At 35.5% G+C, this 144,179-nt stretch overlaps 1 protein-coding gene, 1 long non-coding RNA gene and 3 other non-coding genes across 15 annotated transcripts; 1 reads left to right on the top strand and 4 right to left on the bottom strand.

Moving 5' to 3' along the window:
* Positions 1-34,526: 34,526 nt before the first annotated feature.
* LOC126971501 (uncharacterized) lies at positions 34,527-96,587 on the bottom strand. The gene is made up of 3 exons (XR_007730921.1): positions 96,529-96,587; positions 42,963-43,021; positions 34,527-34,800 (listed from the first exon to the last, which is right to left on the bottom strand). It is a non-coding gene; the product is annotated as an uncharacterized LOC126971501 (long non-coding RNA).
* On the top strand, positions 37,990-71,815 carry LOC126971319 (putative uncharacterized protein DDB_G0282133). Of its 11 annotated transcripts, none has more exons than XM_050817547.1 (7): positions 37,990-38,199; positions 40,398-40,569; positions 41,441-41,552; positions 53,946-54,017; positions 54,810-54,970; positions 66,214-69,755; positions 70,332-71,815. In XM_050817547.1, exons 1-7 carry the CDS (start codon positions 38,184-38,186, stop codon positions 71,735-71,737), a joined length of 5,481 nt encoding a protein of 1,826 aa, XP_050673504.1. In that variant the 5' UTR covers positions 37,990-38,183; the 3' UTR covers positions 71,738-71,815. The 11 variants fall into 11 exon arrangements, with proteins under 11 accessions (XP_050673504.1, XP_050673501.1, XP_050673505.1 ...); XM_050817544.1 differs by having other exon boundaries at positions 70,044-71,815; XM_050817548.1 differs by having other exon boundaries at positions 66,214-69,899; positions 70,476-71,815.
* Positions 42,935-43,008, bottom strand: Trnan-guu (transfer RNA asparagine (anticodon GUU)). Its single transcript has one exon. It is a non-coding gene; the product is annotated as a tRNA-Asn (tRNA).
* On the bottom strand, positions 46,716-46,789 carry Trnan-guu (transfer RNA asparagine (anticodon GUU)). The gene has a single exon. It is a non-coding gene; the product is annotated as a tRNA-Asn (tRNA).
* Trnan-guu (transfer RNA asparagine (anticodon GUU)) lies at positions 51,292-51,365 on the bottom strand. The gene has a single exon. It is a non-coding gene; the product is annotated as a tRNA-Asn (tRNA).
* Positions 96,588-144,179: the final 47,592 nt, after the last annotated feature.

Below are 144,179 nucleotides of genomic sequence, written 5' to 3'. Positions count from 1 at the left end.
CATAATGATGATTCAAAAGCGCTTATTTTAAGCATAATTGTATAAAGTTTCTTCGACTTTAACTTTATACAAAATCCACTTAAAACCATAACCATACTCTCGGGATGTTGCTAAATTAGAGTAGTTTATTTTATATATATATCACGATATCCTTTTCACGAGTGGGATGCTCCTTTGCACAGGAAGCTGGCTAGATTATGGGTACCACAACGGCGCCTATTTCTGCCGTGAAGCAGTAACGTTACTTACTGTGTTTCGGTATGAAGGGCGTCGTAGCTAGTGAAATTACTGGGCAAATGAGACTTAACGTCTTATGTCTCAAGATGACGAGCGCAATTGTAGTGCCGCTCAGAATTTTTGGGTTTTCAAGAATCCTTAGCGGCACTGCATTGTAATGGGTAGGGCCTATCAATTACCATCAGCTGAACATCCTGTTCGTCTCGTCCCTTATTTTCATAAAAAAAATCCTTAAGACGAAACAAAAAGTGCTAAATCACACTACTGCTTGGCGCAAAGAGAAGGAACCCCTGTGACAACATAGCTGGTTAATTAGGTCAGACTAGAATAAACTGTCGGAGCATAATATTCACAAAAACAAAAGCTTAATTCTTAATTTAAAATCATAGTAAACTTAGAACAATGACCACAGACTATATTATATTAATATTTTTCCCTAGTCCGTTGTCCTGCATTTTATAGCAGCTGCGGCCAGTGAATACCATAAGGTACTTGCTATACACTATAGAGTATTGTGAATGGGTTTTAATTATTAATTTTGTTTACCCCCGGCGTTATGGTCCGGTTTGACAAAGAGTATTTAATCGTTATTTTGAGCCACATCTTTATTAATTTAATGAAAGGAAGACGTCCTCATTTTGTGTGCATTTTTTTTATGTCTGTTACCATAGGCGTTGAGTCCTAAGGTATTTGAATTGAATTTTTTTTCTTTTAATTGGGTATTTGGTGGGATTTATTTGGATTCTCGATTCTGCCATATAGATTAACGGAAATATGGCCGTTGTGGTAGCAAAGTCCTCCGATGAGACCGATGCCCTGTACAACATAACCGGAATGAGAATTTGGTTACAAACTTTTGAAGGTACCATAGAAAATACCAAGGAAAATTTAAAATTTAAGGTCAAAATATTACGCTTTATAACAGGCGCGTGCATTGGTTTTCTAGCAAGGAAACTGTATATCTAACTAGTCGTAGTTGAGCCTTGGAATATGCAAAGATTGTTTAACGTACGTCTAGTATCTACCGTAAGGAAAAAATTTATAAGTGCGTGTTTAATTGAAGTTTGGTTATAAAATAACGCAACCAAATTAAACTAAATCAACTTTAGCATTAGTGATATATATAATTCGGCTTGTAACGAGGTCACTGTCTATTTGCCTATAGGTACTACATATACAACTTTAAGATAGAAATTTGAGTAAACTTATTAGTCAGAATCGGTGAAGTCATCCGCAGACCATTTGCCGCTCATAATTATGTTATTACTCGTTGGAATACAAAGTGTCCTGATGGCACTCAAGCAAGACTCTATTTCATTACACGGGGAAAGGCGCCAGTGTGGAATCCGACTTGAGTCTACATTCTGGCTACTTCTTATGTTCAGGCTACCTCAAGCGGTGGAACTGTTGCTTAAAACATCAAATACCGCAAATATGTCGGTCTTAGTGAGTCTTACATCTTTGAGCCGTTTGTTGTCAAGACTCTTGGCACGTGGGGCCCAGTTTCGGAGTAGGTATAAAGTACTATCTACGAGCCACAATACGGCTACTGGAAACCCAAGCGCTGGCAGCTACTTCGGTCAACGGATCAGCCTAGCAACCAAACGCGGAAATGCTGCCAATATTTTTGGTACATTTCCACGTAATGATAGTTTTAATTTAATGTTATCATAGTTTGAACAACATTTATTTTTATTATATTATAATAAACTGAAATTGTTTGGTTCTGACTGTGCAAGAAAAATTCCCATCAGTTTTACCGTTTCTGAGAATAGCGAGTAGAAACAAAATAAAATGAGAAAATGAATAAATGCCTATTGTATTGTTGCAGAGGTTTGGAAATGTACAAAGTACAATTTCCTACGTGTCTCATAAGCTACTGAACACCAAGCGCTGGCAGCTATTTCAACCTACGGATCAGCATAGATATCGAACATGGAAATGCTGCCAGTATCCTTGGCACACTCTCTCGTAGTGATAGTTTTTACTAGATTTAATCATATTGCTACAATACTTACAGTATTGTAAATATAGTTACAAGCATTGTTACGATCAAAGTAACAATATTTGTGTTCGATTGTTTTAATAATTCTGACTGTATAAAAGTCGGACGTTGCCTCTTGGCCATAAAAAAATAAATGCCTATTGTCTATGCTCAATTGCTTGGGGTTGGAACGGGTCATTTTAAATTGCGAACATGAGTCGCCATTGTAAAAAATACTCTATTACAACAGTTTAGAGTGACATTTTCAAACTAGGACTGTTTTATAAGGAAAAATTATTTAGTAAGTATTGCTGACCAGTTACCTAAGGGAGGTGATGTCAAACAGAATACATACTCTTTGCTTGCAATGTTTATTAAATGAATGACTCTTACGCGAACATCGAGGGCAAAGAGTATAATAATATATATGATCGAGGGTTTCGTACCATTATAATGTCTATTATATTATATAGTACTCGGTTTTAGAAATAGGCTCCTGTGAATCCCCTGGACAAGAGAGTATGGGCCGCGTTATCATTATATACCTTTACCCCACTAGCTGTCTTATTAATTAATTAATATTAATCTATACCAATGACTTATTATCGTTTGTTTTGTTTTGAACATTTTCTGGAATCTTTTTGTAAAAGCATATACATCGCCCCACATAAGACTTACTAACTCGACTTAGCCGAGTAGTAGGCATTATAAGTTTATGTCTGTTCCTGGTGTTAGCATTATGGTTATGACAGTTTCTAGCAAATTCACTTATGTGCCTATGAAAATACATAACATTATCAAGAATATATTGAGAAGCAACAGTCAAGATGTTAATTTCTTTGAATTTTGATCTCAATGATTCTTTAGGACCTAGGTTATAAATTGCGCGAATAGCCCTTTTCTGCAGTACAAATATTGTATTAATATCGGCAGCGTTGCCCCATAGCAATATAGCATAGGACATAATACTATGGAAATAACTAAAGTATACTAGTCGCGCCGTATCTATGTCAGTTAATTATTGTCTAATCTTTTTAACCGCGTATGCTGCAGAACTAAGTCTGTTCGCCAATCCTTCAATATCTTATGAAGATTATTTTTTTATTGTTTTCTTTCACAGTGCAATTATTCCGACCCCAATTTCAACTGGACGGCGTGTGAATACTACAAGAAAATCTGTTCTCTAGTTTTGAAATTGTGCGCTAACAAACAAACGTAGCAATGGGCAAATTAGGATAGACCGTGACGTAGGGTCAGTCTCCTCCCAGTTGTTGTATAATATGTCAAAAAAAACAAACATCAACATATTTTGAGGTAAGTGACTTACATAAAATGGTGGTGATGCAATTAATGATGCCAACAATAACTATTTTATATATAATAAAGAGTGTCAGTGTGTGAAAATGTGTTGAGCTTTATATTTATCACGAAATAATTTAATGAAGGAACGTTGCAATTCGAAAAATAAACAATATAGGATAAATTTCGCATCGAATGGTGGTAGTTTCATGTCGATACGATCAGTGGTTTAGGCGTCATTGAGCCACAAACAAAGACCATTTTCATTAGGTATATATAGAGAGCGGATACGGATCGGACTCTGAGCGAACGTAGTACGAAAGCGCTCACGAATTCTGACGGCTACGGAGCTGCGTGGAAGAAGTAGGTGTGCCTACGCTAGCTCGCAGGTACTACATTACTTACAGGTGTTCGGAAATGACATTATGAAAAATTTATTTATTTAGGTGAATTATGTATTTTAGTTTTGTTTTTTTAAAGTGAAACTTTTATTATATCTTTTTCGCCTGTCTGTTGCATGTCGCGTGGCGGTCGGGCGGCGCCTATAGTGTGCAGCAGCTGACCGTGTAGTGTATAGACTATTACTCATTTGTGCCAGTGCTTCACGCTATTTTGTTTGTTTTTGTCAGTTTTTAATGTAAATGTTGTTATTTATTAAAATTTAACTGTTATATACCCTTAATGGAATATTATTCCAAAATAATTTTACTTAAATGTCTATAATGTGAAAAAAAGTTTCACTTTTACCGTGTACACAAAATCCTTTTTTTTTATGATTAAGGTTAAGTAGTTGTGCGTGTGTTTTCATTTAATCTCGCCATTCAATGTACATGAATTTTTACAAATTATTTATGTTTACTTTAGTGTTAATTCCGCCAATATTTGTTTTTAAAACAATTCGACACGTGTTGCACGAGACAGTCTCGTGCCAGATTTTGGCGAGACAACACGTCCTGAGGATGCCTCGTGTAGAGGCGAAACACGTGTCGAATTGTTTTAAAAACAAATATTGGCGGAATAAACACTAAAGAAAACTTAAATAATTTGTATAATTATGGATTTCCGCAAAGTATCGCCTAATTCAATAAATTTTCGTACATGAATTTGAAAACTGAAAACAACAACATGTCTGTGGCGGGTGAGGAATTCTCTCGATCAACGATGAACTATCGAACGCATGTTCGGATTAAGTTCCGTTCTACCATGGAAGCACGATAAGCGACGCGACAGAAAATGAGTTCACCTATTGGTAATTACCAAAGAGGATATAATAAGAGGCGGGAATGCCTAAGTAAAAATTGAAATTTATTATTTCCAATTGTAAAAGCTTGGAGTATTTTGGTGTTCTTTTTTCGCAGTCTATAAAAAAATTGAAATGTTAAGAAAAAAAATTATTTTCTTCTCAAATTCTGTGGATATATAATTATTTTTTGTATAAATATAAGCTTTTTATAAACCGTGACGAAATGTTTTCACTAATGCGCTATTAGCGGTCATAATTACCGGCCTATAGAAACTCTCTAAGAAAAGAGCGATTGACTTGATTGTATGAAAAATGCAGTCATTGATAGATTGACAGATGACGGCTATAATCTTTTAAATTACGGAGATAGCCAAAAACACTACGTTTTTAGCAACTGTTCGCTTTCAAACATAGCCGGATTATACTTCGTGGCCAATCGCCATACTGTAATTACTACATTTCAAACTTATGTCAAATCTCACTACAGTGAATTTTAGTTTAGTTTGAAACGTGTACGTTAAATTTCAATTTTTACTCTGGCAGTTTTTACGTAGTATTTACATCCTCTTTGCCATTTCACAGATAAGTTGGTATTACTATACCGCCGCTCATACTATTATGAAACACCAGAGGAATCAAATGAGCGTAACTTTCCTTTTTGGTGCGAGTACTCCAAGTCAAGAAAAAAAACTCTAACAGGGTCATTGTCAGTAGACCTCTGTTCTATTTTGAACAACGCGATCACATATTTATCAAGTCATATACTTTAATTGAGTACGGCTCAATTAAGAACATATAAATCAGCATTTATTTAAAGCATGTACGATATAAAAAAAACCGCTGAAGTGTGAGCCGAACTCACACACAAAGGATTCCTTTTTTATGACAGTTTTGGACGAGACATGCTGCTCGTTCAGCTGATAGTAAATGATACGCCCTGCTCATTATATCGCAGTGCCGTTCAGGGGGCCTACTAATAAAATCGATATTCGACATATCGTGATATTAGTCGTGTCGAATCCTACTCTTAGTTACATCGTATTCAATGTCGAAACTATGATTGAACGAACGGATATTATTCGATATTATCGGTCCTAACTCTACTCTTAGTTGAAAATGTCAGAGACGAATATTCGAATTTGACAAATAATCAAACGTCACTTTTATGATAATCTCAACGACACCTTCTAGGCTGTCGTTGCTATTATCGTTTTAAGTTGTAGTTGTGCTTTTATTTCAACTGTGGAGTCAATTTCTTGAGTCTTTTGGTGTATTGAAATTGGCGGCATTGAAAATTTAGGGAATCAAGGAAGTGACACAACATTACTATTTAAAAATGTATTTATTGCTTTTCGAAGTATTCTTCGCGAAATTTGACACATTTTTACATACGTTGGAACCAATCATTGAAGCAACCATTCCATTCGGAAGTTGGGGTCTCCAAAATGGCCGTTTTGTAGGCGTCCACAGCTTCTTCAGTTGATGAAAATCTCTGACCACGCAATTTATTCTTTATTTTAGGGAAAGTATAGAAATCATGAGGGCTTAGGTCGGGGCTGTACGGCGGATGGTTTAATAATTCTATGTTTTCTTGCTACGTGCTCTAAAAACTCTTTTGTTCTGTGCGTGGTGTGAGAACTCGCATTGTCGTGATGGAGGATGATGCGGCGGTTGCAGTTCTCTTTACAGAGTTCAGAAACGACCTGTGGCAAACAAATGCTAGCATACCATTCTGCATTAACCGTTCTTTGTCCCTCAAGAGGAATAGTCGCAACATGGCCGGTTTTGGAGACAAACGTGGTCACTCCGTGAACGAACCATTTTTTGTTGGCTTTAAGTCATTTTCGAACACCCAAACTCGTGACTGGTTTTTTGTTTCGGGTTCGTACGCGTATATCCAGGATTCGTCACCTGATACGATGTTGTATACAGCTTTTGAGGATCCTGCGTGGAATCTTTCGAGAGTTCTGACGCAGCAAGTAACGCGAGCCGGTTTTTGCTCTTCATAGAGCAAATGCGGTATCCATCGAGAAAACAATTTTTGTACACCTAATTTTTCATGCAAGATTATTTGTATTTGACTCATGCCAATGTCTAAATTTGCCTGAATTTCGCGGTATGTCACAAGTCGATCTTCCTCAATCAGCTTACGCACAGCATCAACGTTTTCTTTGGTGACTGCAGTTTTTGGACGACCTTGACGGGGATCATCACTGAGCTTGACATGTCCACGTTGAAATTCAGCAAACCAGCGATAAATTGTTGGTTTTGGATGGGGCTTCATCACCAAATGCAGCAATCATCCGGTCAATACACTGTTTTGTGTTAAACCACTTCGAAAGTCAAATTAAATCATCCCTCTAAAATTTTCCCGAGTCAATTCCATTTTCTCAACGACTAAACAAGTTTGGAAAGACCTTGTGACAAGACCGAGAATCTTTTTTTAAATAAATAAATGGTATTCGATTTTTAAAACCAAGGAGTTTTCAATTAAAAAGATTTTAATGTGACAGGAACAGTGGAAATATTCCATTCCCGATACTTTTAGTGCAGCCTATGCATTAAATAAATAAACATACGCCAAATATTGTAACATAAATTGCTTATTGAACAGGTTTTTTTTTACTACCAAGTAATTTAAGTCGTTTTATTGATCGTTTATACGTAGGAAGTAATGCCAATGGCCGCCTGACATGTAGGATGTCGACGAAAAAGGTTGAGTTACTTTTTTTACATGTTATTTATTCGCAAGTTTTTTATTATTTATTCAACTTTTAATAGACATATTATATTCATTACATAATTTTTGAATATATACTTTTTGTATAAATGATGTAAATTGGGGGGGCAGAGTCTGGCATGGTCCTTTGCGTCTAAACTATGTTTTGACTTTTGACACTTACCAGGGACATAGCACAGGTAATATTTAGTTTTCAAGGTTTGCACATAATTCATTCACAGTTAGTAATCGTAAAAATATCAAAACATTAGTCTATGGTTACGATAAACGATAAGGAATTCGAACACTTGTTATAGTAGGGTAGTTATGATATATTCGGAGTATTACCGTATTGTTCCGAATGTATCGTTGTCGATTTCGCGAGTATACCTCCTTCTTGAGGATTCTTGAAAAACACATAAATTCTGAGCGGCACTACAATTGGGATCGTCACTTTGAGACATAAGATGTTAAGTCTCATTTGCCCAATAATTTCACTAGCTACAGCGCCCTTCAGACGAAACACAATAATGCTTACACATTACTGCTTCACCACATCCTGTGCAATGGAGCTTCCCACTGGCAAACTGGAACCTGTCAACTTTAAAGATATAATTTTATATACTGCTTAAATAATTTTACTGAAAAAACATTTTTCTAATACTATTATTATTGTAAGAAGAATGTAATATATTAAAGTGCTCACAATTGATGCGGTAAAACTTATTTGACGATTTCATATGACGTAAGCAGAGTAAATCCCTCATAGAATGAACTTTGAACTTTATTAAGACCTACGAAATATTAATGATCCAAAGACAAACATAGAATTCGCTGTCAAAATTTAAATCCAGGCATCCCCTTGCGCGCATTAGTGACATCCTAAAAGCCTCTTAAATGTATTAAATATTCTATAAGCCCCGCTCTCTGGCAAATGCCGGTTTGACAGCTAAGCTTCCTACAAACTTGTTGCTATCCTAAAATATTATTTATTGGGGAGTTTTGTCTAATAACTGTCGATTTCAATAATCTAACTATACTTTTAAACCAAATTAAAAAAAGTGTACGCACACACTTTAATCTTTACGCGCGATTGATGTAAAATTCAATTATAATTAACTTAAGGAATAATTAACAGATACATATATATATAATTTTTTTTGCTTATATCTGAAAGGTTATAGACAAAATATGATATATTCGTTTGCCCTTGTTTGTCCCACCTATTCTAAGACATCCAGAATTATAACAAATATTCTTAAAAAGTTGAAAGACATGAAGATTTAATTTATACCATTAATTATACACTTACTTTAATTAAAGCCGTGTTATTAATAAATAATTGAATAAAAATAATAAGAAATTGAAGATCAAATTATTATTAAAACATATATTAATATAACGTTGTTATTGAATATTAACGAATATGGCTGTATGGGCTCGAAACTTTTGCCAGTCCAATGGAGGAGACAAATTTAGTTTTTTCTGCCGGAAGTACTAACGTTACTTCAAAAATATTCTGAGTTACCCTGAAGTCACGCCTAAAAAAGAAGAAGTTATCGATTCTAGTGTTTCGATAAGTGATATTGTATCCTATTTTGAACAAAAATATTTTAATTTGAATCGATATGGTTATTTATTTCCAATTATAAACGTAAAACAATTTTAACAGAAAAATTTAGCGACAGTTTAGCATTATGGTTGGTACTATATGCCAATTATAAACCAGTTCAAAGTTAATATAAAACCTGTGATAACTTAGCTCCATGTTTCGGAGTAAAAGATCGTTCCATTTTTAAATATGGATTTTAATAATAGCTTTAACCGGCCCCTGCTCGCATGTACCTATTTGGTTACGGCAAGAAAGAGGATGTTAATACTATGTAAGAAGAGGCGGAACTGCCTAAGTAAAAATTGAAATTTGGTTTAGTATGAAACGTGCAGTGATTTGACGTAATTCTGAAATACTAGTACTTACAGTATGGCAATTCGCGACGAGGTATAATCCGGCTAAGTTTGAAAGCGAACAGTTGCTTAAAATGTATTCGGTTTTGGCTATGTCCGTTCTTTACAAGATTATAGCCGTCATCTGTCAATCTTGCAATGACTGCACGCTTCATACAATCGAGTGAATCGCTTTTTTCTTAGAGAGTTTCGCTAGGCTGTTAGGCACTTGAATAGAATACATTTACAAACACAAATATAAGATTTTTACAGTTCTAATAATTTGTACCTATAACAGAAATGGACACTATTCCTTTGACATTATAAGTTTACGATATATCATTGCTTTTTGCTTAAATGTTTCAAACATATCTGTTGACTAGGAATTAGATCGCCTCCTAGCCAGTACCGACTTGCGTTGTAGCTACCGACCGTCCAATTTCGCCAAAGTAATTTAATAAGTGTTTTATAATTCAGTAAGTTATTCAGTCAGTCATTAAAGTTTTAGTGAAAATTATTGTTACTTAGTTTTTTAGTTAGTAGTTTAATTAAAAAATATTTAATGTTTTATTTTTAAGTGAGCCTAGAGAATTGTTGAATATATCTAAATTTGTGTATGTTGTATTGTTCACAAACTGTGGTAATTGGAGATCCTAAATTGGATTTTATTAGTGGATCGGAATCCTTTATAAATTATGAAAAAAAAAGGATGTACTGTATACAATTCGTTATTTTTTTCTAGTGATAACCCTCACTTCTGGGATTTATAAGTTTAACACGACTTAAATGAAAATAAATAAATTTTGAAATAGTATATATATATCGCGAAAATTGCTGCCGGCACGTGAGGTACCCATGAAGCTCACTGTATGGCCAAACTTATCCTCTGACAGAAGTACGTTCCAGACCTTGGGTCACCTGTCAAAACGGTTAGAGGCCTGGTTAACTCTGGATTTTTTTACCGATTTACTCAAAGGACCCAGCGTGTCCACCCGAAATGGAACAAATATCACCGAGTGATGTAAATTTCCTCCGCTTTAAATGTTTGGCAATTTCCGCCGTTGCACCTGCCATCCAAAGTTCATTTTCAAGTTATAATACAAAATAAAAATATTTTTTTTATTCAATATTAATAAATAGATCACCACATTTACAGTATAATTATTATAACTATCTACAAATTACATGTTCAACTGTCAGTCGACTTATTCCTCCTTGACCCGAACGAGTAAAACATAGCTGGTGGCTTGATGATCCTGTTTGCGGAAACTCTACTTCATGTTAATAAAATTAAAGTTCTTTAATGTATTTAAAGTTTTATATATATTTTTATAATTGTAAATAAGATGCTCTTATTTTTTATTTACGGTAAAAGTGGATTGATTCATCTAATGTACCTACTCAACAGGTCAAGAATGGTCAAGAATTTTTTTTGCAGATGAGTCTCGATTCTCCCTTTACACTTCTGATGGAAGGCGAAGTGTTTACAGGCGACCTGGTGAGCGATACCTTTAAGCCTGCATCTCATAAAGAGTCCAATACGGTGGAGGCAGTGTACATGTATGGGCTGGCATATCTTCAGAAGGTCGCACAAAGCTAGTAGCCATAGAAAATGGCACCCTCACTGGGCAAAGATATGCTCAAGAGATTCTCAATGAGTATGCAGGACCGTATTTAGCAAATATGGGTGATGGATCGATGCTGATGCATGATAATCCCCGGCCACACACGGCTCATATCGTACAAGAGTATATTCAGGAGGTCGGTATCAGCGTGATGGCTTGGACATCAAGAAGTCCTGATCTCAACCTGATTGAACACGCCTGGGATGAGCTTGGGAGGCTAGTCAGAAATCGCAGACCACCACCTACTACCCTCAGGGCACTAAAGCAGGCCCTGATAGAAGAATGGGAGAATATTCCCTAACATCGGCTCCGAAAGCTAGTGTTCAGTATGCCAAACCGGCTCGAAGCTGTAATAAGAGCTCGAGGAGGCAATACCAGTTATTAAAAATTAAATAACATGTAATACATTTTAGTTGAATGTTTTTAACACTAAACTAAAAATGTCTATTTTCATTGTTTTATCTTTTTTAAGTTAAAAATGTTACTAATGTATAATTTTAGTTTCTAAGAATTAAAGCCTATAAAATTTGCAACAAAACGTTTTTAATCTTAAATCTCTACCTTCTATAGTTAAGAAAAAAATTTAATTTGAAAAGTGTGATACTTACTTTTGCAGGCCAGTGTATTTAAGTTATTTGTATAACTCAATCTGCTACTATATGTTCGTAAAAAGTAGACGTCGTGAGAAGTGCATTCAAGAAACTCAACGGCCACATTTATAAATCAAATAGAGTATTTTACAATTTCTGTAATATAAATAATAAATTAGTTTGTAAGACGCTGCATCCAATATATGAATTGTGTTCAAAGTTAAATAGTTTTAAATACCAATATTTCATTAAAAGTAATAAAGAATAAATAATAATAACTGTTGCGTTTTTAAATAAAAAACACTTTTAAACAGATTAAAATCCATTTTGTACTTGTGTAGTCCTATAAGAAGTATTTTATTTAAATGTGTAACGCGTAAATCAAAGAAAATACTATGTTCTATTTTTATTTATTAATTTACATTGTTTTTACCTACTCGTGCGAGGCATTGACTATTTGATGTTTGAGTATTTTTTTGCATCAGTTTACATAATATATTGTAATTGAAATAATTTGTAAAACGATGTTCCTGTAAATATTGATTTAAAAAAGAGTGGCAATGAGTTTCTTGCTACTTCTTCTCATTAGCTCAACCCTTTACGAAGTAGCGGTAGATTCAATAAGAAAAATATTTTTTTGACATCCATAAGTGTCATTTCCGTGACCTACATGAATAAAGTGATTTTGATTTGATTTGATTTAAAAAAAAGAGTAGCAATGAGTGTCTTGCTCACTAAAGTTCAACCTTTTCCGAAATGCTGGCAACTAGTAATAAGAAAAAAAAATTTGACATTTTAAGTATCATTTTTGTGTTAAGTGATTTTAATTTGGTTTGATTGATTGTTGATGATTTAGCCTAGCGTGACAGCTCTGTGTGTTCAAATAATCACAATCATAAAATAAAATACTTATAGCACCTAAAGAAGTTTTCATTTACCAAAAATTCAATTGATAGACCTTAATTAAAAAAGTAAAATATTGTATTTAAACAGTAATGCAAAAAAAACTAGCAAGTAACGTATAAATAAAACCAGGGCATTTAATGCGAGTGAAACAGGGCGGGAAAAAAAGGATTTTCTCATTGGCAACATTTTACATCTTATGACTGCGAAATGTTTTTATTCATTTCTCTCTTTTTATTTTTCTTCAACGACTTATAATGCGAGTACTCTTTTCCCAAGTGCTTTCCATAATATTTTTCATGACTGTATGGAAAGGGTGCCTTTGCCGCATAATGCAGAAAAAAGGTTCTTGTCTATGCTTGCTTGAAGGCGGGAAGTGTGACAAACTTGAATTTCAAATCTCTTTACAAGTTTTAATTACGGTAAAAAATAACAAAGTGAATTTGTTTGATGTGTTACTTAAAGAAATACTTTGTGTGTACGCTGCTTTTGAAAAAGTATTTAAATTACACAAACCCTTTTGTAGGGTACGTAAAGAGCCTACCAGTACCTACCCTACAAGTACGGGAACCCTATTGGTACGAATCTATTGTTCATCTGTCTGTATGTCAATCGATTGCATCTCGTAAGTCGCAATAGATGGAAGGAGTGTGTGCAAATAATAAAATCAATTTGGACCATATCAAAAAGCCGCCATGGAAAAAAAATATTAATTTTACAAAGCGCCACCCTTACCGAATGTCATTATTTCTATATATTACTAGCTGACCCGACAGACGTTGTTCTGTATATAATAAATAAAATAATGTTTTTATATGAATTTGTCAATAATATATCATAACATCAAAAATTACTTCGTAATATATGCACCCTGCTGTCGTAATGAAATTGTTTCACAGCAGAACTGTCAAATCGTGCGTCAATAAATTCTCTCATAGAAATTATGTATGGACACATCAAAGGAAAAACAAATTTGTTGTTTTTATTTAATTTAGCAGCATTTTCCTATTTATTCACCTTTTAAACCTTCTCTGGACTTCCGCAAATAATTTAAGACCTAAATTTACCAAATCGGTCCAGCCGTTCTCAAGTTTTAGCGAGACTAACGAACAGCAATTCATTTTTATATATATAGATTAGTTGACCCAGCAAACGTTGTATTGTCATATAAAGTAATAAGAAAATTAATAATTAAAATTTTTGGCATGTAAAAAATAGATGACGACCGATTCTCAGACCTACCAAATATATCGTACATAAAATGTATCGTACTACGATAGTTATTATATTCGATTGCCATCTTGCAACCCTATTTCTGTGGATGAAACAGAATAATATAAAAATCGCGATACAAAAATAGGTGTTGATGGTAGATGGGTGAAAATTTGTAATGGTATGTATTTTTTAATGCTGAATCATAATAAAATAAAATTAAAAATTAAAAAAAAAAAAATATTTAGGTAATATAATTATCTTATAATTATATAGACTTATCATTTACGGGTATGCAAAATAGATGTCATCTGGAAACAGCCTTATATTTCGGAATGTTGGCCAAGAAGGGCCTGGTGCATTTAGATACGAAGATATATACATTCTTATTAGCTATTTATTTTAAACTATTCTTTCAATTTGATTTCTGAACGACGGGGGACACATCAAAGGAAAAACAAAATTTTTGCATATATTTATTTTTTCCGAGAATTTTCATATTTATTCACCTTTTAACCCTTCTCTGGACACCACAAATAATTCAAGACGAAAATAAGCCAAGTTAATCCAGCCGTTCTCGAGTTTTAGCGAGTCTAACGAACAGCAATTCATTTTTATATATAGATAAGTCAATAGTATAAATTTTATACCATTGGATGCGCGAAAAAATAACTTTCACATTGTATAAAATGTTGACCCACATGAGACCAGGGAGCTCCGCAAGGTTCTATTTTCGGTGCTATTTTTACAAAAATCTTTCTGATATACCATAATCATAAGAATGTATTATTTGCTTCTGTTCTTTTAAGTGAAATGACATACACATATATTTGAAGAGGTAAACACTACACTCTCAATAATGTCAATGTTGATTTGAGATGAATAGAGTTCTGTTAAATTGTAAAAAGATGTTTAAGATGAACCATCGCACCCTCCACATAGGAGCGTTTGATTTAGAAGTGAAAACCATAGTTTAAAAAAAAATCAGTTCTAAGTATAACCTAGTTCTAAGGGGAACCCCCAAGATTTATTGTTTGTTTTCTATTTTTGTGTAAAAATCTTAATGCGGTTCACAGAATACATCTATTTACCAAGTTCCAACAGTATAGTTCTTATTGTTTTTAAAATAAGTGGCTATGACATACGTACGGACAGACAGACAGACACACATGACGAATCTATAAGGGTTCTGTTTTTTGTCATTTGGCTACGGAACACTAAAAAAAAGAAGTCAACAGTTGACAACTTGAGAAGGACCTGAGAAGGAATCCTATTTTGATTAAAAATATTTGAATTTGAGTATTATGAGTGTTGTTGTGCCTATATCTTAGGGCCCCCTATTATCTGCATGCGATTCACACGTCACGGGCACTGGTCGGTATTGCCCTCTCTGTCACACCATAGATTCGACAACTACAAGTACTTCTCAATAGTTGAACTAGCACGAAAAGAGTTTTGCACCATTAAGTTTGAATGTGTTCTTTTTAAGCATTATTTGTAAAACAGCATTTTTATTAATTTGTATGTCGGCTAAATTGCATATCGAAGTGATAACTTCTTATATGAGGGTAAGCCGCTAAGCGTAACATAACGCGTTACGGCGCCAGTCTGTCAGCCCTTTCTGTCAAGCATACGGCAGCGGTAGGCTGGTTTCTCCCCTCTCACTCTAACCTATTGTTACTTTTATAGGATTAAATAATGATACTAATATTGTGTATACACAAAATTCTAATGTCGAGTGATTAAGGCATTTGTTCTCAGAAAATGTTCAAAACAAAAGTATTCTAAAGTATTGTTAAAAAAGGTTGGTGTGGTTAAGGTTACTTTGACATAAATAACTTTCTTAATGATACCACAGATTAGGAACGGAGCGACCGACCTCAGACTACTAAATAATAAGTTTAATTGTACAATATTACTTTGTAAACATATTTTCTTGCTGAAAAAAAAAGCCCGCTGCGTTCGTTGCGCCCATTCTTCTCAGGTCTGAGGTATTTGTTTTGTAATAGGTGGTAGTTTTTAACTTTCAATAAGTGATGACTGATGTCACATCCTATTTTGAATATAAATATTTGAATTTTAATTTGAGTTATCACTTCTGTCAGGCGTCCCGAGACGCACACGATTTTTGTTTATATTTTTTGTTGTTATAGCAGATATATAAAAATAATTCTTTTTTTCAAGCAAGGTACAAGAGTCATAAATACCCTGTTACGTCAATAAAGGGAGAAGTCTCCCTGGAATCACATTAGTGCGCGGTATGGTCTAATTTAACTAGAAGAGTGTGTACCGAGGCCACCCCTAGGCCGGGCCGAGATCAAAGACGCCTATAGATCAACAACATATAGAGTATGCTAACCACTTAATTTTTTTTATTGTTTTCTTACGACAGATACATGCAGATGAATATACTTACAGTAGCAACTTATAAATTAAATAATTATTATATTCATTTATTCAAACAAAACAATTTGTATTGACAACATTCCCTATGCGAATGTTTAGTTTGATAGTCTTTTTTAAACATGAGTTTCAATGACGATTTTAAGCTATTCTTATCATGACCTTTCAAATGATATATTATGGGGGATTTTTGCCTTTTAAAGTTGCTGAGGAATAAAATTTCCAATATGGATATATTGATAGATGTTACTACCAAAAAGAAAGGAAAGTTCGATCAGATATCCACAAGTTTACGAGCATTTGTATGATGCATCGTATGGAATATTTATTCGAATATAATGCGACATGCATTCAAAAATAAAATTTCTTTGAAAAGAGAAGACATTCGTTGTGAATCAAAAATTCAAGACATACAGAAATTGCGTACTGATTATAATCATCTGCAAAAAGCACATTCTCCTTTTGGTTGTCTGTATTTATAATAAAATACCAATTAGCCTGCGAGAATTACCCTTCAATATATTTAATTTAGATTTAAATTTGTTTACACTTTTCGACAAGTACAAGTGTATGTAAATACCCAAGTGTTGAATAAATATCGTTGTTTTATTGTGTTATTGACGGGATGCGAATGAAGAACCATACACAGGGAACTCAATCATATTTAAAAAAATGTGTACTTATATGTATATGAAATGCTCACGAAGTACACCTACTCTGCTGTAGTTCTTTTTTATTCCTTAGTCTATGGAGTTCGGGGTCTTCGCCCTAGCGAAAGAGTGCGTGCGTTAGTAATAGGTGTTTAGCGCTGGCGCATAATGTATCCTAGATAGCGTGGCCCACATGTCTTGGCTGCTGCTATTGTCTGTGTAAATATGTCAAGTTTTTACGTCGCTCTATGAAAACACGAGGTTTTAACGCGTGAAGTGGTGCGGATAAATCTTAATGTATCTCTATACGTGTTTGCCCGGCCGTAAAAAGAATATGGAAGTCCCAACCTCAAGGGTGGTCGACCCAAACCGACGAGGTAGTCAACCCAACAAAAACTGGTAAATACCAGTGGAAGGCTCCTTTGCACAGGGTGCCGGCTAGAGTATGGGTACCAAAACAGCGCCATTTTCTACCGTGAAGCACTAATGTGTAAGCATTATGGTGTTTCGGTCTGAAGGGCGCCGTAGTTAGTGAAAATATCTAAATCTAATGCAGCTTAACATCTTATATCTCTAGTTGACGAGCGCATAAATTGTCATAAAAAAAATGCAAAAGCGTTATCTAAAAGGCTTTCCGGCACTAAGACTACTAAATATTCAATTTTAAGCTTTATAAGGTTTTAAAAGCTGTATTTGCGTTTCGGTTGTGAAATTTCTGGATTAATTTATAAGACATGAGACCGGTTAAGTCTGTCATCAACGGGAACATGGTCAAAGTATGTTGTTTCATCCTACCCATACCGCCTGTAGACACAAGCAAGAGAAAGCGATAACATAGAACGAGAAATAGTTTGTGGAAACTTCATAAAAGGAAATACGCGTCTTTTTGAGTAACCCTTACAAATTTGTGAAATAACTGTTTATGATAAACAGTTATTTCTCTCTTAGTTAGAATCTCCATTACATGTGCAAGGTTTCTATCGCAATGTTTTTTTACTTTTTCAATTAAAGATTACATTTTTTATGGAAAAGGAGGACAAACGAGAGTACGGGTCACCTGGTGTTAAGTGATCACCACCGCCCACAATCTCTTGCAACATCAGAGAAATCACAGGAGCGTTACCGGCCTTTAAGGAAGGTCGTATCGTCGGAAACACCGCACAAGGAAGCTCATTAAATAGCTTTGTAGTACGTGGAAGAAAGCTTCTTGAAAACCGCACTGTGGAGAACCGCCACACTTCCAAATGATAGGGATGATATCCTAAATTATCCTAAATTATATTTAATAAAAATTAAATTATTAGTTTACATTTATTCTTAAAACGTATTTTTCAATAATAATCAGACAAAAACACTCTTTCAACAATGCACAGTTTAGCACTAAATCTATTCAATTTCATTTATAAGATCTACACAGCACTAATATTCCACAATACGTCACCTGTAGCTATACAGATATGTATACTGCTATAGGTAATCATCAAAAAAGTGTGTAACTATGTATATATATATATTAATTATTTAATTAACGCGTGCGCCGTTAATTATTTAATTATCTCGTCGCGTAAAGCAATTTTTTGAGCTTTTATCTGTTTGTTTGTGCTCGATTCGTATTCAAGTCGATTCGTATGCGGTTTTCACAGTAGAAGTATGATAACAAAATATGGGCAGACAATTTCACCGTTGTAAATATTTAGAGTAGTTTTAAAAAATGTAGAGTTCGTTCTATTTAGTATTCCTTTTGCTGACAATACCATGCGAGTCCAGATCACTCTTATCCTAATTTTCAAGTCGTTATAGACAAAGTTGCGGGCATAAGCACGTCTTACTTTTATTCATACAATATAGGAGGGTAGTTTTAAAATGATTTCATCATTGTGACGACTCAAGTGGGATCAAGAGGAACATCTCGACACGGCACGCTCCACTTTCATAACCTGCATCCAATCCCGACTGTATGGCACTACCGTAATGTTGTATTTATTTAAAAAAACATGCTATTTTTATGAGCAAGATTTTTTTAAAATTATTCTTACTTTTGTCATGAATACGTCCTTAATTGTGAGAAGCAATTAGTGGTGATTACAAAATGAATGGAGGGATTCTCTTTGAAGCTATCAAGTTTCAATTTTTTTTTAAAGTGAAGTGATAAAAGAATAGGAATGTCCCAGGTCCAGGCTTACTACTAAGGGGATTTACCAGTGGGAGGCTCCTTTGCACAGGATGCTGGCTAGATTATGGGTACAACGACGAGCATTATTGTGTGTCGGTCTGAAGGGCGCCGTAGCTAGTGAAATTACTGGGCTAATAAGACTTTACATTCTCATCTTTAAATCTTTATCTCAAGGTGACGAGCGCAATTATAGGGTTGCTCAGAATTTCTGGGTTTTTCAAGAATCTTGAGCGGCACTGATTTCTAATGGGCAGGGCGTATCAATTACCATCAGCTGATCATCCTGCTTGTCTCATCTACTATTGTCATAAAAATAAGCTTCCTTGCATGCTGATTAAAATAAGCCGAATAGAAGAGACTACTATAAATTTTAGAATGTAATTACTAAAATTCTAGAATTCATACTGTATTCAACTTTTCATTTCATACTTAGTCTCGACATAGATTTATTTTTGGAAGAGGAGGAGAAATGAGGGTATGAGTAACCGGATGTTACCGTTACTACCGATCACATCTGAATATTCCTTGCTCCTCTGGGACCACGGAACACGAGCAGTGCAAAGTGTAGATTTTTCAGGATACCCATATCGTATCGTCCTGCAGGCAGGTTATGGTTATCCATCAGTGGTGATAAAGACGTTGGAAATATTTATTTTTTATTTTTTTGGGTTAGCAAACAGTTCAACATTAAATCTTAGTAAGTAAAATACATTATAAGTGAATTTGCCAGAAACTGTCATAACCATAATGTTTTAACACCAGGAACAGACATAAGCTTATAATGCCTACTGCTCGACTAAGTCGAGTTAGCTAGTCTTTTGTGGGGCGATGTATATGCTTTTACAACAGGATCCCAGCAAATATTCAAAGCAAAAGTATTACGTTATTCAAAAAAAAATTTTTAAATACCGTTTGTGAGGTAAAGGTTACTATAACATAAATGACTTTCTTAATGTTACCACAGATTGGGAATGGAGCGACCGCCCTCAGGCTATTAAATAATAAGTTTAATTGTACAATGTTACTTTGTAAATGTTACTTTAATAATTGTAAAACATATTTTTGATGAAAAAAAAAGCCCGCTGAGTTTGTTGCGCCCATTCTTCTCAGGCCTGAGGCATTAATTTTGGAATGGGTGGTAGTTTTTTGACTTTCAATAAGTGATTTCACATCTCATTTTGAATAAAAATATTTGAATTTGAATTTGAACATTACAGGGTAATACTAAAAGTGCCACCAGCTCCGTTAACCACAGATTAATTGCAAAAATTGAGAAACGTAATAAACATTACAAGATTAAGATTGAATAGATAAAATAAAAGAGAATGAAAAATGTGCAACAAATTAAACAATATAAAAGGTATTATCACTTATGATATAACCCTTATTGATTCGTCATGTCTGTCTGTCTGTCCGTCCGTATGTCACAGCCACTTTTTTCCAAAACTGTAAGAACTATACTGTTGAAACTTGGTAAGTAGATGTGTTCTGTGAACCGCATTAAGATTTTTACATAAATATAGAAAAAAAAACAATATTTTTTTAAGGTTAAGGGACCTTTAAGCATTCTATTCTATTCTTTATATTGTGGCTTTTGTGGAAAGGTCACCACAACTGAGCCAATGTCAGGTTGAGGTAGGCTACCAAGTAATGAGTAAAGGTACGGTGTTGAAGAGCATTCCAGTTTTAATGGTAATGATCAGTGGTTATATACAACAGTTTTATTATTTTATATTAAATCTGAAACAAATACACCAGCTGTTAGTAAAATTAACGAAATGACTTAAAAAAACAAACACGGACATTACAATATATAAATACTAATGTTTTCAAATTCAAATTCAAATTCAAACATTTTTATTCAAAATAGGATGTGACATCACTTATTGAAAGTCAAAAACTACCACCCATTCCAAAATGAATGCCTCAGACCTGAGAAGAATGGGCGCAACAAACTCAGCGCGCTTTTTTTTTTCATCTAATAAATATGTTTACAAAGTAATATTGTACAATTAAACTTATTATTTAATAGCCTGAGGGCGGTCACTCCATTCCCAATCTGTGGTATCATTAAGAAAGTCATTTATGTTATAGTAACCTTTACCACACAAACGTTTTTTAACAATTCTTTTGAATAACGTTATACTTTTGTTTTGAACATTTTCTGGGATCTTGTTGTAAAAGCATATACATCGCCCCACAAAAGACTTACTAACTCGACTTAGCCGAGTAGTAGGCATCATAAGTTTATGTCTGTTCCTGGTGTTAACATTATGGTTATGACAGTTTCTGGCAAATTCACTTATGTGCCTATGAACATACATTACAATATCAATAATATATTGTGAAGCAACAGTCAAGATGTTAATTTCTTTAAATTTTGCTCTCAATGATTCTTTAGGACCTAGGTTATAAATAGCGCGAACAGCCCTCTTCTGCAGCACAAATATTGTATTAATATCGGGAGCGTTGCCCCATAGCAATATACCATAGGACATAATACTATGGAAATAACTAAAGTATACTAGTCGCGCCGTATCTATGTCAGTTAATTGTCTAATCTTTTTAACCGCGTATGCTGCAGAACTAAGTCTGTTCGCCAATCCTTTAATATGGGGGCCCCATTGTAATTTGGAATCTAGAGTTATGCCAAGAAATATAGCAGATTCCACCGATTTTATCACATTTGCATTTACATTTTTGACATTTGGTACGGTAAATTTAATGTATTTAGTTTTCTTGCTATTTAACAATAGGTTATTAGCGTTAAACCAGTACACGATGTCAGATAAAATATCGTTCACTTCGTCATACATAGCTTGGTTTCTTTTCACTTTGAAAATCAGTGAAGTGTCGTCCGCAAACAATACTACCTTATGTTTTTTCTCTATAAGATTAGGAAGATCATTTATATAGATAAGGAAGAGGAACGGTCCAAGAATAGACCCTTGTGGTACCCCCATACTGAGAAGAGTCCCAGGAGAACTCTTGTTTAGATATGAAGTCAGAAGATCGAGCGCAGTTCCTTTTATGCCATAGTGGTATAGCTTCCTGACCAGCGTTGAATGCTGAACACAATCAAAAGCCCTAGATAAATCACAGAAGATGCCAAGTGCATTCTGCGATTCCTCCCAGGCATCAAAAATATTCTTGATTAGCTCAACACCTGCATCCGTTGTTGAACGTCCCCTAGTAAAGCCAAATTGTTTCAAATGAAGTAACTTATGAGAGTTAAAGTAAGTAAGCATTTGGCTTAAAATTATTTTTTCAAAAATTTTACTAAGAGTCGGCAAAACCGACACAAGACGATAGTTATTCGGGTCAGAAGAGCAACCCGACTTAAATATTGGTGTAATTTTACTATGTTTCAGAAGGTCAGGAAAAACGCCACGACTAATACAATTATTAAAGACTATTGCAAGGTATGGTGCTATGACATCAATTATTGAACTTGTTATTTTAACAGAAATGCCCCATATATCAGCAGTTTTTTTCATGTCGAGAGACTTAAAAGTTTTAATTATTTCTCCAGGGCTAACAAAACTAAAATTGAAAGTTTGTTGGCATTCTTTAACATTTTCCAGAAGAAGTGACTCAGCAACACTGGTGGAGAATTATGAATGTTACTTAAAACTTAATCTTATTTTTTCTTATATATTTACATAAAATATTTATAAGTGGAGCAAACACCAGGGAAAGGAGATACTCATAACTTAAAAGGCATCTCTTGACACCTGCTATTGCAGATGTCCATGGGCGGTTGCCTCACTACATTATATCACGTGACCCTCTTAACAATTTGGCCCCTTCTCTATCATATAAATACAAGTAATAAGTAAAACACACGGTATCATTATTAGCAACAAACGTTACAATCGTAATTTTAGGTACACTTCACAAAGCCTTATGATTACATCATCGTCGTAGTGTTCCCTATAGCGCATCCGACACAACCACCTCAGTCGATAGTTCTTCCCTGACTGACTGCCCGGCACTCGCCTGGCGCCTGCACTCGCAACGCACGCCGATTACATCCGAGCACAGACAAATAACGAATCATCATACTCGGTTCCTGGCTAGGCGTTCTTGACTATGACATATATATGTAACTAGCTGACCCGACAGACGTTGTTCTGTTCATAATAAAAAAAACTCTTGCGGATGGAATTTTGGAAAATCCGTTCGTAGCTGATCCTGCTTCGCTGCTGACTCGGTGAAAAGAATATTCCTACCAAATTTCAAGTCTTTAGCTCTAATGGTTCCCGAGATATCGTGATGAGTGACTATATACGTGGTAATCTCTTATATATAGATATAGATAAATCATAATATATATATTTCTTTTGTGCGTCTGTTGTAACTGAACTCCTCCTAAACGGCTGGAGCGATTTTAATGAAACTTTCTGTGTGTCTTCAGGTGGATTCGAGAATGGTTTAGATTCACAATTGAACTACCTCCTAAACGGCTGGACCGATTTTGATGATTTGTTGTGTGTTCCAGTGAATTTGAGATTGGTTTAGATTCTCAGTTCCGTCCATATAATATAATTCTCCTGCTCATGTGTATGTTAGTGAACTCCTCCTAACGGCTGGACCGATTTTTCGAATTTAAGACAGTAAGTACAGGACAACGTCTGTCGGGTCCACTAGTATAATTATAATTAATGTATAGTTTTGAGATTCATCCCTATACTTCTAGTTAAATATATAAAATAAGACGGCATTACTTGCCAAATTTCATTTTGCTGCAATCTAGTAGAATTTTTAATCCAGTGCACTCAAATTGTCCCGTAAGCGAGCAAAGTCGCGGGCTTTTGTTAATTTTTAAATAAAATTCCTAAGAGAGGAAGTATTAAAGCGATAGGATTGTAAAAGAAAGCGTTAATGAAATGTGAAACGATTATGCGCTAAATGAAAGGGGCCTTACAATTAATTATTGAATTATCCCACAGTACTCAGGTGGCCAGAGATACCTAGGTGTGAACACAGAGTACTCTGATATAGAGGCCACATTGTGTATATTATATTTATATTTACTAGCAGCTGACCCGACAGACGTTGTTCTGTAGATAGTAAAAAAAATACTGTTTTATAGGAATTTGCCAATAATATTTCTAAACATCAAGAATTATTTTGTAAAAAATATTCACTGTTGTTATAATGAAACTGTTTCACAGCGGAACTGTCAAACCGTGCGTCACTGAATTCTCTCATAGAAAATATGTCCAAACAAAAGAAATATTGAAAATAAAAATAATTATGGGTCCCAAATCGAAATAAAAACTATCCTATCTCTCAAGTTGGACCAAACTGCACTCCATGAAGTAATCCCCTTTAAAATCCGTTCATTAGTTTAGGAGTCCATCGCGGACAAACAACGTGTCACGTAATTTATATATATATTAAGATTTACTATTTAAGTGGTCAAACAGCAACATTTTCACTTATAACCTGCGTGTTAATTAACTTGTGATGCCTGATCGAATAATTAAGTTGTTTTTTGTTGGTTGTTCATTATTTTGACAAACTTCTTTGACGTAAACCGAAATTGCTGTACTGGCTAAAAAGTTGTATGAAAATCCATATCTGTCATTCGTTTAGCAGCCAAAAAATAACGGATGACGCAAACGTCAGAAAATTTTAGGAACCAACTTCAACCTGTTTCAACTTTTGTGTCACAGTGATGCGCGCGTATCTTAAAATTTCACTCTCATAATTTTTTCATTACGCGCCTGAATAAGTATAACTTCAATAATCATATTAACCTTATAGTAACATCATTTCTGTCGTGTAATTTAAAAATGGAATGATCTTTTACTCTGAAATATGGTGAGGTAACATATCAAAGGTTTTCAACGGTTATTAATCATTTAGAATAGTATTTTTTTAAAAGAGCTTATGAACTTTGTTTCGGCTTAAGTTTTCTGGTAACTACTTATAATTTTTTTATTGTCACTAGGTAAGGATCTAAAAAAACACTATTACAACAATGCATGGTATATATATACATTGAAATTTTCACAAAATCCATTCAATTTCACTTATAAGATATACACAGCACTAATGTTGCACAATACGTCAGCTGTATATCTACAGATATACCGCTACCGTGAGTTTACCCATCCAAAAGGTCTCTATAAATATATATTTAAACTATTTATTTATCGCGTGCGCCAGTCATGAGCATGTCGGTAACGCGAACCCATAAGATTTATGAGTAAGTGCTCAACGCAGCTAAAGAAGTTATCACATCAAAAAGTATATGATTTAAGCTTCATTCGTGCTTAAGCTTAATATTAAAGTGAAACTTTTATAACATCGTCTCAAACTTTTTCGTCTGTGTGTTGCATGTCGCGTGACGGTCGGGCGGCACCTTTAGTTAACAGCAGCTGACCGTGTAGTGTATAGACTATTACTCATTTGTGCCAGTGCTCCACGCTATTTTGTTTGTTTTTGTCAGTGTTTAATGTAAATGTTGTTATTTATTAAAGTGAAACTTTTATTCAATATTTTTAACCAGGGCTAAGACACAGAGTTCAATAAAAATATTAGTTGGAGACTTAGTCTACTTTTATTATTTCCCATTATCATTCCAATTTTCCAAGCATAAAATTAAGATTGACAAAGCGATTTTCATACCCTTAATGGAATATTATTCCAAAAATTTTTATTTAAATGTCTATAATGTGACAAAAAGTTTCACTTTTAGCGTGGTTTCATAAAACCACACAATCCTTTTTATTTCTAGAATTCTCTAAATAATTCTGCCATTGGTAATCATGGAATCAAAGCACAGAGGTGTTAAAAGGGGCTGTCTTTGTATTTATAAAGACTTCACGGACTTTGACACGTTCGAGAAATCCTGACCAACCATCGTGAACCCTGATGTCCCATTCAAATACCCTTTTCCCGAGTATTTTATCAACAATGAGGAGGGTGAAGGAGGTCTATTTAAATGGTTTTATTTTTATGGTGACTATTATATGAGTTGAAGAGACTCTCTTGAAAAGTGTTGGGGTGTTTTCTAACAGATCTCAGGTTGATTTTTTATCAAATAAATGTTTTATCTAATGGTTAAGGGTTTTTTTTATCTGACTGAACCGCGAGTCGTTCTGTCTGATAATATTTTGATAACTCTAAATAATATCATTTACTGATAGTGTATGTGCAAATCTTTTATATTTGCACTTTCCAAATTATTCAACCAACTTTTATGAATTTTAGCACAAACGTCAGACTCAGAGGGGCAAAATAGGATATGGAGTACGCTTATCCTGTAATTTTGAAGTCTCGAAGAGAACGGAATTCCAGACTCCAGGAAATGTTTATTTTTTTTTATTGAAAAGAGCGCAAAAATAATGCTGGGAGTGTTTCGCCGTTTCGTCTCTCTCAGAGCGCCATCTGTTTCCGAAGCGGTGGTAGTGTTAGAAGTGACATCAAAAAGAGATTTAAACAAATCAATTATGAGAAAATTAATGCCTTTTAATGTTTTGTTTTTATAGCTTTTATGTACACAAATATATTTAATAAGTTAGGTTTCCCGAGTGCAAGCATTTCTGTGATGTAAATGTTTGTTTTCCAATTATGGGAGTTATTTTTTATTTATTAGTTGATCCAGCAAACGTTGCATTGCCATATAAAGTTATTAATAAATCTATATTTAAAATTTTTGGGGTATAAGAAATAGATGACGACCGATTCTCAGACCTACCAAATATATCGTACATAAAATTTTGCGTACTACATTAATCATTATATTCGATTGTCATCTTGCAACCCTATTGCAGATCAGTGGATGGAACAGAATAATATTAAAATAGCGATACAAAAATTGGTGTTGATTGTAGAAGAGTGAAATTTTGTATTTGTATGTATTTTTAATGCTGAATCATAATAAAATAAAATAAAAAGAGGAGTTTGGTTGCAAACACCGCGATACGAGAATCTATATATATACAGTGTGTTTTTTTAAGTGGGACAGTATGGGGAAATCCTAAAGTATAAGAGATACAGGGAAACTGTCTTAGGAAAAATTAGGTACTTTTTTGTGAAAAAAAAAATTGGCATAGTCAAATTTTGGTCAAGTGTGAGTTGTCCCTAAAAATGATTAATTTTGATGAAATTTTGTTTTGACGCACATCTACTCAGTTTCATGAGGGGATCATTTTATTGTATGGGAAGAAAAAAATCGGGACAGCAGAAGTTAGTTAAATTTAAGAAAATCGTTTTAATTATTACAACCCGTGTAAATTGCCTACCACTGCCCACTGCAAGGTTTTTATTAAAAAAAATATTGCCTATTCCAGTTTTACATTTGAATTTGGAACACTTTATTTGGTTTAAAAAGGATTAAAATACTTTGAGGTATTCTTACGCGAGCACCTTACCTTACAAATCTAATTAAAAAAAAACAAATTTTAAATTTGGAACTTCTTGAAACAAACAGTATTTTACTTGATATTTCATTGTTTAAAGTTAACATGTAGTATGTTAAGTTTTTGTCATGGAATTATCAAACTCGCATAAAGTAAATTTAATTGAAGCGTATTTTGTAAATTATCGTAGCTCTGTGAATGCGTTACAGTGGTATCGGGAACGTTATCCGGACCGCGATAAACCGAACCGCAAATTTTTTGACAAACTGGTGAAAAATTTAAGAAAGGGAGGCTGTTTTACACTAAAACGGAAGAGACGAGCTACAGTAATAAATGAATTTACAACTATCGCAATCTTAGGATATTTTGAAGCCTACCCAACAGCCTCATTGAGGGAAGCTGCTAACAAAATCGGTGTGCATAGATCTACAGTACGAAAGGTATTGAAGGCTTACAAGTACAAGTGTTACATAGAAGGTCATCTTGTACAAGCATTGCTTCCAGGAGACACTGACCGGAGATTAGCATTTTGCCAGTGGTTTGTAGCATGCTCGATTAGAAACCCGTCTTTTCCAATACACTGTCCTGTACAATATGTCTTGTACAATAGAAAAAATAATCAATTTTGGGCACGTACAAAACCCTTCCGAACTACGGCAACCCATAACCAGGTCCGCTTTTCCTTTAATTGTTGGTGTGCAATATTAGATAATAAAATCTTTGTCATTAAAATTTACCATGGAACATTGACTAGTCAAAAATACCAGGAAATATTAAACATGGCTGTGGATTTAGTAGATATGGCAATTCCATTAAATAATTTGAATAATATCATCTACCAACAAGACGGCACCCCCACAATAGTATCGCTACTAAACAGTTTTTAAATGAACATTTTCTTGATAGCTGGATGGGCACAAATGGCCCTATGAAATGGCCACCACGTTCACCCGATTTAACACCGTTGGATTTTTTCATTTGGGGGTCTTAAAGGTCGAATTTATGCAGATACTTACAACTCGGTACAAGAGTTAAAAGACACAGTGCATTATCATTTGAACAAGATACATCACAACGCCTTGTCTAAAGCTACCAGAGGTGTTCTGCAACGCGCTCGTGCCTGCATTCGACAAGAGGGAGGCCACTTTGAACATTTACTTTAATGTAAAATTATTTTATTAAATTTACCTAACTTCTGTTGTCCCGATTTTTATCCCATACAATAAAATGATCCCCTCATGAAACTGAGTACATGTGCGTCAAAAAAAAATTTCATCAAAATTAATCATTTTTAGGGACAATTCACACTTGACCAAAATTTTGAGTATACCAATTTTTTTTCACAATTAAGTACCTAATGTTTCCTAAGACAGTTTCACTGTATCTCTTATACTTTAGGATTTCCCCATACTGTCCCATTTAAAAAAAAGACACTGTATATAAAAGATTTCCACGTATATAGTCACTCATCACGATATCTCTGGAACCATAAGCCGTAGAGACTTGAAATTTGGTAGAAATATTCCTTTCGCCGAGTAGAGGATTTTACGAAATTCCATTTAATGAGTTTTTTTTTATTATTAACAGAACAACGTCTGTCGGGTCAGCTAGTTCTATATATAAGTTTATTTCTTCGACCAAGCTGGGTCATAGTAGATTACAAGATTGCAAATTATATATAAGTGAATAGTAAGTTCTAATATTAATTACGACAATTACAATAATAGTAACATCCAAAAAATTCTAAATTTCTTTGAGTCAGTAAGAGAATTATTTTACACTGTTACAAATACTGTCAGTCAAATTATATGTATACTTATAGACCAGTGCTGAAGCCTTTGAAAAAAAAATAAAAGTAAAAAAAAATAGTAGTATGAAACCTATTGGAAACGACGTACAACTTTGCAATTTGACTTTTTTCCATAGGACTTGTAGTTTTGCTGGAAATCGAGATAAACCGTTTTTTACTCTAAAACACCACTTCCGGGCCTCATATCACCCGTAATTTATTTTTCCATTCATTTTTGTAATATCTCTTCCATTTCCAATGGATTTCAAACTATTATAATTTTTTTGGTTTCAAAAATTATCGACCCTGGTCTAGTATGTGAGTTCGTGTATTCATTTTAAAATAGCGTTTTCTGTACAGACTATGTAAACCTAACATGCCTAATTTAGGGCTAGATCATTTGTGTTCAACTGTGCATAAAATATTACGAGTATTTATATTTATCTAACTGAACTTATTAGGATCAATTTGTAAGAAATCAATAAGTATACCGATTTAATATTTTACTGTGGCGAAATTAATGAATATTGTCACTTCTACCAGTTTCATTTTCGAAGGAAACTCAATCGCGACACCACACTATTGTACTAGGAAGAGGAACCGGGAATTGAGAACACAATGAAAGATTTCTACTGTCATTTTGCCGAGAAGTACTACACGAACAAATTTTTATGATTGATTTTTTTTATTACTTTATATGGCAATACAACGTTTGCTGGGTCAGCTAATAAATAAAAAAATAACTCCCATAATTGGACAACAAAATTAATACATCATATAAATGCTTGCACCCGGGAAACCTAACTTATTAAATATATTTGCGTTCATAAAAGCTTTAAAAATATAACATTAAAAGGCATAAAAGGCATTAATTTACTTTTACTTTGTATTACCTTTTGATTTGTGGTTAATATTTACCTACCGTTACCTTTTAACTAAAAGTGTTGTATAATTTTTGGAAACTTCACTGGTGAAGTGCTAGTTTTAAGTTCTATTAATATTTATTATTGTAACACTGTTTATTTCCTATACATAAATATTGTTATATTACTATAAATAAATAATCTTAACAAAACATGATGTGCGATTTGTTTTGTATAACAAGTTTCGATACATTGCGTGATTTTTAATGTTTCTTGGTGCAAACCAGTGTACAAACTGACAGAAAAGCGAATGTCAAATCCGGTGCGTCCAGTTTGCATCAGAGATCGCGTGCGCGGTGGCGTACTGTGTACAAAAATTTTAAAATCTATTTATATAAAAATGAATTTCTGTTCGTTAGTATCGCTAAAACTCGAGAACGCCTGGACCGATTTGGCTAATTTTGGTCTTGAATTATTTGTGGAAGTCCAGGGAATGTTATAAGGTTTGAATAAACATGAAAATTCTCGGATTTAAATAAAAACAACAATGTTGATTTTCCTTTGACGTGTCCCCCGTCGTTTTCGTAGTTTAAAATGAATAACTAATTAGAATTTTTTATATCTTTCTAAATTTCTAAGGAGGTAAAATAAACTTCCTTAAAACACGGGTAGTAACATTTAAAAAAAAGGATTCTTTTTGTTTGTTTTAAGTTTATTTTATATAAAAATTTAGGTCTTTTATTTTACGATTTAGGCAGTACGAAGTCTGCCGGCTCTACTAGTAAGTAATCAAAAATAAGGAAAAGAGTTATATTACTTAACTCTGTTCCGGTGCTGACGAGGAGGCTGCATTTTGTTCTCATGGAGTACTTTCTTGTCATGCTGTAACTCCTCATTGAGATGATCAGCATCACAAATGCGGTGGGCTCTCTGAAATAAACATTTACCGTCAGAAAGAGACTGTAATTGGATGTTGATGAGATTCAACGTTTAGGTACCGATCAGTGTGCGTATAACTAACATAAAATAAATATATATTTATATTTGACAACATATTTGTGCTCCAGAAAAGAGGAATTCGAGCAGTCTGTAAAATGCGATCAAGGGATTCATTGAGAGAAAAGTTTGGTGAAATAAATATTATGACAGTACACTGCCAGTACATATACGAGAACCTCCTGTATGCTTATAAACATATTAGCCAATCTAAAAAGAATAGTGATGTACACAGTGTCAATACTCGAAACAAACATAAACTCGCAATTCCATCTATTAGGCTCCGTAAAATTGCTAAATCTTTTAAAGTGGATTGTGTTATATTTTAAAATAAACTCCCAAATGAAATTAAAATATTACCTATTAAGAAATTTAAATGTATCGTAAAAAATAAATTAACATCTAAGGCCTATTATAATGTGAAAGATTAGTTGAATGATAGTTGGAATTAATGTTCTAAATTTTGTTAATGAATATTGTTATACTCATTTGAATGCTATTGTAACTTTTGTACTTCATCCTGACTTGCACTAAACAACTTATAAAGTTTTACAGTGAATAAAGTTTTTTTTTGACTTTGACTTTGAGTTTATAGAAAATGTAGCTTTTACGCAAAAATCTAATGTAAAAACACAGTTCCAACTACACGCGTTTTAATCCTTTAAAAGTGTTTTATTTAAATTATGGTGTATTTCAGTATGTTTATTGAATAGCGGCATGATACTCTTCAGCAACCTGCAAACTAATCATAACCAAACATAAACTTGTTAAAATGCTCGGTTAAGTCGAGTTATTCAGTCTTTTATTGGGCGATATATAAGCTTTTACAACACGATCCCAGTAAATCGACAAAACAAATGTGTTTGTTCTTGATAAAGTTCTGTATGTTCAAAAGCACATAAGGAATTTGCTAGAAACTGTGACAATCATAATGTTAACACGAGGAACAAACATAAACTTGTTATGCCTACTACTTGGTTAAGTCTTTTATTGGGCGATGTCTTTATAACATGATCCCCGAATATGTACAAAACAAATGTGTTACGAAATTTAAAAGAATTGTTAAAAAACGTTTGTGTGGTAAAGGTTTTTGAAAAATAAATGATTTTCTTAATGATACCACAGACTGTGAATGGAGCGAATGGCGACAGGCTATTTAACTATAAATTTATATTTTGCGATATTACCTAGATTGTAATCCATACTTTTATAAAAATAAGCCCCCTGAGTTTCATTTGACCGTTTTTCTCAGGTCTCAGGCACATTATTTCGAATGGGTGGTAGTATTTGACGTTCTATTTAGTAATTTTAAATACTTTTTTGAATAATATTTGATTTTGAACTTACCTGAATTGTTAAATAATGTTTGTGTGGTAATGATTATTATAACATTAATGATCTTCTTATGATACCTAAGGCTGGGAATGAAGGGAACACCCTTAGTCTATTTAATTATAAATTTTATTGTACGATATAATTATACCATCGGTATTGTAAAATTAAGAAAAAAAAATCCGCTGAGTTTCTTGCGCCCGTTCTTCTCAGATCTGAGGCATACTTTTTAGAATAAGGGATAGTTTTTGACGCACAATAAGTGATTTATGTGTGTGGTGTCTCACCAGAATAGCACCACCCCATCTCCTCCCGTGGGTGTCGTAAGAGGCGACAAAGAACGGAGGATGGGCAGCAGCATTTTTTTTTATGGATAAAGAGGACAAACGAGCGTACGGGTCACCTGGTGTTAAGTGATCACCGCCGCCCACATTCTCTTGCAACACCAGAGGAATCACAAGAGCGTTGCCGGTTTTTTTTGAAGGTACCCATGTCGTATCGTCCCGGAAACACCGCACAGGGAAACTCATTCCACAGCTTTGTAGTAGGTGGAAGAAAGCTCCTTGAAAACCGCACTGTGGAGGACCGCCACACATCCAGATGGTGCGGATGATATCCTAACTTGTGGCGTGTCGTGCGAAAGTGGAATTCGGCGGCAGGAATCAGTTTAAACAGCTCTTCTGAACACTCCCCGTGATAAATGCGGTAGAAGATCCGCATCCTTCCGAGAGAGCACTACAATCAACTGCGATCGCCAACCCGCCACCCAAGCGAGGCAATTATGGCGTAACCCCCCCATAAAAATATGACAAACAATATAAGGCCCCGGCCCCCAGTCGCCGGTGGCCCCGCTCGTGGTGCCCACGGCAGCATTGGATTATTGGATGGGGGCAGCGCAGGACTGATCATCGTGGAGATCTTTGGGGGAGGCCTTTGTCCAGCAGTGGGCGTTTTGTGCTGATATGATGAAGCGATTTTTAATCCTATTTTGAGTAAAAATATTTGATTTTCAATCAAAACATTACATTTCAATGGGCTTTTTTATTGAAACGGCTATTCTTAATATATGTTGATAGTTCTTTACTATCAAATTCTGAATTAATTCGTATTGCCGACTTTTTGTACACCTTTGCTGCACAAGTCTTATCTTATCCTTAAATATAATGCTTTATAATTTAAAAAAACACCTGAAGTATATACGTTTCTTTTAGTTTTTTTTTAAATTTCACATATGATTTAGTCAAATAATTATTAACAATATTAAATCGACTAAGCTGAGTAGTAACTATTAGGTTCTAATTTTGTGATACGTCAATAATTTTTCCGCAAAAAATGAAATTAAGTTATTCGTATATTACCATGCATTTCAAACACACCTGCCTGTCGTAGTTTTAGAAGGGCCTAGCCCTAGGGTTATCTAGTATATTTACTTAGAACTAGACGAGTACATAGGAAATTACGTCCAACCCTTACATTATCCTGCATGTAAATAAACTAGGAATCTAGGAGGGTTGCACCCCTATGTATATACAGCGCTTTGATCTAGCGAATAGAAAATAGTGTCAAGTGTCCGCCATTTTGTCTTGAGCAAGCCCCGTGACGTTATTATAAAAGGTGTATTACGTCTTACGCGGTAAGTTTTGTCTTTTAAAAGTTATTTAAGCAACTGTTGTGTAATAATAATATTAAAACACAAATGTGGGTTTATTATAACATGAGTGTTTTAATACTTAATTATCAACAGTTGCATACAAGACTTTATCTACACCCATAATATGAATCCTCTATAAAAGATTCTGAAACAGCTTACTGCTAACATTAAAAAAGACAGTCCAAGCAACCATATTATCATCCAAAGCAGTGTTATTATGAAAACGGATGATATAATGTTGTACTGAATTTCATTAAAATACTCGTTTGGATGATGTAATGGTTAATAGGACATTGGGTGTTTAAATATTGGGAATAAGCTAATAATAATAGTATTTTCTTTAATTAACGCGAGTTTTATACATTTAAATAAAACATTTTAAAGCATAAAAAACGCGTGTAATTTTAACTGTTTTTACATTCGATTTTAGTTAACCCGACGTTTCAAGACCTTTCCAGATCTCGTTTTCAGGGGGACTGCAGATGAAACGAGTCAAAGATAATATTTGTCATAGTAGTCATTATGAGGTTTAGCGCTATTTATTGCCTCGTAGTTGGTACTTGCTGTAGACAGATGGTTGTTGGCAAAAATCAATGACAGCGCCCTCTTCCTTTTTGGTATGCGTAGTTCTGGGTTTTAATTTAGAGATTTTGGATGCCAGATGTTAAATAATTTTAGCTCGTCATCTCTATTGAAATTTGGGTATTTTTTTAATTTCAATGGCTTCACGTACAAGTCTTGGTAGAAATCTTGACTGATGTTGCATTTGGTTTGCCCAATGTAAGACAGACCGCAGTCACAGTCCAGTTTACCTAAAGAAAAAAAAAGTAACGTAAGGTTAGATAAATGTAAGTTTTACGCAAACTCTAATGTAAAAACACAGTTACAATTACACACGCTTTAATACTTTAAAAGTGTTAGAGTTAAAAAAAAAATTACTATTTTAATGTTAAAACTCTATTGAAATTAATATTGTACAGAATTTGTGTAAATAGAATGTAAGTTTGTATTAAAATATAATTACATTGTATTATTAATCGTTCAAACAAATACTAGATACAAAATTGATGTTAATACTATAGTTGTTTGATCAGGTGCATTAACAACTTAACCTTTTAACAAGTATTTTTCTATATATATTTTTTTATTCATACACAAAGAAGTATATAACAATTTTACTTAAATTTAAGTACAAACATAAACTCATTCGGGTTTTACCGTGTACTACACTCGTCGCATGTTATAATTAATTAATTAAGGGGAAACTAAAAATATACTATTTAAATGACATAATGTAACATAAACATAATAACAACATAAATAAACAATGTAACTTGAAAAAATGTATTACAATTATTAGCATTAAACACTTATTCTTATTTCTTCAAACTTATTATATTAATATATCATTATTATAGAATATACATACACACATACACATTATTATATAATCTATATATATAAAAATGAATTGCTGTTCATAAGTTTCGCTAAAACTCGAGAACGGCTGGACCGATTTGGCTAATTTTGGTCTTGAATTATTTGTGGAAGTCCAGAGAAGGTTTAAAAGGTGAATAAATATGAAAATCTTCGGAATTAAAAAAAAATAACAACAATTTTGTTTTTCCTTTGATGTGTCCCCCGTCGTTAAGAAATCAAATTGAAAGAATAGTTTAAAATGAATAACTAATTAGAATCTTTGTATCTGTCTAACTTTCTCAGGAGTTAAAAAAAACAAACTTAATTTTAGCTACCTATAGTTAATAGATTAACTACAGTTGATGATGATACTATGATGGCAATACAACGTTTGCTGGGTCAGCTAGTCTAATATATAAAATTCTCGTGTCATGGTGTTAAACATTGAACTCCTCCGAAACGGCTTGACCGATTCTCATGAAATTTTGAGTGCATATTGGGTAGGTCTGAGAATCGGACAACATCTATTTTTCATCCCCCTAATTGTTAAGGGTGGAACACACGAATTTTTTTTAAATTTGTTTGCTTATGAGTCAGCATTAAAAAATACATACAACTTCAAATTTTCACTCATCTACGATCAACAGTTACTTTTTTATCGCGATTTTAATATCGGCAATACAACGTTTGCTGGGTCAGCTAGTATAATATAGAATTCTGTATATTTTTTATAGGTCTTTTGATTGTCACCCTTCTTAAAATATGTAAAAACAAGTGCTGACCCAGCAAACGTTGTATTGCCATATAAATTAAATACCCCGCGTCCGCTCATTGTATGAATTGTCATAATATTATTATGTAAGGAAATGTCATTGATTGAATTATTTGTATTGGGAAGGTATTTATAAGAAAAAAAACACAGGTTCCGCATAAGTTATCACCATAAAATAAAAACTAAAACCTTCTCCGAAACGCGCTGCATCTTATGATATAAGTACTATTCCAATCGGGCCCGTAGTTGTCACCTATTGTACCAAAATAGTAACCCGCACTTCTGGAATTAATACACAAATAAATTTTTGTAATCAAAATTTTATGAACGATGCGGGTCTCGGCCAAATTGTTTAGATTTGTGAGAGCGATTTTCTTAATGATACCACAGATTGGGATTGGAGTGACCGTCCTCAGGCTATTAAATAATAAGTTTAATTGTACAATATTACTTTGTAAACATATTTATTTGATGAAAAAATAAATTGAGTTTGTTGCACCCATTCTTCTCGGGTCTGAGTCATTCACTTTGGAATGGGTGGTAGTTTTTGACTTTCAATAAGTGATGTCACATCCTATTTTGAATAAAAATATTTGAATTTGAATTATGACGAAGCGTCACTCGAACTGGTAGGTCAGTTGGAAGAGCACTCGACCGGAACGCGAGATTACGTGGATTCGAGACCCGCATCGTTGATAAAATTTTGTTTTAAAATTGTATTTGAGTATAGAAGATAGAAGAGTCTAGTTAAAACCCAGTTAATAGTCATTCTATAATTTCTCGACTGTTTTACTCAATATAGGCAGATTTCAGAATCAGTGGTAATTACAAAAATGTATTTTACTTTAAGCCCTGATTTTATAAATCAAAAAAGCCAATCTGAATAAAGAAGTTTGACTTTATAGGTGGTATCATTCGATACGATTTATAACACAAAGTTAAATCACCTGTGGCACAATAATTTTTCGTTATGGAAAATGAGGACAAACGAGCACCGCCACCCACATTCTCTTGCAAGTCCAGTGGAATCACAGGAGCGTTGACGGCCTTTAAGGAAGGTGTAGGCGCTTAAAATACCCACTGTGGAGGAACGCGACACATTCAGATGGTGGGGATGATATCCTAATTTGTGGCGTGTCGTGCGAAGGCGCTCAGGATATTAGATTAAACCCAAAATTATCTGCGGCATTACAGATAGATTTGAGACATAATATGTTTACTGTCATTATGATATATGATATGACATAATGAGCATACTGTTACGGGGCAAAAAAAATATAGGAAAAAAAAACTATTTTATTCAAACTATGAAATATATATTATAAAAAATCAAAGAGGTCTAAGCCAACCGAATATCCAATCCAAACTAATGCAAAAAAACATTCGCTTTGTAAAGGGAATGAATTGGTTTCCTCTTACATTGACGTCAATGCAATGAGAAACTCTGCGATTTTATTTTATGTACTGAACATTGTAAACGAAAATATAACAGTGCCCTTTGCTATTTTAACTGTGGTAGAGCTAGTCAATAAATTCTTGTTAAGTGGTCAATCATTTACGTTTTACATTCACAAAATTGAATACATAAACTAATATTTTTCTAATCTGTTAGAGAAAAATGCATTATTCGGAAAACGTACTATTATTTTATCTAAATCAACTATACCTATAATATCAAATAACAATCATATTATATATCAATCATATGAATGGCTACTTTCTGCATTTTGTTATGAAAAGAACCTCTTTCGAGACAAATTTTTTATCTTATTGCGCATAAAACCTCCTTTTGCCGAAAATCAAAACTCTTCTATCAAGACAAAGAACGCTGTCAGACAAAGAAAAAATGGATGACCTAAAAATTCACAATGTAATTTAAAAGAAACCAGTAAAATGTAAAAACCAAAATAATAAATATAAATATGCCGAAACTCAATACATCAAACAATCCAGAAGTTGACCAGATCTAAAATTCAGACGAAAAAAAATCTATAACATACCAACATGAAGGACGATGATGGTAAGTGCTTATACACCAATGAGATAATTTTTAGATACAAATATTTATTCGTCCCTAAATTTGTCAGTAGCAGCTGAAGTCAATTTACCAGTAACTATCAAAATTTATCAATAACTGGGGTTTGTCTGGCCATCAGCTGTAAATGTAGAACCTATAGATGAAGTCACAACTGGAAAGTACAAGAATACTAACATTTATAAGCAGTGTAGCTATGAGATGATTAGCTGCAGTAACACCCGTTGGATTAAAGAAAGAAAGAGCATTGGAGGCTGTATCTAATAAACTGGAGCAAATAAAATGTTTTTTTGTTTGCTTCAAAATTTTTTCCAAAGGGAGATTTTAAATTTGAGAAATTACTGGGCTAATGAAACCTTCCAACGAATGTTTCAAAGTGGCGTGCGCAATCGCAATGCTGCTCAGATTTTGGGTTTTTCGTGAATGACAATAATGAGAGCAGGGTGTGCCACTTCCCATGGTAAACGTCGTAATCGTCTCGTCACTTTTTCTCATAAATAAACAATCCCAGTAGTGTAGGAAATCCCTTAAATTAAGATTTTATTATGCTGGGGTTCACTATCCGAGTAGGTACACACTCGTACGAGCTCGAATACTATAGTTAGTTAGTTTAGCTGGGCTGTTTGCGAGTCCGTTCGTCTTCTTACTCCAGCCCAGATCGTTCCAGAAGTCTAGCAGTAGTTTCATATTGGCACAGGCATTTTCAAATTTTGTGCCCGTTCGGCCACACTCCTGCAATATATAAGCATGTGCTCTGGCGTTCCTTCTGCCTCTATGCATCCTCTGCATATAAGACTACTTGTCACATCTATGATAGATGATGTAAGTTTAGGGCATAATGACCAGTCATAACGATTTTGCGTATTCTGTCCTTGTAGTCTGATCAGGCTGAGGGCAAACCTATTTGATGACACCAGAACCGCATTCTTTGTTTGACTGCATCTTTTATGTTTTTCCTTTATGTTAGATGGGTTTGGTTCTTTTTTCACGCTGCTTCTTTTTAATTTGCGCCTGTGGTATGGGTAGAAGTAGTTTCGGTCCATATGCTACAACCTTAGATCCCGTTTTGCTTAGTTTGTCTGCAAGCTCTAGTATAGGAGGACACTTGGATTCTGGTTTTAACACACCCGAGTAAGGATTCTAGACTCGGACTAAAACACAACTCGGACGAAGAAGAGTTTGTCTCCTTACACAATAGAATAATACGATAATAACGGAGGTGTTGCTATCAGATTCTTATTGGCTACCAATTTTCCGTACTCAAACGCTTTAGGTGTTCCATTGCACGTGAAATGCTGTTGTGCGTGAATTGCTGTATTATTTCAGCCAACTCAACTTTGACCAGAAGTTATCGGCCTTTTGTGGTTTTGACAAGTTTCTCAGAGTGTGTTAGCGTTGCCACGTTTGCTAGGTTGGAGCCAGGCTCTCGCATTCCAGAATTGCTTGAGCGAGTGTATCTTCAGACATTTTCTGCATAGGGGGCTGTTGGTAATAAGGTATCATCAGGTTGTTGCGAATTATAGAAGTGATAACGAATAGGCAAATGGGAAAAAAGACAAAAATCTTTATACCAAATTATAAATGATGATGGGGAAGATCTATCTTTTTTTTTCTTCGAATCTGGTCGCTAAAGATAAACACAGAATTTAGGACCGATTTATGGTCAGCAATACAGTTACGAGTCAAATTTTTAACAGTTGAATCCACTTTTTCTTAGACCGCACCAATTTGCTTTGTTAGTCCATGTACTTATTGACAGGTTCATACTTCTGAAATAAGAACCAAAAACATAGTTTTTTTTTTTCATAAATAAATAACAGACGGAATATTGGCCGCAATTTTATAAAATTGAACTGGGGCAAAAGACAATTTGTTACGAGAATTGAGTAACTTGTGCAGCCATATGGGACAAAATGACGGCAATACGAATAAATTAAGTTGCCTATGTTAAAACATGATCGAACCACATTTGATTTAAAAATAAAGCTACCATATAAAAAAGACTGCAATTGTAGCAAGTTGTGGCGTTGTTTCATGTCTACCATTGTGGTCTATAAGTTACTAGTGAGCATCTGCTCATGAGCAAATTATTACCAAAGAGGACCCGGATAGAAGAGATTAAAATCTATTGTAATTTGAGGTTTTTCATTCAGCTTAAAGCTAATTTTGATGTCATCTTTTAGAGGAAGAAGAGAACACCTTCGGGGTTACTAGATACCCGTGCATGCCCTCTCTGGTAGCTCTGCAGCAGATGAGGAACAGACTCCATCTGGCGTTCCTCGGTCGAAAGCTGATGAAATGGACTATGTTGGCCAGCGGTCGAGAACTAAGGCGACTTGCGATCGAATTGGATGGGTAATTTCCAGTTATATCCAACCAATAACAAGTTAAAAATCCAGTTATTCTAATGTCTTTTCTATACATTGTCGGACTTGGTTCACAGAACTCGAGAGCATCTGTACCTGTACCTTTGCGACAAAATTAAATGAGTGGGCACGCGTGTTTAGTACTTTCACGTTTTATATTAGCTTTGCCTGTATCTTTGTTTTTAACGGAATTTTCGAACTTGATTTTCACGCAGTTCGGTTCAAGTCCAGGACAACGTGGTTAATTAAATACCGACACATATGCGATATAAGAATACGTCGATGCTTTTAATTATAAGTACACTTTAAGCTTCTTTTAATACAAAAACACTAATCCGACACATTAAAGTCAGCAAATCAAACAAGAAAATATTAAAAATGTTTTTTTTAGGTTTACTCATTTATTATAATTTAATAAAAGGTAAACAATTTTTGCCAATTAATTTATGCCTTGCTGCCTACACCTTAAACTAAAATGCATATAGATTAATTTAGATTAAAATTGCTCAATTAACAACAAATAAAGGATCAAACTGACATGGTCCAGTAGGTTGGGAAACTAAAGTGGCAGTGGGGAGGGCACACAGTTCGACGGACATATGGCCGTTGGTGCATTAAAGTCCTGGAATGGCGACCACGTACCGGAAGACAAAGTGTTGGTAGGCCCCCCAAAACATGACCGACGATTTGATCTCCGGAATAGGTTGAATGAGGGCAGCAAAGGACCGATCGTCATGGCGATCTTGGGGAGGCCTTTATCCAGCAGTGGCCGTCTTCTGGCTGAAATGGTAAAAAGAATCAAAACATAGTCGAATAACAAACACTTTGTCTATTGGTTGCTAGTATTAATTTTTTTACAGGGTGTACAAAGGCTTCGCCGAAGAACTTAGGAACGCATACATCCAGCTAGCTCGCTCTCGATACTATCATGCAAATCTCAACGAAATGGTACTCGAAGATATACCCAAAAAAGTAAGTTACAGTCTTACTTCTTTCTTCATGCATATCTACTATGACTGGTACAGTACTTAACACACAGACTGGCTTCCAGAGGGATGACAGGGATTATTCATTTGGTAATCTTACAGCGATACAATTCAAATTAAAAAAGAAAAGCGGTAATATCGCTAAAGCTGATTATATACATTTGAAATTATAATGGAAGGTTATATTATGTTCGTATGACTGTGTTTTTTATAGAGATGGAAAAATACTATTTCGTATCGTTAAGCCTTGATATTGTGGCCTGTATGTTGGATTACGACTACCGACTAAAAATTTCAGTTAGGTACATGTCGTGATATTTTTGCGCTATCACTTCTTTGTTTTTGAAGTTTTCATTCTTACGTTTTCACTGTAGTTGTTAATAGTTCTGTAGTTTTTGTTATTCTGTGTCGTATAATAGGTCTACTAGAAAATTAAAATCTTTTTTTACTTAACCTTAAAGAACCTATCTTTAATAGATTTTTATCATTGTAATTATAGCAATAATCAGTATCACAACACCTTTACATAAATCTATAATACTGAGAAAATAAATCATTATTTATTTATTAATAACTAGCTGACCCGGCAAACGTTGTTTTGCCATATGAAGTATAATTCACGCGACAGTTTTATAAGTAATAAAATATTGCCTATATTATAGCCTGCACATCATTTTGTTCTATTGTCAATAGTTTTTGCAGCGCACGCGAAAATAGGTTTTCGATTTTACACCTTGTGTTACAAAATAGCAATTTTATTACGGATCCCTAGTTTTGAAAAAAAAAACATAGCCTATAGCCTTCCTCGATAAATGGACTACCCAACACTGAAAGAATCATTCAAATCGGACCAGTAGTACCAGAGATTAGCGCGTTCAAACAAACAAACAAACACTGCAGCCTTATAATATTATAAGTATATAGATGATATCCTAGTGATGCTTGTTTTGCACACCGTAAAAAAGGTTTCCGTCCAGTCACATGTCTTTTGATTCCTACTCCCTTGAAAGTGTGGAAATTGAACTAACAAACACATTTGGACTATGTTTCTCCAAATCCTATAGTTTAATGTATCTAAAATCACTTTCATATGGCTTGTTATAGCTTTCAAGAGGCGCAGAATTATCAAGGTATTCAAATGGGGCTTCCCCCCATCTGGAAATCATGAGGGTATCTCCGTTTTCTGTCTCATGGCTGATGGCTCTTAAAAGCTTACTTAATTCCTTATCTTTTTTTAATTAGAAGTCTCAAATGTAAAACTGATTTTCAAAACTGGGTCAGGTAACAGATTTCTAACGGTTCAAAAAATATAATTGAAAATTGATGAATTACATATTTTGAACTTTGAATAATACATGCAAAAATAAACGCCCCCGGGTGGGCTTGAACCACCAACCTTTCGGTTAACAGCCGAACGCGCTAACCAATTGCGCCACGGAGGCCTCGACGATGTGGCTGAAAAGGTTGAAGAAAACTTCAGTGCTAATTTAAACATAAACATTACGGCATTGAAAACTCATTGATTACGAGCAAGTAATGCGTAAGACAAAGTCTCTGACAGTATTTATCACCAATATCAATATGTAGAGACCTACAGCAATTTGTATGAGAGTTGTATGTTTTGACAGCCGGGCCAAAGGCGTGTCTTAATACAAATATACAGCCGGGGAATTTGTATGAAAATCCATTTAGAACGTGTTCATTCGATTTTTCTTTGCGTACTAGAACTGGAATGTTGAATTATTAATTGATCTAGCTGCTGCTAAAAGATTTATCAATAGTGGTTTACATAATCCACATAAAACAGGTGAAATGCCATTGAATAGGAGAATCAAATTTTCGGAAGACTGAACTATTAATACATAAGATAACACTCAAAATACTGTAATTTTATTTTTATCTGAATCTAATCTTGAATCCAAATAATGTTTTATCTTTATCTTCAAATTAAGTATAACACTTAACTTTTTTGTGTATTTGCTTACCATTCATGTTCAATTTGTCATATTGATAGTACTGTTGTTGCCATTGCCGACAGACGACCTGACAGACCGATAATTCGAGATCAATTTTGATTTGTCAATATGTAGTGGCTCGATCCAAAATACTTGCATAGAATTTGTTCCAAGCGTGGCTGACTGTTTACGACTTGTCTATCAAAATCTGCTACAGTAACAATAGATTCGTTTTCTTTTTCTATCTTGCTGTATCTCCGTTAGGGTTGTCTTCTCTCTTGCACGATTAGTTCATCTTATACACTAGTATATAGTTGATGCTGTTTTCCTGGAAGATGTGAACACTATAGATTGTATCACGCGGCGGGATGTGCTATTCCTCTTTTCGGGTGCCTTCTGACCCCCTTCTTCGTCTAGTGCCTACAAATTGCATCCTCGATAGAAATTGCTTATTAATTGGTCACGTGGTGAAAAAACAAATAATCTTACTAAGGAGTTAACTCTTTTATAAGTATACGCATCAGCCTAGCGAAACTCTCTACGATGAAAGCGATTGTATGAAACGTGCAGTCATTGATACATTTATTTATTTATTTAGATAGTTACACCAACAACACATCATTATACAATTAAAATTTTAACAAGTACGCAAGGGATAGTACAATACGACATGTCTTTACAGGTGTAAACAACATTTACAATAGTGCGAAATGAATAACAAAGTTGAACAATTAAACATAATAAAATTAAAGAAATTAAGAGTTAAACAAAAATGATGATAAAAATCACTTTAATACATTTCTATTATAAAAAAAGGATTTATAAAATATATAACTACTAGCTGCCTCGACAGACGTTGTTCTGTAGATAGTAAAAAAATACTGTTTTATAGGAATGCGCCAATAATATTTCAAAACATCAAGAATTATTTCTTAAAAAATGTTCCCTGCTGTTATAATGAAATTGTTTCACAGCGGAACTGTCAAATCATGCGTCACTAAATTCTGTCATAGAAAATATGTCCATACAAAACAAATATGATAATAAAAATAATTATGGGTCCCAAATCGAAATAAAAACTATCCTATCTCTCAAGTTGGACCAAACTGCACTCCACAAAGTAATCCCCATTAAAATCTGTTCATTAGTTTAGGAGTACATCGATGACAAACAACGTGACACGTAATTTATATATTATATTAAGATATCTCAATACAAAAATTACTCTAATATTTAACTTACATAACTAAGTACTTAATATTTTAATGCAGTCGGTTTTAAATTTTACTACGAAAATTACATTGACAGATGACGGCTATAATCTTGTTAAAATCGGAGATAGCCGAAATCCACTACGTTTTAAGCAAGTGTTCGCTTTCAAACTTTGCCGGATTATACTTCGTCGCCCAATTGTAACTACTATTTCAAACTGATGTCAAATCTCACTGCACGTTTCATACTAAACTAATTTTCAATTTAACGTAGGCAGTCCCGTCTCTTATTATGTAGTTTTTCTAAAATAAATTATAATTATTATAAAAATACCCTTTATTTGCAGTGCAATAATTTTGTCTCCTATTATAAATAGTACTCGATACTACTTCTAGTATATATGCAAATCATTTTATGCATAGGCTTGAATAGCCTTCGATTGCCTTAATAAATAACTTAGGTGTTTGCTCTTTCAAATCCAAACAATTGTTTGTTTGTGTGACATCAGAAGTCAATTTCTTTATATGCAATTATTGGTGTTGAGCAGGTTATCTACTGTAAAGTAGATCCTGCGGATGAAGCCACATCCTGAGAGTTGAACAACATATAAAAAAATTTGAGATCCATGCGTACTCAAACACTTGCTCAGTTGGAAAGAGCGCTTAATTTGAAAGAATAACCGCAGAAGTGAGGGATATGACATTACAATAACAAATTATTTATATATTAATTTAGATAATTTATACGACTAAGTAGAGCTTTTGCTGTTAAACAACCGATAAAAACAGGCCAGAATATTAGTTTAGTGTGCGTGACAAGCTACGTCTTACACTTGCGTACGTGAATTGCTCAAAATAGAGGGTAGTTCGAAAGTCTATTTTTTTTCGACGTTTTCACAGCTGTCATAGTCTATGTAGACGTATAAATGATCTTAGTATATTAATATAATCATTATATTAAATATTATATTCAAATTCAAATATTTTTAATCAAAATATGACGTGATGAAAGTCAAAAACTACCACAAAGTATAGCTCAGACCTGAAAAGAACGGTCGCAACAAACACAGCGGGCTTTTTTTTCATAAAAATATATGGTTACAACGTAAAATCGTACAATTTAACTTCTTACTTAATAACCTGAGGGTGGTCTCCATTCCCAATCTGTGGTATCATTAAGAAAGTCATTAATGTTATAGTAACCTCTACCACACAAACGTTTTTAAACAATTCTTTTGAATATCGTAATGCTTTTGTTTTAAACATTTTCCGGGATCTTGATCATCATAATATTAATTAATTGTTATTTTGCGGTGGCATATTGTTTTAAAACAATTGATTTGTTTTTGAACTAACTCTATACACGGACTGGTTAAAAAATAAGGACTCCGTGTCACCTTACATAACAGTGTGTGCTACACAAAACAAGCCGATTTACATATAAAATAATTTACGTGTAAGTACATATCCCCACGCACACACTTACACTACTACAGGCCGATAGGCGGCCATTATGAGAATTGTCATCATCTGTGACAGATCAGTTTGCGTCTCAGTAAAATATTTTAAAAATGTCGCCGTACGTTGTCTAAAAGTGTAAAAACGAAACGATAGTGTGGAAACGAAACCATATATGATTATTTATGGGAGAAAAAATTGTGTAAATAGTATCCCCCGTAAATACACACACACTAGCATAACGGCGCTCCACTTACTAATATCACGGCGCGGAGTCCTTCTTTTTTTACTCGTCCGTGACTCTATATTGTGATTATCATGTTATCACTATAAACCGAAATGTTAAATAAAAATTGATTGATAAGAGATGTCAAAAGTTATCATATTGTTTATGTACTTGTTTGAAGTCTGTAACAATACAAGATTTTTAAATGGCTAATGTGATAATAAAACGGATCGATTACCTACAACTTTTATGAGTTCAGTAAAAAATGCACGAGCTCGAATAGCAAATGCTTAAATAATCGCCCCCGGGTGGGCTTGAACCACCAACCTTTCGGTTAACAGCCGAACGCGCTAACCAATTGCGCCACGGAGGCCTTGACGATAAGGTTGAAAAGTATGAACAAGTTACAAGTTAAATACAAATACACGATATTTAATTTGGCTATGTGTTATAACAGGTGTAATATAATTGGTCTCGGATAGTAGTTAATATCAGTATCAAAAAGATAAATGATTGCATAAAAAAATTGTGTGTTCTTATATGTACGTACGCAACAAGTTGTATTTATTTATCGTAACAAAAGAAAAATCCTTAAAAAATATTGGTCGTGCTATTTCTATTAATGTCGAAAGAACTAGGTATATTGTAATTAAGATGTATTATATTACATATAACCAATCAATATATTATTATACCGCATAATTTAATATATATAACGTAGATTTTCATATATCATTAAATTATTTTTATACAATTTGAAAAACTAGATACCGCAGGTGTGCGGTAGTTTTATCATTCTCTTCAGGAAAGTATGAGAGTGATAATGAAAGAAGAGTGAAACATGGTGAATGTAGCTTTACACTCCTTTATGAACAGACATATTCAAATTCAAATGCAAATATTTTTATCCAAAATAGGATGTGAAATCACTTATTGAAAGTCAAAAACTACCACCCATTCTAAAATGAATGCCTCAGGCCTGAGAAGAATGGGCGCAACAAACTCAGCGAGCTTTTTTTTTCATCAAAAATATGTTTCACAATTAAAGTAACATTTACAAAGTAGCATTGTACAAATAAACTTATTATTTAATAGCCTGAGGGCGGTCGCTTTATTCTCAATATGTGGTATCATTAAGAAAGTCATTTATGTTATAGTAACCTTTACCACACAAACGTTTTTTAACAATTCTTTTGAATAACGTAATACTTTTGCTTTGAACATTTTCTGGGATCCTGTTGTAAAAGCATGTACATCGCCCCACAAAAGACTTGCTAACTCGACCAAATCGAGTAGTAGGCCTTATAAGCTTATGTCTGTTCCTGGTGTTAACATTATGGTTATAACAGTTTCTAGCAAATTCACTTATGTGCCTATGAACATACATAACATTATCAAGATATTGAGATGCAACAGTCAATTTCTTTGAATGATGATGTTAATTTCTTTGAATTTTGCTCTCAATGATTCCTTAGGGCCTAGGTTAAAAATACCGCGAATAGCCCTCTTCTGAAGCACAAATATTGTATTAATGTCGGCAGCGCTGCCCCACTGCAATATACCATAGGACATAATACTATGGAAGTAACTAAAGTATACAAGTCACGCCGTATCTATGTCAGTTTATCGTCTAATCTTTTTAACCGCGTATGCTGCAGAACTAAGTCTGTTCGCCAATCCTTCAATATGGGGGCCCCATTGTAATTTGGAATCCAGAGTAATGCCAAGAAATTTAGCAGATTCCGGCGATTTTATCATCTCTTCGTTTAACAAAACACTTGCATCAACATTTTTTATATTTGGTACGGTAAATTTTATATATTTCGTTTTCTTGCTATTTAACAATAGGTTATTAGCGCTAAACCAGTACACGATGTCAGATAGAATATCGTTCACTTCGTCATACATAGCTTGGTTTCTTTTCACTTTGAAAATCAGTGAAGTGTCGTCCGCAAACAATACTACTTTATGTTTTTTCTCTATAAGATTAGGAAGATCATTTATATAGATAAGGAAGAGGAGCGGTCCGAGAATAGACCCTTGTAGTACTCCCATACTGAGAGAAGTCCCAGGAGATCTCCTGCCATTCACGTCGACCTTCTGAATTCTATTGTTTAGATATGAAATGAGAAGATCGAGCGCAGTTCCCTTTATGCCATAGTGACATAGCTTCCTGACCAGCGTTGAATGTTGAACACAATCAAAAGCCTTAGATAAATCACAGCAGAAGCCAAGTGCATTCTGCGATTCCTCCCAGGCATCAAAAATATTCTTGATAAGCTCAACACCTGCATCCGTTGTTGAACGTCCCCTAAAATTCGTTCACAAAAACTGTCACCTTTTTGCTCTTAATAGTGATTTTCATTATTATAACACTAGAAATAATGGATTGCTTGTATCTTATTCTAGTAGGCTTTATAAGATACATAATAGCTTTAAGGGTAAATGTATATACTTCTATAAAAAAGTCCCAGCCACTGTTCAGGCATTATCTATAAATTTAAATGTTTTACAAAAAAATTACTCTGTCGTAAATCCTATTACTCCACTACTAAATATCTAAATGATCGGACAGCCTGGGACTAGATTGTGATTATTTTAGAGCGATAGAAATGACTGTACAATATTGTATATTTTTATTGAAAAGAGCGCTGGGAGAGTTTCTTGCGCCACTTCTTCTCTCTCAGAGCGCCATTTGTTTCCGAAGCGGTAGTAGTATCTATTAGTATAAGAAATGACATCAAAAATAATTCTAAAGGAATCAATTAGAAAATAAATTTTTATGCCTACTACTTTTATGCGTAGTAAAGCCAAATTGTTTCAAATGAAGTAACTTATGAGAGTTAAAGTAAGTAAGCATTTGGCTTAAAATAATTTTTTCAATAATTTTACTAAGGGTCGGCAAAACCGACACAGGAGGATAGTTATTCGGGTCAGAAAGCTCATTCCACGAGCTTTGTAGTACGTGGAAGAAAGCTCCTTGAAAGCTGCACTGTGGAGGACCGCCACACATCCAGATGGTGGGGATGATATCCTAACTTGTGGCGTGTCGTGCGACGGTGGAAATTGGCGGCAGGAATCAGGTTAAACAGCTCTTCGGAACACTGCCCGTGATAAATGCGGTAGAAGACACACAATGAAGCCACGTCACTACGCAACGCCAAGTGAACCAGCCGTTCACAAAGCACTGGGTCCCCGACAATTCGAGCTGCTCTACGATGCACGCGGTCAAATGGATCGAGCTGATATTGGGGTACGCCAGACCAGAGATAACAGCAATACTCCATGTGTGGTTGGACCTGCGCTTTGTAGAGCGCTAGTATGTGGCCCGGCTTGAAGTACTGTCGTGCTCTATTAATGACGCCCAGCTTCTTCGAAGCCAATTTGGTTATTCCCTCCAGATGGCCACGGAATTGGCAATCGCTCGAGACCCAGTATTCCGATACTAGGCGAGGCTTTAAGGGAAGTGTTGTCAAGAGCGGTGATACGAGAAATGGCGTTTTAGTGGTAAACGCGCGAACTTGAGTCTTCTGGGGGTTAAATTGGACAAGGTTAAATTTACCCCATTCCGCGACCTCCTCAAAAGAGGACTCGATAGAAGACACAAATTTCAACTAACGTCAGGGTGTCGAATTAGCGTAACGGTGAAAAGTAGAACTTCAGTAATTCGCTTTAAGCAAGCAAGAGGCTCACGGGAAGGGAAGTTTCGATGGGGACGGTAGGGATTCGGCTGCTGGTTTCAACCCTAACAACTCCTCTAAGCACCCTAAACCCACATTGCTACGTGACAACTAGAAAATTCTAGATGGACAACAAAATAAAATTGCACAACGTTAAATTGTTTGACTTCCTATTCATTGAAAATTTCAAGTTGAAAAACCATGATTCTATTCTTCAAATTTTATCAAATCAAATCAAATCAAAATCTTATGAATGTGAAAAAAAAAAATCTCTTCTTGAATCTACCGCTACTTCGTAAAGGGTGGAGCTAATGAGAAGAAGTGGCAAGAAACTCATTGCCACTCTTTTATATAAAGACTAGCTGACCCGGCAAACGTTGTTTTGCCATATAAAGTATAATTCACGCGATAGTTTTATTCGATTTTACACCTTGTGTTACAAAATAGCAATTTTACTACGGATCCCTAATTTTGAAAATAAAACATAGCCTTCCTCGATAAATGGACTACCCAACACTGAAAGAATCATTCAAATCGGACCAGTAGTACCAGAGATTAGCGCGTTCAAACAAACAAACAAACACTGCAGCTTTGTAATATTAGTATAGATTTACATTTACATCGATTTACAAATCATTTCAATTACAATATAATATGTAAAAAATGTAAAATGATGCAACAGACACACTCAAACGTCAAATAGTCAATGTCTTACACGAGTAAGTCAAAAAATTAAATGTAAATTAATACAAAAGTTATTGAGTACAGTAGCTGCATCATCCACATACACCATAAATAAATATCCACAATGATGTTATAGGGGGTCGAAAATTGCCTGAACCGCTTCGAGAAAAGGATGATACGGCCGTGCCGCTTGTTATTGTTCGAGTTGGCGGAGAATTTCAAATAGTGGAATGTGATAGTTTCTGGCATTGCGTTCGAAATTTGAATCAAACAATTTTTTTTTGGTATTAAGAATATTTAGACTAGCCTAGCTAGACTAGTTACAGATAAAGCGGGTGATTCAATTAAATAAATATTTATATATAATTTGCAAAAAAAAAATTCTTTCAACGCGAAACGGCAATTTCATCCATTGACCCCTAATATATCGTTGCAACTATAATATACTGTACTAGTTAAATGTTGCAGCAGCTTAGAAAAGTATTATAGTTTTTAGACGCATTAAAAAAAACGCCCCCGGGTGGGCTTGAACCACCAACCTTTCGGTTAACAGCCGAACGCGCTAACCAATTGCGCCACGGAGGCCTTGACGATAAGGTTGAATCAATTGGTCACCTTGAGAGATAAACATTGACCTGGGTCTACGTAGAAATGTCGCATCTTTGAATATTCTTATCCGAAGAGATTGATTGTTTTTTTAATTCTTACGGAACATTTGTCTTAAATCGAATAGGCTATATATGCATACGATCCCGTTGCCTAGTTTCGTTGTAAGAAAAAGTCCATTTGCAAAAACGCGCCATTTTCTGAAAGTATCAAAGAGGATGTAAATACTGCATAATAAGAGGTGGGACTGCCTGTGTAAAAAGGTATAAAAAATGCATTTATTTTCTCAAAATTGATTCCTTTAGAATTCTTTTTGATGTAAAAATTTTGTAAAAATTGAAACTTAGTTTAGTATGAAACATGAAGTCATTTGACATAAGTTTGAAATAGTAGTAATTACATTATGGCGATTGGCCACGAGGTATAATCCGGCTAAGTTTGAAAGTGAACAGTTGCTTTCGTACAAAAACGTAGTGGTTTTCGGCTATCTCCGTTTTTTACAAGATTATAGCCGTTATCTGTCAATCTATCAATTACTGCACGTTTCATACAATAGAGTGAATCGCTTTTATCTTAGAGAGTTTCGCTAGTCTGGAAAGTATGTTGAAAAAAACCTGTTTAAATCTTTGATTAGTTATTTACTATTTCCCATAAATGTATTAAAAACATGCGATACACGGATGTGTAGGATAATGCAAACTCGCGACATAAAAATCCCTCGCTTTCGTATTGTGCTTCTTGATGTCAGCTCGTGCAAGCTACTTTCCACCCTTGTATCACAATAAACTATTACTATAACCAATAAATGGAGAGCCGGGTTTTGCCTTTGGTTATGCTGCGAAAAAATACAGAACCCATTGGAATAATACTTATACCATAAGATGCTTCTTATAGTACCTTCTCCGGTTCTAAGGTTTTAGTAAACGATGTGTTGGTGATTACTTATCTGGAATGATCTATATATATAAAAATTTAATTGCTGTTCGTTAGTCTCGCTAAAATTCGAGAACGGCTATACCGATGTGGCTAATTTTGGTCTTGAATTATTTGTGGACGTCTAGAGAAGGTTTAAAAGGTGAATAAATATGAAAATGCTTGGAATTAGTCGTTAGGAAATCAGAAAGAATAGTTTAAAATGAATAATTAATTAGAATTTTTATATCTTTCCAACTATCTCAGCAGATAAAATATAAACTAAATTTTACCTCAAATAAAATTCGAAAACAATATTTTTATGAACGATAAATCTTAAGTTTTGTCATAAGAAATAAAAAAAATATATAAATACAAAAAATAATAATACACGTAGTGTGCTTCGTCATATGTGTACGCGGACGAAGTCGCGGGTATCAGCTAGTTATTTATACACTAGCTGACCCGGCAAACGTTGTGTTGCCATATAAAGTATAATTCACGTGATAGTTTTATAAGTAATAAAATATTGCCTATATTATAGCCTTTAGATCATTTTGTTCTATTGTCAATAGTTTTTGCAGCGCACGCAAAAATAGGTTTTCGATTTTACACCTTGTGTTACAAAATAGCAATTTTATTACGGATCCTTAATTTTATAAAAAAAAAACATAGCCTATAGCCTTCCTCGATAAATGGACTACCCAACACTGAAAGAATCATTCAAATCGGACCAGTAGTACCAGAGACTAGCGCGTTCAAACAAACACTGCAGCTTTATATATTAAGTATAGATTTAAAATATCTATATATTTGCAATACTAATTATTCAGTTAATGACATTTCATAACATCTGACATTTCTTACAATGATGATGGTATTTAATTTAAGTAGATGGAAAAACATCGTTTGCCAGGTCAGCATTTGTTAGCGCCGACAGAGACTCTTGACCTTGAAGTGTGAGATCGCTTGTGTATGATATAAAATATAGCTATGCTATATTTTGACAAAATAACTGCTGAATTAGTACGATAATTGTCCAAGTAAACATATTTTAACATATTCCAAACTAAATAAACAGTACAAAACAGTCAAAGGAACCGACAGTTCAAGTCTAATTTATATAAACAAATACTATATTATATCATACTATTATAATTATATAATGTCTCACATAATATAATTGTGTTATAACAAGAGCAACTCACCGAATATTGGGTATAAATCGAAAAACAAACCAAAACTCAGCCTAGTCACGGAATTAATTAATAAGTACGTAGGTTTTTTTCTCGTGCGAAGGCTACAGAAGAACGCTTCGTGTGCCAGTGTTCGTAGCTGCAACATAATTCCTGTACACAAATTGATCATTTTATTTTTATGTTCGTAGCTGGAACATAAATCCTGTACACCAATTGATCACTTTATTTTTCTGTTCGTAGCTGCAACATAATTCCTGTACACCAATTGATCACTTTATTTTTCTGTTCGTAGCTGCAACATTATTCCTGTACACCAATTGATCACTTTATTTTTCTGTTCGTAGCTGCAACATAATTCCTGTACACAAATTGATCACTTTATTTTTCTGTTCGTAGCTGCAACATAATTCCTGTACACAAATTGATCATTTTGTTTTTATTTGTGCAGGCTGGAGCAATCGTGATACCTTCAACGAAGTCGGTCTCTGGTGTCAAGCTGTGGCAGTACGTTCTAGAAGAGGTGACCCATTGTGTTAAATTATTAAATTTACCCATTGTTGTTCATCGTTGTTTTACTTTCTTTGACTAACGAGAATATTTCATATTTAATTTCAAATATCTCTTAAAAGAATTAGAATGAAGACTTTGAAGGGAGCCGCAGCTAGTGTAGTTAGTGTGTTCTACTTAGATTTAACACTTTATGTCAGCACTCGTACTTGTATATACTGTCCCTGTTTTTGCTTTGGACGAACGGGAAGGTATTTGCATTAAAGGAGACCCCAACAATATGTTTTTGTATTTACAACACAGCAACATTGTCTCTAGACATAGTTGGAATGTGATCATCACTCCCATACCTCTCTCACCCCCTCGCGCTCGTCCTGTTGCGTCAGTGCGGTTTGCACTTTCATTACCATTACATGTCATGATATTTTCGTGCTACCACTGATTTGTTTTTGAAGTTTTCATTGTTACGTTTTGACTTTTGCTGTCAACACTTCTGTAGTTTCTGTTGTTCTTTGTCTTCTATTATACTTATCTTGTTTTATACTTAACCCAGATTCTTTCATTGATTTTTCATAATTATAATAATTACAATACGCGTCACAGCATAAAACCTTTACATAAATTAATAATACAGAAAAACGAATTGGCAGTTTATTTATTGATCATAACATCCAAGTAATGCTTGTTTTGTACGCCGTTACAATGCGTCGATGTGACGTCATTGACGTCAGGTCAGGTAGTAAGCATAAACTATTTAATTTTCTTTTCCTTTCTATTATCATCCATAGTGATCTTTTTTTCACAGACTGAATACAAGCCTTATGTCCATCTGGGTATAGGAAAGGGTGGTCAGACCATTCTCGAGACGAAAAAGGCATGGCTAGAACTACTGAAGCATTTGATTACGATGATGACACTACGGACCAGTTTTCGGATGGTCGAAATATCCAACAGGGCAGCTACCAAGTAAGTGATTTTCTCTTTAAACGCCTTTAACTACTAGACTTTGTGTAACAAAAACTGCAGTCCAACTCCTGCTAAAAGTACTCTAATGCCCCTTTGAACTAATAGAATAACTGCTATATCTATACATTGTCGCATTTTCTCCAGTTGTTTAAAATATTCTTGGACAATAGGCAGCAATAAAGAAGATTTATTTAGCTTAGGATACATATGATGAATTTAGAACACGCTTCGGACAGTGACAGTTGACACACAGAAAGTGTGCTTACATTGTCTTTAAGCACACTTCTGCAATTCCGCTATCAGACTGCGAATGATGTTGACCTTATATGTGTATAGAACGTCATTGGTCGGGTTGCCCGAAGGTTTTCCGGAACGAACAAGTAGAAAATAATATGAACGATACCAATTCTTCATTCACTATGTTTTTCAAGTCCTTCAGCAACCTACCACCACTGCATCTTCCAGTACGTGGTTGCCATTCGAGGACTTTACTGCCCCAATGGCTATCTGTCCATCCGTCGAGCTATGTGCCTTGCCAACTGCCACTTCAGTTTCGCGATCATCACATAACAAATAATCAATAAGTTTTTCACCAACAAAAATCATTTGTCTGTCTGGCCTTATGAGTAGTGGCATTACAAGAACATTAAGGCGTTTACTGCTATTTTTACGGAGTTGTTCAAAGACTACCCCCGAAAAAAATTGGTCGGGTATCACACAACTATTCATGATACAACGACTTTCCAAGGTAACCAACAGCCACGTGTCCAGTTTTGTTAAAAATGATGCAATTAACCGCTAATTGGCAATTTCCATCGCACCATTTTGTTTGGCTCCGATTCATCTTGAAAGACACAAACGTTCGATTGCTGTTTTGTTCTGATGGTAGCAAAAATCCATGTTTCGTCATCTGTTACTACGTCCCACTTAGTGAAGTTTGACGCCTCTTTGTTGAATCTGTCATAACATTGATCCAAGTGACGCGATCCGTTTGATGAACCTTGGCCAAATTGTGTTGGGTCCATCGAGAGCACAGCTCAGATCCAAATTTTTGTGTAGAATTGGTTGTATTTGACTTACGCTTTTTCTCAAAGTTACCTGAACTCTTGGTAGGTCACAGAAATGTCTGTTTTGCATCATACAGCGCACAGCATAAATTTTTTTGTTGTTCACATCGGTGGACTTTACCAAAAGCGTCACTGAGATTGACACGACCACGTTTGAATTACACAAACCATTGTGCATGGTCTTTCAATGCTATAAGCAACAATTTGAAAACGAAGCAACCTTTCTAAGCTATAAAATGACAATATAGTAGAACATATTATGGAAATATGAATGTGTGATAAAATGAATTTCATTCTACAGCCAAACGGTCCCAGTTTCAAATGTTGTAATAACATTTAAATATTATTTATGTAAATTGTAAATGGCCATTCTAGAATCAAATAGTGCACCCCATGTATGTATGTGCGACGTTGCCAGCTAGATTAGATTCCTTTACGTGGCAGTTGATCATTGAACCGGATATCTTGAATTTTGATTTTTTGTTCGAACTTAGTTGCAATGGCCGAGAAAAACGTATTCCTTGTTATTTGCAGTACATGTTTTGTTCCCTTATTAACTTGTAGCCGCACACGGTGTTGTTCACATGGCTGGCTGCTTCTGTATTTACTGGTTCCTCATGAATGTATGGATTAGAAACTCTTTAGCACAACACAAGCATTTCAGGTCCTGTGAAGGCACAGAACGCTCGAATTTCCTTCTATGCCTCGTTATGACAAAGAAACTTTGTTTTATCAGCAACTTTCCAATCTTCACGCTATTGAACTGCACAAATAATGTGAATTTGGCATTTATATTAATTAAGATCCATGTACAATATTGGTTGTAACTTATTACATGATGGAAGAAGAATTTTATACCAGAACTAGCGTATAAGTAGCCATCTACTTTTGTAATTAATATATTTTTTAGTTTCTTTGCTATTTAGTCTTTATTATCAGGTAGGCCATCTGGTCGGCCCGACTTTATGCAGTAAATCCTCCCTCGATTTCTACTAGGTTCCATCTTCAGAGACCACCTGTGAAGAAAATCCCTTATAAAAACATATATTTTCCAATTCAGTTCCGGCGTCCTCGAGTAATCGGTGAACATAGTACATAAAAAAGAAAATAGATTCCGACGAATTCAGGACCTCCTGCTATTTTGAAGTGGTTTATATATTTTCTTATTTGTACGTTGCAATAATCGAATCTTGTTGTCGAATTCGCTGCATCCAAAATAGAGAATTACGAATTTTGAAGATTCCTGAAACTTGTTGACCAAGGGGTGACCTAGTAAATACTAGGATAGATATTATATATAGTATTATATGTTTAGAAGACAATGTTCCCTACTTGATGGTGCAGTTATTGTTATAAATAAGTCTAGTATAAAAGACGTGATATTTGTAGAAACAGCTTTCGGGGTATATTAGAAACAGGAACTTAAATATTTCTTACTCATAAACCAGTCTCTATCTTGTCTCAATAAAAACCTGAATCATTTAAGATTTACAAAATTGTCTGAAATACCTAAATGAATACATGTTTTAGATAGTAATATATGCCTAAATGCTGTTTTTAAATTATTAGAAATTTCTGATAGAATGTAGTAGACTTACAAGTGATTTGTAAAGTGTGTCCATATCTGGAAATCAGAATCTTGCCATAATACAACAATAATATAACAAGTGTGTTATGTACCTTTAAGTGTCAGTGGGCACTTTTTTGCTAACTCTGTCATATCGATTGAATAGACTTATATTTCAATATTGTCAAATCAGTGTTGGATTTTTAAATCCCCTACGCATGTTAAAGGTTTCCGGATGGTAAATGATCACCGCTGCCCATGAGTAAGGGCAAAAGAGTTCTTGCAACACTAGAGGACATCACAGCAGTGCTGACGGAGGGGTAGGTAGTTGTATAAGCACTGTTTTTTGAAAGCAAGGTAATTCCAAAGTTTGAATTCATAATTGTATCTTTTTATGAGAAATAGTGACGAGATCAGTAAGTTCACGTTCACCTGGTGGTAAATGATAGACCCTGCCCACCGTAGTGTAGCATTGCTTAAGATCTTCGAAACTCTCACTAACCCAATAATGTCACTTGTGATGACCTCCTTTAAATCGAAACACAAAAAGTCCTTACCAAATACGTCTTGGGGGCAGAAAAAAAGGCCGCTGTGCTTTAGCTCATCTAGACGATATTCTGTGTGTACTTTTAAATTGCTACTGAAGGAATTGTTTTCGTAGAATTTGTAGAGGTAATTTGTAGCTTTAGTAGAAATTGGGCCCAATAGGGGCAAAGCTGCCGATGAACTCACCCTTCCGTCTTATCTAAGGACTGGACGACTTGTTATTGATCTGCTTGTATCTTAAATACTTCGTATAAACACAACAATTGTGATGGAAGCTTTATATTATATCAATCATTAATTGCAATGATCTCTGCATCTTTATGCTGAGGTTTTTTTAGAAATGTTTAATTTGCAAAAGTTTATTTGTATGGCAGGAGTGAATATTTTAAGAATATTTTTAAGAAACTCAGTTTTTGTAAGCGTCGAATATTGAATAGAATACTCTTATATAGATGAAGTTTGTTACCTTATTATTATAGATTATGGATTTCAACCGTTCGCATTCATTAAATGTATGAAATGTAACTATCGAAAGATCTTTGTGTTAACTGCTATTTCGTCGTTATTTACTTCAAATTACCTACAGATGTATTTATTTAACTTTTATCGTCGCGGAACTTTAAAATAGTAATTATTATCACCGGTACTCGTGATATATATTTTATTAATTTGATGCCTATATTTCGATCCAATTCATGAATTGTGGTTGCAGCGGAACTGCGCACGCGGCGAGAAATTCTAGACGCATTGAGACTTTTCACTAATATTACATCAATTTTGAATTTGAATACTATTAGACCCTCCTCCCTATTCAAATCTTAGAATGTGATCAAAACTAATTAGATGCCACGTGGACAGATTGATGTAGTATTAGTGTCAAGTGTCCATGTGTCAAGAGTATCCCGCCGCATTCGCAGTACCTCCGCGACCACGATTCATGCAATTGGATCGAAATATCGGCTCATCAATAAAATATATATCGTGAGAACCCTTGATAATAATTACTATACCTACAGATGGCTCTATTATCAATCTTTATGGATTGGACTACGGTAATAGGGTGATAGGCACATTTTGAGGGCAATTTTTGCTGCAATTCGATGGCGGTACAGAATATCTCCGTCCAAATGAACAAAGTCTAGCACCAAGAGAATAAAAATGACAAGGTATAATTTCGTCCAGCAAATATTACTCTTCTTTATCAAAATTGAAAGCCTTGTTCTTGAAGAACTTATTTCATCGGATTCTACATAATATCTATCTATCTATATATATAAAAATGAATTGCTGTTTGTTAGTCTCGCTAAAACTCGAGAACGGCTGGACTGATTTGGCTAATGTTGATCTTGAATTATTTGTGGAAGTTCAGAGAAGGTTTAAAAGGTGAATAAATATGAAAATTCTCGGAATTAAATAAAAACCACGATTTTGATTTTTCTTTGATGTGTCCCCCGTCGTTCAGAAATCAAATTAAAATAATAGTTTAAAATGAATAACTAATTAGAATTTTTATACCTTTCTAACATTCTCAGTAGGTAAAAAATAAACTTAATTTTAGGTAACTATAGTGGGTAGATTAACTACAGTTGTTATCTATCTATCAGATTACTTTTATGTAGATTGATAAATCTTAAGTTTTGTCAAAAAATAAAATTTCTGAACCGACAAAACCAACAAAACAAAACAAAAAAATAGTTTATCAGTAGAAAGCTTTGAATTGATTAACAGACTGATTCATCGCATCAAATTGAAATATATAATAAAGCCAGTATTTAGCCAGGAAAACTCTTTTTTGAAAGTAAGCAATATCGTGTGTAATTAGTCGAAAATAATTATTGTATCATTCGTACCGAGGATTTGTACGAAGTCTGCCGGGTCAGCTAAGTTATTTATGATATACTGTTTGTCGTGAATGGAGGGAAATTGGGAGGATTCCATCTATTGATGATGCTTAGAAAAGATGGCAAACGATTAAATTTATAAAGATTTTTGGCACCCTGAGATAATATTGATAAATAAAATAGTTATAAAAATAAATTTAAACCACTTCAAAAAGTGACAAAAAAGTTGTCTTATGTAATGAACTAAGAACTAAATAAATAAAGAAAATAAACCCAACATTTTTTGGTAAAGTTTTAAATGTTCTAATATATAAATTTCTCGTGTCCCGGTGTTTGTTACCAAACTCCTCCGAAGCGGCTGAACCGATTTGTATGAAATTTTGTGTGCATATCGGGTAGGTCTGAGAATCGGCCAATAACTATTTTTCATAGCAATTTCTTTATTTTTTTTATATGCTGATATATGCTGAATCATAGCATTAAAAATACATAAAATTTCGTCCTACGATCTACAACTTTTTTTGTATTGCGATTTTTATATTATTCTATTCCATCCACAAATCCGCTGTAGGGTTACAAGATGGCAATCGAATACAATAATATATTACAAACACATTAAATTAGAAGCACATTTCATTACACAATTAACTAAAATAAATAATATTAATAATTACAAGTTTAAGCACAATCTAAATCTAAAAACCTTACAAAATATAACATGATAACATTAAATAGATTATTAAAAGGAGTACCTTTTGGCAAGGTTCCGAAATTTGAATAGCTAGACCAATTATTTGTCCGAGGTTTTGCTGCCAGCTCTTCGGTCTCCTGTGATGTCAACTAACCTTTTTGCTATTTCCTTAAAAAGCCTTATAGCCTAATACAATTATTTTCATCATCATCAGCCGGAAAACGTCCACTGCTGGACAAAGGCCTCCCCAAAAAATTGTGGTGCTGGTTATACTCCTCTGTCTTCTGTATAACCTGCCGCAGCGTATGTATGTGGTCTATGGTGCTAAAGCCTTTTGGGAATCCGGCTTGTTCAGGAGGCTGGAAGTCGTCGAGCCTGCGCACGAGACGATTCGTGATAGCCCTAGAAAACAGCTGATATACATGGCTCAGAAGTGATATGGGCCTATAGTTCTACAAAAGCATTTTATCGCCCTTTTTGAAGAACAGCACCACTATACTTCTGTGCCATGCTTGCGGCGTTTTGCCCTCGAGGATGACGGAATTGAATAGTTTCTGGAGGGTCTTAAGTACAGGGGTATCACGAGCTCTCGGAAGCTCAGCTGTAATTCCATCATCACCCGGCGCCTTTTTAAGCTGTTTTAGGGCCATACTAATCTCGTACAGGCTGACGTCTGGGTTATCTTCGGTATAGTGTCGGGTTAATTTGGCTCTTGGATCTTCAGCCTTGTTGGTAACAGGTGCCCGTGCGGTCGTGTATAACTGTCCGTAGAACTTCTCGACTTCCCTCAAAAGTTCGGGTTTAGACGAAACGACCCTGCCGTCACCGGTCTTTAGCTTTGTCAGTTGGCTCTGCCCGATAGACAAATCTCGTGCGAATACTTTTGAGCCTTTGTTACGCTCTATGGCTGCCTTCACACAAACTGTATTGTGGCGGCGTATATCGCGAGTCAATGACTTGGAGACGTTTGGCGTCTTACATCCATCAATTTGAGGATTGGTCTGAGATTTTTCCGGTTTTTTTGAACGGCTGGCCTTGAAGAACTCAGACCCAGCCGTTTGGACAGTTGCCACGAACCTGTTGTTATACTGGTCCACGTCTACGCAGTCACCGAGGCATTCGAAGCGGTTTTGCAATTCGAGTTGAAAGTTTTCGGGGTTTTGGATCTGGATGGGTGCGCGTCATAGCGTAGACTTACCAGACGAGGCCGCTCCAGTTTTGGATCGATATTCAATTTGCCTCTTACTATGCGGTGATCACTCCCAGTTTTCACTGAGTTGATCACGGAGACATCATTGAATATATGTCTTTTGGTCGACATAATGAAGTCGATCTCATTTTTAGTGGCACCATCGGGGCTGATCCAAGTCCATTTGCGTTGTTCTGGCTTCATGAAGAAGGAGTTCATCATATTGAGATCCTCTTTCGCCATGATGTCAGCCAACATCTGGCCCCGGGCGTTCCGATTTCCATAACCAAATTTGCCCACTCTCAACTCATCGCAATCGGACACAAAAAATATTTTGTAAATAAAATCGCACAATTATTGTAGTACGATATAATAATTGGTAGGTCTGAGAATCGGTTGCATTTATTTTCTATACCCCAAAAATTTTAACTATCGATTTTTTTTAAATAACTTTATATGGATTTGGAGATTAATACAACATTTGCTGGGTCAGCTAGTTATCTTATAAATTTTTACGTTTCCACAAAACACAAAACACGTTATGAATTTCCCCTTTGGATGACCATTTTAAAGTAAAGTTGAACACCTATTGTAAATTTGTGGAATTACAAATTACATGTCAAATCAAAATGAGCATAGATTGGTTAATTTCTTTTCTATTAAATGTACCTTTTCGGAAACTTGATATTGGAGTTATCTAAAATAAGACTATACTAATACCTCCGTTTTTCAGTTGATTAAATTACGTTATCCCTGCTAAAACTTAGTACATGTTTAATTCACAAAACAAATTAATTAATAATTAATACAAAAAATTTAAATAACGAAAAGACAGATGACACCTGACGTGATAAAGAAGGAATGATTTAAACGTCAGTTAAATCACAGAGATTTGGAGTTAAAAATGAAAATGAAGTACATTCTGTAATTTATAGATTTCACAAAAAAACATTAATAAAGCCTAAAGTTTGTGTCGAGTTCATCGCCAGTGAGTCTTTTGTTGTGTTTTAATAAAGAATATTTTGACCAAAGTCAGTAAATCGAAAAACTATTGAATTTCTCATACGTACAGTCCTTAAGCAGAAGAGAGTCATCGGCAGTAAAAGAGCAGTACATACACGAATCAATAAAAAATTGTCAACAGGAAAATGAACGTCCTTGGTAAGATTGTCATACCAAGAACAAATGTTACGATGGCTTATATAAATAATGAGTTGGAAGAATTAGCGAGAGAGGAATTTTTTAGATTGAAAAAAGTATTGGAGATTAAAAAAAGAATTCGAGAGGGAAAGGCTGAAAAAAATAAGGCTACCAAACCGATGAATGAAGATGAGCCGAAACGTAAAAAAAATAATAACTTGAGCAAACCGATGTGTATTGTCTGTGGAGAGATAATTAAAGATCTTGGTCCAGTTATTGATAAAGACCAAAAACTGGTTGATCTAGAAATACAATTATCTGACATTATAAAAATGACAGAAGACTTGAATAAGGATGGACTGCTCACAGCTGATGTAAAAGATTTTATGAAAATTGCAGGCCAATTAAAACGAAGTTTAGAATTTAAATCAAATGTAAATATTGAAGAAATATGCGACAACTGTAAATTAAAGCTAATTGAAGAACATGAAGCTCAATCTCATTCCTCAGAGCTATCAGAGCCTTCAACATCCAATATACCTCCGCTAGATAATACAAGCTCCCTTCATGTTATTGATGTCAAAACGACTACAACACTCAAAGAAGTATCGAAAGATACTCTAAAATCTGTTCAGATTCCACAACCTGGCACATCATCAATACGTGATGCTCCAGTTCCAGTTCTTACTCCTGTTCCAACTACAATTCAAGATCCAGCTACATTAAATTTGGAGCTTGGTGTATTTGAAGAAGAAATAAAAGAAATAACAAAAATTATAAGAGTAAAAAATGAAGATGGAACTGTTACAGAAGAAAAGAAAGTGATTAAAATAAAAAGAGAAGTTAAAGCACCATCAAGAGGAAATGCAAGTCAAACAACTTCGAACGACCCTAACGCACAACCTTCAAACCAACCCTCTCAAACATCTGGAAAATCTAACCCATACTCTGGATCGAGAACTATAGGTTTAGTTTCAATCAGTAGTTGTGAAGACCCTAAATCCAGATCTAATTTAAAAAAAAAGACAAAATCTGAACCTATTATCCCTTCCTCACCAGCCTCAGAAACTACAGATAGATTCTGCGTCTCATCTATAACATTACTATCAACAGATCTAGATTTCGATTACAAAAATAATAGCAATCAATTTTTATTTTCTAATTTTAGTAACTATCAAAAATTGGGACAGAATAAACAAACACAAAGCCTTTAGCAAACATTAAAAGAAGGAACATCTTCAAATTCCTTTAAGCAATTCTGTTAATTAATTGATAACACAAACCTAAATTTTGGAGCGACCTTCTTAAAAACCAAAGTCACTCGATCAATAAAGCTGATATTTTTACAAAATAAATTGAAACAGTGTTTCATTTAGTACGAAATAGGTAGTAAATAGTCAAATGTTACATTATAGTTTAGTATATTAACAATACTTCACTGCTTTTGTTGTATTCGGAAATAAAACGGCTCATCTAACCCTAAGCAGAGAAGTGAAACGATTCCGTTAGATATTGGGGCTATAATCAAAATATAAGCTAGAATAAAATACGTAGATAAATTATTCTTAAATAAAAAGAAAACATATATTATAATATAAACGGTATTCAATTTGAATTAATTCATTAACATTCAGTATTCAAATGAAAAGGCGGAAGGTTGAGTATCATGCGTTTTAAATCTATGCGATTTTGAGTTAAATGTCAAATTCTTACCTACAGGAAATTCAATGTATTATCAAAGTTGGTAATACCAAGAGTGAATCTTAGTCAACGGTATATTATATCTGAGCTTGAAGAAATGGAAAGAGAGGATAATTTTAGATTAAAACGATTCAAAGAATTAAAATTAAAGAAAGCGGGTGATAAAACTGAAAAAAAAGACAAACCATATCCTGAATGTCCCATTTGTAAGAAGAGTAGCTTGGCAGAACTTAAAAATGAAGACAGCCCAATCAGTTTGAGGTCTGTTGCTACGTATAAAAATCCAATTGAAATTGATAAAGATCATTTTAGTATAAGTAATGTATATAGTCCAGTCATTGAGAGGCCTATTTCTGAGAATAAACCTAAGAATAGTCCACTCCCAACTGAAATTGATGAGGCTTATTCAGGTGGTTTTGGAGAAGTCACAAATAAAGATGAACCAGTACTTGAGTGTCCCATTTGTGAGAGAAGTAGTTCAATTCAAACGAAAATTGATGAGGTTCATTTAAATAGCTTTGATGGAGTCTCAATAAAAAGCTTAGGTAACAGTGCGGATCAAAGTTTAGATAATATTAGATCCATTACTAAAGTGCAAACTTTACCAAAAAAATCCTCTACGACGAGCAATGAAAAGGATTTAATATCATTAAAAAAGCGTTTTCAAAAGTTTCAAGAAGGTACTATATCGCTGTCATCTTCTTGTGATTTATGTGATGAATCCTTGGCGCAAATTGAAACAGCATCCGAAGATATTTGTTGTGCTTCTTGTGATTCATTTAAAAATGAAAGTGAAGTTAAAGAAGATAAACAGGAAAACGTTAAACAAACTTCTAGTAACGTTTCAAAACCAACGTCAGTGGATAGCTCTATAGGATATTTTGAAAAAAAAATACGTAGAATCAAAAGAATCACTAGAACTCAAAATGCTGATGGTACTATTAGAGAAGAAAAAGAGACAATAATCACAAGAAAATCAAAACGCATTCCAAATGAAATCTCTATGCTGGACGATGAAGATACGGAAGATATATCTGATGATGATGATGACGACGAAAAACAAGTGAATATTTGCACTATAAAATGTAATAAATTGTATTTAAATTCACATGCATTGACAAAATCTGAATTAGCCTTTAAAACCCCAATTTCAGCTACTTCTAACATGAGGAAAAGTATTTCCTTAGATAATTTATTTTTTGGGGATGATAATAAATACTCTACTGAATCAATTAGCGGTTCTCATGATTCAAAGGAAACTTATATTCATATTTGAATAAAGCTGGAATATGTATTATATTGGTTTTATTATTTTGCTATAGTTTTCTATCATTATATGGTCAAAAGTAGGAAACAATTTAAAAAAATTAATATTTTTGTTGAATTTATGCTTACATAAAGCTCTTTTTATATTGGTCTTTAGAAGACGGAAGGCTGAGTATCGTGGATATTGCATACATAAATTAGATAAGTAAATTGAATTTAACATTTTAACCCACAGGAAATTTAATGTATTATCAAAGTTGGTAATACCAAGAGTGAATCTTAGTCAACGGTATATTATATCCGAGCTTGAAGAAATGGAAAGAGAGGACAACTTTCGATTGAAACGTTTTAAAGAATTAAAGTTAAAGAAAGCTGGCGGTGGTGAAGACGAAAAGAATAAAAAAAAGTGCACTGTGTGTAAAAATTGTCTCACCTGCTGTAATTGCAATAATGTTGATAGAGAAAATACTGTTTCTGATGTTTCCCCTACTGAAAAGTCTTCAAAGAGTAATAAAGAAATCTCGTTTAATGATAATGAAGACGCAGTGTTGTATCCTAAAGAATGCAATGCAACTGAAGAGAAGAAACTATCAGATAGAGACATATTAAAATCAGAAGCAGGAGGGGATATAATTCAAATTGTATGTCCAAATTGTCAAGAGTGCTTAAATGTCAATAAAAGTGCAGCTTCCGTTAGTATTTTGAAAAAAGAGATTGACTTAGATAGTAAAGAATGTTACTCAGGCGTTTGTGGAAGACAAATTGGAGATGACTTACCTAAATCCCATTGTTGTTCGCTGAACAAACTTCAAAGTACAGAAAAGGAAAGAGCATTTTGTCAAATATGCAAAAATAAAAATGATGATTTCATCAATGTGTCACAAAATTCTTCAGCTGTCTCGATTTGTTGTTCGCTCAAAAATGATGCAGATTCAGAAAAATCTTACCCTTGCTTACCTACCTCGAATAGCAATATAAATGAATATCCAGATGGTTTTATATTGGAGTTACGACATACTTGTGATCAATGTGAACAACCAATGCATCTTGCGATTGAGGAGTCATCAAACACTTCATTGTGCTCTAAATGTCGAAGCCAGCAGATTAGAATGGGCAACATTAAAAACAATTTTAATACGGATAACAGCGATTTATGTGCAAAATGTAAGGAAGAATTATTATCGAAGCCATGTAGTTGTACAAGTACAATGCAAAGCGTTAATGAGGTGGTGCAACCCGAAGTCTCTTCACTATGTTCACTCTGTCGAGTAGAATCGAAATGTAATTTACAAGCCATAAAATCTTTCAATCTACGAGAAAATAAATCAATATGCTCATCTTGTATTCAGCAACTTCAAACTAAATCTAGCAACTCAGCTAGTTGCCCTTGCATTAGTGAACCCAATAGCAATTTGAAAAAGGTAAACAGTTTCCAAGACAATTTATGCGCATCTTGTAAAGAAAAATCAGAAATTAGGATTCCCTGTGCTTGCTCTAATGATGCAATAGAAGATAAAGTTTGCGGTAGAGATAAAAACCATAACTTTGGACGTAAATTCGATATAATGTGCATAAATCTTAATAATTCCTGTATTGAGGCAGGATACAAAAAAGGTATAGCTGCTCAAAAATGTTCTAGTCACTCAGAATTTAACAAAAACTCTAACCAAAATTGTCATCGTTGCGGTGTATCTATCAAAAAAGAAAGTATGGAACAACAAAGTCAATCATCATGTTATGTTTGCGGAAGACCCATAAATAAGGCAAGCACTTGCGTAAAAGATAAAAATAAAGTCAATGACTGTTCCCAAAAAAGTGCTTCATCACCAAAATTTGTTCAGGGAGCATCTGGAACAGAAAATCAATCAAATTTAAAACAAAATAAGTCCACTCTATGTATGCCACTTGGTAAAGGCTTGAAAGTCAAGTTGCCACCACTTCAAACATCAATGAACTCAAACACTTCAATGCAGTCAAAAACTGGACATAAAGCGACTCATATGGCATGTGGAAGCGCGAATTCGTTGTTATCTTATATTGAAATAGAATGCTCACGTTCAAACATACAAACAGAAAAAAAAGAAGGTAGAATGGAAAGCTGCCCAAATAAAAATGAAATAAATATTTGTGGTTCACACTCAGAAGACGGTGGTGAATATTATTTCAAAATGAAAATTGTCCCGAGAGCTGAGTGCGATGCAAGTAAAGGTGGTACTGATATTGTACATAGTTTTATTGAATTGATGAAGAAACAAATTCTACCAGAAAGTAAATCTAAGGAACATACGTATCTCAACACTATTTCTAACAAAATATGTCAATCGAAAATAGATTATTGTGCTTCTCAGGAAACTCCTTCAATGTGCAATTCTTCAAGTGTTATAAGTCAGATGTCTGAAAGTAATAATAAATCTTCGTGTACGTGCAAAGATGAAACTCATGAAAAAGATAATTACCTAATCACTTCCAAATCCAGTTCACTCAACAAAAGTCAAGAAGAGAAAACAGATTTTATTCCTTCCAAAAACCTTCATACATGTTCGCATGTATGCAGTGAATCTAGTTTACAAAATCAATCTTGTGAAACCAATAATAATAAATTTTCATGCTTGTGCAAAGATAAGAATAATAATAATAATAATTATAACTATTTTACAATTGACACAATCAATATCAATACTCAACATAATGAAAAGAAAGAAATTTCAAAACATAGCCTTAACTCTCACTCTTCTCAATCAAAGGCTAATGAAAATTCAAATGAAGCAGATAAGAATAACTTATGTAAAGTTTGTCGTGGACAAAAACAAGCCAAAAAGTGTTGCTCGTGCGAAGGTAAAATGCAGATTTCCTGCAATGATTGCAGGAAAAATGCAGGCAGTGAAATTAAAAATTATCAATTCAGCTTCAACGAAAAGAAAATAGATTGTTGTGCTTCCAAAAACATTCCAACAGTTTCGTGTAGTACTAATAGTTTAAGAAGTCAATGCCCTGAAACTGATAAAAATAAGTCTACATGCACGTGCATAGCAAAGGAAAATGAAAACAATGATTATAACGAGTCAAAAATTAATACTATGGTCATTAGTACTCAAAAGAAGAATACCCAATGTACATGTACTGAACAGAAAGCTATGCCTATTCATAATTGTAATGAACAGACTACGCAAATAAATACGAAGGAAATTTTGAAAGTGACTAGCGAAAACAATTGTAGACTTTGTAATAAAAAAATGGAAGTAAAGAATAATTGCGATTTCAATGCTAACAGGAAGACATGTAGTGATTTTTCAAGCAGAAAAAATCAAAATAAGGATACATTATCCAAATCTTCCCACAGTAAAAGAAACTGTGTTAAATGTGGTTCTGAGTTTAATCCACAAAGAAAAAATCCAGCAACAGCTGCATTGCAGAGTCAAAAACATGATTACGAAAAGTTGACAAACTGTACCAAATGTTCTTCATCAAGAAAGGTGTACCAATCCGCGTGCCCAATTCATTCTTCTAAAAAGTCAAATTCTTCTCCAATCTTATCTACCTGCTCACATTTTCAAGAGAAAGACAGCAATAAAATGTCAGCAAGTGGTTGTAAATATTCTTCACTATTAAATTTAGAATCACAGAAATCTCCAGGTGGTAAAAGTCAGTCTTGTGAAAAGTCAAATACCTCTCTCTTAGAATCTAACTGTTTACGCTGTCGAGAAAAAGACAATGAAATGTCGACGCATGGCTGTAAATGTTCTTCAATCACAAAAACAGAATCGCAAAAGACTCGAGGTTGTCAAAGTCAATCTTCCACAAAATCAAGTACCTCTCCCAACGAATATAAATGTTCACGTTGTCAAGATAAGTACATCGAAAAGTCGTCACAGGGCTGTAAATGTTCTTCAATCACAAAAACAGAAACGCAAAAGACTCCAGGTTGTCAAAGTCAACCTTTCAAAAAGTCAAACGCCTCTCCCAGTGGATCAAACTGTTCACGATGTTCAGGAAAAAAAGTCGAAAATTTTACGCATGGCTGTAAATGTTCTTCAATCACAAAAACAGAATCGCAAAAGACTCCAGGTTGTCAAAGTCAATCTTCCAAAAAGTCAAATACCTCTCCTAACGAATATAAATGTTCACGTTGTCACGAAAAGTACATCGAAAAGTCGTCACAGGGCTGTAAATGTTCTTCAATCACAAAAACAGAAACGCAAAAGACTCCCGGTTGTCAAAGTCAACCTTTCAAAAAGTCAAACGCCTCTCCCAGTGAATCAAACTGTTCACGATGTTCAGGAAAAAAAGTCGAAAATTTGACGCATGGCTGTAAATGTTCTTCAATCACAAAAACAGAATCGCAAAAGACTCCAGGTTGTCAAAGTCAATCTTCCAAAAAGTCAAATACCTCTCCCAACGAATATAAATGTTCACGTTGTCACGAAAAGTACATCGAAAAGTCGTCACAGGGCTGTAAATGTTCTTCAATCACAAAAACAGAATCGCAAAAGACTCCAGGTTGTCAAAGTCAATCTTCCAAAAAGTCAAACGCCTCTCCCAGTGAATCAAACTGTTCACGATGTTCAGGAAAAAAAGTGGAAAATTTGACGCATGGCTGTAAATGTTCTTCAATCACAAAAACAGAATCGCAAAAGACTCCAGGTTGTCAAAGTCAATCTTCCAAAAACTCAAACGCCTCTCCCAGTGAATCAAACTGCTCACGATGTTCAGGAAAAAAAGTCGAAAATTTGACGCATGGCTGTAAATGTTCTTCAATCACAAAAACAGAATCGCAAAAGACTCCTAGTTGTCAAAGTCAATCTTCCAAAAAGTCTAATACCTCTCCCAACGAATATAAATGTTCAAGTTGTCAAGAAAAGTACATCAATAAGTCGCCACAGGGCTGTAAATGTTCTTCAAAGGAAAAGGAGGAGTATAAAAGAGCTCCAGGTTGCCAAAGTCTGTCTTCAGAGAAGTCTAAAGCATCACCCAATCAATCTAACTGTTCACGTTGCCAAGAAAAGGGGATTGAAAAGTCGACGCAGTATTGTAAATGTTCATCAATAAGAAAGGAAGAAACTCAAAGTGCTACAGGTTGCCAAAGTATATCTTCCAAAAAGCAATTATCTGCCATCCAATCCAACTGTTCACGTTGTCAACAAACAGATATCAAAAAGTCAACGAGTGGCTGTAAATGTTCTCAAACGGCAAAGGTGAAATTCCAAAATCACACTGATTACCAAAATCAACCTCTTGAAAAATCTTGTCCCCTACATCAAAAAGAATCAGCCTGCAATTGTACGTCAACTAAAAAAATGGAAAACCGAATAGATACTTCATCAAAAACAGACTGTTCATGCAAAGATTCCGAGATGTTCACAAATACATATAGCTACACATCAACTTGCAAAAGCGATAAATATTCCTCCAAGACAGCCAAATCAGATGAAAGTTGTCGTTGTTCATCAAGCTTGAAGCTAAGAGTATCAGATGAGTGTGCAAGTAGCGGCCATTCCTCTAAACTTTCAAGAGATTCTAGCGTAAAATCTTTCGGATCGTGCTGTGACTCTCAAACTAAAGATGCATCCACTCAAACACGACGGTCTGATAGGTATGATGTGAGGGACTTGCAGATGTTAACATTTTTACGTGATGCGCGAAAGGTAACTTGCACTTGTAGATCTGAACCAATTATACGAAACCCTACATCTAAACCCATATACCGTTCTAAATCTAACCATAGTGATTATGTATGCTTGAAACATTTAGAAATCGATTAAAGGCAAATTTTGTTTAATTTCTATAAAAAAAAACCCAAAGGATTCTTTTTTGTAATGTAAATAAATATGAAATCCAAATATTTACTTTTATTTGTCTTAATACCGACCTAACCGATAAATCGTGATACATGACGCATGGACAATTTTAATTTTAATATAGGCATTAAACTTGTTGAGAGACATACGAGTATTACATTATAAAGCTTATTGTGTTAGCATAAAGTTTTTGCCTGTTTTTATATTATATTCAGGAGTGAAACTAGAATTAATTAAATTATATAACTTATTAAAAATAAATTATTAATTTCATTAGGTTTTAATGTATTTTGTAAAAATGGTGGTGAAAATGGTATTTTACAAAGTTGGCCTGCATTTTTTTAATGTGGTTTGAAGAAACTGATACAAAGATAATATTACGTTTAATTATATGTGTTTTTAAAGACTCAAACTGAAGATAATGTCCAGGGTAGTCCAAATTTTATTAATTGTTTTAACAAGTAGCCCTTACATTTGTAAAAGCATTATCAACACATGTGGCACTAGTAGAAGTTATTCAAGAATACGTGCAAGCAAATATAATATAATATATGTGATAATAATATGTCATGCACAAGATTTAATAAATTAAATTACACAATAATAACATACAGAAAGGTTTTTATTTGATATTGTGGTTTTCAATAAAACTTCATCCATTACTTTATCAGAGAGATCAAAGTAAGGACAGGGTGGTGTATAAACAGACACAAAATGATTTGCTCTAATTTTCACTTGATGCTAAGTTCTATTACTATGTTTATACGAATTTATGCATGTTTAAGTAAGTATATTGTATGAAATATATCATTGTCTTGTAACCCATAACACAGGCTATATATGCTTAACTTGGGGCAAGATAATTTGTGTAAAAAGTGAGTCAATATTATTATTATTATTACTGATTGATTGATTGAAAAATATAAAGAAACTTAAGAGCAAATTTCATTCAAAAACACCGACAAAAGTTTCAAACCTATTCAAAATTGAATGTCAAAATCTACCACCCATTTGCAAAATTTACGTCTTCGACCTGAGAAGAGCAGGCGCTAGAAACTCAGCGGGTCATCTTTCCCGGTTTCCTGTAACACATTCCCGTCCTTTTCACGAAATCACATGTTAGGTACATATCAATTAAAATTGAACTTTTACGCCCCTATTGTTTTTGTAAATACAAGTACAATTACACGCGTTTCAATCCTTTAAAAATCATTTTGTTTCAGTAAATATGTAACACTCGCGTTATGAAAAGGAATACTATTTTAAACAATGAATTTATAGCACCGTAAAATAATGATTTTAAACTCAATTAGTTTACTTAATTTGTTAGCTTTACTTAGTGAAATTTTCATGATTCAAGTATACTTATTTACATGCGAAAGATGTGTCCATAAGTGGTCCTTTAATATTTTTTTTTAAACTATATATTTAATAGAATGTTTTTTTAGATGAAAGCCTTCCAATCTTGCCTTATTTGATGACACCTGCGTTTTCACAAAAAATATATTTGAATAACACTATCACTAATATCTCAAAGTCTAATTTTTTATGGTTATTTTAGTATGGACTCGATGAATTTTTTGTGTTATTGTAAAAACTAACATTCAAAGTTTTTTTTTCATTTAAATTAATGTTTTACTTCAATTTAAAACAAATAAATATATTTTTTTATGTATTGCATTATTTTGTACACACTCACAGATTTTTTTTTTATATCCTTCTTTATCTTTTATTGCTTTTTCTGTCAAGTGTCAATCTAACGTACTATTATGTCAGGTTGAGAGTAGGTCTTCCCTTCTCTCTCACTGCTCACAAGTCACAACAATCAAAGGTACCTTATTATACATACATACAACAATAAAATAAATAGATTCTTTTCACTGTGGCCTTCAATAAGCATTTATAAAGTTGTGAAATATATAAATCATTTGAGGATACAGCTCGGAGTTGATAGTCAACAGAATTTACCACTTAGTAATTGTCGGAACGCGGCATTTTATCATGTTTTAACAACATTACGAGACAAGCAGTGCATATTGGGTAGATCTGAGAATAGGACAACATCTATTTTTCATCCCCCTAAATGTTAAGGGTGGTCCACGCCATTTTTTTTTTTAAATTTGTTTGATTGAGTCAGCATTAAAAAATACATACAACTTAAAATTTACACCCATTTTTTACATCAACAGTTACTTTTGTATTGCGATTTTACTATCGGCAATACAACGTTTGCTGGGTCAGCTAGTAATATATAATAATATCAACATAAAATTCATATTAACATGAGTTATCGATACATGAAATCCAAGTCGGTCAGGCTTCCCTAGTCTTGGACTTTTTGCTAAACGTAAACAAACATTTTGCCGTTGACAGTTGAAGGTTGAATGTTGACATAAGTCTAGTCTTTGGGGGAGGCTTTTGTCCAGCAGTGAACGTCCTCCGGCTGATGATGATGATAAGTCTAGTAATAAAGACTATATATTTTTTTGTAATGTTGCCATTATTATCTACTATGGTAGCAGCTTTGATATTAAATTTAGCAAAAACGCAGACGTTTAAAAACTGTTAACTATTTCATAGAATATTATTGTTAGACTTCAAAACAAATTTTATATTAATAGTACCATTATAAGTGATCAAAAGACGGAAGAGTGAGTATCATTTTTATTGAATTAATAAAATTTGCATGTTATAATTAGTTATATGTAACAATTTACCCGCAGAAAGACTAATGTATTATCAAAGTTGGTAATACCAAGAGTGCATCTAAGTCAACGGTATATTATGTCTGAGCTTGAAGAGATTGAAAGAGAGGACAATTTTCGATTAAAACGATTTAAAGAGTTGAAATTAAAGAAAGCAAGTGCTAACGAAAAGAAATAAAAAGTTGACATTATGTGTAAAAGTTGTATCATCTACTTGATGTAAGTAAGACAAAAAATAAAAGACGAAGGAAAGCATTTTAGTTCATTATAAACTGTTCAGAATGAGGTATGAAGATCCATTAAAGATGAAGATAATTTTGATGATGCAAGATAATAAATATCCTGAGGAAAGAAAGAAAGAAGGAACTGTCAAACACATGGATCGTTTAATTAGAAGCCATTTTATAAAATTTAATATACAATAATGTTGACGAGAATTAAAATATGGAGGGAAGTGTCGCTTCAGTTAATATAACTAATAATAATTGATAAGATGAAAACATTGAGTATGAAGAATCGAGTTCAGACGCTAATGATCAAAATTATAATATAAACAGACAGATTGTTGATGAAATGTTTATAAATGATTTCACAAGAAAACAGCAAAATAAAGAAAAGATTTCCTATAAAGCTGCTGTATCATGAAAAACTTTACTGCGCTTCGCCTATTCGTCTAAAAGAGAGTTACGATGGAAACATTTTTCTTATCTGAGATTAAGGATTGGTATCTGCTGCGCTCCAACCAGGTACTTGCCGCATTACCCAAGAACAGTAGCTATTTTATTACGGCTACTATTAGATGCTTATGTGCGTGGCATCTTGACAATCAATGGCATCTTTAAAATTTTGTAACTTACGCCTCGTGTTATTTTACATTGAAATTAATTAAATAAAAAATACTTACTGTGTGACATGTAATCCCAGTGTCTTTCTCATTTCTTGTAGTATTATTTTTACAACGTTTTACTGCGCAAGCCGGCATCTTAGTTTCAATTATTAGCAAAGTTTAACAGAACATGTGGCAGCTCGTTATGTTGTGTGACGATTTACACATTTTCACATTTTGATGTTTCGAGACTGGCTCGAGTATTAGCAGTTGGGCGTAGTATTAGTTGCCGCATTTTGCGACGGCTCAGTGGAGACCAATCCTTAATCTAAATTTCTAATATTATAAATTCAGACGCACTGGATGTTTGACATATCTGTGTTAAATTTTGATCTAGATTTGCAAGTTAATACTAGTCAGGGAAGAATTTTTATGTTATGCTAACATCATTGAGTATTTGTGCTTTTAATTTATCATACAAAAACAGAATTAATTAAATTATTAACACATTTATCGTTGTTTATTATTTTGATTTAGTTATTATACTTGACTGTCATGCGGGCGAAGTAGTAGTAATTCTGACATTCTGTGCTTGAGGTCTCGAGTATTGGTTGACCCTCCCCGAATGGTTCCAAGTAGTATTGGGTTTTTCTGTGGGAAATTTCTCAGTTACAGCATTGTCTGGAGTTTTGGTGTGTCTATACCAAGCGGTGCCCCCGTCGCGGGGCAAAAATGAATGCAATATAAAACTCCCACAAACAATCTTGCTCAGTAACAATCTATTTTCTCTACTTCTTAATCTTCATATCTCGTTTTGTAGTTTTTTTACGAAAAAATGATTGTTTATTTAAATGAATAGCTATGTTTTGAATGTAAATTATTGAAGACGTTTTTTTTCTGAAGACGAAGGTTTTCAACCAGTGTGTGTTGCCAGCGATAACTTACGGTACGCAGACTTGGTCGCTAAGTCTTGAAGCTCGATGACGCTCAGAGGGCAATGGAGAGGGCTATACTCGGAGTTTCCCCGCGAGATCGAATCAGAAATTAGGAGATCCGTAGGAGAACCAAAGTCACCGAAGTCAAAATGATTGCGATACTGAAGTGGCAGTGGGCTGATGATGATAAATATATTTTTTTGATATAAAACGAGTTTTATATTACGTACATCTAATTTACTAGACTAATACAAAGTTCCAAGTAACTGTATGAACAGAAATTAAAAAGTACCAATTACGAAGGTTCCTATAAGGAGATGTAATTTACTAACGGAGAGAGATACTGTCGAAAGCAACAGCACATTTAGATAGATTAATTTAGTCCTAATTATCTAGACTAATTAGAAGTCCCTTAAAAAAAAGTACTCCGATAGGTAAAGGTTGCCTTAATAAAACCTAATTCTCGACAAAAACGGAACAAATTATGGTTTAATTATCGATGGAACAAATCTAGGGGCACCTCTAGGTATAGACATTAGACACTAGGAATTTTGGCCTGTTTTTCGACCTAAGCCTAGCTCTCAATACGCAGGAGTTTTGTGTGATAGACTTTTGCCTATTACAACGGGGTATCGGCCGACACTCTAATCAAAAAATTACAAGAAAAAAAGAAACAAAACATGATTAGATATAAGTTGATAGATATGAGCTGTCATAAAACTGGACCCCAAAAAATTATATGTTCTATTAATTAGATTGATAGACCAGGTAAGTGAGCATCGCCTTAAACGGCGAACGGCTCAAAAATAGTCACAGGAATTTTGTCGGCTTGAAAGGTAGCCGGGTAATATCCCAATTGAAATGATTGCCAAATTGTGGCACTTAGCACAGTATTCACCGAGAACAGATTCCGAATATTTCAATCTAGAAGTCAATCTAGAAGAAACTAGTTACATCCAGATTTCGTGACAATAAGGGACGAGATCTTCAGGACTTCAGCTGATAGTAATTGAAACGCCATGCCCATCACAATGCAGTGCCACTCAGGTTTCCTGAAAATCCACAAAAAATCTGAGTGGCACTACAACTGCGCTCGTCACCTTGAGACATAAGATGTTAAGTCTCATTTGCCCAGTTATTTCACTAGCTACGGCGCCCTTCGGACCGAAACACAGTAATGCTTACATAGTTCCCATAATCTAGTCGGTATCCTTTGCAAAGGAGCCTCCCACAAAGGACAATGCCACAAATGCAACAATGATTACAATACAAAGAAGAAATGTAATAAAGGGTTATAAGTATCAGTTTTTGTGCGTGATAGCTTCATCATGTAGAGACTAAGCCCTATTCTCCTGAAAATGGTTTTTATAGCAGGGACACATGTGTATCCATTGAGAAGGTGAGAGATTTCTTGTGATGCATTGTGTCAAACTACACCCAACATTTAGGTTTGTTTCATTGTCATCGTATCACAAACAAAACTACTAAACGGAAAATAAGTATTGAAATAACAAAATGACATGAAAATTAGCATGTTCTCAGCAGGGATGGAACCCGCAACCGCAAATACCGATCAACTAACCCGTTCTTGTGGAGATCAAGATCCTAAGTCGTGAATTTATACAAACAATCGGGTTTAGTATATGTATCGAATATAGAACGTCGTTGACCGAATAGAATTGATTCTTGTATGAGTGGATTTTGGTATGGAGGGTGTAAGATTGTCAATTTGACGTCAAATCTAAGTCATAATATTAGTAAAAGATTGAAAGAAATTATAGAGGCGCGCGAAATAGTGCTCTCGTATTAAAATCCAATCTTCCAATCGTGTTTTCAATTTTGGCATCGGAAAGAAAAAAGTTTGAATATACCTACATCTAATATATAAAATTCTCATGTCGCGGTGTTTGTAGTTAAACTCCTTCGACCTTGACCGATTCTCATGAAATTTTGAGTGCATATTGGGTAGGTCTGAGAATCGGACAATATCTATTTTTCATGCCCCTAAATGTTAAGGGTGGTCCACGCCAATTTTTATTTTTATTTTTTTGAAATTTGTTTGATTATGAGTCAGCACTTTTGTATCGCGATTTTAATATCGGCAATACAACGTTTGCTGGGTCAGCTAGTATTTTATATAAATTTACCTATGATAGGAAATATCCAATGTTATGGGGATGACACCACCATCTGGATGTTTAGCGTTCTTCTAGAGTATAGGTTTAAAGGAACTGTAGGAACTCTCTTCTATATGGGTACCTTCAAAGAAAGTAAACCTTTCTTAAAGGCTGGTAACGCTCCTGTGATTCCTCTGGTGTTGCAGGAGAATGTAGGCGGTGGTGATCACTTAACAGCAGTTGACCTGTAGGCTCTGTTATACCTTAAAACAGTAGGCAGCAACTTGCAGACCTAAAGATATATTTTAATAGAAAACGCTGACATTAGCGTCGCGCGGAGAGTTGTATATCAAATTTCTTAACGGCAAAAAGTGAAAAGTGAGGTTTTTAAGAAAATATTGTATTTATATATTTTGGATAATACAAGTGTGGAATTTTTTTTATGAAAATAAGGGATGAGACGAGCAGGACGTTCAGCTGTTGGTAATTGATACGCCCTACCTATTACAATGCAGTGCCGCTCAGGATTCTTGAAAAACCCAATAATTCGGAGCGGCACTACTAATTTTGCCCAGTAATTTTACTAGCTACGGCGCCCTTCAGCCGAAACACAGTAATGTTTACACATTACTGCTTCACGGCAGAAATAGGCGCCGTTGTGGTACCCATAATCTATCCGGCTTCCTGTGCAAAGGAGCCTCCCACTGGAGTTTTTTTTAAACTCAACAAGTGGGAGCCGCATAACAGCTCGTTTGTCCTCCTCTTACATAAAAAACATACCAAGAATGTTTATCTCAGCAAGACTCAGTACAAAAAGCGTGTTTGCCAACGGATGTTTCTGACTCCAATAGAGCTGAAGACTGGCCGTCATGTAATGCTGATTTTGACCCGCTGGGTTCATGGTCACTTTAAAAATGTACGGGATTGCATTTCCGTATAATATTATGTACTCTGTGCGTACTTTGAGCGCCATGATTGTTTGAAGACTCTAAAAACAATCCACAAGACTGGAAGTGGATATTTTTATCCGCGGAGAGAGAGAGAGAGAGAGAGAGTCAACGAGTCTTAAATAAAATGCAGTGTTTCATTGAAACTCTGATACCCATGATAAAATCTAACTTATGTATAAGGGTATCAGCGTTCGCGTAACTCAACTTATATTGATAATAATGCCATTAAAAGCACTGTTTAAGATCTTTTTTTATGGAAAAGGAGGACAAACAAGCGTACCTGTCATATTTCTTGCAATACAAGAGGAATCACAGGAGCGTTGCCGGCCTTTATGGGAGGTGTACGCGCTTTTTTTGAAGGTACCCATTTCGTATCGTCCCGGAAATACCGCACAAGGAAGGTACGCCACAGCGATAAGATTGTTAAGACAAGACCCACATAAAATCGCCGAATAACCACAAATTAAGATCCCATAACTAATGATAGATTGCACATAAACAGTTAATACCGCTTTTTCTGATAGTTTAATTGATTCATCGTATTGAAAAAACGTAATGAAAAATAATTTTAATTTTCTTGGCAGCTTGTTTAGAACTTGCCATAATCAATTCACGTTCTAGTAAAAATATAAGGACTCCGTGTCACCTTACATAACAGTGTAGCACCAAAACAAGCCGATTAACGTGTATATACTCGTACATAGCCCCACGTACACACTTACACTACTACAGACATTATGAGAATTGTCATCGTCTGTGACAGATCAGTTGCGTCTCAATAAAATATTTTAAAAATGCCGTCGTGCGTTGTGAAAAAGTGTAAAAGCGATGCTATATAAGATTTGTGGCCATATATGATTATTTAAGGGAGAAAAAAATGTGTAACTAGTATCCCCCGAAACCGCACACACACTAGCATAACGGTGCTTCACTTGCTAATATCACGGCGCGGAGTCCTTCTTTTTTTACTTGTCCGTGCATCAATTATGTACTGCTATATAGGCAGCAGAATTATACACAAAAATTTCTTTGTCCTAATGTTGCGGTTTATAAGATATAGACCTAGATCTTGGAGCCCTAAACAGAGTGTTGCCACCCAATAAGAGATCGGCTCGCGCGTCTAGACGGCGTCTGGCAACAATAAAACGTGTTCAAATAATTAGCGTAACTGCGATACTTTGCATTCGGACCTGGATAATTAGTTACAAACTAAACGAGACGTTTCTGCGTTTTTGTTGTTCTTTGGTTCGTACATCGCGGTAGGGTTGTGCGAGAATTTATTGAAAAATGGGTAACGGTTTAAGAATTTATATCTCATAGGAATTAAAAAAAAATCACTTTTACGAGGAAACTATTTTAAAAATCAATACCAATAAATGGGGAGCTATTTTTTGCATCGGTTAAACTGCCAAAACTACTGAACCGATCGAAATAATACTTACACCATAAGATTCAGCGTGTTTCAGAGATGGTTTTAGTGTATGGTGATTAATTATCCAAAACCAATATTTTTTGCTAAGAAATACCTATATTTTATTTGCAATACAAATATATCAGTCAATGAAATTTCATTACATACGAGTAATATGACAATTCATATAATAAGCAGGCGCGGGGTAATTACTATATATGGGAAAACAACTTTATTTTTATTTTTTTTCATATTTAAAAAAATAGATTGATATTTTGTAGTAATTATTGGTTAATCCATGTTAATAGAAGGTTTTGTTGAGATAGCAAACACTGTGTAACTTTATTCCTTTGCCGATTTCCACTATCATACGATACGCTCCGTGCTCTAAAATTATCTCTACCATCTGGATGTGTGGTGTACCTCTACAGTGCCCTTGTCAAACAAATTTCACGAATGTTGCACGTTATTAAAATATCGAACGATATGATATTTGGGCCTACTCTAGTTTGCTTCTTAATTTAAAAAAATATGATATCTGCCAGAAAACTTTTGATGACTGCCATTACCGGTTGATTTACCTTATGATATGTGGGTAGAAAAAGTAATGTATGTATGTGAAACCCACAGTCGTGTTATGTAATGATAATAAGGGGCGAGACGAGCAGGACGTTCGGCTGATAGTAATTGATACGCCTTATCCATTACAATGCGGTGCCGCTCAAGATTCTTTTATAAACCCAAAAATTCTGACTTTAGACACAGCACAATAATGTTTACACATTACTGCTTCACGGCAGATATACGGTGCCGTTGTGGTAGCCATAATCTAGCCAGCTTCCTGTGCAAAGGAGCCTCCCACTACCTTCATTATGCCTTTCATTATGTACAATCACATAAACTACTATTATCAATCACATTGCGAAGCTTCGCAATTAAATACAAGAATAAATTGAAGCTTTAATTCAGTTGTGACAGCCCTGATGCAATAATAGAGATGTGCACGTAGAATTGGCAAAGCGCCAGTCGGTGTAGTACGCAGACGTGACGTCACAGGTCCACAAATACCTGTGATACGGCGCGTATCATTGTATTTGTTATAGACTAATGCTCAGTTTCTATAATAAACGAATTGTTGTCTACCGAACACTGTACGGGTTTCAACGTTACACGAGAGATTTTAATTTTGTTTCTATAATTACCGATAGACCAAGTTATAATAGTAATTATAGCTTATATTAAATAATTATAAATTTATTATAAATAGTAGTTAAAAAAACTGAAAAACACGCTTTTTATAGAAAATCGAACTAAAAAAATTTCCTACTTTTTAGTTTGGTTTATTTTTAATTAAAATACTTTTATATTTTGCAATTAAACATTTTATTTGGTATTCGAAAATTCTTGTTAAAAACTTCACAACAACAATGTTATGATAAAAAGGTAATTATCATTAACACTAAATAAGAACTTGACTCTTGAAGAGAAGTCATATTTTTACTATATGTAAAGGAGCGCTACCTAGGCTGATAGGTCATATAGTAAGACTCGTTTTCTTTTGGCAATATTACTCTTTCCACTTTTAAGGCTATAGACATTTTTTATGGAAAACGTGGACAACAGTACGGGTCACAAAACCGCATTGTGGAGGACACCCGCCACAAATCCATCTGATGAATTAGGATATCATCCCGACCACCTGAGGATGATATCCTAATTTGGGGCGTGTCGTGCGAAGATGGAATTCAGCGGCAGGAAGTAGGCGAAACAGCTCTTCGGAGCACTCCCCGTGATAAATGCGCTCGATGACACACAATGTAGCGACGTCTCTACGCAACACCAAGTGATCCACAGAGCACTGGGTCTCCCATTATTCGAGCTGCACTGCGTTGCACGCGGTTAAATGGATGAGCTGATACTGGGGTGCGCCAGACCAGAGATGACAGCAATACACCGTATGTGGCTGGACCTGCGCTATGTAGAGCGCTAGAATGTGGGCGGGCTTGAGGTATTGTTGTGATCTATTTATGACGCTCTTCCAATCCAAATTAGCTTTGCCTTCCAGGTGGATGTGGAATTGGCAATTGCTCGAAATTACAAAACCCTGTATTCAGATACTAGACGAGGCTTTGAGAGGTGGGGGGTGTTGTCAAAGAGCGGTGATACGACAAATGGGGTTTACCCTCAAAATTGCCGAGACGGAGACCTCCCTAACGTACACACATACCCCGGCATGAGGCAAAAAATTATACTCAATTTTGTACCCGGGATATCTTCGTCTCTGTAAGGAAACAGAAGGCCAGCTGCGCCGTCTCAAGGAAGTGGTAAACGGCGCTTAAATTGGAGTGGATACCTCTTGTGTTGCTAAAGTCCACATTAAGCGTGGAGCCCCAGTCGTGCCATGGTGTTGATGCCTCGTTTGTCTTCGGACATATCTGTCAATGTGTGAGTTAGCTATTGCTTAAATAATCAAAATAGTAAAGAGTTAATGCCCAGCGCGGCTGACTGTTTACGACTGTCAATCAAAATCGGTTACAGTGAAAATAGATTCACTTACCTTTTCCGTTTTGCTGTATCTTTGTCAGATACAAGAGAGAAGAACATCTTCTCTCATTATATCTAAATATATCATATGCATTGTTAGTCTATACGCTAGCATGTATTATTCTGTGAGTCTATGATTATGATTGAGTCATCTTCAATCTTTTTTTATTCCAATACGGGACAAGACGAGTAGGGCGTTTAACTGATGGTAAATGATACGCCCTGCCCATAACAATGCAGCGCCGCTGAGAATTCTTGAAGAACCCATAAACTCTGAGCGGCACTACAATTGCACTCGTCACCCTGAGACATAAGATATAATTTCACTAGCTACGGCGCCCTTCAGACCCAAACACAATTATGCGTACAAATTACTGCTTCATGGCAGAAATAGTAATCATAATCTAGCCAGCAATCTTATTACTACTTTATATGAGCAGCTTGTGTTACAGTAAAATGACAGTCTCATCTCACTTCTGAATGCAAACTCGTGCGTTCAGCGATTTCTGGTGCGAGGTTTAATTGGGAATTTTATTGCGACAAATGGAATGGTTGGTCTTTCAGCAGATTTCACCCGTGGCGACAGGATATATTTGAAGTTCCTGCACTTTGCTTCAAGGCCTATATTTCCCTAAATGTAGGGCAAAGCAAAAATAGGGCAAATGTGATATTATTTTCTGGCAATTCAAAGACTCGTTGTCTGGAATAAAAATGATGTCAGAAAAAAATTGTCTATCATACGCATTGTTTAGTATATTGTAAGTGTATGTATGGTAAGTATGGTTGCAATGAAGAATGGACTGAGCTGTCCTTTTCTGAAAAAGGTGTTAAAATATCAGTACTGGTATTTTGAGATATGCTTTTTGAGATGGTAGTTGAGCCTCTTAACAACAAATTGTTGCGTAACTTATCATCTTATATCTCAAGGAGATGAGCGCAATTGTACTGCCGCTCAGAAATTTTGATTTTCAAGAATCCTGAGCAGCATTGTATTGTAATGTGCAGGGCGTATCAACTACCATCAACTGAACGTCCGGTTCGTCTCGTCCCTTATTGTCATAATAAAAATTAAGGATGGTCTCTTCAGCTCCGGATCGATCACATCGATCCACACAAATGTGATTTTTTTTTATGGAATAGGAGGACAAACGAGCGTACGGGTCACCTGGTGTTAAGTTCAAATTCAAATTCAAAAACACTTTATTCATGTAGGTCACAAAAATGACACTTATGAATGTCAAAAAAAAATATATAAATATTGTTTCTTATTGAATTTACCGCTACTTCGTAAAGGGTTGAGCTAATGAGAAGAAGTAGCAAGAAACTCTTTGCCACTCTTTTAAGTCAAGATTTACATTTTAGTTGTTTTACAAATCATTTCAATTACAATATATGCAAAGTGACGCAACAAAAATACTCAAAAGTCAAAAACTGAAAGGCTTACATGAGTATGTCAAAAAAAGAAAAAAAAGTAAATAAATACTTATAAACACAAGAGTTATTGAGTATAGTAGATGCATCAATTCACACATACCGTAAATAATAACTTTAACTTTAAAGGAAATAATAATAATAAAAAAACACATCAAGCAGACCTCCCGGTAACAAGATCATCCAGCCCCCACGAGTAGCACCCGTTCACGAGCATGACGCATGGACCAGCCATCGCCTCCCTCGACCACGACCATTTTACGGAAGGGAACGACCCGCCCCACGTCGCCGCCACAAGCAGAGGCATTTAAGCGAGCATGACGATACCTGCCACGAGAAATCTACCGCCGCCCACATTCTCTTGCAACACCAGAGGAATCACAAGAGCGTTGCCGGCCTTTAAGGAAGGTGTACGCGGTTTTTTTGAAGGTAGTCATGTCGTATCGTCCCGGAAACACCGCACAAGGAAGCTCATTCCACTGCTTTGTAGTACGAGGGTGAAAGCTTCTTGAAAACCGCACTGTGGAGGACCGCCATTCATCCAGATGGTGGGGATGATATCCTAACTTGTGGCGTGTCGTGCGAAGGTGAAATTCGGCGGCAGGAATCAGGTTAAACAGCTCTTCGGAACACTCCCCGTGATAAATGCGGTAGAAGACACACAATGAAGCGACGTCTCTACGCAACGCCAAGTGATCCAGCCGTTCACGGAGCACTGAGTCCCCGACAATTCGAGTTGCTCTACGTTGCACGTAGAGCATACAAATGGATCGAGCAGATACTGGGGTGCACCAGACCAGAGATGACAGCAATACTCCATGTGTGGCCGGACCTGCGCTTTGTAGAGCGCTAGAATGTGGGCCGGCTTGAAGTATTGCCGTGCTCTATTGATGACGCCCAGCTTCTTCGAAGCCAATTTGGCTTTGCCCTCCAGATGGCCATGGAATTGGCAATCGCTTGAGATTTCGAGACCCAGTATTCCGATACTAGGCGCGGCTTTAAGAGAAGTGTTCTCGAAGAGGGGTGATACGACAAATAGGTTTTTTTAGTGGTAAACGCGCAAACTTGAGTCTTCTGGGGGTTAAATTGGACAAGATTCAATTTACCCCATTCCGCGACCTTCTCGGGGGAGGACTCGATAGAAGACACAAGTTTCTCCCGGCACTGGTCGACGATTCCCCGAGAGAGACCTGCATGACCCGTGTATATGGTGTAATGTGTACCATACCAGTGCTGTCATCTGCATAGCAATGCATGTTAGAGGTGTCCAACATATCATTGATATGCAGAAGAAACAGCGTAGGATATAGCACACAGCTTGGGGCACTCCAGCATTCACCGGCTTCGGGTTCGAGCAATATCCGTCGACAACGACCTGTATGCTACGCCCAGTGCGGAAGCTGGAGGTCCACTTGCACAAGCTCTCGGGAAGCCCAAATGATGGAAGTTTTGAGAGGAGCGCCTTGTGCCATACACGATCAAATGCCTTCGCTATATCCAGGCTAACTGCCAGGCCTTCCCCCTTGCTTTCAATAGCCGCCGCTCATCTATGTGTTAGGTATACCAGAAGATCACCTGCCGACCGTCCATGGCGAAAGCCGTACTGTCGGTCGTTGATCAACTGGTGACCCTCTAGGTATACTAAAAGCTGGCAGCTAATTATGCTCTCCATGATTTTGGAGAGTAGGGAGGTAATAGCAATAGGCCTGTAGTTTGCCGGATCCGAACTGTCTCCTTTTTTTGGGATCGGATGGACAAGGGCTGACTTCCATGAATCAGGGACTACGCCTTTTGAATAAGAGTGCCGGAATAAACGCGTTAGCACCGGCGTCAACTCAGGGGCACACGTTCTAAGCACGATTGGAGAAATGCCACCCGGCCCGCTCGACTTCCTGACGTCCAACGAAAACAGAGCTCGCCTAACAGTTTTCTGTCTGAACTGTACTTCAGGCATATAGCTGTGACACCGCGAGATGGTTGGCGGTGTTTTTCCGTTGTCGTCAAGAGTCGAGTTAGAGGCGAAAAGAGCGCACAGGAGCTCGGCTTCCTCTTTTGCCGTATGGGCCAGGGTGTCATTCCTCATGTGCAACGGCGGCATGGACGGCTGGTTGAAGTTACCAAGAGCAGCTTTCGACAACGACCAGAACTTGCGTGTTCCGGTCGGGTAACTGGAAAGCTGCTCGCCGATTTTGACGACGTGCTTAGACTTCGCACGGGCGATTTGCCGCTTAAAAAATCTGGAGGCACGGTTATATTTCCTCTTAAGAACTTTGCAGTTCCGATCCTTTGTGCCCAGCGCCGCAACCCAAGTTCGATACGCCTGTTTTTTGCAGTCAGATGCTGCTATAACTAACGCATCGAACCAGGGCTGTGATCTGCCACCGATCGGTACTACAGAGCTTGGTATAAAAATATCCATGCCCTGCAGTATCACATCGGCTACTGCAACGGCGCAGGCACTAGGATCATCCGAAGGGAAACAAACCTTGCCCCAAGGGTAGGATGCAAAAAAAGAACGCATCCTATCCCAATCTGCTGACTTGTAGTGCCAAACACGGCGGGTCGCTGGTGGTCTGCGACGTTGGCGTCGGATAGGCACTACACTCCTGACCAGGAAATGGTCGGACGTTCCGAGAGGGGCGTCGACAAAGACTTGGTAACCATCGGGATGTGTAGTCAGCAGAAGATCTAATAGGGACGGCACGTGGCTATCCAAATCCGGGAGCCGCGTTGGGGACTCAACCAATTGGGACAGACCATACGCCAATGCAAAATTATGCACAGATCGCCCTGCGTAGTCTGTGGTACGTAATCCAAGCCATTCGGCATTGTGCCCGTTGAAATCACCCAAGACTACGATTTCAGCGGAGGGGATCTGTTCAAGCACGTCGTCAATTGCCGCCTGAACGCAGCCCATGAGATGATCGGTTTCTGCGTTACCACTATGGGACCTGTAGACACACGCATAGATACGGACGCGGTCGTCTAAATCTACGCGGAGCCAGAGAGTAGACAGGTCCCTACCCTCAAAATTGCCGAGACGGCGACAGCAGATATCCTCCCTAACGTAGACACATTCCCCGGCATGAGGCAGTTGTGCTCAATTTTGTACCCGGGGTACGTTAAATATGACGTATCGCTAGGTCGAGATATCTGCGTCTCCGTAAGGAAACACATGGCCGGCTGCGCCGTCACAAGGTGGTGGTGGACGGCGTTTAAATTGGAGTGAATTTACGGACCGCTCTCATATTTTGTTGGGGGTGGGGGGGGGGGGAAGGGATGGCCTCCGGTCCTCGACACTAACCTATGCGAAACATAGCGGCACTAGGCCGCTACTTCACGCCGGTATTCTGTGCGAGTGTGGTAATTAACCCGGACGAGTCTGGCCCGATTGTGCTGACGTCATAAGACAGTATTCAGACACTAGACGAGGCTTTGAGAGGTGGGGGGTGTTGTCAAAGAGCGGTGATACGACAAACAGGGTTTACCCTCAAAATTACGGAGACCTCCCTAACGTTAATAGTCTCCTAATTATACTCAATTTTGTACTCGGGATATCTTCGTCTCTGTAAGGAAACAGAAGGTGAGCCGTCTCAAGGTGGTGGTAAACGGCGTTTAAATTGGAGTGGATTCCTCTTGTGTTGCAAAAGTCCACATTAAGCGTGGAGCCCCGTCGTGCCATGGTGTTGATGCCTCGTTTGTCTTCGGACATATCTGTCAATGTGTGAGTTAGCTATTGTTTAAATAATCAAAATAGTAAAGAGTTAATGCCCAGCGCGGCTGACTGTTTACGACTGTCAATCAAAATCGGTTACAGTGAAAATAGATTCGCTTACCTTTTCCGTTTTGCTGTATCTTTGTCAGATAGAAGAGAGAAGAACATCTTCTCTCATTATATCTAAATATATCATATGCATTGTTAGTCTATACGCTAGCATGTATTATTCTGTGAGTCTATGATCATGATTGAGTCATCTTCAATCTTTTTTTATTCCAATACGGGACAAGACGAGTAGGGCGTTCAACTGATGGTAAATGATACGCCCTGCCCATAACAATGCAGTGCCGCTGAGGATTCTTGAAGTACCCAAAAACTCTGAGCGGCACTACAATTGCACTCGTCACCCTGAGACATAAGATATAATTTCACTAGCTACGGCGCCCTTCAGACCCAAACACAATAATGCGTACAAATTACTGCTTCATGGCAGAAATAGTAATCATAATCTAGCCAGCAATCTTATTACTACTTTATATGATCAGCTTGTGTTACAGTAAAATGACAGTCTCATCTCACTTCTGAATGCAAACTCGTGCGTTCAGCGATTTCTGGTGCGAGGTTTAATTGGGAATTTTATTGCGACAAATGGAATGGTTGGTCTTTCAACAGATTTCAGCCGTGGCGACAGGGATATATTTGAAGTTCCTGCACTTTGCTTCAAGGCCTATATTTCCCTAAATGTAGGGCAAAGCAAAAATAGGGCAAATGTGATATTATTTTCTGGCAATTCAAAGACTCGTTGTCTGGAACAAAAATGATGTCAGAAAAAAAAATCTCTATCATACGCATTTTTTAGTATATTGTAAGTGTATGTATGGTAAGTATGGTTGCAATGAAGAATGGACTGAGCTGTCCTTTTCTGAAAAAGGTGTTAAAATATCAGTACTGGTATTTTGAGATATGCTTTTTGAGATGGTAGTTGAGCCTCTTAACAACAAATTGTTGCGTAACTTATCATCTTATATCTCAAGGAGATGAGCGCAATTGTACTGCCGCTCAGAAATTTTGATTTTCAAGAATCCTGAGCAGCATTGTATTGTAATGTGCAGGGCGTATCAACTACCATCAACTGAACGTCCTGTTCGTCTCGTCCCTTATTGTCATAATAAAAATTAAGGATGGTCTTTTCAGCTCCGGATCGATCACATCGATCCACACAAATGTGATTTTTTTTTTATGGAATAGGAGGACAAACGAGCGTACGGGTCACCTGGTGTTAAGTTCAAATTCAAATTCAAAAACACTTTATTCATGTAGGTCACAAAAATGACACTCATGGATGTCAAAAAAAAATATATTAATATTGTTTCTTATTGAATTTACCGCTACTTCGTAAAGGGTTGAGCTAATGAGAAGAAGTAGCAAGAAACTCTTTGCCACTCTTTTAAGTCAAGATTTACATTTTAGTTGTTTTACAAATCATTTCAATTACAATATATGCAAAGTGACGCAACAAAAATACTCAAAAGTCAAAAACTGAAAGGCTTACATGAGTATGTCAAAAAAAGAAAAAAAAGTAAATAAATACTTATAAACACAAGAGTTATTGAGTATAGTAGATGCATCAATTCACACATACCGTAAATAATAACTTTAACTTTAAAGGAAATAATAATAATAAAAAAACACATCAAGCAGACCTCCCGGTAACAAGATCATCCAGCCCCCACGAGTAGCACCCGTTCACGAGCATGACGCATGGACCAGCCATCGCCTCCCTCGACCACGACCATTTTACGGAAGGGAACGACCCGCCCCACGTCGCCGCCACAAGCAGAGGCATTTAAGCGAGCATGACGATACCTGCCACGAGAAATCTACCGCCGCCCACATTCTCTTGCAACACCAGAGGAATCACAAGAGCGTTGCCGGCCTTTAAGGAAGGTGTACGCGGTTTTTTTGAAGGTAGTCATGTCGTATCGTCCCGGAAACACCGCACAAGGAAGCTCATTCCACTGCTTTGTAGTACGAGGGTGAAAGCTTCTTGAAAACCGCACTGTGGAGGACCGCCATTCATCCAGATGGTGGGGATGATATCCTAACTTGTGGCGTGTCGTGCGAAGGTGAAATTCGGCGGCAGGAATCAGGTTAAACAGCTCTTCGGAACACTCCCCGTGATAAATGCGGTAGAAGACACACAATGAAGCGACGTCTCTACGCAACGCCAAGTGATCCAGCCGTTCACGGAGCACTGAGTCCCCGACAATTCGAGTTGCTCTACGTTGCACGTAGAGCATACAAATGGATCGAGCAGATACTGGGGTGCACCAGACCAGAGATGACAGCAATACTCCATGTGTGGCCGGACCTGCGCTTTGTAGAGCGCTAGAATGTGGGCCGGCTTGAAGTATTGCCGTGCTCTATTGATGACGCCCAGCTTCTTCGAAGCCAATTTGGCTTTGCCCTCCAGATGGCCATGGAATTGGCAATCGCTTGAGATTTCGAGACCCAGTATTCCGATACTAGGCGCGGCTTTAAGAGAAGTGTTCTCGAAGAGGGGTGATACGACAAATGGGTTTTTTTAGTGGTAATCGCGCAAACTTGAGTCTTCTGGGGGTTAAATTGGACAAGATTCAATTTACCCCATTCCGCGACCTTCTCGGGGGAGGACTCGATAGAAGACACAAGTTTCTCCCGGCACTGGTCGACGATTCCCCGAGAGAGACCTGCATGACCCGTGTATATGGTGTAATGTGTACCATACCAGTGCTGTCATCTGCATAGCAATGCATGTTAGAGGTGTCCAACATATCATTGATATGCAGAAGAAACAGCGTAGGATATAGCACACAGCCTTGGGGCACTCCAGCATTCACCGGCTTCGGGTTCGAGCAATATCCGTCGACAACGACTTGTATGCTACGCCCAGTGCGGAAGCTGGAGGTCCACTTGCACAAGCTCTCGGGAAGCCCAAATGGTGGAAGTTTTGAGAGGAGCGCCTTGTGCCATACACGACCAAATGCCTTCGCTATATCCAGGCTAACTGCCAGGCCTTCCCCCTTGCTTTCAATAGCCGCCGCTCATCTATGTGTTAGGTATACCAGAAGATCACCTGCCGACCGTCCATGGCGAAAGCCGGACTGTCGGTCGTTGATCAACTGTAGACCCTCTAGGTATACTAAAAGCTGGCAGCTAATTATGCTCTCCATGATTTTGGAGAGTAGGGAGGTAATAGCAATAGGCCTGTAGTTTGCCGGATCCGAACTGTCTCCTTTTTTTGGGATCGGATGGACAAGGGCTGACTTCCATGAATCAGGGACTACGCCTTTTGAATAAGAGTGCCGGAATAAACGCGTTAGCACCGGCGTCAACTCAGGGGCACACGTTCTAAGCATGATTGGAGAAATGCCATCCGGCCCGCTCGACTTCCTGACGTCCAACGAAAACAGAGCTCGCCTAACAGTTTTCTGTCTGAACTGTACTTCAGGCATATAGCTGTGACACCGCGAGATGGTTGGCGGTGTTTTTCCGTTGTCGTCAAGAGTCGAGTTAGAGGCGAAAAGAGCGCACAGGAGCTCGGCTTCCTCTTTTGCCGTATGGGCCAGGGTGTCATTCCTCATGTGCAACGGCGGCATGGACGGCTGGTTGAAGTTACCAAGAGCAGCTTTCGACAACGACCAGAACTTGCGTGTTCCGGTCGGGTAACTGGAAAGCTGCTCGCCGATTTTGACGACGTGCTTAGACTTCGCACGGGCGATTTGCCGCTTAAAAAATCTGGAGGCACGGTTATATTTCCTCTTAAGAACTTTGCAGTTCCGATCCTTTGTGCCCAGCGCCGCAACCCAAGTTCGATGCGCCTGTTTTTTGCAGTCAGATGCTGCTATAACTAACGCATCGAACCAGGGCTGTGATCTGCCACCGATCGGTACTACAGAGCTTGGTATAAAAATATCCATGCCCTGCAGTATCACATCGGCTACTGCAACGGCGCAGGCACTAGGATCATCCGAAGGGAAACAAACCTTGCCCCAAGGGTAGGATGCAAAAAAAGAACGCATCCTATCCCAATCTGCTGACTTGTCGTGCCAAACACGGTGGGTCGCTGGTGGTCTGCGACGTTGGCGTCGGATAGGCACTACACTCCTGACCAGGAAATGGTCGGACGTTCCGAGAGGGGCGTCGACAAAGACCTGGTAACCATCGGGATGTGTAGTCAGCAGAAGATCTAATAGGGACGGCACGTGGCTATCCAAATCCGGGAGCTGCGTTGGGGACTCAACCAATTGGGACAGACCATACGCCAATGTAAAATTATGCACAGATCGCCCTGCGTAGTCTGTGGTACGTAATCCAAGCCATTCGGCATTGTGCCCGTTGAAATCACCCAAGACTACGATTTCAGCGGAGGGGATCTGTTCAAGCACGTCGTCAATTGCCGCCTGAACGCAGCCCATGAGATGATCGGTTTCTGCGTTACCACTATGGGACCTGTAGACACACGCATAGATACGGACGCGGTCGTCTAAATCTACGCGGAGCCAGAGAGTAGACAGGTCCCTACCCTCAAAATTGCCGAGACGGCGACAGCAGATATCCTCCCTAACGTACACACATTCTCCGGAATGAGGCAGTTGTGCTCAATTTTATACCCGGGGTACGTTAAATATGACGTATCGCTAGGTCGAGATATCTGCGTCTCCGTTAGGAAACACAAGGCCGGCTGCGCCGTCTCAAGGTGGTGGTGGACGGCGTTTAAATTGGAGTGAATTTACGGACCGCTCTCATATTTTGTTGGGGGTGGGGGGGGGGAAGGGATGGCCTCCGGTCCTCGACACTAACCTATGCGAAACATAGCGGCACTAGGCCGCTACTTCACGCCGGTATTCTGTGCGAGTGTGGTAATTAACCCGGACGAGTCTGGCCCGATTGTGCGGACGTCATAAGACGGCAGCGTGACTCTCCCACTTCTAAAAAGCCCTTAGTCGCCTCTTACGACACCCATGGGCCTGGGACTCCCCTATTCTTTTTACGCCCCGGGGAAAGTACAGGGCAACGATTGGGAACGAACTTTTCTGATCACTCTGGATTGTCATTTATGGCTAGTTTGAGAGAGTATGGCATGATCTTATAGCTTTGATAATTCTTTAGAGTCCCTAACGGCCATTTTCAAAAACATATCTATCCTTAGTTTAACGTACTAGAAGTAGACAAATTTATCATTTTACGCTTCCTTACATTTCAATAACCTATCGATAAATAGCATTGGACTAATAACTATATTGGACATAACTATATATATAAACGGCGATAGCAATATATCCGTAACTAGAGATACGTCATTGAAAACGGCCGTAAATCAATCCAAATGTTGACCAGTGTAATATTATTTCATTGAGTGTGTGTTCCATTTGATAGCCGGCCGAGTGAGCGTCAAATTTCAAAGGATTGTACTAAAACAATGGAATCATTTTAAATGAGTTTCATATTTTTTAAACTGTTATAAAGAAATGTATAAAAATTTCGTGTCGCGTTGTTTGTCCGCATTTAACTCCTACAGTACTGAACCGATTTTAACAAAATATAATAATAATAATATTGACACACTTTTTACACAAATCATCTTGCCCCTAGTTAAGCATATATAGCCTGTGTTATGGGTTACAAGACAAAGATATATTTAATACAACATACTTACTTAAACATACATAAATTCATATAAACATACATAAATACAGTTAAACTTCCATGACTCAGAAACAAACATCTATATTCATCATATAAATGCTTGCAACTACCGGGATTCGAACCCGGGACATCTAGCTTAGTAGGTAGGATCGCTAACCACTCGGCTATACAGGTTGTCATACAAAATATATCTTACGTGTGCAGTTTCATCCAACTTGAGAGAAAGGATACCTTTTGTTGCGATTTATTTAATGATTAGGATTTTTATTGTGAATCTAAATATTTTTTATTTTCAAATTTTATTTCTGTATGAATGATGATGTATGAGATAAATTTTCGACGCATAGTTACACAGTTATGCTGTGACATTTTATTGCAAGAACAAAAAACAATGAAATAATAACTATAATTTAATTTATTACTTTTTTTTAATAATTAATACTTTCGTAATTAACAAAAAAGATTTGTAACTCTATTAAGTTTTTATATTATACTAGCTGACCCAGCAAACGTTGTATTGCCGATATTAAAATCGCGATACAAAAGTAACTGTTGATCGTAGATAGGTAAAAATTTGAAGTTGTATGTATTTTTTAATGTTGACTCATAATCAAACAAATTTAAAAAAAATGTCAAAAAAATTAAAAAAAAACTTGGCGTTGGGTGGTCCTTTAACATTTAGGGAGATGAAAAATAGATGTTGTCCGATTCTCAGACCTACCCAATATGCACCCAAAATTTCATGAGAATCAGTCAAGCCGTTTCGAAGGAGTTTAACTACAAACACCGCGGCATGAGAATTTTATATATTAGATATATTATATTGTTTAGGTGAAGCGACGCGCATTACCAGCTAGACTCAAATATATAATTTAGAGGTAGTAGACTAGTATTAATAGTAATATTTTTTTTCTAAAATCTAGGGAGATGTACCTATAGTTAGGTAATAAAAGGCCTAAAGGACGGTGAAGGTAGGATTCTAAAGCACATGTTTTTGGAACAACATTGTTTTAACAAATATACTAGGAAGGACCAGTGTTTGAAAATCCAATGACAAATATCTATTGATTGTTTTAAGAGCTGCGACCTTTGACATTCCCTATTTCGAAAGATGTTTATCTTACATAGATATTGTTTTAAGCTAAGATTAAGAGAATAACAGATAAGCGATGAGCTAATATTAACCCCCTTATTCATAATGGTCCGCTAACTTTAATCAGCCGCTAAGGAGTGTTTTTTCTCATTCTGACTTAGGTCAATAGAAGAAGACAGAGTGAGAGTTAGCAATGCTTTAAGTTAGCAGACTATTATGAATAAGGGGGTAAGAGTTTAGATACGTCTAAATTAGAGTCTATTGTTGTTAGACAACCGATAAAAACACGCCGGGAATATATATTTAGTGTACGTGACAAGCTACGTCTTACACTTGCGATTTGTGTTAGTGTGCGTGAATCGCTCAAAATAGGGGCTAGTTCTAAACTCAGTTTTTAAAACCTAAAAAATATGGTCTAAGGTTATAAGTAAATTTTTTCGGAGAACGCTCTTCGTATATTGTGGTAAAGAATTTCTCAAAATTCAGTTAAATCAAAAACAAATAAATAAATATACACTTTATGTTAGAAATACATGCAGATTATCGTACCAATTAAAATAATTATTTTAAATGAAATCATTTTAATAAATAGTATTAAAATTCATATTCGCATTTCATTAAAAAGTGTCCTCAACGCATTAAACACGGCATAGGTAAGGATGCGGCCACATATTGTTGATTCTAGATTTTGTACAGCTTCATTTAATGTGACATGTTGGGCTTAAAAAGCCAGAGCATTTTGTTTAGTTTATAATTCATAATTCTTTTTTTTTATAATACATGGTAAATAAAATAGTTCTAGTCAATTCCTGTATTACAATACAAATTGTTAATTTCTTACATTCTTGTATAAGAATAAAACATCAACACCTACAAACGGAAAACTTATAGAGGTTGCAATCACATCTTCGCGTTTAGAAATTTTAGATAATTGTCTAAGCAGCCGTAGCACGTTTTGTAGATAAAAACACAAATAATTCTGCTGGTTATATGAATAAGTTTACAGAAAGAAAGAAAACATATTTATTTGTTTCACAAACAAATTTAAAAAAAGGCGTGTGGCACTCGGAGACTGCCGCGGTAAATCTATTGCATAGCATTTTTTATCAACTCATGCAATTATAATTATTTATTTATTTTATTTAAGCAGTATTTTTTTTTTGATAAAATTAATTTAAAAAAAAGCAAACGGGAAGTGAGTAAAATTTTACTTTCAAGATTTGATTACAGACAGACAACGGGACTGGTGAAACTAAATAAAAATGCTTGTCATAATAATAAAAATTAAAAAACGCAATGAAAAAAAAATAAATAAATTAAAAAAAATCAAGACGTACCCCAGGCTCGGACCCGGGACCTTCTGCACAAAAAGCATATGTGTAACCGCTGTTCCTCGGCAACTGTAATGACCGTGGCGAAATATCTATATACATCTAGTGAGTAAGTGTTAGGTTATTTTCGTTACGGAATTTCTGGATTCGCTCTCGACGCTCAAGGCCCGCGATAGAAGCTACGCAATAGCTTAAAACAAAGAAAATACAAAACAAACTAAGATTAAAATTTTGAACCAAAATGGCGTCACTTTTATGTTGTGAAACTAGTACACAATGCTGGTACTCTCCAGACGTTTATGGATTGGTTACATTTAGGAAAGCTGGTAACAAATACTTATAGGCGTGATGCATGCATTGCGCTTTGTGGATCCAGTTGGTAAATCACCAGGTCACCAGTTGTAACTATTACTTAAAATGTTTTTTCTGCTCCTCTTCTAATTTATCAGTCTTTTATACAGTCACGATCAGTAATATACAAAAAAAAAAACACAAAATCATTTATTTCGCACTTTTCATGTACAAATTAACATTTTATTCTGACCCCCACACTAGGCGATGCCGGTCTCGTGGGCGTAAAACCATGTCGCGTATTTTAAAAGATGACTTTGGACTTGCAAGCTATAAGTTAATTGGTCATTTCTTAACTGATATTTTAATAAAGAGTAGAGTGGTAAAAATTTAAACAACTACTAAAGTGGTACGCAAAGGGAGGTCAAAGAAAAATTTTGTTTGCGGATGAGATTTTTTTTACATTTGAGCAATATTTTAATAAACAAAATGACCGTATTTATACTCAGAGCTCTAAGGAAGCTTCCATATTGGAACGAAGTTCCTTACGACAGGCTTGGAGGGGATAGGGATTTTGCTGCGCGACCGAACTGAAAAAAATGTGATAGTAAAACCGTAAGAAAAAATCCGTGGAAAAAAGTGCGTGGAAAAGTGCGTGGAATAAAACCGTTAAATGAGACGTGCGCAGGCGCGACAGTCGCATACACAAGCGAGTAGTGTATAATACCTAATTGAGCACGATTTTTTTTGCAATTTGTGTCGATTCTACAGTAGCCAAAGGAACTTCGTTTCTATCTGGTGTCCCACGACACCACATCATTTTAGGAACTAGGAACTTATTAGTCGACCAAGTGCAAAGTGGGCACTATCCAACTTAGTGAAGGTTTGGTGGGGTATTAGCTATGAAGGAGTGACTGATCGATACGTTTTTGATAAAGGTATCAAAACGTCGGCACAACTGTATCAAGATACCATTCTTGAGAGGTAGTGAAGCCCCTCAATAACACCTTGTTCAATAACCAAGTTTGGTCCTTCTAGCAAGAATGGACGCCGGGTCATAAAGCTTGGTCTACGCAGTCTTAGTTGGAAATGAACGTTTCGGACTTCATCAGAGCTGAAGACTGGCCGTCGTCTAGTCCCGATCTTCATCCGGTGGATTATGATATATGGTCAGTTTTAGAGAGCACGGCTTGCTCTAAACGCAATGATAATTTGGAGTCCATAAAACAATCCGTACGATTGACAGTGAAGAATTTTCCCATGGAAAGAGTGCGTATCTTCTATTGATAACTGGCCGCGACGTTTAAAAGTCTGTATTGAAGCCAATGGAGACCACGACGAATAAGCTTCTGATATTTTAAATTGTTTTATATTTATGCATTAAACTAACACACTGTAAAAGTAATACATGTTTTTTGCAATAGATTATTTTTCTTTGTTTCAGTATTTATGGCAATACTAGATATTTTATAATTTTAATATTTACTGCGTTCGCTGTCTGGGTGTACTTTTGCCATTTCTTGATGGAAAAATGAAACCTCACCAGTGATAATATGTACGTATATAATACATTTTCCGCCTCTTTAAGCGGCAACTTGTGATATATTTTGTTTGTTTAATGTTTGTTTTATTTAAATTACTTTGCCGTAGAAAAATTATTGTATGCGATACGTTGTATAACTAAAATACAATAAAATACTCTAATTATGGTCGATGACTAATGTCTATTAGAGCTAAGATCTAAATTCACCATAACAGCTTTCAATATAAAAACAGCATTAAAAGATATCCATTCATTTACAAGTTTTGAAACTACAGACAGATAAAAGATAAGCTAATGACACCCCTGTTTTACGTTGACATTGTAAAGGGCGCAGGTGTTCACCTACCAATGGGGTATCATCTTCAGGTTCAGAATATCTTTATTCAATAAAATCATAAGGAATACATTGAATTGATAAAAACTTGTATAAATATAAATGTCATATATCTCACATATAAATGTAGCAGCATAGTGTGGCGACACCTTTACGTGTGTAACTTTGTATGAGCGCAAATAAAAATTGCGTAGTCGTCGCACCCCAGCTAGAACCCACTACCCTTCCCGATGAGAGGTCTTTGCCCTTAAGCGTAGTTTTTCAAAGTCTAACACTTGGTGTTTTATAACGTGCATGTTTCTTATTTTGTTTAGAAACATCCATTTTAAAGCGCGTGTAACATGAGTGAATATAAATTTATCATATTCGAGCAATTATATACAAGAATTTCACCATCTACTACTTCCTTCATATATAATCTGGTTTATTTATGTTGGCGCTCCCTGAAAATATCGGGTTAAAATAATTAAATCATCTTGTCCTCACAAAGTATATCAATTTATACTTTTTTTATGGCAGTAAGGGATGAGACGAGCAGGACGTTCATCTGATGGTAATTGATACGCCCCCCGCAGTGCCCCTCAGGATTCTTGAAAAACCCAAAAATTCTGAGCGGCACTACAATTGCCCTCGTCACCTTGAGACATAATATTATGATGTTAAGTCTCATTTGCAGAGTAATTTCACTAACTACTGTGATTTATATTATATATTTATATTTATATTTATAGCAATGTATACTTAAATTCATCAAATCTGTAAAAAAAGGCGTTCAGCTGATGGTAATTGATACGCATTGATGCCCATTACAATGCAGTGCCGCTCAGGATTCTTGAAAAATCCCAAATTTTCTGAGCGGCATTATAATTGCGTTCGTCACCTTGAGGCATGATGATGTTTAGTCTCATTTGCCGATTTACAGAGTAATGTTTACACATTACTGCTTCATTGCAGAAATAGTCGCCGTTGTGGTACCCACAATCTAGCCGGCATCCCATACAAAGGAGCCCCCCAATGGTATACTGGTATATAGCTTTCAGACTTTAACTTAACTTACTTAATACTTGTAGTATAAGGCCAGGGTATTACTTGCCGAATTTCATAGTTCTATGTCATGGACAAATACCCTATAAATTATAATTCCCTTTAGAGTGTCGAAATAAACGTTTTTTTGCGGCATAAACAGTCATTTCTTTTTTACGTTAATTAAGTAGATATTTTCAAGATACTGTAGACTTGCCACACGTTTGCAAGATAAAGGGAATTGACAGACAGACAGAAGGACGGACGAACAAGAAAGTGATCCTATAAGGGTTAATCCATAATTAAATCGACGCTGAGATTATGTCGGCTCGCTCACTGAGGAAACTTCTCAAATTTTATATGAGTACTTGCTGTTGCTAGCGACTTCGTCCACATTTCCCAGTGTAGCCATATTAGTTAGTGTAATAATGCCACATGCAATTATAAATAATAATAAATATTTATATAACTCTTATCGTTAAGGCAGCGTTCGTAAGAAACGGTTTCGGTTGACCGTTTTTCTTTGACTTTGCCAATCCGTCTGCAACAAAATAGTCTTTTCATATTTCGGGTAAATACCTACCCCCTTATTCATAATGGTCCGTAACTTTAAACAGCCGCTTAGGAGTGTTTTTTCTCATTCTGACTTAGGTCAATAGAAGAAGACAGAGTGCGAATTAGCAATGCTTTAAGTTAGCAGACTATTATGAATAAGGGGGCTAGTCTTGCCATAAATACTGAAACAAAGTAAAAAAAAATCCAATATTCAGCTCTGATGAATTCCGAAACGGTCGTTTCCATCCAAGACTGCGTAGACCGGGCTTTATGACCCGGCGCCGAATCTTGCTGGAATGACTATTCTTGTTTATTGAACATGGTGTTGTTAAGGGGCTTCAGTAACCTTTTCAAGAATGGTATCTTGATACACATGACAAAGTATGGCTCAGGCACTCCTTCATAGCTAATAACCCCACCAAACCAACCACGTAGCACTCTGTCGACTAAGCTTCCTCAGAGCTTTGAGCATAAATACGGCCATTTTGTTTGTTAAAATGTTGCTCAATTGTATATATTTTTTTTTTTTTTAATAATAAATTGTTTATTTCTTTAACTAAAAGTACTTAAAAACTAGGGGCAGGTGTTTCCCGTTAAGCTTATCGCCTGTGTTGGGAGTCACCGCTCTTTAACCTTTATTTATAACAAACAAAATTACATTATACGTAAGAGTTATTCATACATGTAAAAGTTAACTAATAAAAATATAATTTTGACCTTTTTTTTTACAATGCAAATTACACAAATGATTATTATCCGTTTATTATCCGTAAACAATTTTTTTCTGTGACCTCCCTTTGCAATCCATGATCGGTTTGTAACTGCATACATTATTATAGGTGAGATGTGCTTGAGTCGTGAGGAGGCGAGAGGCGAGAGCTGGTCGCGGCGGAAGAACACCGATTCCAAACATAACGTAACTTGAATTAGATTAATTAATTAGATTGTATAGAAATACGCATTTATTTTTATACTTTATAGTGCATATTATATCTATTATTTTGGAATAGTGTATTTGAAGTCGGTTGTTTTTTTGTTATTTTTTTTTATATTTAGTAATATATCGTCGTCTTGCACACATAGCATGCAAGTTATGCTTAGGTTGTGTCAAGATAATTTGTATTAAGGTGCATAAAAATTATTGAAAAAAAATTCGAAGAAAGTCCAAGTTACAATTTTTTTTTATGTAAAGTCAGTTAGTAAACAATAACACTATAAATACTGAAAATGTAGAGGTAATTAACAGAAGAAATACTCAGTCTGGTCGTAAATACCGTTACAATTAAAAATAAACAAAATATTACATTTGAATTTGGATTTTCAGTCATTTTTATATGATTGTTTATTGAGTTTTCTCATTTTGGCGCCAATACATTGTGCAATATGTTGCGATATTAAAATGGAGTGGGGTGGTAAAGAGAACCGAATCGCTGTGATTGCATTACACAAAGTAGGTATGGAGCCAAATGCAATTTTAATCTCTCCATACGCTTGGTTTAGTAAAATGTTTGTGTACCGGGCTATTAATATGTACAATAAGACCTCCTCTGTTTGTGACAAAAAAGATCTGGCCGTCCACCTAGTGTTCGTACCAAAAAGGTGGTCAAAGTAGTAAGGGAAAGAATTCTAAGAAATCCTGTCCGAAAGCAAAAGATTTTATCTCGGGAGGTGGAGAGAGTACTGGTCATTTCTTAACTGATAATTAAAAAAGAATATTGTGGTAAAATTGAAAGAACTACCGAAGCGGTGCGCAAAGGGAGGTCACAGAAAATTGTTGTTTACGGATGAGAATTTTTTTTACAATTGTGCAACATTTTAACAAACAAAAAAATAAAAAATAATTAACAAAGAAAAATTTTATACTTTTTAGTGCACATTATATCTATTGTTTTGGAATAGAGTATTTGAAGTCGGTTGTTTCTTTGTTAATTTTTTTATATTTTATGATTTTTAGTGAATTTGAAGTACACTAACTTACGACTTGTCTAAATATGTGTAGATGTACTAAATTTTTCAATGCAGATATGAACATAAGCGCATTGCAATTTGATTACAGACAGAAATTCTGCTACAGATTATATATACAGCAACGCACCCTTACTGGAGTCCCATTGATCATCATCGACTACGACAATTACTTGACCTTAACTATGTTATGGCAGATGACTTAAACATCCTAATAGCATAAAAAAGATTCGGCCGAGTATCGTTAATTTGCTCCTAGGAATTGAAGAGTTCCGTTACTTTTTCATGGATTCCGTTATCAGAACTTAACCAAACCCTCACCAAACTACTTTTGAAGTATAACCTTTCCAATAAAAAAAGAATCATCGAAATCGGTTGGCACGATATTGAGTTATTCGTAAATTTATCATCCACAGACGTATAGCAAATTTAAGACTTTTATGGTTTTCTCATGGATGCCATTGTCAGATCTGGACTAAATTACAATACATACAAGAGAATTATCAAAATTTTATTATCCGTTTGTGTCAAAAAAAAATCTCTGGACTCAAGGAATTATCACAGTACGATGCATATTATGATTTAAAATAGGAGCCATACATTCTTTTTGATTCTTCAGAATTATGCCTGCAACAATATTTTTGATGAAAATTTTATTTTTAGCTAGAGATTTTTTTTTATATGTAATATATTACCGGAAAATATAAATATTAGAAGCGACTTTATTGGTTGAGTAGAGCTAATTGGAAGTATAATAATGGCGACAAATAATGTCTATTTAAATACTTTCCGCTTGTTAAAGTAAAGTTGAATATTTTTATTAATTTTTAAATACTTGGCGTCACTTTACATATCGATGTAAACCATTGAAAAAAATGCATGTTGTAAATTATTCTCGATTATTGTTTTTGTTAGGTTTACAAAAATTGCAGGTAGTTCTTAAAATTTTGAGAGTCGTTCATTTAATTTATTTTCCATTCCAAGAGAGTCGCTTCGGAAAAATTCAAGTTAATAAACATCCTAACCCCTTCGTATATGTGAGATATACATATATTATTCATTATATATATATGAATAAAATGTATGTTCGAAAAAACACTACTGATTTCAATAAAATTATGAATTGAATTCATTGAAATCAAGAAGAAAGAATAAACTGTACGTGCCGTTTAGTGCCGGTTAGCAGGTGTTACGGATTTTTGGTATTATTAACATTAAAATACCAGACAGTCTACATGGGTGTTTACAAAGAAAATACAACACTTAATTAGGACATGTCAGCGCGGAATGGAAAGAAGCATGCTTAAATTAATAAGATACATAGCCGGCAGATAAGGAAGAAAACAAAACTAACTGATGCCTTAAGTCAAGCATTAAAATTAAAGTGGCAATGGGCCGGACACATTTTCAGACTAACAGACACTAGATGGACCATTCAGACGACAACATGGAAGGGACCTGCAGGAAAGAGAAATGTGGGCAGACCACATAAAAGTTGGACCGATGAGATTAGAGTGATTGGCGGAACTAACTGGCTCGAAAAAGGAAAAAAGGAATGGAGGAGGCCTTTACCCAACTGGGATCCATTTGAAAAATTCTGAAGAAAACTAACATAGTGCATGTATTATAACTTACTAACATTAAAATTAATAATAAAATAATCATGTTTGTCGACTAACCGTACTAACATACTAACACTAAAATGTAGAAAATCAAATGGAACATCATTAATAAAGGCTTTATTATTATTATTATTAGTATACTAGGACTCACGGAGTACAAATTCAAGAAATATATTAAAGTTTCTTTCACAAGTAAGACTTACTATAGTCTTGTAGGTTATAATTTAGAGGAAAATGATGCATGGTTTTTGTCTGGTTCTGCGTAGGCCAACTAAAATTGTATAATATTATTTTAAATAGTATAACTTATTGTATGATTTAAATGATGGGCTGGGAGTTTTTTATCAGTTCTTCTCCCCGTGTTATAGCCCCTTTACAAACTGATGTAGCTTCATTTTTTTATGGAATTGGAGGACAAACGAGCGTACGGCTCACCTGGTGTTAAGTGATTACCGCCACCCACATTCTCTTGCAACACCAGAGGAATCACAAGAGCGTTGCCGGCCTTTAAGGAAGGAAGCTTCATAATGTTTACCAAGTGTTGTTGCAATATGTTATTGAAGGGAAACTTCTTTAGAATCGTTGTGATTTCAAACCGGATGCAACGGAAAAAACGACAGGTAAGAGACACAAATACAAAAATGTGTAGGATGAAGCCGGCAAAGAATGAGACAGAAATATGCATACTATTGAAGTGAAAACTTCTTTATCATCGTTGTGATTTGAAAGTCGATGAAACGAAAAAGCGACAGTAAAAAGAGCAGTCACATCAATTCATAATATTTAACATGGGAGATAATGAGATAGGAAGCATAATACAATGTTTTGGTACCAGGCGATCATAGTTAAAGAAGAGATTGTCTTAAGTATGGCGCGAGTATACCTTAAAATATTCTGACTCCAAACGCACGACGTATTACTTCATAGTCACCAGGAGAACATATAATTATATATATTAGTGGTGGTAGGAATGTCTTTCACAGCGGTTGAAATCATGTGTCATCCTAGCAGCACGTACCAGGAACTCATATGCAGTTTAGAGGTTCATGCACCATGTAGGTTTCACTTCTGACATGTTCTGTACGAACGCAATGTTTTTTTGTCACTCCGTATGGTGACTTATAATTTTATTTACATCTTATGTGGCAAGTTTCAGAAGCTCTCATTATAACTCACATAATATTATTAATCTTATAATATATTCGGTTATTTGAATCTCAGCTATTTATTTAGCTTATCCACACCCGCTTACAGCGTGTTACCATTTTGTAAGCCACGCATGAACGAGTCAGATGGCAATCTTGTCGTGGCGCTACTATTGAAACTCGAATCATTTCAGTCCTGTTACTCCTGTTTACTAAAATAGCTCATAATATAATCCCTCTAAAAATGTATATATATAATTATTGTATTTATATCATTAAAAATATAAAAAAATCCTTAAAGTAAAGGTAAAGAAACAAATAGAAATAGAGTATGAAATAATAAATATAAACAGCGAAATTATTATAGATTATGACTAATAAATACATTAAATTACTATATACACACACAATTTACACACACGTACATTATAGAGGTATTGACAAATAAATAAAAATATAAAAAAAAATATGATGAATTATGATCGAATTTCAACCTCTGGGCTCTGAACATCCTAGTAGTATTTTATAAATATGCTAGAAACGCTTGGCGTTGCGTGTTTATTGTTTTTGATTTCCACAGAGCTGTTTGGCCTTGATTCCATCCAATCTGGATGTGTGCTATATCGTGTGAAATATCTTCCTTACAATCTGGATGTGTGTACCACAGTGCGGTTTACAAGGAACTTTCATTGCTCGGTATTTCCTGGATGATGTGACAAGGATAACTTCCAAAAAATTCCTAGAAATACTTAGAATGCCAGCGATGCTCTATGATGTCTCTGGTGTTGCAAGACTCTCTTGGTGATAACTTACCATCAAGGTTGTCCTCCATTTATATGAGATGGAAGTAGTTTTTAAAACATATAAAAGTCAGTTCGTTTTGAAATAATTATTTAAAGCAGCTGTCTCCCTGAGGCTTTTTGGAACGCATTTTATTTTGCAGGTTCAGGGCCCAGAATGTATGGTAGTTTCTACGATCTATCTAGTCATCAGTTTTATGTTTGAGGCCTAAAAAAATTAATTTGTTACCCAAGCGGAATGTTGGGACGCATTTTCGTAATGAAGGACGACACTTTTTTCAAAAACTGAATATGTAACTCTCGAAGTGTTCCATTTTAAAATACCGTAATGTTTTTAAAGTGAAAACTTCTTTAACATCGTTGTGATTCGAAAGTCGATGAAACAAAAAGTGCGACAGTAAAAAGAGACAGACGACAATTCATAAATAAATAAATATTGACACACTTTCACACAAATTATCTTGCCCCAAACTAGGCATAGCCTGTACTATGGGTACAAGACAACGATATATTTAATACAATATATTAATAATAATATATAATAATTAATAATACTTAAACATACATAAATTCATATAAACATCCATGACTCGGAAACAATCATTCATATTCATCATATAAATGATTGCACCTACCGGGATTCGAACCCGGGACCTCTAGCTTTGTAGTCAGGGTCACTAACCATTCGGCTATATGGGTCGTCAATAATTCATAAGATTTAACGTTTGAGAAAATGAGATAGGAAGCTTCATACAGTGTTTTGGTACCAGGCGATCATAGTTAAAGAAGAGATTGTCTTATGTTTAACGCGAGTATACCTTAATATACTCTAACGTAATGCCCACGGCGCATTACTAAATAAACACCAGGAGAACATAAATGTAATGTCTTTCATAGCGGTTGATGTATTATTAAAATTTAAAATAATATCATTAAACCCCTAGCAACATGTACTAGGACTTCATATGCAAATTAGAGTTTTTTATATTTTAATAATTGTAGTACAAATGGTCACAAGAGACTTTCAGTATGGCCCATGTACGTCCCGCCCATTACATTGCTCATCATTATAATTATCTCTTTCCAAATATTATTTGCACGTAAGCCCTGTAATATTGTTTTGCCCTTGCAGAGCGACACATATCACCTACCCTTTAACTACCTTCTTGTGTTCATGTTATTTAAAATAAAAAATGACTTTGGATTTGAATTACCTTCTAAGGGACCTTTAATATACAGTAGTAACTCCTTAGATTTTTCAAATTCAACCTAAACTGTATCGGTTTCTTAATATCTACATTCGACTTTAAATCGAGAACAGTTTGTAGTCGTCTCGTTAGTAATACACAAGACTGGTCACGAACGCGTGTCTTTAAGTCACAATTGAACGCTTCTGTCAATCAATATTACTTCAACGTCGGTGCGATAACTAGATGTAAGGTTAATGACGTTACGAAATTTTGCTTACGTTTTATTTTACGTTAAAGCTTAGCCTAAAGTATTAGATTCTTAGTGATCGGTAGTAGAACTGATTCTGTAGAGATGTGTAAACACTAAGGCGAGACAGTACTTCACTGTAAGCCAAGGGGTAAAGCAAAATTTAAAAAACACATAAGCACATTAAAGAATTTGCTAGAAACTGTGTCATGAATAATGTTAATGTGTTAAAATCATAATGACCAAAACCAGAAACAATCATAAAGTTGCTATACATAATATAAGCTCCGCATTTATTTATTATCAACCCAAAACGATACCACTAAAGACAAACTAAGCCGAAGTTTCATGTCGGATTTTAAATATCATTTACCTAATGTTCAGATTAAGTAATGGAAACAGATAAGAAATTTAATGTATACACTTCTACAATAAAGTCCCAGCCACTGTTCAGGCATTATCTATAAATAAATTTAAATGTTTTATAAAGAAATGGCTCTGTCGTAAATCCTATTACTCCACTGCTGAATATCTAAATGATCGGACAGCCTGGGACTAGATTGTGATTATTTTATAGCGACTGTACAATATTGTATATTTTTATTGAAAAGAGCGCAGAAAAAAGAATGCTGGGAGAGTTTCTTGCGCCGCTTCTTCTATCTCAGAGCGCTATTTGTTTCCGAAGCGGTAGTAGTATCTAGTAGTATAAGAAATGACATCAAAAAGAATTCTAAAGGAATCAATTTTGAGAAAATAAATGCCTTTTATGCCTTTTTATGCCTTTTAGTATATTTAATTACCAAGATTTTATTTTAAAGTTTCCCGTGTTACGTAGGTCACACTAAAAGATTTGCGTAACTTAAAAAAACAACATGTTAACCAAAATATTGTGTTTATTGCTTTTCAAAATACCCGCCTTTACATTTTAAACATTTTTTCATGCGATCGAACCATTTTTTATAACAGGAGGACCACAGATCTGGACGCTGATGTTTTCTACGTGCTGATAGAACGCTATCACTGCCTCTTCGGAATTGGTAAAAGTGAAACCTCTCATCAAATCTTTGATTTTAGAGAAAATACAGAAATCACAGGCTGCTAGGTCGGGGCTATGTGCACGATGGGTGATGAGTTTTACTTCTTCGGAAGCTAAAAATTACTTACTTATGTTGGCCGTGTGTGAAGAAGCGTTGATGATGCATGATGTAGGAGAACGCGGCTTTTTGGTAATCTTTCGCTAACTTTTTTTAATGCCCAAGTAAACAAATGATAGAATACCACTCGGCATTAACACTCTTTTGATCTTCAAGTGGAATTGTGCAGATGGGACCTACGTTTGACGCCTGCCTCACGTCTTTTATTAGCCTGTTCTCATTTTCAAACATCCATTCACAAGATTCCTGTTTTTTTCGGGTTTCACGTTTCGTCATGTCATAAACAGCATTAGAATGTGCGTGGTCGTACTTCATTAGCATCTGTGAGCACCACTCCACGCGAGCCCGCTTCTGCTCCTCTGTCTTTCAAAATCATAAAAAATCATCGCTCTAAAATCTTTTCGACTTAATTCAATTCTAGTTTTGTTGCGTACGTCGAAATTTGATGTGTGATAAAAAACAATTGACAAAATATGATTTCCGCCAATTGTTTTTTTATTACTAAGAAGATTTCAACATTTCAAAAAAAATAACATTCGAAATTCAAATAGTTCAGATTTACTAGAATTGCAAAACTATTAGTGTGCCCCATGTATTGGTAATTTTTATTATTGGGTGTCTTGTTTTATTTAAATTTACTTAATTTTATTTTTAAAGTATGAGTATTGTGTACAACTATATATTTGTTCACAATTTTACTAGGGGTAACGTACGTAAAGTTTGAAATTGCCGATTTGTACTGAAAAATTGAAATTCCTTTTTTTTATTTAACATATTTATATAATCATGATAATTGCCATTATTATTTATACATTGATATCATCTAATAGGAAGGTCATTTATGCCTTTGCGATAGAACTGCGGTGATCTAGATTCGACAAACTGCATGAAAGCATTTTGTACTACCTCCTGAGAAGAAAACTTATCACCTAGAAAAAAATGATAGTCAGTTGGAGCAAGTTCTGGCGAATACGGAGGGTGACGAATGGATTCTAGTTGCAGTTCCTGAAGAGTTAAAACGGTTTCTCGTGCTATGAGGTCTCACGTTATCATGGAGCAATAATGGTGAAGATCGATTCATGAGTCGGGGCTGTTTCACTGCTAGTTTGCTATCAGTGCTTGGCGTTCGGCACAATAGACATCTGCCGCTTTTGCTTGACCTGATCGGAGAAAGAAGTAGAGACTAACACCATTCCGACACCACCAAATAGTTACCATTTCCTTTTTATTGGTAAGCTTTGCTTTAGGACACTGTTCCGGCCTTTGACCTGGGGTCAGCCATTGGATTTTTCACTTACGGTTATCCTAAAGAATGCAATTTTTAACGCATGTCACAATTCGATCCAATATTCCTTCATTTCTGTATCGATTCAATAAGGCAACACAAGATTCAACAGGCGTTTCTTTCTGGAGAAATCAAATCATGAGCCACTCCCTTTTATTTGATTGATTTTACGCAAATGAGACAATTTATGATAATTTACCTCGCCGCGGCCGTTACTTACAAATTTTCTTACGCAATCATATTATTTTTTCTTCGTATAAAGAGCCAGTACCTAACAGTAGTAATGGTGGATATAGAGATACCTGGAGGATATAGAGATTTTTGGAGATAGTCTCTTCCGTTTAAATTTGGCACATAAAAATACGATGGAACCTTAGATCTATACGTCTAGATAGACTGTCATAGCTGTGCTAACGTTGAAAAAAATTGAGGTTGTCTGTTAACCGCTTTTTGAGCAATGCATGCACCCTAACATAAAGTGACATAAAAATCGCGAGTGTAAGACATAGCTTGCCACTAAAAGTAATAAATCTTTTGTTCTTTCTTCTTAAGAACCTCATTTAATTTTTTTATTGAGAGTTACTAACCCTCGTGATGTTGATGTCGATGTAGCTACAGTGTCCTTCAAACAGTTTCACAAGGGCGACGGGTCTCGGCGCCATCTTTATTCCATAACTATAAAGCTATAAATTTTGTATAAAACGAAAACTACATATTTGAAGATTTAATAATGGCTGTTTTTTTTTTGCAGTAATGATATTCTTATAATAGACTAAAGTCCGTTCCCAATATTCTAACTACAGGTAGAGATAAATTACTACCTTCAACTGTCAGTAATTAGCTGTCAATAATCTGAATAAAATAAAATTGCAATTCACGCGTCCCAATATAATCATCTTATATTGGGACGCGTGAATTGCAATTTTCATACAAATTTTATATAGCTGGTAAGCTATACGTCGTCCCATTGACAGACAGTGTGCACGGATAAGATGAGTTACCGTCGATAAGTTTATTGGGACAGAAGAGTCAACGATAGTTACGATTTTTATGTCAAGTAAGAGATAGACTTAATATTGGGCACGCCCGTTACAGAACTACATCTCTAACGGAGATACAGTAAGACAGAAAAGGTAAGCGAATCCATTGTTCCAGTAACCAATTTAAGGTATTATTTTGTAAGGAAAACCTTGACAAGTCTTAAACAGTCCGCCACACTTGGCATTAGCTCCTTTTGTATTTTTAACCGACATCTCCGACAAAATGGAGGAGATAATAATAATACTAATAATAATATTGACACACTTTTTACACAAATTATCTTGCCCCAAGTTAATTGGTTACAAGACAATGATATATTTAATACAATATACTTACTTAAACATACATAAATTCATATAAACATACATATTAACATACATAATTACATTTAAACATCCATGACTCGGAAACAAACATCCATATTCATCATATAAATGCTTGCACCCACCGGGATTCGAACCCAGTACTCAATCAAAACCGAGATACTCAATCGGTATTTTTTTTGTGTATATACACCGATTACTCTGAGATTTATGATCCGATTTACGCAATTCTTCTTTAGTTCGATGCGGAAGAGATGCCGTTTGGCCCAGTAGTTTTTATTGTATGAACATTTTTTAAGAAAATTTTTGTCTACGTGGATGATATAATTGTTTTTTGTGTACGGCTTTTTTAGGAGTTTTCATTCCAGTTGACTATCTATACATTAGTATTCTAATTGACACTAAAAAGTATCAAATAACTAAAAAAATTATTTAATACACCGCTTATGCAAACCTTTACCTTTAATATTAATAAAATACTATTATCTGTATGTGCTACATATTGATACCTACACTCGCCACACTTGGCATTAGCTCTTTTAGTCTTTTGAAATAATACTAAAGGAGCATACAACTAAAGGAGATACAATGTTAATACACTAGCTATCACGCACTTTGACAAAATATCAAAAGTGGTCACGCTAAGGGTCACCCATTATGGGTCTTTAAGTCTGTATCTATTCTTTTCTAGACTATGATTCTTATTAATTATGTTCAACATTGAAATGAGTTTATTAAAATACTGAAAAACTTTTTATTACAAAAGTGCTACTATGCCGTAAATGATTTTCTAAACGAGTCAAACTAAAATAAATAAAAATATGGGTCTCCCTACTACGGTCTGCTGTTCAGACCAAATTGCGACACCCAAACTGGGTATCCACAATATAATAATTATAGTATTAACTCCAAATGTTATATTTAAGGACTATGTTTCTGGAATTGCAATAAATTGAAATTGAACATCGGAAGTGGCGGTCGGCCAAGTCTAGACCTCTTTCCTTTCTCATTCACGTGTACTTTTAAGTTTACTTACGTGTACTTAAGACTAAATGAGTTTTAATCCTCGTAACAGTTTTCACATTGGAATGGTTAAAGAACTTTATTCTCATTAAGAATACAGAATTCACTTACATGAAAATTACCAGTATAACCAATAAACAAAAGAAGATACTGCCGTTCATAAACGCTGCAGGGCTTGACGACGAGCTTTAAGAATGAGTGGCGAACACAATAGTTCAATTCTGGACGAGGTGTTACTAGGAATCAATAGGACTAGATAAATACCCACCCTCTTCAAATAATAAAAAAGTGTGTGTGTACTTATTAATGCACGCAAGAAGTTATACTTCTTTGGCCTAACGAAGCAAAAAGCATTTAGATGATTTATTCCTCGTGCTATTCTACGTTTTCAGAAAGAACAATTTTGTAAAAATCTTGCAAAGATGGCTTTGACAATTAATTATTAAATAATGAATATGGCTGTATGGGCTTTAACCCTTTGCCTGTCCTAATAATAGACGAAGAAACCTAACAAAAATAACGAATGACACAAACGTCAGAAAATTTTAGGAACCAACTGCAACCCGTTACTTTTGTGTTACAGTAATGCGCGCGCATCTTAAAATTTCACTCTCATAATTTTTTCATAACGCGCCTAAAGAAGTAAAACTTCAATAATCTTATATCTTTAAACGAGCAATTCTTGTATATAAATATATATATATATATATATATATTCTGAATCTCCGAAACGGCTCCAACGATTTTCATAAAATTTTGTGTACAGGGGATTTCGGGGGCGATAAATCGATCTAGCTAGGTTTCAACTAAAAAAAAAAGTGCTTTTATCTGTGTTTTAATGAGAAACAGCTGCAATAACATTAGAATACAAAGGTAAATTTCGCCAATATACACAAGACTAATAGCTCAGATGGGAAATTGGGTGATAAGGAAAGTAGAAGACCCCGGTTCTAATCCAGAAGTCCTATTAGTTTTTTTATTTGTTCAAGTTTTGTACATTCTTAAAAATCCGAGCAAGGCTCGGTCGTCCGGATATTAATAATAATATAAGCAATAGGTATCCTATCCACTTGTACTATTACATAGTATTTGATAGTTCTGTGATTTTATACACAAACTAGCTGACCCAGCAAACGTTGTATTGCCGATATTAAAATCGCGATACAAAACTGTTGATCGTAGATGGGTGAAAATTTGAAGTTGTGTGTATTTTTTTTTATGTTGCCTCATAATCAAACAAATTTAAAAAAAAATCTCAAAAAAATAAAAAATAAAAATTTGGCGTGGACCACCCTTAACATTTAAGGGGCTGAAAAATAGATGTTGTCCGATTCTCAGACCTACTCAATATGCACTCAAAATTTCATGAGAATCGGTCAAGCCGTTTCGAAGGAGTTTAACTACAAACACCGCGACATGAGAATTTTATATATTAGATAAAGTGGGTTGAAATGAAATAACTACGTAAACATTATGATAAAGTGCGCGGGTGACGCGTACCAAACATGCAATAAGAGCTACTAGATACGGCATGGCACGTCAGGGTAAGTATAGTTTGATATATTTTGTTTTATCTTACATATAAAATTCTCGTGTCCCGGTTTTTATTAACCAAACTCCTCCGAAACGGCTTAATCAATTTGTTTGAAAATAAAAATAATAGGTCTATAATCTATAAAATGGTAGGTCTGAGAATCAGCCAACATCTATTTTTCATGCCCCTAAATGGTAAGGGTCACCCACCCCTAAATATTTTTTTTATTCTTTTTGACATTGAAAAATGCATACAAATTCATTCACCCGTCTACGATCAACACCTACTTTTGTATTGCGATTTTCGGTGGCAATCGAATATAATGATTATTGTAGTATGATAAATTTTATATACGATATATATGGTAGGTCTGAGAATTGGTCGTCATCTATTTTTTATACCCCAAAAAGTTTAATTATTGAATTTTTTTTATTACTTTATATGGCAATACAACATATGCTTATATATACATATTAATTTAACAGTAACATTATGATGTATGATACTAGAGTGCTGGAAGAATTATTTTGAGAGCTTATACGAGAAAGATGTAAGTGAAAAAGAGCAAGAAGAGATAATAGATATGTTTGTGGACCCGAATGATGAAATAGGTTTGGATGAAATTATGAAAGCGTTAAGAGGTATGAGGTCGGAAAAGTCTGCTGGGTATGATCGAGTGACGACTGAAATGTTGAAGGCTGGCGATGGACTAATAGTGAGCCTGCTGCATCGCCTTTTTAATTTATGTTGGAAACAGGGCCAAGTTCCAGACGATTGGACGAAGGCAGTGATTGTCCCAATTTATAAAGGCAAAGGCTCGCAGCAGGAATGTCAAAATTATCGCGGGATCAGCCTTCTTAGTGTTGTTGGAAAAGTGTATGCCAGAATATTGATTGAAAGAGTAATGATTGGACTAATGACAAGGTATGGGATGTGCAAGCGGGATTTCGGAAGGGAATGGGATGTACGGATCAAGTCTTTTCCTTACGCTGCATCACTGAAAAATGTCTGGAAAAAAACCAGAAAGTATATTGCGCGTTCATAGACTTGGAAAAGGCATATGATAGGGTGAATAGAAAGGAATTATGGAAGGTCTTATCTATGTATGGGGTGGACAATTTTCTGATAAGGGCTCTGAAATCTCTGTACAGGGATTCTCAAGCCTGTGTTCGTGTTAATGGTGCCTATACGGGCTGGTTTGATATCTCCAAAGGTGTCAGACAGGGTTGTGTAGCGTCGCCTTGGTTGTTCAACCTATTCATGGATAGATGCATGAATGATGTGAGAGAAATGCAATGTGGAATCAATATGGAAGGGTTGTGTGTTAAGTGCCTCTTGTACGCCGATGATCAAGTCATTTTTTCATCATCGGTAAATGAGTTGCAACAAATGATTGACTGTTTGAACGGGAGCTTTAAAGAGAGAGGTTTGAAAGTAAATGCAAGAAAGACGAAAGTGAGAAGGATGAAAGGTTGACTGAGTGTACTATCACGATTGAAGATGAAAGGGTAGAACAAGTTACAGAATTCGTATATTTGGGTAGCATGTTTACAAGAGACGGAAGATATGAAGGTGATATTGAAAGGAGAGTGACTGCGGGAAATTGTGTGAATGGAGCGCTGCATGCCTTTATAAACGGTAAGACTGTGCCAATAGAAGCGCGAATGGCTGTACATAATGGAGTGCTTGTCGCCACGTTAATGTATGGAAGTGAGAGTTGGGTATGGCAGAAGAAGCATAAAAGCAGAATTAACGCAGTTGAGATGCGATCACTGCGTAGTATGTGTGGGGTAAGACTGACTGATAGAATTCCGAATGCGGTAATACGAGCGCGCTGTGGTTTGAAAGAGGATGTTGTGACAAGGACTGAAAAAGGAATGCTTAAATGGTTTGGACACGTGGAGCGAATGAGTGAGAAAGAATGACGCATCAAATATATAAGGCAAGTGTGTGTGGGCAAGCCGGTCGCGGGAGACCTCGTAGAACATTCGTCGATCAAATTGGGGACGTTTTGAGAAAAGGAGAGGTCCGAAGCACCCGCAACCGGCGAGCATGTATGAAAAGAGTAATGAATGTAGAGGAAGCGCGTGAGGTTTGTAAGGATAGAAGCAAATGGCATTCTATTGTCTCTGCCTACCCCGACGGGAACAAGGCGTGAGTATGTGTGTGTGTGTGTGTGTGTTAACAGTAACACAAACATTTCATTATAGACATACTTATACAAGATTCATTCATTTGATCACAAATACACATTGACTCACACACACTTCATAATACCTCTCACACCTTACTTATCACTCACAACACACCCAATGCACACACCTTACACACCTTATTTCTTACTGTACATACTTTTTAGATATACTTCTTAGTAGTTAGAGTTTGACTGTCTGTAAATAATGTAATATAATAAGCTATGGAAGAGCGGAGTCTTCTAACACAGGCGCTATAGTGCTTAAAAGGAGGCTCCAATCATGAGTATTGATTTATGTACATACTTGCTACAGATAATAAACATTTTGTATTTTTGAAAAACAAAATGCTGGGTCAGCTAGTATTTTTATGCCATGTAGAAGAGTAGAGATAGGATTTATAGTATGCACATTATGTATAGGAAATATATTATGTGTATATTTCTGTAAGTTACTTTTTAGCCTTGTATGTTATTAATCTATATATATATATATATATATATAAATGAAATGCTGTTCGTTAGTCTCGCTAAATATCGAGATCAGCTGGACCGATTTGGCTAATTTTGGTCTTGAATTATTTGTGGAAGTCCAGAGAAGGTTTAAAAAGTGAATAAATATGAAAATGCTTGGAATTAAATAAAAACAACATTTTTGTTTTTCCTCTGATGTGTCCCCCCCCCGTCCGTCGTTCAGAAATCAGATTTAGAATTTTTATATCTTTCCAACTTTCTCAGCAGGTAAAATATAAACTTAATTTTAGCTAAAATAAAATTTGAAAACAAAATTTTAATGAACGACAAATCTTAAGTTTTGTCATAAGAAATAAAGATTTTTATAAGTACTATGTGCTTAGTCATGTGCGTACGCGGACGTACGTTGTCGCGGGTATCAGCTAGTATTATATAAAAATATGGTTATAAGTATTATAGTAAATAGAATAGAAATACACAAAATCTCAAAGGAGCTAGGATATAAGCTTTTTTCTTTGATAGACTATGAGTTTCTAGTAACTCCTTTTCCTTTTTAACTGAACGAATTATTGGCTTTTGACTCTGATCTTACTCAGTAACACGCACAACAAAGTTATTATTTTATTAAAAAATATAAAAGTATCTTAATTCTACGTATTTTTTTAAACGAAAATTTTTCATCTTAACTTGTTATTAACAATTACAATTTTTATGTGCTACTAAACATACTTAATGATCGCTCATATTTTTATGAAGAATTAACACGTTTTTTAATTTGTGACTAGCCTATTTATGTGAGACTGTGAGCTTAATAGCTTGCCACCCAGAGCGAAGATAGCATAATATACCTAGTATTGCCATAAATACTGAAAGAAAGAAAAAAAATTATATTATAAATAACATTTACTACTTTTACAGTGTGTTAGTTTAATACATAAATATAAAACAATTAAAAATGTAAAAAGCTTATTCGAAGGTGGTCTCCATTGGCTGCAAAACAGTCTTTTGAACGTTGAGGCCAGTTATCAATAGAAGCACGCACTCTTTCCATGGTAAAATTCTTCACTGACAATCGTACGGATTGTTTTAGGGACACCAAATTATGATGGCGTTTAGAGCAAGTCTAAAACTTCAGCTCTGATGATGTCCGAAACGTTCGTTTTCAACAAAGACTGGGACCGAGCTTTATGACCGGCACCGAGTCTTGCTAAAATGACCATTTTTGTTTATTGAACATGGTGTTCATAAGGTGCTTCACTACCTTCTCCGTTTTAATATCGCAAAATATTGTACACTTTATTGGCGCCAAAATGAGAAAACTTAATGAACAATCATATAACAATGACAGATTCCAAATTTAAATGTAATATTTTGTTTATTTTTAATTGTAATAGTATTTATGGCCTGAGTAAGTATTTTTCTATGTTTATACAGGATGTAATTGTTAAATGTGACCAAGCGTTTTGATATTAGTTTCTTTATTTTAAAAGGATATTTTTACTTAGTACTGATATAAAAGGAAACTGTTTATTAATCTAACAAAGTAACATCTTTATTTCTTTCTTAGTAACTACAAAATTTTATATTCAAAGCAGATGTTCGAAATCGTTGTGCGATACAATGACCTTTCTACTAATCTCATACTAAAAGTATGGGAATGTTAAATATAAAAATTATGAATACTTCTCATTTTATCTTTGAAAAGCTATGGATATAATTTTACTGATTAGCTAACGTACTTTCGATATCAGTTTAAATTTTTTTGATATCTGTAATACTTAGGGAATAATCGCCTGGTAACACTTAACGATTACATCATATATAGTGCATTACTACGTAACATTTTCATTTAATACACGGCGCTGGAAATTTTATTCCTCAGCAACCTTACAAAACCTTACCAGGTACCTTCAAAAAAAGCGCGTACACCTTCCTTAAAGGCCGGTAACGCTCTTGTGATTCCTCTGGTGTTGCAAGAGAATGTGGGCGGCGGTGATCACTTAAATCCAGGCGACCCGTACACTCGTTTGTCCTCCTATTCCATTAAAAAAAAAACATATCGTTGGAAAGGTCTTGATGAGAAGAACTTTTTCCCTGTGCTTCCCCGGGGCATAAAAATAATAGGGAAGTCCCAGGCTTAAGGCTGTCGTAAGAGGCGATTAAGGGCATTTACCATTGGGAGGCTCCTTTGCACAGGACGCCGGCTAGATTATGGGTACTACAATGGCGCCTTTTTCTGCCGTGAAGCTGTAATGTGTAAGCATTATTGTGCTTCGGTCTGAAGGGCGCCGTTTCATAGTGAAATTACTGTCTGTTTTTCAAGAAACCTGAGTGGTATCACATTGTAATGGACAGGGCGTATTAATTACCATCAGCTGAACGTCCGGCTCGTCTCGTCCCTTATCGTCATAAGAAAACTTCAAAACAAGTTTGAGTTCCTAGGTGGTCGAGATTAAAAGCGATTCCGGTTCAAACTTTTCTCATAGAGTTACATTGAAACTGAGGTCTGAGAGCACCAGGCGTGCATACACGGGCAGGATAAACGTGAGTATTTTTATTACATATTCTACGCCGGCCAGCGTAGGCGCGTATTTATAAAGTAAAAAATAACCACTAACTTTTATGGCATCTTTAATAAGGAAGCTGTCCGTTTCTACGCACAGATTCTATTACAACTAGATATTCTGGACACTGCTAATCATTGCCGGTAAATGACCACAAACATTGCACGTCACATCGAATAATACGCAAATTATTGACGGTTTAATCGCGCGGACTCGTATCGCGTGAGTTCGGGAGCGAACGGGGATCGAGTTTCAATGGTAACACTATACGCTGTTGTTGCGTGCCACGCAAATATAAAAGCTAAACACGAAACCGACTAAGTAAAGTACACTACAGTTTAATTTGGTTTTTGTACTTATGTGATAAGGTCTAGATTTAACTGAAATATTTTGGTGTTTATGCCCTTTTATCTTGGGCTTGTGTCGGCCTATGGATTGTGTTTTAATTAATATTGAAGAAGGTATTTAATAGTGATAGAGTGACGTGAAATTTGTATCGATTATAAGAAGGCAACGGCTCAATTGGTTATAAATAGACTGGACTGTAGTGTTGTACTTACAGGAAATATAATTATTTTTTTTTAATTGTTGTATTGTCCGACAGTACGTTTTAAAAGGATATGAATGTTTATATGGGATTTGGGATTCCAGTTAATACTTTCGAAACATTAAAGAATTCCACCTTCGCACGACACGCCACAAATTACGATGTCATCCCCACCATCTTAAAGAGTGGCGTTCAAGAAACTTTCTTCCACGCAAAACCAAGCTGTGGAATGAGCTACCTTCTGCGGTTCTTCCAGGCAATACGACATGGGTACCTTAAGAAAAACGTAAACCTTTCTAAAAGGCCGGCCAGCGGTGATCACTTAACATTAGGTTAGCTAGTTTCTCCTCCTCTTCGATTAGCAATAAATAATCAAAAAATATATTTTTCTGTGCTGTTTTTACGTAAATTTCAATGGCAGTTTGGAAGAGTTGTTAGACCTCATCGCTGTCGCCGAGCTCCACCATCAGGATGTGTGATGTTATTTCACAGTGCGGTTTTGATGGCATCTTTACCATTGGCAGGATTTTTCCACAGGATGCGAGCTAGGTGCATGTTACTATAAACATTGTCAATTTTTTATAAGCATCACAAATAGCTTATACAAGGTGGTTCAGTCTACATATTTATTATAAATTATTTATTATATATTAATATGATATAAGTAATCTTCACTCTAAATCTATTCTTATAAATGGAGAACCGTTATTTTGAGTTGTACTGCGAAAACTACTGAACCAATCGGAATAATACTTATATTAAAAGACACAGTGTGTTTCGGAGAAGGTTTAAGTATTTAATTTATGGTGATTTATATCACATAAACTATGTATTTTTGACTTAGAAATACCTATACATTTGCAATACAACAATTTTTTTGAATAAAACGCTTTTCAAGGCTTAAAACACGTGTAATTGTAACTGTTTTCACAATTACGCGCGTTTTAATTCTTTAAAAGTTTTAAATGTGTAGCACTAGCGTTAATCAAAGAAAGTACTAAAACTAAATTTGTTAATGACATTTCATTATTTAAATAACAAAAACTCGAGACAGGTTTCAATACATAATGAAAAAATCGAAAGTCACTGACCGCACAAAAAATAACTTGCAATGTTACGAGTCAAGCGATTGCAGCGCCATCTGCTCATAGCTTTGCGTTTTCTTCCTCATTCATACAATGAGCGGTCGTGGGGTACTTAATTTATACGGCAAAAATTCGCCGGGTCATATACTAGGTTACAATATGAGACGATGGGTGCTTTTTGGTTCATCTGCACATAAACTACAACTAGAGTTATTTAGGCGTGTAACCAATTTAACAGTTGAAGTTTGGCCATTCACCCTGAGATTTATAGACTTTGCTCAGACTAATCTAGAGAGTTAAGTCAAAGTCCTTGTTTTTAAACATCGCTTTCAGTGCCTGCTAAGCTTAAACTCAAGTCCACCATAATGACGAATTAGGAAAATCTCAGACTATAAGCCGGACAAAAAGGAGAACAACAATTCCTTACGTCATAAGAACAGCTGTTCGTCGACGTTTTAAAATTCCCGTATACACTGTCTGCTGTCACCCATAGCTGCCACGAATCTAAACGTGCCGTGAAGCAGTAATGTGTAAGTTTTATTGTGTTTCGGTCTGAAGGGCGCCGTAGCTAGTGAATTAACTGGGCAAATGAGACAACATATTATGTCTCAAGGTGACGAGCGCAGCATAATGAGGATCTGAATTTTTGGATTTTTCAAGTATCCTGATTGGCACTGCATTGTAATGAGCAGGGCGTGTTAATTACCATCAGCTGAATGTCCTAATCGTCTCGTCTCTCATTGTATTTAAAGAAGCTAAGACAGCTAAATTATTTAATATTGAACAATTCGACTGTGTTATAATGTGTTCAATAAATTTTGTTAACATTTCGAAATTGTAACACTCGACAAATGGTCGAGTTCTCTGGCATCACCGCGATGTGTAGTAAGAAAACTTGTATACAGGTTGCTACTGAATAAAACAATATAATTTTTAATTTTATTTATACATTTTTAAGTGGGTCTTAGAAATCAGAAATGAGGAGATCCGTAGGAGAACCAAAGTCACCGGCATAACCCAAATGATTGCGAAACTGACAGTGGCAGTTGGGGCAGTAAAGTCCTAGAATGGCGACCACATACCGGAAGACACAGTGTTGGTAGACACAATATGGACCGACGATCTGGTCAAGATCGCCGGAATACGTTGGATGAGGGCAGCGCAGGAGCGATTGTCGTGGAAATTTTGGGGGAGGCCTATGTCCGCAGTAGACGTCTTCCGGCTGATGATGATGAAGTGGATCTCACAGTTGTGAGATTATAAGAGAATCATAGCATATATATATTGGTATAGTAGATTAAATAGATGATAATGATGCATGGTTTTTGTCTGGTTCTGAGCAAGCACCTTAAATTATATCATACTAGCTGACCCAGCAAACGTTGTATTGCCGATATTAAAATCGCGATACAAAAGTAACTGTTGATCGTAGATGGGTGAAAAATTTGAAGTTGATTTTTTAGTGCTGACTCATAATCAAATTTATAAAAAAATGTCAAAAAAATTAAAAAAAAAAATTGTCGTGGACCAAAAAAATTGACATTTAGGGGGGTGAAAAATAGATGTTATCAAATTCTCAGATCTACCAATACTTAGTACGGTAGCTTTATGACGTTTGCCAAGTGTTGTTTTTGTGACAATATCATGACATAATATTATTGTTATGTTATTGTCACTCCCGATGATAAATTAACATATTTGTATCTTATTCTATTTTATTCTATTATAATACAATATGAAGCTCGTTCACGTATCTCCAACTATGTAAGATTAATAAACTTGACAGCAAAGAAAACGGATTGGCTAAAAAAATGCGCTAACTTTTAAAATATACTCGTATGCTACCTATAAGTTATCCTTTATCTATCGGTCATCCGAGACAGACCGTTGCGCACATAACTGGGTGCCCTGCATGCCCGATAACCTGCACGAAAGTAGAGCTACACGAGGCTTAAAAGAAGAAGAGGCTATCCTTTCAAAATAAAGTATATCTTTATTTCTGCAAAATAACACCTAATTCAATAAAAAAAATCGAATTTTGAGTTGTTTTGTGGAGTAACGGTAAAAAACTCTGGGTCTTTATTGATGGTTTGTTGTTCAACAAAAAATATTCTAATATTGTTTCGGTTCTTGCTATATTTTGAATAATATATTTAAGCCGGCCTACATTCTAGCGCTCTACAAAGCGCAGGTCCGGCCACACTTGGAGTATTGCTGTCATCTCTGGTCTGGCGCATCCCAGTATCAGCTCGATCCATTTGACCGCGTGCAACGCAGAGCAGCTCGAATTGTCGGGGACCACTAGGTCCCCTTCTCTGTGAACGGCTGGATCACTTGGCGTTGCGTGGAGACGTCGCTTGATTTTGTGTCTTCTACTGAATTTATCACGGGGAGTGTTCCGAAGAGCTGTTTAACCTGATTCCTGCCGCCGCATTCCACCTTCGCACGACACGCCACAAGTTAGGATATCGTCCCCACCATCTGGATGTGTGGCGGTCCTCCACAGTGCGGTTTTCAAGGAGCTTTCTTCCGCGTACTACAAAGCTATGGAATTAGCTTCCTTTTGCGGTGTTTCCGGAACGATACGACATGGGTACCTTCAAAAAAAGCGCGTACACCTTCCTTAAAGGCCGGCAACGCTCTTGTGATTCCTCTGGTGTTGCAAGAGAATGTGGGCGGCGGTGATCAGTTAACACCAGGTACGCTCGTTTGTCCTCCTATTCCATAGAAATGACGGATCGATCACGCGGACCCGCCATTAGGCACATAATAGGAGAAAAAAATAAGAATAGAGGAAAAACAATAGGATTACTTGGTAAGTCCCCTCCGTGGAATCTGCTTGGGTGAAGTTGCGAACTGCCACTAGTAAACGATGTAAGATAATATTAGAACATCCTGTAAAATCGAAGGCTCGGTTCACACCCACCGCTCTAGATATTCACAATATTTATTTGTATTACTTTAAGAATTGCTGGTTTGACCTCAATGCAGCGTACAATGCATTAAGCATTTCATTGTGGAATCATTTAAATGCAACCAAAGCACGATGGATACCTATGCCATATAAACATCTGTATGCAGACATTCGGGATTTTTGAAAAGTCGTTGGTCTTAGACATGACATCCCAATATTAAGAGACCGATTGGACGTAGTTCCTGAAAAACGTTCCAAGCCACAAACATTACATTTGAAAGAAAAAGTTTAATAATATTAGTGTTCATGATGTCATTTAAGGAGTGACAGTAGGGTTGCCATTTTCTGTCAGTCCGTTAATATGAATCACGTGACCAGTTTTGTGTTCTTAATTCAATTTCGACATGATTGTAGTTTGGAATATTTTTCTGGAATTACGTCCAATTATGATTTGTCAATGTGTGCGTTAGATAATGGTTTAATATTCAAAATACTAAGGACCTAATGCAAAGTGTGGCTGGCTTTTTACGACTTGTAAATAAAAATCGGTTACAGTAAAAATAGATTCACTTACATTTTCTATTTTGCTGTAGCTCCGTTAGAGATGTTCGTCTTGAACGGTTTGTTCGTCTATACGCTAGTATATATGTTAGTAGTTGGGCCCGACGTCACGGCTATATTTTATCATGCGGGTATTATAATGTCCGCACTACACCGCATTGACAATGACCGTGTTAGGAACGTGTCAAGGAAAAAAACGTTCTGTTGCAACGAAGCACCGCTTTCAAATAGGCCGTTCTGGAAAGTGAGGCTGGGTGTAATTGGTCTTATAAACTATTCCGACAGTGCAATAAACCACCATTCACTAATTCGATAAAGTTAGTAAATCGCTGACTAATTCTAAAATATTCTGATCCTTATACTCAGACACAAAGTCAAAGTTCTTTATTTGCCAGAAACATTCACAAGTGAAGTTGTTCAAGAGTAGGCACAGGTTTCGTCTTGACAGACATGCAAATATTTTAGTGGTTTCGTTTTATAATGTTATAACCACTTCAACAGTTACCGAAAATCACCGCTGTACCCAGTATTGGTTCACAGCACAAGCTGAGCATCGGTATTTTCTTTTGCCACACAGCATTAGTAATGTTAGGAATATATTAAATTATATACATTGTAATTTTATGTGTGTGGTAGGGATTATTCTTTTTTTATTCGTATTCTTAAATTCAGAAATTTAAAGCATAAACAACCATCCAATCTACTGGCCCATTTATATGTTTATTTACACTTCAAATAGATATTTATTTGCAAAATTTCGGCAGGGCATTGAACCACCGTTCAGAAACATAAGCAATTCAGTGACGCTTCCATTAATATTCTGATCTTCAGATTCTGAAAGTTATACTTCTTAATACTATCCGATTTGATGACCTTTTTTAAGACCCTCCCTTTAAACTACTTGATAAACTTAAATTTGTTATTTATTTTATATTATTATGTCCATAATACCATAATATGATCTTAAATGTTTGCAGGAAGTGTTCAATACGCAGAAATTTTCAGTGCAATAAAGCTTTGCGAATTTTAATTCATGAAACTTGATAATTCTCCAAAGGAGACGTTTAATCAATATTACTTAAGCCACGCCAGCAGTTTCGGTCGTGTCATACGCCGGGACGATTTCGGTAGCTAACGAATGTTGTGCAAGTGGGAGTATTCTCGCATCGACGCGTTCCGGGTTATCGGGTTACAGGCTGACTGAATGACGGCGACGCGGTTCACTCAGTGTGTGGCGTAAGTGACAAGATTGATTTTAAATTAAGATTGATTTAAAATCACATCGCTATTAGTATTCACGTACTCCATGGTCACATTATTTCTGGATCTCGCTGGTATGTGAAGTCAAATCCCGTTCCTCTTTCATCCCCTCGCGCTCGTCCTTGTTGTTTCGTCGCACTGAACCCCAAAGAGGATATAAATACTACGTAATAAGAGGCCTGACTGCCTAAGTAAAAAATTGAAATTTAATTTAATATGAAACGTGGAGTATATATGATCCGGCTGAGTTTGAAAGCGAACATGGTACTTAAAACATTGTGGATTTCGGGTATCTCCGTTTTTTACAAGATTATAGTTGTCACCTCTCAATCTATCAATAACTTCACGTTTCATACATCGATGACTCGCTTTTTTCTTGGAGAGTTTCGATAGGCTGCTGAACCCACTCATTTATCGCCATAGCTCGTCAGCGGACCGACGTACGTTGGACTGACGAGATTTACCGACAATTCTCGTCAGCGAGACGTAGCTCTACGCGCGTAGCATTTCATAAGCGCTTGACTGAACGCATTCATATGTTTTCATTGTTATAGCTACGCTCGACCGACGTCAGCGCTGACCTCGGTCAGTCGAGATCTAAATGCAGCCTATGAGATAAATTTTTAGCGAACGATTTGATAGTTCTACTGTGATAATATTATTTCATTAAAAGGACAGGCCGGGACAACGTAATAATTGCTTAAGTAATGACTATCTAAATCTCTACGAATTTCATAACTAACATACAAGGATTAAAATTATATTATGTTTGTTAAAATAAAATTTATCTATCTCTTCTATATCTCTATCTGTAGAATAGAATACAAAAGTTAACACTGAAGGTAATTAAATAAAAGGGATCGATAGGAAAGAAGACAATTCTGAAAACCCAAGAGACGGTGGGTCAAGGATATGATATTAGCGACAAAAGGAAAGGGATGTATGAAAACAGGCCAGCATAGAGAAAGATGGAAAAATACTGAGGAGGCTTACCCGCAAGGGGTCCATACAGTACTAATAATACTTACACATTTGAAATGTAAAAACTATTCCGGAATAAATGAAATTTATAATTTTTTAAATATGGATATGTTGACGTGTATTATTTTTCTTGAAATTTGTGAGTACCATTAGCAAATAGAAATATTGCATTGAAAAATAAGTCAAATATCAGCTGCTTGTAAAGTTTCGTCGTAATGAAGTGTTGAATAGAGAAAACAATCTCGGTAACATATTGTATGTATTGTAGCATGATGCACGTAAAATTTTGTGTAAATAAATGAATCTGATAAAGCCAACACTTGTACCATACACAGAATAGTCAATTTTATAGACATGTTTGCATGACGTTTTGGCAAAAGAGATTTCCAGCTGAGCTCACCTGATTTCGTTATAATATTCTATATTGGATTTTTACTTACCAGGAACTGATATGCGTACAGTTTTGTCATTTTAGTATAAACTAATTGACAATTTAAAACAAGATTACGTTGAAAGTTGCTAACGTAACTTGATGATTGATTGGCGCACCTATTAATCTAACGATTATGCCTTTTACTAGATCACATTTTAACCTCACGCTTACGACTTTTTTTAGAACACCTATTTTCGATTAGAACGCCTTTGATTAGAATACCCATTGATCTAACGCTTACGCCTTTTATAAGAACACCTATCGATCTAACGCTTACGGCTTTTATTAGACCACCTATCGATCTAACTCTTACGCTTTTTATTAGACCACCTATAGATCTAACTCTTACGCTTTTTATTAGAATACCTATCGATCTAATGCTTACGCCTTTTATTAAAACACCTATCGATCTAATGCTTACGCCTTTTATTAGAATACCTATCGGTCTAACGCTTACGCCTTTTATTAGAATACCTATCGATCTAACGCTTACGCCTTTTATTAGAACACCTATCGATCTAATACTTACGCCTTTTATTTGAACACCCATCGATCTTACGCTTACGCCTTTTGTTAGAATATCTATCGATCTAACGCTTACGTCTTTTATTAGAATACCTATCGATCTAATGCTTACGCTTTTTATTAGAACACCTATCGATCTAATGCTTACGCCTTTTATTAGAATACCTATCGATCTAACGCTTACGCCTTTTATTAGAGCACCTATCGATCTAATACTTACACCTTTTATTTGAACACCCATTGATCTTACGCTTACGCCTTTTGTTAGAATATCTATCGATCTAACGCTTACGCCTTTTATTAGAATACCTATCGATCTAATGCTTACGCCTTTTATTAGAACACCTATCGATCTAATGCTTACGCCTTTTATTAGAACACCTATCGATCTAATGCTTACGCCTTTTATTAGAACACCTATCGATCTAACGCTTACGTCTTTTATAAGAACACCCATTGATCTTACGCTTACGCCTTTTGTTAGAATATCTATCGATCTAACGCTTACGACTTTTATTAGAATACCTATCGATCTAACGCTTACGCCTTTTATAAGAACACCCATTGATCTTACGCTTACGCCTTTTATTAGAATACCTATTGATCTAAAGCTTACGAGCAGCAGAGAACCTTAAAGGCAGGCAACGCATCTCATGACCCCTGTTGTTGCGGATGTCCACGGGCGGTTGCCTCATCTCTCCCCATCACGTGAGCCTCTTGCTCGTTTGCAGTCTATTATATTATTATATTGTAATATTATACTATTAGATTCTTTTTTAGTAAGTGCAAAAAAGAAAATTGGGAGATTCCCTTGGTAGACCAGTGCTGAGGCCTTTAAAAATGATAAAAAGTGTAAAAAAACAATAGTAGATAATATATATAACAAAAATTAAAGGAAAAATAAATTACGGGCGATCTGAGATCGGGAAGTGGAAAATGGGGGTGTTTTAAGGTAAAATACGGTTTATCTCGATTTCCGGCAGAACTGCAAGTCCTATGGAAAAAAGTCAAATGGCAAAATTGTATAGAAAGATCTACAACTTTTGTTTTTACAAGTTTTTGACATAACTTCAAAATTTATGTGAAAAATTCAAAAAACCAAGTTTTTGGTTTTGTTTTTTATCTTTTTCAAAACTATTTTTTTTTCACAAAATTTGGTGAAAAATTACCTTTTTATGTCCCAAATACACTGTAATGTATGTGACACAAATATAGAAAAATAACCCTTATTTTCAATCGAAAATTTACCCGTCAAAATATTAGCTTTTTTCAAAAAATTGGTCTGTTTTTTGTTTGTCAAAATCTTTACTCTCCGATAATGTTAAAATAAATAAAGTACAATGGTAAATGTTCGGAAAATTTAAGTCCATAAAAAGGCGTTTCATAGAGAATTCACACATGTTATTTCGTAGCAGCAATAATGTGGATTACAATTAAACAATAATAATGAAAAAAATGGATAGGATAACTAAATTATTATCCTTTTTACATCTATAAAAAACTAGATTCTTTGATGATTCAAAGGACGTTTTAATGGTAAAGGTTAAAAACATAAATAACTTACACAAATACTGAGTGGAACTACGGTTATCAGGTCAATTAATAATAAATTTTATTGTTACTTTTATTAAAAAATGAAGACGCCCGATTATTGCCCTCGTTCTTCTCAGGTCTGAGGCATGAACTTACTAATGGGTAGTAGTTTGAATAGTTAGAGTCTCGTGCCAGAATTTGCCGAGCAACATCTTCTGAGGATGCGTCGTGTGGAAGCGAAACACGTGTCAGATTGATTGTAGGCAAATATTAGCTGAAATTACACTCAAAATAACTCAAAAATTTGGATAATAGGGAGTAGTTCTTGACGATTTATGAGTGATTCATAATCCTTTTTTGAAATATAAAATATTTGAATTTGAATAAATGCATATATGAGATGACGAGGTTACTACACACACATATATTTAATAATTTCGTTTTATTAGATGTGGAAAGTTTTGTATGAAATGTACATAGTTATAATACAGTCGCAAACAAAATGTAACTTGGCAGAACTCAATTTCCTGAACGAGCGAGACGGGCGGACATGTCGCGATTGTACCATTGATAAGGGTGCGACCACACTTTGACGTGCGGTTGTACTGTGTGAGTTGAGAGTTGTGACAGCTGTTAAATGTTGAGACGATTGGGGAAAGTAGATGTCATATCTTTATTCAAGTTGGAACGATAAATCCACTATATTATTTTGTAAATATGTAACATTGTATAGTTTTCATTACTATTTTTGAATGAAGCACTTTTATGTAGATACTTGAACATCCAAGATGGCCGCTGCACAAAATTACCATTTCAATAACGTGGATATCGTTGGACATCATATATGATAATATGTTTCTATCATGTATCAGAGCTAAACAACAACTTTTAAAAACTCTATTGTATTTCTGAATTATTATTGTATTTTATAGAAATTCTAATATATAAAATTCTCGTGTCATGGTGTTAAACATTGAACTCCTCCGAAACGGCTTGACCGATACTCATGAAATTTTGAGTGCATATTGGGTAGGTCTGAGAATCGGACAACATCTATTTTTGAACCCCTTAATTGTTAAGGGTGGTCCACACGAAATTTTTTTTTTAAGTTTTTGTAATTTTTTTTAAATTTCTTTGATTGTGAGTCAGCATTAAAAAATACATACAACTTAAATATAATACATAAATTTTTACCCATCTACGATCAACAGTTACTTTTCTATCGCGATTTTAATATCGGCAATACAACGTTTGCTGGGTCAGGTAGTAGAAATATATTTATATACCATAGGGAGTGAAATTAATATAACATATTGTAACAACAATTGGTAAACGTCATGAAACTACATCAGTTCGAAAAGGGGCTATGACATGGGGAGAAGAACTGATAAGATATATTTTTCGCTAGTTTAATGAAAAAAAAAATTGGAAGCGAGTGGGAGTGAAAGAAATGTAAAGTAAATATAATCAAGTAACTTAAGCGAAGATACAAGAAATTTGTTTTTGAAGTTTATTGTACCCTTAACGAATATCATTTACCGATAGATTATCAAAATTAGTACATTATTTTTATTTTATTGAACTAATTTATATAATATTTTAAAGCCATCATTTCCACATTGTGTGGTCGGGTCCAATTGTAATGAACGTCGGCGGAGGAAATCTTAACTTAACTTGAGAATGCCGATGTTATTTGTTTGTAGACAAAGTCTGTGTGAGAAATTAAATTGTAACTAAATAAATCGAATTCTTTTGCTCTTCAACACAATATAGCACTATGTGGTAGCACCTTTATACCAGACAGGTGAAGTCTTGTATATAAAGGAATAAAATTCCCGTTCAATTATTATTATTTAAATAAATGTTTCTGTGAAAGAAAATTGTCATAAGTAGGATTCCTTTCTTCGCTTTTTCGAGAGAGTTATTGAATAAATGAATAAATATTACATAATATTATCTACTTAATGTGCTATATTGTACATTAAAATTGGGTTATTTTCAAAAAAATATTTTTTATGAAATCAGGCAGTTATCTCACAAACCGCAATGGTACACGTGAAATTAAAAAAAAACATACAATTAAAATAAATAGTAGTTTTTGAACGTTACCCAAGCCATAATATTATTGTCATGGAGAATATCAATTCATACTAGTTGCCAATGTTGGAAATCGGCGACAGGCACCAGATCAAACAGCTTTCGGAGCACATCGTTTGATATATTTGGTAGAAGACATATAGTGAAGCGAAATCTCTACGCAAGACCAAGATAGATAAAAGACCGCCTTAATCGCACATTATTTTGTCTTTCTTTTTCTTAAAAATTCAATAGAATTATACCCATGCATTGAGATACATTTACGTAAAAAAAATATCCGAGCGAATATACCTTACTTCGTGGCAGTAATGTTCGAATTGTATTATTTATATTTGTAGTAGAAGTTCGCACGCGGACACGAGGCAAGAACATCTTGTTTTAGCAATTGAAATGCAATTATTTTGCAAAATGATTAAAAAAGTCACGTTAGTCCCAAAATTTTGGATTTTAATTAATTAATTTTAATTTCAAGGGGCGCTTACCTGAAATATGACACTCCATCATTTTTAAGTTTAGATAAGCTGTTATTGGGACAGTTTTTCACTGAAAACTTTCTCATTGCGTGGCGTTGTATTCAAAGCGTGGTCGAAACACAACTGAACGAAAACTGTGCCTAATCGACACGTAGGCAGAGTATGCTTCAGACAATTTTTGAGCGTGATTATTGTGAGTCTAGTTGTTTGTTATAACTCAATGTACAATGTAAAGAAACATGTCTTCAATCTTCACAATATAAGTTCCAAGTCAAATGAGAGCCACTACTCCCAAAATTGAAGAGCATATGGTAAGTGAAGCCTAAATGTGCTATATACATATTGCAGCCATTTTGAATTTTCTATTTCTAAACTCGAGCATATTTCAGCTCATAGACACAAGTTAGATAACACGACTACCCAAATAACTTTTGTAAACGTTTCGCCCAATTGCTGTTAAGGCTTATTGTTCTGTAGCCAAAGGCTGGTCTAACTCCGGCATTTATATGGCCTTTTATTCGCGAGATACAAAGGAAAAGTTGATTTGTTGTGTGTTATTATTAGCTTCGCTTAACTCATGCTTCATATTTTGAATAAAAACTGAAAATGAATAAAATATACGAGTCGCACTATTTCTACAACCAGTAAAAATGTGGTCAAATGCGTGGTCGTGATTGGAAATAACAATGGGGTGTTCTATATTGGAAGATTGTCTCATAGATTTCGTTCTGCAGCACATTAGCAGTTAAAAAGGTGAGACAATTAACTGACATAGTTACGGCGAGACTAGTTTACTTTAGTAACGTTCATTGTAATAATGTATCCTAGAATTTATTATTGTGGGAAAATCCAGGCGATATTAATGCAATCTTTGTGTTGCAGAACTATTAGGCATAGTTTTCGTTAACGCCACGCAATGACAAAGTTTTCAGTGAAAAACTGTCCCAATAACAGCTTATCTTAACTTAAAATATGTACTATTTCTAACCTTTAGTCCTAAATAATCATAAAGAGAAATAAATTTAAGAAATTAACATATTAAAATATAATGCCTCTTAATATATTCTTCACTAAATTATTCTTATGAATTATACTACTGAAAAAAAGATCTGAGGCATAGACGTATAATAAACAACTAACTATTAACTTATGCAGATAACATTAAACATTAATTAAAACTAAAACCTTAGGTATTTCGTGGCAATAATGTTCAGTCTATTTTATTACGGGCACTTAGCTGAATCACGACATTCCATCATTTTAATGTTTATATAATACGCTATTATTTGGAAAGTTTTTCTCTTAACACTTTGACATCGCGTGGCGTTGTATTCAAAGCGCGGTCGAACGATAACTCTGCCTAATACACGCGTAGACAGAGTTTTGCTTCAGACATTTTTAGAGCGTGATTGTCAGTTTAGTTGTTTATTGTACGACAGACATCCCATTGATTTGAGGTATAAATTTTTGATTAGGTGGTAGTTTTTGGCGTTCAATAAGTGATTTTTAAATCCTAGTTTGAATAAAACTATTTGAATTTAAAATTGAATCCTGAGGGGCACGTCATTTGTGGTGGGTAAAGTGTCTCATCTACCCTCAGGTGAACTTTTCGCTCATCTGACTAGACTACTAATAATTTTTATTTAAATAATTCATAGTTGTTTTAAGTTACAATTAGTTTAACTTTTTGTATTAAAGGTTACAAGAGCATAAATGTCTTTCTAACATCTACAAGAGATAAATGATCAAAATCACTTTGCAGTAATTTAAAATAAAATGCAAATGAATGTTTAAAACCAAAATCATCAATATTATTTAGTGGTTTTTAGTTTCAGGTTTTATTTAAAATAATATGAATTAGAATACATTTTAATAATTCAAATCAAATAAAACTAATTAAAATAGGCTTAAACTAAGCGCTTCTAACTCGTTATAAATATATCATTTAAATTACTGAATCTACCATATGCTCGGAAAATGTAGAACTTGTGAGAAGAACATACAAGAAACTCAAGTGCCGCTCTTTTAAATCATAATATAGAGTATTTACAATGGCTGTAATATACAAAACAAATTAGTTTGTGTGGATATGCATCCAATATTTGAATCATGTTTAAAAGTTAAAAAGAGTTTCTAATATAAAATATTTCGTAGAAAGTAAAAAAAATAACTGTACAAATATAAAAATTATATATTGTATGCGTCGACCTTAAGAACTTGAACTCATTGTTTGTATAAATGATTTGAGTTTTCTTTAGTGTTAATTCCGCCAATATTTGTCTTTAAACAATTCGACACATGTTTCGCCTCTACACGAGGCATCCTCAGGACGTGTTGTCTCGCCAAAATCTGGCACAAGAAAGTCTCGTGGCAGAAAATCGGAATTACCACTAAGGAAAACTCAAACCATTTATATAATTATGGATTTCAGCAAAGTAACGCCTACTTCAATAAATTTTCATTGTTTGTGCTTCATTTTTAAAGTAATTTTTTTGTGTAAGGATGCTTCGTGAATATGACGGTCGCGATAACTGTATGTGAGTAAACGCATCAAAAAATACAATTTTAACTATATACAAACCACTACAGGTTGACCAGGCATCGCAAGCAGCACTCGTTCACGCGTTGACGCCTGGAGCAGCCATCGTCCTCGTCGCACATATACCACTCTTTTTAATCTATATTTAAAGTTTCAGCATTTTACGTTATATTTTATACAATACATATAAAGTAATGCATCAACATTAAATTTAGATTAATCTTTAAAAAAAATTCAAAAAAGTAATTCGTACAGTAAATGCGTCATTATCAGTTCACATACAATGGTGGTAATGGGTAATAATATTACTTATCTCGTAAATCGTTTTTATAAAAAGTTTTACCATATTTTACATTATAATTGAATTGTATATAAATTACTCTGCTAAATTTTTTTTCTTATCGCGCAAAGTCAACTCGAGGTGACTGATTCCCAACGAGCGTTACATGTTAGTCACAAAACTTTCCTTAAAATATTCATAAAAAAAATATGGAAGAGGAGGCCAAACGAGCGCTCAGGTCACCTAGTGTTAAGTGATCACCACTACCCACATTCTCTTGCAAACACCAGAGGAATAACAGGAGTGTTGCCGGTCTTTTAAAAAGGTATACGCGCTATTTCTGAAGGTACCCAAGTCGTATTAACCAGTAAACATCGCACAAGGAGGTGGACGAAAGCTTCTTGAAAACTGCACTGCGGTTTAACGCCACACATTAAGATAGTGGGAAGGATATTGTAATTTGTCTTGCCGTGTTAAGGTGGAATTCGGCGGCAGGTCAAAGAGCTCTTCGGAACATCCCCCGTGATAAATTCAGACGTAGGACACACATTGAAGCGATGTCTCTACCCAACTCCAACTGTTCACAGAGCACTTGATTCTCGAAAATTCCAGCAGCTCTGCTCTGACTTCGTTTTACGAATAACTAAACATATCACCTCATCACACAAATGCAGGGCCATTACATTAAAACATAGAACGTCGCAGGTATGTCAGTAAATTCATCCTAATGTGTGGGCATTGATCGCTTGTCGGCACCCGTACCATGTAACAAATGCTGTCGGCGATAAGTCGGTGACTCGTGGTACGGGGGTCAATGTAACTGTGCAATGAGGGTAGATATGAATTATTAGCGGTTATTGTATTAAATTCAAGTTTTGTATCGAACAATTAAAAACATATTTTTTTTACCTACGTTGTCTTCTTATACATTTATTTACGAATTTTTAGTGTCACTAACATAACATATTGCAACAACACTTGGTGAACGTCATGAAGCTACATCAGTTCGTAAAGTGGCTTTGACATGCGGAGAAAAACTGGAAATACCAGCCCATCTTTTAAATCATGATATGTATGACAACTTAGTCTACTTTATATAATACTAGCTGACCTGGCAAACGTTGTTTTGCCTATGAATTATATATGTAAACCTTCCTTGAGCGAATCTATTACAAAAGATTTCATTGAGATCGGTCGAATAGTTTAGGAGTTATTAGGGAACAAACAAACATACATTCTCTTTTATATAATATATAGATTGTACAATTTTAGGTATCCTGCGCAGAACCAGGTAAGAACGATGCATCATATATTATATCCTCTATGTAATCTACTATAGCATAAACGGTGATACCTCAGACTGGGAATTAAGCGAACACCCTCAGGCTCTTTAATTATAAATGTTTATTGTACGATATTACATTGTAATCCATATTTTTATAAAAAAAAGAGCCCGCTGAGTTTCCTGCGCCCGTTCTTCTCAGGTCTGAGGTCTCTTTTGACTGAGTGCTAGTATTTGACGTTTGAATTTGAATATTATATAAAAAAATATTTAATAAGTTTTCGTTGTCAAAATGCTTTTATAATATATTGAATTTGTGCTCAGTGAGTCTAGTATACTGTCTGGTATTTAATTTGAAAACGTCGAAAAAAAATGAGTTTAGAACTAACCTCTATTTTAAGCAATTTATGCACACAAACACAGTGTCATACAAATCGGGAGTGTAAGACGTAGCTTGTCACGCACACTAAACTAATATTCATGGCCTGTTTTTATCGGTTATCTAACAGCGAGAGACTCTATCTAGGCGTATAAATTATCTTAACATACATTGTATTCATATACTCAATATAATATTATGTATTGTGACGGAAGGGTTAGTATTTATAATGTTCCATACTGCCTTAATTTTACTGTCCAAATTATTAATTCTATCTTTGACAGCTAGAGCTTTTGCCGCTTTACAATTTTTATTTAAATTAAAAAAAAATAACTAAAATATAAATCGTATGCCGTCAAAAACATAACTTGCAAAAAAACCATGTCTCGTAACTCAATTCTTCTTTACCAGTGGGAGGCTCCTTTGCACAGGATGCCGGCTAGATTATGGATACCACATTGGCGCCTATTTCTGCCGTTAAGTAATGTGTAAGCATTATGTTGTTTCGGTCTGAAGGACGCTGTAGCTAGTGAAATTACTTGGCAAATGAGACTTAACATCTTACGTCTCAAGGGGACGAGCGCAGTTGTAGTGCCGCTCAGAATTTTTGGGGTTTTTCAAGAATCGTGAGCGGCACTGCATGTAATGGGCAGGGTGTATCAATTACCATCAGTTGAACGTCCTGCTCGTCTCGTCCCTGTATTTTCATAAAAAAAATTTACCGTAAAAGTTGTGAGGTCAATGTAATACCAAATCAGTCAATTTATCCAGTCCCTACTTCAGGATCCTTCTGTCTTAAGTTTTTATATAGCTTAGCTAACATAACAACATCTTAATTTAGGCTTTTAGTTCGTTCGGCATCGAAGTTATAGGGGGTTGAAAATGGCCCGAACTGCTTCGAGAAAAGGATGGTACGGCCGTGCCGTTTGTTTTTGCTCGACTTGGCGGGACACTATCGTGCCACTAGATCATTCTTGCTAGAGATATGTTTTTTTTTTTCAGCCGGAAGACATCCACTGCTGGGCAAAGGCCTCCCCCAAAGATCGCCAAGATGAACGGTCCCACGCTGCCGTCATCCAACGTATTCCGGCGATCTTGACCAGATCGTCGGTCTATCTTGTGGGGTGACTACCAACACTACGTCTTCCAGTGCGTGGTTGCCATTCGAGGATTTTACCGCCCCAACGGCCATCTATCCAACGAGCTATGTGCCCCGCCTACTGCCACTTCAGTTCCGAAATCAACTGGGCTATGTCAGTGACTTTGGTCCTCCTCCTACTCATTTCTGATTCGATCTCGCATGGAAACTCCGAGCATAGCCATCTCCATTGCACTAGTAGAGATTTCTAAGCCAGTAGAACTCTGGGGACACAATAAATTCCAGGAAGACATTTTGTATTTTGTGAAAATCGCCTGCAGGTCAACTTTTAAAACTGAACATCCTTCAATAACATGAACAACTCTCCTGAGCATTCCCTGTGATACGTGAGGTAGAAGATACAGTGAGACCTGATCTCTACGAAAAACTCTTTAATCGACAACATGATAGTACGAAACAAAGACAGTGTCTCCTCACCTCTAGTAAATTGCTGATGTCAAGAAGTGAATATTGTTTATTTTACAATATTTAAATAAAACCCTTTTTTTATAATAAAAGTATGAGTAAGGGACAGACCAGCAGGATGTTCGGCTGATGGTGCCGCTCAGGATTCCTGAAAAACCCAAAAATTCTGAGCGGCACAATTGCGCTCGTCACCTTGAGACATAATATGTTAAGTCTCATTTGCCCAGTAGTTCCACTAGTTACAGCGTCCTTCAGACCAAAACACAATAATGCTTACACATTACTTCACAGCAGAAATAGGCGCGGTTGTTATACCCATAATTTAGCCGGCATCCTGTGCAAAGGAGTCCACTGGTAAAATTGGTGGTTTCTCTGGTGTTGTGAAAGGATGAGCTTGATCGTGATAACCCTCTTCTTCCATAAAAAAAAAACTAGTGTCCTGTGCATAGTTCTCTTTGTGCATATTTTCTTTGAACTTGACTATTTTCTTAACGAATAAACCTTATCCGAACATGGGTAGAAAAACTAAAAATCAAAAAGTGCTAGTTCCTGATAAAAGATTGAATCACAACTGAGCAATTTATATAAAATTCAGCTACTTAGGAACAAAGAATAGTCGTGAAAAAGACTTCTAGAGACATGCAATTTTAAATAAGGAACTGTCATCGATCGAACAAAATGGCTGCTTTCAAATTGGCGCCATTTTGTCATTAAGCCCACTTACACGAGTTTAAACTAGTTTGCTGGAATAATAAATAGTATAATGCGGTCCTAAAACAACATAGGGAAGTAGATTAGTGTTTTGTTGAAAGATAATAAGTAGGAGATGATTTTTACACAATTTTAACGCTTTCTCTGCCTTAAAAGTCATAGTTCATCTCAAGACATACCTAAATAAGCTATATACCTACCTGGCCTATAGCGTTAAAAACCAAAAAGTTGAAAGATTGAGGGATAAAATATTTTCAAAAATAATAATCTTCCAACATTTATCCATTTGACCGCATGCAACGCAGAGCAGCTCGAATTGTCGGGGACCTAGTGCGCTGTGAACGGCTGGATAACTTGGCGTTACGTAGAGACGTCACTTCACCATCATGCATGTGTGGCGGTCCTCCACAGTGCGGTTTTCAAGGAGCTTTCATCCTCGTACTACAAAGCTATGGAATGAGCTTCCTTGTGCGGGGTTTCCAGGACCATACGACATGGGTACCTTCAAAAAAAGCGCGTACACCTTCCTCAAAGGCCGGCAACGCTCTTGTGATTCCTCTGATGTTGCAAGAGAATGTGGGCGGCGGTGATCACTTAACACCAGGTCACCCGTACGCTCGTTTGTCCTCCTATTCCATAAAAAAAAATTAAATGCATCTTTATTACCCATATTAGTGTTGTATTTATTGCATGAAATCTATCTATATTCCAGTCCAGTTAGCTCCATTAATAAATCACTATTTTAGTGTGTGTATGTGTCTGCTTACTGTTGAGCTCAAATATTATTATAATGCCACATTGTTATTTACTGCATGTACCTTCTCTGTGGTTGACAATTGCTCGTTATAAATATGTTCTAGTAAGTTCTATTATATTCGAAACAGTGATGTTTAGAAACGACAATTATAATTTCCGTTGTATTAAGTTTTGAAGTTGTAATTAAAATGTGTCTGGTAATGACAAACTGAGCCAGGGTGTACATAATGAATGTGTCGGCAGTCCTACGCTGCGCTATACTGATTTTTACACCATACGACTTTGTTGCCCGAAGCAGGTGACGATACGATCGTGTCAGATAGAAATATGAAATAACCTTAAATCATTTATACGTCTTGATAGTCAGTGACCGCTGTGAATCGTCTAAAAATGAGGAGGTTGACAGATAACCTCTATTTCGAGCAATACACTTACACAAATCGCGAGTGTAAGACGTAGCTTGTCACGCACACAAAAGTAATAAACCTGCCGAGTCTTCATTGGTTGTCTAGAAGCAAGGGCCTCTATCTAGACGTATAAATTATCTAAGGAAATAACTTTCGCGGCAGTAGAACTAACGCTACGGTCGTAAAAATCCGGGGTAAAACTGAGACCACACCTATTTCTGGTGCAAAACGACCGCACGCTTTTTTATTTGAAGGGGCTATTCTCGACAACTTCACGTATATTGTGCGCCTATTTAGCATTTGTATTGCGCGTAGGTAGGGTTTGGTTACGAATCTTGCCATCCCAAATCCTCAAGGTAATTACTCAAATCTCTGATGTCACCTATGATTCTACAAGTATATAATATATGTATAATATTTTGCCTCCATAGGCAGAACTATACCTACTCTATATATAGCTATACTATATATAAAGCGACTGCAGGTCTTGCATGGGCATGACCTACTGTCGGTGATACGTATATAGATCAGATTCTTGTATAATATCGCGTCGACTCCGCAACGTGTAAACGGATCAATAGTTTACGATTCCCTTTGACTTCGCAATCTGGGCTATTCGATTATGAATATTATATCGGTACAGCGTATCGATTTTGTATCGGGCACTGTTATTTAATAGTTATAGTAGAAACGACTGTAATGGCACAAGACGATTAATATAATATGCTAATGAGCAGTTCTATAATTTTGTAAATATTTGACGAATCTATTCAACGGTATATAATATGTCGCGTTCAAATTAATATTTTAAAATCCAATCCAAAAATCATGGTGGCCTTTGCTCTGCGAAAAACAAAAACGTATCCATCCCCATGTATTGGGGCTATATCTGGGATCTAAGATAACTGATCTCAATAAACCACTAAGATACCTCTATGTTAAAAATACGTCCTGTACCTTGTACCTCCGCTCGGTGAAAAAAAAAACTTCCGGGATCTGAATTGTGTATGAAATTCGAGAATATAATCTGTGTCTGGGCCAAGTATCATTGAGATCAAAGTGATAAGGGGAAGGGCGCTGGTGTGGGATGCGAGTGGCGTCGACACACTGGCCCCCTTTCTTGTCCAAGTTACGCCAGTTGGTGCTGGGGCTGCTGTTTCGACTGCCGAAGACAGCAAATCTCGCAAATATGTCGGTCTCAGTGAGTCTTACATCTTTGTGCGGAGAATGTACAAAGAAGGTACTATCCTTGCGGCTCAATAAGGCTAATGTAAACCCTAGCGCTGGCAGCTATTTCAGTCAACGGATCAGCCTAGCTATCCAACGCGAAAATGCTGCCAGTGTTGTTATGGTATACTTCCCCGGAATGGTATTTTGAATATAGTTTTAAGATTTGTGGATTTGTTGTGTTGAAATCGTGTATTGGCTTAGCGTTAATGTTAAATAGCAAGAAAATAAAATTTAGTGTGCTAATAGTTAAAAATGTTAATGCGAGAGTTTGTTAAGCGAAGAGGTGATCAAAAGGAGGAATCTGCTATGTTTCTAGGCATAACTCTTGAATCCCAATTACAATGGGCCCTAACATTCAAGGATTGACTTAGTTTTGCAGCAAACGAGATAAAAAGATCAGACAATTAACTGACATTGATACGGCGTGACTAGTTTTATTTAGTTATTTTTATAGTATTATGTCCTTTGGTATATTGCTGTTGGGTAATGCTGCCGATATTAATACAATATTTGTGCTGCATTAAATAATAATTTAAACTGTTGCCTCTCAATATATTCTTGATAATGTTGTGTATATATACATATAAGCAAATAAGTAAACTTTCTAGAAACTGTCATAATTATAATGTGAGCACCAGCAGGGCCTACCAGGGGGAAGCAACTTTGCACAAGAAGCCGGCTAGATTATGGGTACCACAACTGCAACAGCGCCTATTTCTGTCGTGAAATAGTAATGTGTAAACATTACTGTGTTTCGGTCTGGAGGGCGCCGTAGCTAGTGAAATTACTGGGAAAATAAGACTTAACATGTGTAGGGCGTATCAATTACCATCAGATGAACGTCCTGCTCGTCTCATCCCTTATTTTCATAAAAAAAAGTAACAAACATAAACTTATTATGCCTACGACTCGGCTAAGTCTAGCTAGTAAGTCTTTTGTGAGGCGATGTATAATTATTATGGTATTAATACATGATCCCAGATTTTTTTTAAAACAAATGTATTACAAAACCTAAAAGAATTGTTAAAAACGTTTGTTATTAAAGTTTACTATAGCATTAATGATTTTCTAAATGATTTCACACACTGGGAATGGAGCGGACACCCTCCGGATCTTTAATTATATTAATGTTTAATGTACGATATTACATTGTAACCCATTTTTTATAAAAAAAAAACCGCTGAGTTTCTTGCGCCCGTTCTTCTCAGGTCTGAGGCAGGCTATTTTGGATGGGTGCTAGTTTTTGACGTTCAATTAGTAATGTTGAATTAAAATATAAATTATAAAGACTGTAGATAGATCTTATCAATGTAATAAATTAAACACAAATATATATAATAATAACAATCGTACGGATTTATAATTATGTCGAAAGATTCTTGTTTTGATCTGAATCTTTCAAAATTTCAAAAATATGATAAAAGACGTTTTTGTGGTTATTATAACAGACACAGAAAGAGTTGCCGTGTTCTGTGATAAATGACTTTCTGATGATACCATAGATTGAGTAGAAAGCTGCCGTTCGAAATTGATATTTTATTAAAAACTAGCTGATCCGACAGACGTTGTTCTGTTCATAATAAAAAAAAAACTCTTGCGGATGGAATTTCGTAAAATCCGTTCTTAGCTGACCTCTACTCGGTGAAAAGAATGATATTCCTACCAAATTTCAAGTCTTTAGCTCTAATGGTTCCAGAGATATCGTGATGAGTGACTATATACGTAGAAATCTCTTATATATTATTAAAAATAAGTGATAGTTTTTGATTTTCAATAAGTGAATTCATATCCTATTTTGAATAAAAATATTTGAATATGAATCCATTCATTTATAATGTCGCGATTGAGTAACGAATATTTCATTCTTCCACTCCCCTAATTAATATTATAAATGTGAATGAAAGTTTGTTTTTACGCCGGAGCAACTGAACCGATTTTGATGAAATATGGTACAGCGATAGACTAGAGCTTGGTAAAGGACATAGGCATTATATCCCGGGAAAATCCATGGTTCCTGCGGGATTTGTGAAAAACAGAAATTCACTTCGATGAGCTATAAGTATATACCAATAGTAGGTTTAGTTTCCCATACCAGTCTTCCTCGAAATAAGATTCATATAATATGTTGGGAACGGGAGCGAAAACGGGAACCGGAACTGGAATAAGACATGAGATAATCTTCAATTCCAAACTTGCATATTATTTTTAAAAATTCGGATGTAGTCGTGAATATTTTAGCATATATGTGATATTTTAGATTATGATGCAAGAACTTTGTATTCCTTTTTAGGCACAGGGTTTTAAAATAATAAACGAAATCTAAAACGAATAGTCTTATATCACTTACGGATGTGAAACCTGGTCACTTCAAATCTTGGATGAACCATTAATTATCACGATCGAACAATTTTCGCTGGTTGAGGGAGACTACATATCATATTGTCGAATAATGTATGTAGTGCTGCAAGTTTTGTATCACTTCATACAATTCTATATATAGAACGTCATTGACTTCATAATCTTAATATATATAAATTACGTGACACGTTGTTTGTCCGCGATGGACTCCCTAAACTAATGAACGGATTTAAATGGGGATTACTTCATGGAGTGCAGTTTGGTCCAACTTGAGAGATAGGACAGTTTTTATTTCGATTTGGGACCCATAAATATTTTTATTTCCAATATTTGTTTTGTATGGACATATTTTCTATGAGAGAATTTAGTGACGCACGGTTTACAGTTCCGCTGTGAAACAATTTCATTATAACAACAGGGAGTATTTTTACGACATAATTCTTGATGTTTTGAAATATTATTGGCAAATTCCTATAAAACAGTATTTTTTTATTATCCTCAGAACAACGTCTGTCGGGTCCGCTTGTATTATTATAAAACTAAGTGCTCCGCCGCGTCTGTCTGTCCGTCTCTTCAAGATAAACTCAAAAATTACTGCACCAATATTCATGCTGTTTTTACTATATTTATAATATATTAAGTGTTTGTATACATATTTGTACACATTTACGATATTTGTTGGAGGTGCCGGAAAATAATAAGCCTTCTGGTAGCTTTCAACAAGAACGCTAAGCCCTTTGAGATTTGATAAAATAACGTACGGTGGACTCGTGTATCAGTACTTACTTACTGAAGGTTTATAAGTCACCTATATGATGAATATGAATGTTTGTTTCCGAGTCATGGATGTTTAAATGTATTTATGTATATTTATATGAATTTATGTATGTTTAAGTAAATATATTGTATTAAACATATCATTGTCTTGTAACCCATGACACAGGCTATATATGCTTAACTTGGGGCAAGATATATATATATATATATATAGATAAGATAAAAAGAGTGTCAATATTATTATTATATTATGAGGCGACATGTAAACGCGTCTCTGTGACTTCTAGTATTTACGTTCTTATTTGATAAATCCTATTTAAATAAACAATAATTCAGGTAGTGACTGGGCATTTAACAAAATCATACTTAACGAGCCCATAAAAATCGTCAAGACATTAATAATTTTATCTGCAGAGACTGTGCTCCGCCCAACTCAAGTCAGCCCCGCCTGTAACTTATTTACGACGGCTTTTAAACCACAACATTTGCATAATGACTAAGAAAGTCTCGCGAACCTTGACCGACTTACGCTTGGCTAGATTGTGTCTATTGTCTATGAGTAACGAACTCGTTTGATTACTGTGATGACTAACGTTTGTTCCCAATATTCAATCAATCTCTTACTTGAGATAAAAATCGTAACTATCGTTGACTTTTCTTT

This window comes from Leptidea sinapis, chromosome 23 (assembly GCF_905404315.1).
Source record: "Leptidea sinapis chromosome 23, ilLepSina1.1, whole genome shotgun sequence".
In the NCBI taxonomy this organism is placed as follows: Eukaryota; Metazoa; Arthropoda; class Insecta; order Lepidoptera; family Pieridae; genus Leptidea; species Leptidea sinapis.
This window is presented reverse-complemented; position numbering and strand designations above follow the sequence as displayed.

Coding starts and splice junctions, on each gene's coding strand:
- LOC126971319 (XM_050817540.1), top strand. Junction 40,570..41,440: donor CTTGCGATCGAATTGGATGG/GTAATTTCCAGT, acceptor ATTTTTTTACAG/GGTGTACAAAGGCTTCGCCG. Junction 54,018..54,809: donor GGCAGTACGTTCTAGAAGAG/GTGACCCATTGT, acceptor TTTTTTTCACAG/ACTGAATACAAGCCTTATGT.